Below are 143,429 nucleotides of genomic sequence, written 5' to 3'. Positions count from 1 at the left end.
GCATGGGGTTTTGTAAGAAAGAACTTCTTTAGGCCCTCAGACATGTCATGTCATATCTCCTTAGCAATTAATTTCAGCAAACCCTTGTGTAACATCTTCCCATTTCTTCCCTCTCACTACTCTCTCTTGAGAAACACCGGGCTGGGGGAGGCAGGAGCGAGGGAGGGAGGGATCCATTTTTTTCTCTCTGGGCTCCCGTGTGCCATGTGCACTGAGGTTGAGTGCCCAAGGCCTGGGAGAGGTTAGTCTCAGCGCTACAGACGCGGGAGCTAGCAGGAAGGGCTGGCGAGCTCTCTTACACCGTGCCCAGGATCGCCCTCATCAAACCAGCGATGACAGGGGCCATCACCACTGTGTTTTACATCGAGCAGTGGGGTGCAGAGGGATCCCTCCTCTCTAAGGGCATCAGTCTTCAGTGCTGCCTAGTGAGTCACCAGGTTGTGCTGTCAGCTCCAGCCAGATGCTGGCACTCACCCCCCAACTCTTGGAGGAGGCATGGGAGAGCACACGGCAGCCATAGCCACGGTTCCCACTGGCTTTGCTTATTTGGATAAGGAAGTAAATGCTCAATCGGTGCAAGTCTTCCTGAATGACATTTGAGATCAGTTCCGTCAGATCAAGGTAGGCTAAAATACCCAGATGGCTTGCCTGCTTACAGAGGAACCTTACCTCATGTAAGGATTCAAGTGTTTTCCTCTACTACTGTCCTCAAGTTCACAGGAGTCGCTGCAGTCTGGCAAGTACAGTAGAGATCTTGAGTCAGCAGCTCCCTCTGGGCCATGCAATTGGACCCATGGCTCACAACACACCTGATGAGAAAACTTTTCTATCACCAGTAAGTTATTTATGACTGCCCTTCTCCTTAAAAAAAGCTTGTTTGGTTGTTATTACTGCTGCTAAGGAGACACGTAAAGTTCAAGCCTTAGGGTTAGGTACAGGCTACTCCCACAGAGTCGTCTTCCCCAACAGGATGCCTCCGGACTCATCCTAGGTTTCTCCCTAAAGCTTAAGACCAGAGACGAACTCGTTTTATTTCTTAGGCATTGGAAGAACTGCCACACGCCCACGCCTGCCTGCACTCCTGAAAGGTCCAGAGCCAAGGCTGGCTCTGTAGGGGTCCCTCGAGCTGGCACCGCGCAGCCCCAAGCGGCAGGGCATAAGCTGGGCCGTGCCCAGCCCTGCAGCAGCTGCCCAGAGCCCCCTCACGCCTGCCGCAGCCCCTGCGTGGACCCCCCGCCCCTTGCCTGAAGAGCCCGCCCGAGCGGCCACTTCAGCTGCTGCTGTGACCTGTGAACTGCTCGGTGACCCCAGGGGGGAGACAGGAGACGCTCAGTGGGACCCAGCCACCTCTGATGGAGGTGGCTTTGCTCCCTTTCGCTCCCGCGCACACTCCCCTGCAGCCCACTGAGCCCTTCTCGACCGCACACTGAGAACATCAGACCGACGGCCTCACAGGTCAGCTCTGCACCAGGGGATGGCCCGGGCACAGTTACCCAGACTAGGAACAGATATACAGGTTACACAGTTTGAGAATGGCTGTTGCTGGTAAATATTTTATTTATTCTTTCTAATATTTTCAGCTGACAACAGATTTTTGTCAGTAAGTTTCATCCCTAGCATCCCATAATTTTTACAGATGCACGTACAGCAGAAAGAAAACAGTACAGAGACATTCAGAAGCCTAGACAGAAACATTTTTTTCTCTCAAATGAGAAATGAAAATAGATGACATCATGAATGTAAAAAACCCCCCAAAACCAACAAAAACCAAAACTCAAACCAAAGCCCAGTATCAAACCAGTATCAAACAGTATGAAACACAGCAACCCCCCAGTAAAAGGACAAAGAGTAGCACACAGTGTAACAGGAGCTAAATTTCCGTTTGGTGACAAAAATACTACTTGGCAACATACAGGTAATACCTCTCAGCGAGCTAAAGCGTATGCTGTTCAGGATAGAATCACTCTGTCACGGCTGTGTAGCAGCTGTGATGCTAAAACAAGAATTCTCCCAGCACCTAGAACAAATTCTAATCCCTATAAAATAAAGTGTTCCCATACTTCTCACCCAATCATGCTACAGAAAGGCACAATTCCTCCATACTTCCTAGCTTTGGGTGGAGAATCCACCCGAAGAACAGCACTATCCCCATTTATAGATAAGGAAACTAAGCAGAAGCGAAGGGATGTGCCCAAGGGAAGGGCAACAGCTAACGTTACTTATGTCACCGGGTACTTAAACCTTACTAGAGAGTTTCCTGTTAGTCTACAGAAAACAGGGGCAGGGAAGGACCACAAGGGCAACCACAACGTCAGTTTTGTAGAAGTGGTTACTTTTTTTTTTTTTTTTTTTTTTTTACATAATCACAGCCAAGACACAACCCGATTCTTTTTCCAACCCAACTTAGACCATTCTTCCAGACACCTGGCACAGTCGCCATCAGCAAAACACACCAGCTTCACGCTCATAAACCAGCACAAATCAGCAGACCAGCAGAACCCCTTCAAAACAGCTATGACAAGCTCACAAGAACATACTCCAGCAGGAACCCATCCCACAGATTTTTCTTCTCCTGAACTGTTCACTCAAAAACACTGACTACTTGAACAAACATAAGCTACTTCAGATCAAAGTGGGCAAGAAACTGCAAAGTTGGGGAGCTTTCATGGTCCCCTCCTCAAAAAAGCTTTGGTTTTGGGATCCCTACAGGAAGGGAGATGTCCTCCCCTCAGAGATCTCTGCTGCTTGCTCAGGACAGAGCTTGTACAGCCACAACCCTGCCACAGCTTCGGGAACAGGCTGTGAAAGAGCAGCAGCCCGTGAGATACCCCCGAAATAGCAGCAGCGTGGGGGACTCACAGTGGGAGAAGCAGCAACAGAGACGGCAGCTGTAGCACGGTTTTGCTCCTCTTCCCGAGGGAACGGAGTTGTTTCTTACTGGGTCACGCTTGCAGAGTTTGAGAAATGCTAATTTTAAATTCCAGACAGAATACATTATTTTGGCTTAGTTCTGTTACTCTGCTGTGCGGGCCCTGTGGCAGAGATCTGAAATGCATGAAGTAGGCAAATACCTTAATTATTGTAACAGCGGGTTTTTCCAAACAGAATTCCAGCAAGTATCACATAAAGGTAAGTTCCATCTACCAAAGACAAAGGTCACAGCAGGAGAAAACAAACTGTCTCAAGGTCACAGGAGCAAACGCTGCCGATTTTGGTCCTATTACTGTCAGAAAACAATGAAACATTATGAAAACTACCTGCATGTGAAATGAAGGGAAAAAACCAGACAGTCACTACATACGCAAGTGCTGGTATGTCAACTATCAAGTTTAATAATTGATCTGTTACTCTCGGTTCATTTACCAAAAGATCCATTCATACAATACTGCAGTTCAAGAGCCAGGGAACTGATACCAAAATCTAACGTAAATCAAAAAATAAACACACTTCATATATTACTGATCAGCAATCTCTGTCCTACCGAATGCTTTTTACCCGGCTTCTGAAAAGATTGTAGCTGGGGCTCGTTTAGGTAACTAGCACACAGGAGTATATACTGCATACTTTATATTTCTGTTCAGCTATTTCTCAGATCACACAGGGAACAACCATATATTTATTTCATTGTGCAATGTATAAAATATTTAAATTAATTTGCGATGTGCAAACAGTAGCTAATAAGCGAGTCTTTGAAATAATACAGGATTGATTAGCTATTGTAATAAAGGAACAAGAGGGGCAATAACCCCGAAGGGACAGTACACTGAATTAAGTACTAGTCTACCTTCTTTTTTTTTTTTTTCTTTCACAAAGTTGCAGTAGAAAACTCTCGTTAGCTTCTGGATGCTTACTCACAGGGTCTGTTTTCAATCGCTTGAAGCACGCTGAGTCTGGCAGACTTCAACCAGACCTAGCGTAAGCTGGAGCGCTTTATCTGGTGTTAACTTCACAAACGGTTGCATGTAAGAAACAAAGAGAGCAAGACAAAATACCTGTTTTTACAGTGTCAGGCAAGTATCATATAAGCAGGTGCCACCTACTGAATAGATGGTGGAGTGCACACTCCGAGCGCTACGCATCATCCCCAACAAACGCTCCCGAAGTGCCCGTGTCCACATGTGACTGCTTTAGTCATCCTCCTCCCCTCGTGTTTACTCACTCCTTCAGTGACTCAGCCGCAAGCTTCATTTGCTGCGAGAGAAGGGAAAAAAGAAAAGGGAGGCACAGTGCAGTGGTGGCAAAACGAATCACACAAAACAGCAACATCTGAAAGCAGGGCTCTTCCGAATCCAACTGAATAATAAAACTGCACAAAAAAACCCAAACTCGAGCTTTGGTAGTTAAAAACAAAAACACAAGTCTTATGCCTGACTTTTACAAATGACAGTTTTAACAGAGGTATTGCTTTTCACACCAACAGACTCAGCAAATGATGATGCAATTTGTATGTTAATTAACTCTTTTGGTGATTAATAATGCCTTATACTGAAATTACTGGGCCCGACAGATACAGAAAAAACCCGTCTCCCTCAGACTCATGACCAGGGGGAACTGCTGAAAGAACGGCAAAGCGAAAGGCCGGGGGAAACGCCTGCCGTATGGGAGCTGTCCCCTGCCCCCCCCCGGCAGTAACGGTGCCCCTGCAGTGCCCTGTGCAAGCCGGCCTCGCCGCCGCCGCTCCTGGAAACCCCGACCCCTCCATCTCTGGTCACGCCTGTGTGCAGGGTAACTGGCATCCCTTCATCTCTTTTTCGGCAGCACGGGCTGTGGCCGAAAACAATGGCAGTAAGCACAGGTACAGCTGATGGGCTGCACTGGAAATTTGCTCTTATGCTTCAGAAGACATCAGTACCAGGCTGGAATTACAAATGCTTATCTCCAAATCACAGGTTTATCTATTAAAATACAGGACAGTTCTTTGAGACAACTTCAGATAAGCAAAACGCTCACCACAAAGAAGGACTGTGATACCAGAATCTCAGACACAAAGGAATTTGAAAAAAGATTAATAATTATCCCTTGTTATAGCAGACATTCAGTCTGAAGACACAAATGCAATTTGCTTAGTCAGCAGGAGAATCTACCTACTGGCCAAGCAGCATGCGTGTTTTTAAGGTACAGCCTTTACAGATGTAAAATTTCAGAGTTCACTGAAGTCTTCAATACTGTAGAGGGTTTTTTTATTTTTAGAAAAATCATAGAAGTCATTTAGCCTTATTTATTTATGTTTTTAAGGGATCTTAAAAGGTCAATGAACTACTGACACAACGCTGCCCCCAATTTCCCGTTACACGAATGTTAAACTGTAACCGTTACTCAGTATTTCTGGATTACTCTTTTTTTTTTTTTTTTTTTTTTTTTTTTGCTGTTGAGTTGAACGAAAACATCCTGTGATATCAGAAAGAGGTAGCAGACTGCTGTGGTGATATGTGTTATTTCCAATCCTCCTGTTAACTGTTTTTGTTTTCATTATCTTAGGACATCACCACAGACATCTCGGCATGAAACTAGAATAACAATTCCGGGTGTTGAAAATATCGGCTGAGTACGAGAAATCAGAGCCACTCTTTGCAGCTTCTTGTTAAAGAGGATGTCTCATAATACAGAATTTGCAGTGGCAATAAGAGCAGAGCTTAAGCTGTGACAAAGGCGTCTCTCACATCACCTGGGGTTATCAGCTAAGGGTCTTGCACATCTGGGAGGCTGGAAGCCACCCTGGTATACTAAGAAATCATTACAGTGGCTTAAGTCCCCAGAGGAAAAGAAGGAGAGACAACAGTGAAAGGAAGGAGACTAGATGGAGACCAGCCCGAAGGACAGACAGGGTGAAGAGCAAAGGCAAGGAGAGGCGCAGCACCGCTGGAATTCAGGAGGCCATAGTGGCCTCCAGCACGACTGCCTCCTCTGAGGCAATTTGGCAGACAAGGAAAGAGCTGAACATGAGAAATGGAAGTGATTATGTGAAGAAATAATTTATGCAGCTTCCAGCCCCTAAGCAGCTGTGTAGTTTCCACATCATCCACCCAGTGGTGGATGGACATGTGCTTCTGCGTTGAAGTTTTCTTTTACGCTTGTACTTGGTTTTATACAAATGGCCCAGTACACAGGAGCTATTACAGAGACAAACACCTAATTATGCTATCAAAAAAAATTGGAAAAGGAAACTGCAGATGCAGTGGACACTTTAATTCAATTTCTATCCCGTAACATAAAGCTGTCAGATTGCTTTAACACAGCACCCTCTAACTTTCTGTTGCTGCCGGTCAGTGCCTGAACCCATTCCAAAACATTACCCTGCACGATAAAACCCACCTACAATAACTCTACCATTTTTATCTGTATTTCCATGTCATCTATAAGGGAAGTAAAATTAGTTTTGATACAAATATTTATATGCTTCTCCATAGCAACACTGCAGAAAAAAAACATAGCTAAATGCTGGAATACTGATTCCTCTTCTGCATCCTGATTCACTTATTTAAATAAATGCTTGTAAAAAACTACAGCATCTTAAAGTGACTTCTGCCCCTGTTGTAGAAACATTAAAAAGATACAGACGACAGCAACTTAATTCAGTTCATGATTCATCAAATTCAAACTTAATTCTCTTGTTTTAGAATGGTTTTCTTCAATTCTGATGAGGAATGTAGAAAACTGGAAAGGTATTTTTATTCTCTGATTTCTGCAGGGCTTGCCAAAGTCTGGAAAAAACCTAAGCACATGACTATTAATGATGACTAGATGGCAATCTGTCCAAAAATTCTGTACAAGCAGGACTACTGTCATTTATTTTTGAAGGCCCTCCTAATTTTAACTGAGCTAATCTTATGCTAGTATTCTCGTATGCCAGCAATCTTGTGCTAGTATATTTAAAACATCTGATGAACAAACAAATGTCCCTGCTTCTTCAGTGGGCCAATGAGTAGAAAAATCTCTTAAAATAGCTTCACATGCTGCCACGGCACACACAGCCTGGGCAAGACCAGTCCAAATGCAGTCACTCATGTATTTCAGGAAATGAATCATAAGCTCTGTGAGAACCCCAAGAATTCCATATTTCATCTCTTCTTTATAAATATATTTTGCAGTACCTGGCAGCACCAGACTCCGCTAAGAGCTATCACTTCAGCACGCAACATGCGGTGGCACCATTAGACAATTAAATCCTTTGCCAAGTTCAGGCTGAAGAATTTTTAAATTTTCTTTTCTTTTACTGTGAAAGGAAATGTTCCTTTTTACTGGGAAAATACTTCTCTAGGACAACATATAGGAAAGGGAGTGTATTTTTTTTCAGATGCTAGGAAAGGGAACTGACAGGATACATTTTAAGACCACCTTTCCCCTGATGGCCCCAACATGCTCTTTGACAAACCCGTGGGACCGAGTTAAATATTCTTCCATTAAAAAGACATTTCTTTGTAAGTTTTAATTGGTACTTAAAAAATATAGAAAAAGAGGTATGAAAAACTTCTTAGTCTACTTTTAAGTCTACGAGATACATAAGGACGAAGAAAAACAACGCTTAGTTGAAGGGTATTAAAAGCCTCTGTAAACTAACCAGAAGCACAGCTCAGAAATGAGTTGGCTCAAGAAACCATTCTTCAGTTATTGCCAGCTGAGGGTCACCAGTGAAAGGTTCGTGCTCCTGTTTTGCAGAGAGGTGGCTGGTGCCTGAGAACTGATGGTGCAGTCCTGCTCCCTAGCAAGCTGGGCCTGGCTCTGCGCAGCCCTTGGGATCAGGTCTCTCCCCCGCTGTGTGGCTGCACCAGCTTAATGGTCTGGTTTATGCAGCACGCTTCGCAACACCAGCCTATGCACGCAATACATACGTGGAGCATACGTTTAAACTAACATTAGTTTACTGGAGTGGGGCTATAACGGAGCTTATTCTAAAATTCTACTGTTAGGAATTGCTCTAAATATTTATCTGCTGTAATTCAATACATTTGCTATTTCCATTTTATTAAGTTTAAACTTCTTGGTAAAACACATACAATATAATTAGGCAGTACTTTCAGTAGAAATAGCAAAAATTCTTTAATGTGGTTTACAAATAGGCTTTACCAATTAAATAGATTTCACTACATTTCGACATTAAATTTTCTGAAAGCACTTTAATAACACATAACATATCTTCACACCACAAACACAGTTGCATACCAAGCCTGGAAATCAGGCTACTTCCGTTTTGTGTTCATAACCAGAAACACACATTTTAGGACGCAGGGTACGGACTGTAGTTATCAACAACTGGTAACTCTCCAGTTAGAGGGTCTACGAAAGTCTGATCTCCTGATTTGGTGCTATGAACAATGCTACTTTATATAGGCAAGGAAAAGAAATCGCTACAAACACAAACTAACAGAAATACACAGTAACACCACAAACCTCGCCTAAAGCAAAACCACAAACCTCACCTAAAGCAAAACCAGTGGAGTTGCCAAGGGATTTACCGCTGGCAGCACTAGGGCTTTGCTCAAGCCACAGCCTCCCTGGAATGGAAATCCAGGTCGCTTCTGCACGGCACAAGGAGAACCGCGGCCCACCTTCATTTTCAAATCCTGTGCACAGAGCCCACGGACGACAAGGTGCTTTGCATCTCGCCCTGCGCAGCGGGGCTGCTCCGAGCAAGGACAGTGCAAGTGTGTGCCCCGGCACAAAGCTCCAGGCCGCCCCTGAGGCTGAGGAGTGCGCGCTGCCTTTCACAAACCCTATCTTGCAAATCCATCTGTGACCTTCTCTCTGCACGAGAGGGTGACAGAGATAACCCAGCATTTCTGCTGTTACCAGTGCTCATTTCACACTCACTCATGATCTAATCTAACACCCTCAACGTTCCTATACGGTTTCTATGGGACAGCCAACATTTTATCAGGTGGCTAACAGTCTTTGCATTCCTCCAACTTCTGGTTGTCTGTTTAATGTTGATTGTTTGCAGTTGCTGAGCTCTGTGTCAAATGCTTAGGACACTTATTTTCCAGTTATGTTTGGCAAGCCAGCCTCTATTCTTAATTTTATCACTGTGTGTGTTAACCTCAACTGACAATTCAACCACAATCCGAGGAAAACAATTTTAAAAAACAAAAAGCATTTAAAACTGAAAATCAATGAAACCAGGAGTTAACGACTCACGGGTTTGGTGCTTTTCCATATGCATACTCAATGTACACATATGTTTGTATATATGAAGAACAGACATGTAAGTAGCCATATAGCTAAATACAAGACGACATGAAGGCAGATGTTTGTCAGCAACTCCACCTTCTGCTCTTCCCATATACACCATGTAGAATGGCTCATTAGCAGTTTGCTGCTTAAAGAAAGTGTAATGTTACATGGTATCTTTCCCACTTTCTCAAATTAATTGTAATAGGAAAACATGATGGATATCTATTAAAATTTTTCTTTTCTAATGCTGTACAGGCACAACACAGATAGTTTCTTGGGCCTTGAGCTGTTTGCTGACAACCACAAGAACTGTATCAGTTAAAGTACTGGCCAGTTACGGAAGAGACAAATTACTACCCACTTCAAAACTCAGTAAGCCTCTTCCATGCCTGACATTTTATTCTGTGTAAAAGTGTAAAAACTAACTTAATGGAAATCTGTTGTCCCTGATTATAATGGTGGAAAGTTGTGGTAACTTCCTGTCTAGAACTACAAACCTCCCTTCAAGGTTTTCACGTGCGGTGTTGATCACTCTGAAGGGAACGGAGCTTAAGGACTTCAGGTTTGGGGTAACTTTTAGTCCGCACTGGTGACTCTGACCAGCTTTTCAGCAGCCTTTTAGCTGTCATAGCTGGAGATGATAACTGATGCTTGTTTATAGTAGCAATAAGCAGCTTCCATACTAGTATACTTAAGTTATAAATCCCAGGATTCTGTGTTATACCACACAGCTGCAATAGAACACTGAATGCTTGTTTTCAGTAACTCATCCAGTACAACCCTTAGATCTTCTTGAAAGCTATCGATTTCCACAATATAGTTTCACCCCTACTCAAGTAATATGATAAAAGACTTGCAGGAACAATTTCACAATTTTCTTATTTACCAGAGCCAAGACCAATGGCCCTGTGATGCTGCAAACCAGTGAAAACAACTCTCTATAAAGAAAAGCCACACATGAGCATTAAACAGCCACAACGCAGATTTTTGACAAGAAGGTGAGAAGAATTTTAAACTGAAGACAACCAAAAAACACCCACAAATGCCAAACTGTGTAGCTCTCACGAGAAGGTCTCTGTAAGCAATTACAATAATTTAACTTCTTGAGGACTGAAAAGGTACCAAGCACTGCACTTCTTATTCTCCTTACCTCTAGGCTGCATCTGGAATATTGTGTCTAGTTTTGAGCACTCCGGTATAAGAAGGATACTGATCACCTTCACCAAGTCTAGCTGAGGGACACAAGATGGGCAGAGAGTTGATGCATGTGCCCTGTGAGAAAAGGCTGAGACACCTGTCAGTATCTACAAGCAGTTTAGCAGGAAGATGGAGACAGGCTCTTTGCTGAGGTGCACAGCAAGAGAACAAGAAACAAAGTGGTCATAAAGAAATAAGCCAAAACCCAAAAATTCACTGCAAGGATAATTAAGCACTGGAGCAGCAGCACAGGGAGGTTTTGCAGTCTTTGTCCTTGAAGGTTTTCAAGATTCAACTGGAAAAAGCCCCAAGCAACCTGGTCTGAATTTGGTGTTGACCCTGCTTTAAGCAGGGGCTTGGACTAGAGACCTTCTGAGGTCCCTTCCAGGCTGAGAGATGTTTATAGTTGTTCCTACAGGAATTCTAACAGAGAATATGACAGATCTAGAGTGGGAATCTGCTACAGAAAATAGCAGGTAACAGCAAACAGCAAAAAAAATAATTCTCTTCTTTCCTTTCTTGTACGCCTAACTCATGACAGAACACCACGTACAAAAAGATAGTGTTAATGAAACCGTAAGTTTGCAAAATTAGTAAGTGCAGAGTCAGGAAAACTTGCAGAATCACGTAATACGTGTCTTGGAGTATTGTGCCTGATTAATAGCGCCCTGAGCCACAGCAGACAAAGCAGCACCACTTGTAGCAGACTTTTTCCAAGATTTTTTTTTCCTGTTCTACCAGAACAGAATTGTCTCCAATTTAAATTGCAAAGTATTAATTAATACTTATTACAATATTCTTATGGTATTAGTCACCCTTTGCTGAACCTTATATAGCTTATGTATTCTGACCCTCAGAACATTTAAATTATTTTTATCTTGTCTTAGTTCATACTTCTTAAAATTAACTTCTTTCACCATAACTGACCACGTAGCTGCAAAGTGAATGATAAATACACAACATCAAACAACATGTCTGAATGCCTAACGAAGAGCGTGTGCTCCACCCGCACTCGCAGGATGCCAAACCAGCCTAGCAAATGCTCTCCCCCCTTAGCATATGCAATCAGCCCACAAGCAGCCAGTCAATAGATTTTGGAGGCAGGAACTATTGACTAGCTATGAAAGCAATGATGCAAAAACACCTAAAGTGACACGACCTTGATCGTGTCTCGGAGCGGACGGGTGGACTGCACAGTCCTTCCAGATCTGTGCCTGTCAGTCCTATGTTTCTTTAATTGTGTGACCTGGGTCAAACAGACATCACCACAGTTTAAGGGGGCAGTTTGTCCCCAGGTTAACAGCACGCCAACAATGTTTTAATGATTTCAGGGTGAGCTGTGATAAAATTAATTTTCTCAGGAATTTTGGATTATGTTAATTACCAGTTTGCAGTTACCTGTTACAATCAATAGAAAAATGGGTAAAACAAACCATTTCCTCCTCTCAAGCTTAACAAGCTCATATGCTAAGCAGGATGCCCATGAGCAGGCACTTGGCCTCTGGAAGAGGAATACTCAGCACTCTGAGAGTTTAACTAGGCCTCTGGACAAAACCCCCTAATAAATGGATATGGATATGCCCAGCGCTGAAGCGTAACTGCAGACGTAGCCGAGTCAGCCTTACACCACCTGTAACGGCAGTAACTGCCTGGCTAAGAACGGTTGCTCAGTATACGCTAGTTTAGTCCTTAAGCTCATGTGCTTTGCACTCACCCTGCCTCATGATTCAGGAAGCACAGCTGAGAGACAGCAAAACAGCTTCTGAAAAAATGCCAGCACCAATGGTGAAGGGCTCAAGGGTGGGTGGTGGCACTGCACTGAGATAGCCAACAGTCCTTCCTCCTCACACTGCTGCTCCAATGAGTAAGTGCTCAGGTGATGTCAAAGGTACACACTCACTACAACTTCTGAGAGAATACAAGTCTCGGTCTAACACTTTCAAGACAAGCAAAGCTATGTGAGCTCTGTGCTTCCGTTTCTTCCAACTTAAGACTGGAAGGGACCTCCGGGGTTATAGACACAAGCCTCCCTTGAGTGCATAAACCCACGCAGTAGTAGAGGTTTAGCCCTAAGGAGACTACACAACATCTATTCCAGTATTACACACAGCAAAACCCACACAGTATTTGCCAACATCCTTTAACAAATTCTACTGCACGGAAGGCAAAAGACTAGTTTAAACTATTTAATGCCACAAAAAGAACAGGGGAAACATCAAGAACGTGAACACATCTCCTTGTAATCTGTGCGACAGCAGGGAACAGATTGTGTGAAAAGCCGATATCGTCTCTCAAAATGAATTATGCCCAACCCTCAGAAGACAACAAAACAATACTCTGTAATGCCATTACTTTCTGGCCACAGATTCGGCCATCCCTGGAACCCAGGCACACAAAGCCCAATGCCTAAGCACCCAAAGCACTAGCACCCTGTCCATCCTCTGCTCTGCCAGCAGACACAAAAGCACGCCTAGCCCTAGCCCAAGCCCAGCACAGAAAGTGAGTTCAATTCTAAAGTTATTGTTACCACAGTATTCACAGAGTAACATTTCACTGCAGTAAAGTAGGAAAAACTACTCAGTGTTTAAATTATTTGGTGAAGAAGAACTACTCTCAATTCTACCCAAGAGTTTAATAGGCAAGGAATCCAAGACCAGCAACAGAAGGGACCTGCCTGGTCACCCTGTTTATCTTCCTCCCCATCCTACCCTAAGTACCTGTCCTTATGGTATCATTTCTAGTAACATTTTCATTCTTGTATTTCTTTTCAAAGACAAGCTTTCTTATACTGCCTCTGGGGACTCTGCTATTGCCTACTGACAGTCCAGGGAAAAATAATCAACATAGAGCTGGTAGCCAACTGCTGGTTGCAGTAATTTTGTAAATACTCTAAAGAAATCAGTTCTACCAATTTTAAAGTGTATCAAAGGTCCCTTCGCAGATACTTTCAGAATGGCAATGGCATAACCGACAGAATTCCTTCTTGCCCCAAAGACACCTGTGACCAGGCAAATTTCCCTTCTGCCAGGCACCCTCCTCCTTGGGAAGACCAGGCACACATGGAAAAGGAGGCTACTTGTTTTCCTTAATTAAACACTGGGCTAAGCCTAAGTATTGATTGGTTACAGGTGTTGAGTTGCTTTCAAAAATACATGTAAGTTGCTATCTATCTGACCGGACAAAGTCAAATACCAGTTACTCATATTAGTTGTAGTGGATTTATAGTTTGATCTGGCTCAGGAAGTTCTTGAGCTGAGCACAGGCAGAGGATAGGAAAATATTACAGAGAAATACATGTTAGCCCCGCCCTTCGCTCTCCTTATTGCCACTTTGGGGCCTGGGCCAGAGAAAGCCAGAAAGCCTTGATCTCACAACCCTTATGCAGGTATACACATACACATATATAGCCCATTAAACTTGCCATTTTCATTTAAGATGCACAACTGGATAGGAAGCATTACTCTTTGAGAACTACAAAAGATTGTCTAATAAGCATGTAGGAGAATCAGAATAAACTTTGAATTAGCTTGCACAGATATTCTGAAAATGAGTAAAAGGTTGGCTCAGTAGTATGTAACTCTGCATTTCTTCAAAACGAGTAAAGTTACAACAGCTGATATATTCCTAAATCATAGGTATAACAATATTTATAAATTACTCTGCTATGCCTGTAGCAATTTTAAACAGCCTAGCAAAGGGTAAAGGTGTGATTTCCTTGAAAGCAATGGCAAAGTTCTTGTTTACTTCAGTGCAGCCAGGCTTTCCCTTTACATGCTTCATAGGTTACGAGTGAACAAAGTGTTTTTCTTTTTTTCCAACAAATTAGTAGGAAGAAAACCTGTTTGCTACAGGTTTACCACATTTGTTCAGAAGTGCAGTAGTGCTTGATTGGTAAAGCTCCTGTCCATCTGTCTGCTTTTTCACTAAACAAAGTACTCCTGTGTGTTACATCCATGAGTTGCTCTACTCATCAGAACTGCCATGCTCTAGGTGCTCCTCCGTAGCCCCCTTTCCAGAGCTACCTGTATTGCTATCAGAGGCCCCAACAAATTTTTGTGGCTTTCTGCCTCTAATACTACCAGCAATTTCTTTGCAAAGCTTTACGAAATTATTTTGCAATAAAGAGAAAGCTATGGAAAACTAAAGCTGTGTAATAACTACTATTTTCAGGCTGAAGAGATATGAATTTTTAAGCAGCTTTCTAACATAAAGACAAACAACAATCTGTAGATATGCTGAATATTAGCCTGTACTCTGTTTCTGAGATGTGCCTTAGTGCCTTGGAACACCCTACACTATGTAACTCAGCAATTACAGAAAAAGATTTTAGGATGAGGTTTAGATTGGAAAAAATGTAGGAATGATTTCTGACTAAATGTCATTATTTTCAAGCTCTGCTAACCCTATAATCCCACTTTCTCCCTGTTAACTTAAATTTAATGCAAAAAATAAATAGAGGCATAAGCAGATTACTTGTATTATAAAAGATACACATACATTTTTAAGAATTTATTTTAATGACATTGTAATTTTTCAGTTTAGAACTTCATATTAAAACTGTTACCTTCTAAACAAAACTTGAATAATTGCAAAAAAGGATAAGCATACTGAAATTATTCTTTTACTTTTTCAATATGAACCTTGTGTCTATGTGGCCTTTCCAGGCACAGAATAAGTCAATTTTCATACGCCTTATTTTTTCTGCTTTTTCATTTCTGTCAAATATTTTTGCTTTCTTTATTAAAGCATTTAAAGCATTTTACTCCCTTTCCTTATTTATTCCTTGCTGATTCCACGTCCTGTGTTCTACTGTCCTAGTTGCACCCTCTCCCTTAGATTTTTACCTGAGATTTCTTCAAACCAAGAAATTGCTCCCTTCTGCATGTAAATTCACTGGTCGGTAAGGGTCAAACTTGCTGGCAGCAAAACTGCCAAGAGGACCGGCCCTGGAGGCTGGCAGCTCCCCGGAGGGAAGAGCGCCGCACTCCTCCCCCCCCCCCCATCATCCTGCCCCACTTTCCAGGAGCAGTGGGAAGGGAAGGAGGAGTAAAGTACCACTAGCACATCCCCACTTCGCTGCTCTGCTCTGAGGGGCTGGGTAAAGCCTGGCAACAAACTGAAGCCTGGAAATAAGGATGTTGAACAGATAGATACTGCTTCAGTCCAGCCGCTCTTCTAGACTGACCACCTTCTTTTGCTTCAATGGAAATTAGAGCTAATGGTGCCAGCTTCAGCATGCACTGAGGGATTAACTATTGTGATTCATGTTAAATTGCCACACTAATTCAATTCTACCAGACCTCAAGGCTTTGCTTTGAAATGTTTCTTACACATTGCAAAGTGCTTTTACTGGGTAGCCTGGGTTACCAGTACCATCACATTCCTATTTCTCAATTTTAATCTATCACAACCACAAATATATTATCTAGCATGCAACCACAAATATCTAAAATAATTTCAACACATTATCTGTAGCACATTAAAACTCTGTCCTATCGCTATAGAAACACTGTACAACATTACTGTTCGTCAGAAAATGTATATTGTCTTATAAATTTTATAGTAAGATCTTTATAAAATGTTACATCTGTCGAATAAACCAGATTTTAAAAAACATGCCAGTAAGTGCTGTCAAAGGACTCTAAAGAAATGTTTAGAACATCATATGATTTTGCATCAGTGAAATGGGTTAATACTATCCAGTGAGTCACCTAGTTAATTCACTGTAAATTTATGTGATGGTATAAGATGGGAGGTGAACACACATTTCCACAGATCCTTCAGGGCAAATCAAATACACAAGCTGGGACAGGACAAATAATTACAAAATATTAACAAGCTGCAGAAATCCATTTTCTGCACTTTGAGCTTGATAATATGTCAGTGCTCACATGCTCGTGTTTCCTTCTTGGCACTGGGAAGAATCAGAAAGCAAAGATGGAAAATTCCATGTACCATTATAGGTCCAACAGAACTGCAAAACCATGGCAGTCAGTTACATCCTTTCCTAAATAATTTACAACTGTAGCAAAAGTTTTCTGCAATAATCTAAAGCAAACACCTCTCACATACAGAGCGTATAGTTTTCCATCTTAACAGGAAATAACAGTAATTATTAGGGGTGTAAGGATGTACATCAAAGGAAGAGTATGCCAAATAAAAAGAAATGGAATTGTAGGTTGTGGTTTACAATAAGCCAGTGTAAGAGCACATCTACTAAAGGAACCCTCCAGCATCCACACACAGATTCTCATTCTCTCTCTGTACCTGTATACTGCATCTACACTATACAAAAAATATAAAGAAAATGCATACACACACAGAGAAAAACAAATAAAGAAGACCTTAACAATGCCAGTTTCACAGGAATGAGCAGTGTCAGTATAATGCTTGTCTTGCAAGGAGCAAGATCAACAATATTGACGGGAGGCTGTTAGGTTTCCGTTTCCATGTGTTGTTTTTATTGTTTATGCTACCTTGAGAATTCTCCTCCTAGTGCCTCCCTTATTTGTAACCTGTGAAATCTGGAAATTGGCCAACATTGCTACTATACAGTTGTGGGGAATTCATACTTCAGATCAGCAGAGGAGTTCTTCAGCAGATAGTATACTCTAAAGACTAATTAGCATTAAACATTAATTTAAAATATATATTATATATGTTACTTTATATTACTAAGTACTAATCTTGCATACAAATAACCTTTAAATAATTGTATTTTAATTTTGCAATATTAACTTTTGATCAAAGAAATATATCCCATTGAAACTGCCATCTGCTGAACTTGCTCTTGACTTTGATATTACTGCGACATGGGAGTAAACACAAATAATACTGGGAAAAATACATAAATAACATCTTAACAAAATTTTCTCTCTTATGGAATCTGCAGGTGTTTGACTAAAAAGGAGAAAAGAAGTCTTTGTCGTGTGTTAGTGAATGAGTGAAACTTTCATTGATTTCTGCTGATCAGTGAAAAAATAGAACACACAAATCAGAATTAATAGGATCCATATAAACACTCTTATATTAGATATTTATGCAACAAACTAGAATCTCCATAGTAGCATTTAAAAAAAAAAATCTTGTGTTTTGAAGCAGATACGAAAATTCTTGTGATTCATGAGATAAGCTTAATACTGATTGATACGGAAAGTAAGCAGCTGCTCCCATTAATAGTCATTCCAAAGTTTTAACTGTGTTTATTACACTTTTGTACACTTCTCATGGAAACAACAGGACTGATCAGTCCTAGAGAAGAAGTAACTGGATGAACTAATTAATGGTTTGGTCTGATAATTTCAACATCACAAGTTAAAAACAAGTAAGGGAAATGCAGGGTGTGTCCCACCTGCAGAAGAGAGGTGTCTTCTTACCACATGTAAGCCTGGTTTAGTCACTTCAGAGTTTCTCAACTTGGCAGACCAGCTAAATTCTGGGTTTGCTCAACAGCACTTCCACCAATCCAAACCTATCTGTCTTTCATTTCATTAAGATTTTACCTCATCACTAGTTAGCTACAACGTGGTAAGAACAGACCTTTCCATCTCCCCAAAGATGACCAAGCCTTTTTCAAGAGAGACAGACTAATTTGATAGCATCTATCAAGTCAGAAACAGTAAGGACTAAGAGTCACAAGTTATCTGTTTAGCAAATTTATTACTCATATATATATATATATGAGTACTCTTACATATATATATATATATATATATATATATATATGAGTACTCTTACATATATATATATATATATATATATATATATATATATGAGTACTCTTACCTTTTGGAAAAAAATCTATCAGCTTAAGATGATGCTGATAGGAAATCCATCCCTTCAGTGAAACAGACTTCCTTAGTTTTGCAATTTATTTAAAACTTTTCAAGCAAAGAGGGCACCAACACAGAGCTGCTCTTCAACAAATTACCAGCACCCCCTGTTTTGTTTCAGGCAGCCCTGCTGTTGGCCAATTGTCCTTAAACATCTAGGGCTGTGTTACTGCCCAAGCTTTTTCAAGTCATCTTTTTTCTTCCTAGGTGACCAAAAGCAGTTCACAGGCAGAATTGTACAGAGATTTTGGAACCTGCACGGCCAAGCAGAAGGTGACCTGTATATGTAGTGCAGACATCCAAAAAGACCTCTGAGGCAAGAACTTAACACTTGTGCATTTTTATACAGAGCTAAGGCAACAGAAGTCCTAATGTGTGTAAGCCCTTTAAGTGCTACAACTATATAAACACTGCAATATAAATAGTTACCTACCACACACAGTTCTTTTGTCTCAGTGTTTGACTTGAATCTTAAAAACCTGGGTTTAGTGAGCCATTCTGGCAGACGTACCATCTCCTACATGAGAATTACCAAAATAGTTATGAGGACTCTTAAAATCCTGAAACTTTTTCCTATTTCTTTCCTATCAAGGGATATGGAGTTAGCATGCAGGCACATGTCTGTTAAACCTTCAAAAGATTTTCATTGCATTGAAATTTAAACTCCTCCTAACATGTGTTTGAAAGAACTATGATTGGTCACATACCTGAAAGTTTGATCAACCAATCTGGACGCCATTTGAGCATATCGTTCAAAATACCACCACATTTTTTGCCTAGTATTATCTCCGTTTACCTGGGTATCCAATGTAATCGGCCTCTGTCCTTATGTAAAATCTTATGTAAAATCTCTGAAGAAAGCACTTGCTCTAGTATCAAAACTTGGTTTTCATCTTTGACAAGAAAAACCTCTTGCTTTGTGATCTTGAATATCTTTGTTGCTTTTCCCTGGGGTTTTGGGGTGTGGGGGGGGTTCCTCTCCCCCCCACCCACCCCCCTTTCTAAATAGAGATAATTACTCTCCGCATCTCTCCATCTTTCTGCTCAACTGTCCCATTGATTCATCCTAGACTTTTACGTGGAAGATGTTCCTTTCTAGCTTGCACTCGCCTTCCAGAATAAGGCAATACTCTACCAAACTTTCAGTTTCTGACAGGCTGAGAACTGCCCAAACAGGACATGTTTTGAGTGTTTCCTCCTCTGGTCTGAGGGACAAGGAGAGGAAATAGAATTGCGGCAGACTTCAATTAAGATGTGTACTCTTGCAGTATACATTGCTCTGGACAGCCTTGCTCCAAGATAACAAGGTAGTGATGGCTAGGCCAAAGACAACACCCCTGCAAAAATAACATACCATGTACTGCTTGTTTCTCCATACACATGGCAAGGAGATCTTCCATGTGAAACAAAAACTGAGGCAATAGGAAGAAAAAGAATATGCTCTAATATGAACGATATTATCATCATCTGAGGAAGAAGATACAGATTCTCCTACAAAAAGAAGGGTATCAGACAAAAAATCATAGATCGGCTATACAGCCCTAACAAAACTCAAGAACTAAAGTAATCTCAAAAAAAAAAAAAAGCAGCAGAGCCTGTAAATGAGAAATAAATAAACCAAACAAACAGGGCAACTAAACTACTGAATTTTAGGTTCTCCAAATGCTTCTTACGAAAGCAAATCTTTCTCTTTTCAATCCATTTCACAGGATATACAGCCATAAACAGTGCACATTGCACTTATTACTGGGTGAATAACCTTGCAAACTACAGAGGAGCCTAATGCTCTGAAATGATTTCTGAAGTTTTACTTGCTGTCAACAGAAAAGAAAAAAAAAAAAACAGAAAAAGAGTACTCTAGTACTTTAACTTATAAAATATTCTATTTGTTTCTAGTCCTGCTTTTCCATTTAATTTTCATTTATTTTACTTTAAAATACAATAAAGCTTTAAAAAGTATCAGTCTGAATTTAGTTCTTTTGCCAGATATTTTCCTCCTGGCTTCTCTAATCCGTTTTATATGAGCTGGCATCTTAAAAAGCATGCTTTGGTATGCAGAGCCTAACAGCACCATTGAAAGCTCCTGACAGCCTGCATCTCAGAAGCAAAAAGACATTATCACACAAAAGACCTGCTCTAAACAGTGCTCCCTCTTGCACATGAGCTACCTATCACCACATGCCATGTTACTTGTAATTCACATAACTGCACATCAGAGAGAACCAATGCTGAGAGTACATACAGGAAAACTTATTCTTTTGTTTAAGTATACTGCTATTTATAGAAGGGTATGATGCTTTCCATGTACGTAAATGAATTTGGTTTTTATGAAAATTCCATCTGAATATTACAGACTTCAGTCTCTTATTAAATAAACACAGAGCAGCAACATAATATTGCTTCTGTAACACAGAAATAACCAAGTCTGATACATGTGCAATGATGTATATATGCCTGTCTATAGAAAGCTACAGTATATGCCTCGCGACTTCAAAAAGTTCCTAGCAGAATATTATATTGGGTCGACAAAAATATGTATGTCAGATACTTCAGTTTAATACTTATTTCAGGAAAAGGTGGTTAAGGGCACTCCACTGTTGTCTACTTTCTAAATTACCTCAGAATACAATTTAGTACTTTATATTCTATTAAACATACAACATCCCAGCCTCATATGAATAATAAAAAATGGTTACTTTCAGCTTGGCAGGTTTTTCTTGCAGTTTTTACAGTACAGTGTGTAAAGAATTAGCTATACACTAGGCAATAACAATCTAAAACATTCCCCATGCTAACTGAAAAGGGTGCTGCATACTAATTAAAGACTGACATGCTCTTTGACCCTAACCACCTTTCTTTGAACACAAAACCTCTTGCATTTCCCAAATGTCAAGTCTTGCTGCTTTTCTATAGAAGTTTATGAGGCTTCAAATGCAGCAGAAATGCTGTGTTTATGATACACCACAGGAGGAGAGAAAGAACAGACAATGCTCATATGTAGACTGTTGCAGACAAGTTAAACCAACACAGCCTTCATGAACACATTAGGCCTCATTTGCTCCACTTCATGCCCTATTTTGCTTACATATTGAAAAAAAACCCTCCATATTAGTGCAACTAACCTTCTTATATTTATTTTTCTCTGTTTAATCACTTCACAACTCAATCATTTCATAGTTCAGCTTTTGTTTCAATGAGATGGTCTACGACAGATTTCCTGGCAGTCTGAACTACATATAGGTTCTGTCCAGAATGGCATTTTCCCCAATCTTGTGCTAGAAACAAATCTGATTTAAAAAGAAAATGTAATGGTAATGAATGTATTTTATGCATCCATTTCAAGTGCTTTATGATATATCATCCTACTCCTGAGTTTCTCAATTGTCTAAATATCTGCCTCCCTTTCTGGTTTGTTCTTAATATTTTCACATTTTGTACACACACCAAACGGCACCTTCCAGGAAGACTAACACATGCTGTCCTCACACAGTTTCACACTGTGGGTGCATATTCATAACGAAGCAGAGCATGAATACTTTTTTTTGCTTATCCAGTACCCGAAGAATTTATATATACCCTGTCCCCTCACGCTAGACTAAAAACAACTTGGAAGCAGGTAAATGGTAAATTTGCACATTGACAAAACGCTTCTGACAACTCCATGAAAACGGAAAACTTTTTTGTATAAATCAGTCCAATCTCCTTCATGGTATCTACCCCTGTACAGGCTTGAGAAAAGTATTTTCATTCCCTTCCTTGCTTACAACCTGCATTTATCAGAGTTCTGCCACTTTCACTAGTCTCTCAGCATACAGGTACTGAATTTTCTGATTTATTTTTATTTTTATCTAAAAAAGACTGTAAGACTCTGTATGCAAAATACCTTTTCCACCCTTTTTTGTCTCTAAATGAAAGTTATTATTCCATTTGAGAGAGCAAGCAGGTAAAGAAGTTTTAGAACATTTCTAAAAGAATAAAATTAATGCAAGTATATGACAGAAGGAAACTGTCAACAACAACAAAAATCAGAGTAACTACAGCTTACTGCTTTGATAAACTTGAAAACACTCACAGTTTATAGAAATCTAGCTCTCCAAGGAGCCAGGAGAATCATATCTGCCATGGCAACCAAACACAGCAGTCTTCTGGCACTTTCTGAATGAGCATTTAGGAGGAGATTAATTCAATACTCCGAATGATGAAAGGGCTCTTGAGATCCATAACTGTCTCCCACAAATTACCCTTATTGTACAACTGGATGTTTAGAACAGATTGCACATTATCTATATTGAACTAGAGCTTTCACGAAACAGATTAAGCCCACATGATGTGTCACACTGTTTTCACCCACTCCTTTCAGGGCGTTTACAAAAATGGGTATTTTATTAAATGGATCGTTGCCGTTTTGTAGGATTTATTTTTAAGCTTATTTATATTTAGAAGCTACTGTAAACCTTTCTACTATACAACTTTGAAATTTCTGAAACACTTAAAAGCATAAAAGCTACAAAAAAATTTACAATACAATATATAAACAGACAGCACTGCCACATAAGTGAGCATTACAGTCTTTTTTACTCATTTCATGCAATTTTGAATTTACAGTAAATTCAAGTGATGACATACCTCAATAAATAATTATGCATCTTCCTACTTCTATGTATCAAACCACTTTTTTCAAACGCAGCATCTGATGAGCACCAGACAGCTCAATGATGACAAGTGTCTTATAGAAAATACTTTAGAAGAGTATATTAAATGTCTAGCTGGTTCATCAGAATCTAAATTACTATGGAATCTTACCTCCCAGGATGAAAGTAATTGAGTATTTTGTTTACTGATTTCCTTATACCGCAAATAATCATACTATACTGTACAACATACAAAACAGTAGAAACTTGTAAGAAAGACAAGGTTTATAGTGTAAACACATTTACAAACGGTTACAGCATAAAGGAGCTAGTCAGCTAGTCTTAGGAAAGCAGTAACATGTGTTGCCTCTTCTGAGAGCACTGCAAGTTCTTCTGCACAGTCTAGCAACATTCCAGACAGTCCTTCACTTGCTGTATTAAGTGAACAGCCTTCCAGTTTTTGCAGTTATGAGTAACACCTGCATTGCACAGACTGTTATGCAGGATGTACACCTAAAAATTAGTCTTAGCCACTCCGATAAAAGTTACTTCAAGTTAAAGATTATAAATAGCATTGATTCAGGTTTTTATTTGGCAACTGAAATGAACAAAAGGTGAACTTTTCAAAAATTTCTAAAGGCCACATATAATTTGCAGTGCCAGACAGTAGAAGTTAAGACACTTAAAACACTACTTTGGCTTTTAATGACATCACCATACATTATTTCTGCAAAATGCCCACCCTCTTCACAACCTAGAACACAAAGCAGGCAACAGAAAAACAAAAAGTAGTGAGTGCAAGTACAGTTTTGAAGATCCAAGACTTATGTAGAACTACCTTTTATTTGCAAATTAGACAATTCTGAATTTACACTGCTTATGTACAGATCATGCTCTATACTGCGTATGGAGGAACAGTGTATCCTGAAAAATAATGTAAATCAAGGAACAGCAGTTAGGTTCTAAGCAGAGAAGAAAATATCCACCTTGCCACTAAACAGTGAAAATAAAAAATAAATTTAGGCAAAGCAACCTCACTCACTGAATATCATCTTAACTTATCACAGAGGTAGGAATATTGGGGGGAATAAAAACTGCAACACAAACTTGAATAACGGTCCAGAGCACAAGGAGCAAAACTGGGCTTTGGCAGGTTCCCTTCAATTTACTACTTCTCACTTTGGTCCCGCTTTACAATCATACCATTAACAAACCTTCAGTCCCCATTTTGGTATTGATAATTAATGCTGTTTTAAGTTTGAGAAGGTCTTTCAAAACATTAGGCATTTTAAGCATCAAACCATCACTGAAAAAACCCCTTTGAGCTAAATGTCTTGAGAGTGGGAGGCTCTTGAATCTAATGGAGTTGGGCTGATTATTCCAGCTGAAGATTTTTGGGCTTCTTGACTCTTGTAAAAAGTAATTAAGTGAAGCAGACTTGTACATTTCCCCATTTAGATACAACAAGAAAGCTACACAGGTTTTAATACCTGTATTTTAGAAAACAAATGAGGCTTTCAAAACCATTATAATTATAGCTCTTAAGAGAAGTATATCTGCTGATTAACAGACCTCCAAAACAAACCAATCTCTTCCATATAGAGAATTAAACAGGTTACAATTTCGAGTTAATATATTTCCATGGAATTACAAACTGTAATTTGAGAATTCTGTCTCCAAGGATTTGCAGATGTACTTCCATTATTCACTAAATCGCTTCTCCCTGATAGCACTGCCTCAAGATCATTATTTTCAAAATCTACTCTTCACAAACAAGCTAGACAAGTCTCCAAAATGCGTTAAGAATTTTAATCTCCACATTCATGAAATAAAACATGTAACTAGAGAACAAAGAATCATTCACAAATGTGAAACCTGTCCCAACACCAAATTCCTGTCTCCATGTCAGCTGAATCTCTGAGTTTTTATGCCTGCACTCATCCTTCTCTCTCTTCCATTTAAAAAAAAAAAAAAAAAAAAGTCATAAATGTCACTGTTAAAATAATCTTTCTAATTTTTCCCTTTGACTTTATTATCATTCTCTTCAGCCTACTGCTCCTTTGCATGAAACCAACTACTTCTGGCTTTCACAAGCTTTATAACCTATTCCTCATCCACTTGCTCCACTCTGACATGGAGAGCTAACTCTTCCCATAGCTTTGCTAAAGAAATGCCATCATTGTTTCCTTGCTAGCATGCAAAATCATTGTTTGTTCTTTCATGTTGCCACACAATTATGGAAAAGCTCTTCATGAGCATCCATAAAAAATATCCTGAAAAAAATAATTTTTGATGGATAAAGAGCATTTCATAAAACCATGATCAGGCATTAATGAGCCATCATGATCATGTCTTCCTGGGGGGCTAAGAGCTCTACATTAAATCTAACTGTGATTAGATCTGCCAAAATACCATGTCCTCCAGAGCCTAATTTTTGCTATCGTTCTAATATTGTAGTTTAATGTAAGAGAAAGTACTAGATAGTCTTAGCTACAGATATCACTACTTGTCTCCTGTAACAGTCACACTGAGAAACTGGAAACGCAGAATGAACTGTAACATATTTAGAATGTGGTGTTAGAAAGGGAATATATTTTGTAGGATTGAGTTTTTCTCATGACTGAGTGAAGATGTGCTGAGAGCCGTACCCCATATATGAAAGTTTTGTAGTTCCAGATATTCTGAATGAATGTAAAATTTAAATTTAGTAAGATGTTCTCTGAAGACTTGTCATTTAAACACCTTTTGAGTCCTTAGGAACACGGCTGATTGTTGCCTTGGAAACAAAGACTGCTCTCTAGTGTGTTCATTTCCAGGGATTCAGTCAATTTGAAGTCAAATTTCCAATTCCTAATTTTATACCTGGCGCAGGTGCAAAAGTTCTTAAGAGCAGAACAGAAACTGTTTGCAATGCTGTTCTCTGACAACAGTGTACCTCTTTTTTTTTCTCCCACTGCCCTTGGTGAACTACATCAGTAGTAATACTCTGCAGGAAACTCAATTGTATACTTCCCCTCTGTAAAAAGGGTGACTATGATAACGGAGGAAACAAAAGTGAAAAGACCTTTAGGCACAAACAAACAAGGGGATACAAATAATTTTGGTCCTAGTGTTCTTTAAACTGATCTACAATATTTATAAAAAAATAAGCAAGATAACAAACAAAAATACCCTATGCTCTATTTTCACGCATAGATTTTTTTTATATGTATCTATGTTTAGACAAAGTATTTGTAAAAATGAGGACTACCACTTAAAGAGACACTCCATTCATCTACTTCAGTCAAGTCATATTGTTTAAATAAAGCTTAATAAAAGGCACGAACAGACACTAACAAGCAGGATCTTTGATAGAGATGATGCTCACATTTTCTGAAGCTCTAATTCAGCCTTGTGTCCATAGGTCCCATTATTCACCCTCAAGTAAATTGTGAGGTATCTAACTGACCCTTGGTCAAAATATAAGTGCTTGCATTCTCAAGCAGGATTTACATTACGGATTAAGTTCTTACCTGGTGTCTATCCATGAAGATATTCACGCTTTACCCTAAGGGAGACCTGTCCCGAGATACTCCGCGCACAGTTAACAGAGAGGGGTAGGTTCCTTCACAGATTGCTCATAACTCAAAGTTAGGTTCCTGTTCCGAATCACCTTCCAGAGGAACCTCTTCTTCTGCTTTTTCTCAAGGAACAAGGGAGACTCACATATCTAAAGCGAATTCTCACTGTATGTCTATATAATAATCAGTGCAGATATTTTACTTTTAACTGTATCAGCCATGATAGCAAAATGCTGTACTATACAAGTACTTCCAATAAGTTACAGGAGTTTCATGCTGTTAAAATATTTTTTTCTTCCTCACATGCACAGGGCTCCTTAACTTCTATACCTATCCACTGACGTCAATGAGCTAAGGTGTACAGCAAGTATCTGTACATGTGTATGTACCAGGCATTAGGATTGTCCTTGGGCAGTACAGAAATGTAGTCCGTTGTTCAACAGCCAAAGTAGCTAACATCTTGAGCGTATAAAGATGCACAAAGTTTATCCATCAGCGTGCATCTTCTCAAAGCAATATAAATGTCAAGCGCGTTGCATTTGTGCAATGATGCTTTTCTGATTTTAATTGAGCCATGTTTGAAAAATAACATTATATTATCTCACATTGCTTATGGATTCACAATGTTGCGGTAATCTTTTCTTTTTTTACTTGAGTGGTTACAAAGCATAACCACAGAGCATTCATTCATTAATCCAGCCTGCAGAAACTGAGGTTTCCACTCAGCTGTAAAAGAATCACTGGCTTGACCTTCTTAAATCTGCATTCTTTATTCCCAGTTGGTGAAATTTAAACCAGACGCTCCTCCAATATTCCAGGGCTTAATATATCTAAAAATTTCTCACAACCAGCCTAACCTTTCTAATCAAACTGCAGAAATTCTACCTCAAAAAAACACATGAAAGTGAAAGTTATTTTACAAGTGAAGAAACCACTCATACAGATAAAATTATACTTCCACATAAGCATACTGTACCAAGGCTGTAAGCTGCACATATACTGAGAGGGAAGTAATTAATATTTTTTTTTAAACCCTGAAATAGTAAGTAAAAAGCAGCTACAGAATGATTCAGTATCATAACTACTATCAAAACTGTCACTGACAAGCTGATTCAGTATTTACCAAAAGATAAGGACATATGGTTATGTTCAGACCCGTATGCACATGCAGGTGTGTAAGGCTGTGTATGCATGCACAGGAGTTAGGGTATTAGGAAAATAAAGATGTACTTCAAATAGAAATGAGAGAATTCGCAGTTAATGTACATTTCAACACGATGAAGTCAGGAATAGCTCATCTTTTCTACCATGAAGACAATGAAATTAATTTTGGTATCAATGCAAAATGAAAAATCAAATGAAGGAGCATCTTATGAGTGTGCCATGTGCAACTACCTTTCCTGTCATTCCTCCACCTCCCTCAGCTTTCAAGGTTTCAGCATTCAATTTTGTTTGCACCAGGCTTTCTTTCCATACCAGCACATTCTGTTCTCATGGAAATGAAGGCCTTTGAGAACTGAGTATTTTGAGTGTTATAACCAAAATGTGTGTATAATGAGGGTAAATTAAACTCAATTTAATCTACTTGAGAGGCTGGGAGATTCTGTTCAAATACTGAATATTATGATGAGTGAACAGCACACTTCAGAATAGATTCTCTCCTTCTTTAGTTCTTTGTTTGTGTCCTAATAAAATCAATGTAAACAAACTGCTTAGTGGAGCAAGGCTGGCACGGGTACTTAAATAACTTTTTTCAGCTCTTTTTTCCTGGATTAATTCCATTGTCATTGTGTGTAGAGCTGTGGAACACTCATAGTGGCAAATAAATGGATGTTTTCAAAATACTTACTGTACAGGGACTTTAAAATGCCTAACAACTGGTTAAAGTTCAGGGTGAACTGCAACAAGGCAAAGAGTACATTTATTAAATCAGGCTCATGAAACCCGTTGCATGACAGCCTAACAACATCCCTCCCATGGAGGTTATAAACATTAAGATAAGTAAAACAAAGAACTGCAAAACCGAAAAGATTAGAAGAGTCTACATACTGAAATGAATAAAGACAAAAACCCTTTCAGAACAAAGCACAATGGACAGAATAAGAAGAAAAGCAGGTACAAAATTTGAGAGAACACGGCAGGAAGAGGAGGAGACCGTTTTTGTACTAAACAATCCCCACAAACCACATCTATTTCATAGCCAGGGACTTGTTTTGTCAGATAAAGGTAACAGTTTGGCTGCAGACTGAGGTACAAAACTAAAACACTGAGTGAACTCATTTGACCCTTGTTTAGCTACAAACTGAGTGTTAAAAAACATTATTTTACATTAAGTGGTTCTTTAAGTTACATTGTTGTATGGATTTTCCTGGTGATATACCTGACAACCGCAATCATTGTGGTCTGGTTGTCCTGAAGTCCCAACCGGAGAAGGAACAATTTCCCCATTTCTGTATCAATAAGGAATCATTAAGATACAAAACTCTGTTGAGGCAAAGAATTACGAGTGCAGCATGATGAACATAGGCTATACATCCTGAAGAACAACTATTACTTACAACACGTAAATAATTATTCTTTAAAACACTGTCCACAGAGATCTCACTGCCAGTGACCAGCAACGAGTTACCATGTGGACAGGATGTGTGTGTGAAATGTTCCACTTAAACAGAAAGGGACCGAGGGATGGCTTCACGGGGCAATCTTCCTAGATGGGGAAAATCAGAACAGAGATTTTCCTCAAGGAAAAGACACAAAACTCAGTTTGCACTACCAAAGCAAAAAGCAGTTGCTCACAGACTAGACAATGAGATCCCAGCAACTGTGAGGTGACAAAGTATGTTTTATGGCACTGAAGTAGGAAAACAGGCTGCAGCAATTTCTGCCAACTGTTTCTTCATAGAGTCAGCAAAAAGCTGTGATTCCTCTAGGACAGGCCAACAGAATGAAATAGCAGAAAGCTTTTTGCAGGTTACTGATTAACATTAGACTGCCAACAGATAGAATTTCCCTCATTTCACTTAGCAAGTCAGTCTACACAAAATCTTGTTCTTTGTTTCATGAAGAAGGTTCTGACCTACAGCTGAACTGCCCCTCACTCTGGCAATGAAGCACATTAACCCTACCATAACACACCAGATGCAGCAATGCTGGATGTGAATGCAGATGCCAACTGCAGTTCTGTGAAGCAGTATCAGGCAGAAGAGGCAACTGGGCTATCAGCTGGGCTTACATATTAGCAGAGTACTAGCACAATCTGCATCATGGTAATGGAGCCTTAGGCATACCCTTTTTTCTTACGATTTTCAAGACTACTGTGATTACAGAATGAAACATCCAAGAGATGTCTCTAATAAAAATGTGTTCAAGTTTAGTTAGATGTCTGACAGGTACAGAGACTTCAGCTCAATGGCGAACATCCCAAGTCCAAAGCAAAGTGTGTTTCTGGACAGAGTGGAACTGATACTGCTCCTGGTTTGTTTGGACAGTGACCATCATAGTGCTCTGTCAGCATTTGGCCTCTGGAACCCATGGAAAGGACGTATCATCTGTGTTCCAGAACATCTAGATGAAAACAAGGTCCTTGCAAACACCCCATGGCATCTGTATAAAGGTAGTCTGCCTTCTGCCACACCTCTGAGTGAGTTTGAGGCTGAAAAAAAAAAAAAAGAGTACTCCTCACAAAGTGGAATTTAATCCTTCCAATAACTTAAGGAGAACATCTTGTAGACCTCTCATCTGTTATCTGTTACAGTTACTAAATACAGTGATTTCAACCATTTAACCTGCAATATAAACTAAATCTAGCACACTGCCAAGAAGGTGCTGCAGCTATCTGACAAAACCAAGAAGAGTTGAGCTCTTACTGCTACCATTAAAATGTGCCTCAGAGGGTGCAAAAGTATCATCATCATACACCTTTCAGTCCTGATCTTAAACTGTGATGGGTTAGAGAGGCTTCAGCAGATTTTCCCCCACCTTTCTTCCCCCACCCAGAGAAATAGCCATGCTTCTATTTGCAGGAGAACTGCAGTTAAATCTACAGAACGTTTTACTAGCAATATCAAAAAAACTAGCAAAAGCTGAGCTGCAATCCTCTTTACCAAATGCAAAGAAATGCCTATTCAGATTGTATATAAGCAGCAGGTCCTTCATGTTGGGCCTAAAAACTCCCCACCATTTCACAGTATTGAAACATACTCCACTGCAATATAAGTTTTTGTGTGTGATTTGCTCTTTTAAAACGATACTCATTAGTCAAAATAAAACTTTTCCTATGAACATTTGGTTTTGTTCTTCTTACAAATCACTGTATTACTTTTGACTATACTCATATGTGTGTATCATGCAAACATGCTGCCACTGCTGTAGAAATAACATAGATGCCCATTTTCCAAGTGTGCTGCCTATGTTTCTGGGCTGGTTTCAAGCAGATAGTGGTTAGTTTTGGAAGAGCCGCCGGTGACCTGGAGCACCCGGCAGTACTTACATAATGTGCTTATACACCTTACGTAACTGTCATACACTGTGACAGCCGAACCATCTCCCAGATATTTGACTATCCGACAGCTCTTCTCTAACTCTCTCACTATCCAGCTTTTAAGGCTGTATTTTAAAAAACTACTAACAATCCTCCCTCCCCTTCCCCCCCTCCCCCCGCCCCCTGAGCTCCCAAGATCACAGACACTAATGGCATCACGCTAGCTACCAGCAGAAACAGATGAGGTCTCTGGTTTTGGGACATTTTCACATACATCCCCTGCCAGTAAACCTAACTTTAGAAAAATCACATTGTGCACACGCTACAGCCACTGCTTCAGAGCAGGAGAAACCCATGTTTTTACAAATGTTTCTTCTCAGTCCTCAATAACCCAATCTATAGCTGAGTGGATGGCAAATATTAGCTGAGAGATTTCACTGAGGAGGAAGGCAAAGGAAATCTTTGTGCAGTACTCATCTACTTCACAAAGCTACAACTTCTGAAGATACGTTGTAAAAAACAATACTGATCAATTGAGTTCATTTTCTCAGCTGATATCAATGCAAAAGCCAAAGCATTTTGCTCTTAGAAAATTAGTTCTATTTGTCTTTTCTAGGATAGTTACACAGTACATAATGCCTTTTTTTTTTTTTTAAACGATGTTTGCTTATAATTATTTATAGCTTGCAGAAAACAGTATTTGTAAAATAAAGCCTTTCAGAAAACTAAAAGTGTAAATTACTTGAACTCATACATTCTGGTCAACAAAAATTTTAACTCCTAGCACACTGTTGTAAAAGAACATCCCCATTTTGCACCAGTATTATTATACTGACAGTGGAAGAATACAAAAAACATAGCACATTTTAAGTATAATACAACTAGCATTTTTCTTAAGTGCCAGTTGTGAGAAAGTAGAACCACTACCTTGCTCTTGCCACTGAGGTTGGGACCTTAATTGTGAGATATCCTCTCTTTAACCTTGTCAACAAAAATACAACACAGAATCTGAATTTTAAAAGTAGCATTTAGGTGTAGCATGCCTAGAAACAGTCAGAGGATACAACATAATTTGACCTAAAAAAGCTAAGAGGCTTTGGGCATTAAAGCAGACTCTCAAATGTTTATCTTAGTGCAACAGTTCTGCCCTCAAAGCTACCTGGTATGATTAATGTTTGCTAGAAAACATTATGCACACAATACATGAGTAGAAATACAGTAACTTTTAAACACATCTACTCCAGGGAAAACAGCTGCCTATATTCAACTGAACTTTTAAAAAATTGCTTACTGTGACTATAAAAATGCCTTTAAAAAAATAAAGCCATACAGTATCTACAAAGGAAAGATGCAACTCAACTGTTAGGCAGAAAGCACACGCTGCAGAAACCTTTCTATGCATTATGGAGTGCTGCCGAGAATTCCCTAAGCAAAATGCCCCTCTTGAAACACAAGAGATCCCAAACTGCAGAAAGATTCAGTCTCATAGTATTTCTGAGTGCTCCTGTCATGAAACAAATGCTTGACTCTTCTACACACAAATGCCTCTGATAAGAAAGCTGACATAGCTAATTACTAATGGAGTAACTGCTTTAAATTTATAATTAAATTAAAATTTTAGATGCATAATACAATTTCATGTCACACATGAAAATAACTAAACATATTAAACAATATAAACCCATTCCTCATCAACGCAATTTTTAATTTCTTCTATGAAGCTAACAGAGTTTGGAAGACGAACTTTTAAGTTTCCCAGTCCCAAGTCATAGAAATGACCTTAGCTATTTTAAGAAACTAAAAATCACTTGCTATGTTGCAATATAACTGCTCGGCATACTTCAAAAACACAACAGGCCACGAGATCAGCCACCACCAACTCCTGCATACCTCACCTAATGACAACTACCAAACTGACAGTTCTCAGACTTTTCAGGTTTTGGCAGATTAAATAATTTTCCATGAGAAAAGGACAAGAAAGTACACTCAGCACCTAATAACCCCCCTACAGCGGCAAGGAACAGATGAGGTAAGTTGATTCACGTACCATACCACAGTGGAAGACCAGAAAATACAAGAACCTGGCCAATTTTAATTTTCCCAAGTTTGGTAATCAGCTTGGCTTTCACTGTGTTAGCAACATGTTAACCTGGCCTCCAAGAAAGAGGACGCTCTGCACTGATTCACGTTACTTGGCCATCTATACACAAACAGAGGAAAAAAGGAGTTAGCTAAAGCCCTGAAGCACATGATTTGATTACACTAATTGACTTAAAGAAAATTTGCAAGCATCATTACAAGCTAAAAGCAAATCAGGCTGTCACGTTTTCCACAAAGCCCGTAAAATAGAATTATGGAAAGTCAAATTCAGAGATTCCAGAAGCCAAAAGGACCTCCATGATAATTCAGCCAAACACCTCCTCTCATATGTAAAAGCTAAAGAATTTTTCCACCAAACCTGATTAGAATATATTAAGATGTCTGCAAATAATTAATCCATGTCCTTAGCACCAAAAATAATGAGCTGTAGCACTTCTTGCCGAAGGACACCATGGACCCTAAAGCTAAAAATGGTTCAAAGGGAGACAACACCACCATGGAATAAAAAAAAAAAAAAAAAAAAAAAAATCACTGAAGATTACTAAACACAAAGAAACTGCAACTGGCTTAGAAAAATCAGAGCTAAAAAATGACTGGAAAATAGAAAAGTTTTGGGAGGAAGCACAACACCTAGTTGCTGTGCTTTCCTGCTCTTTCCCAGACATCTGTTGTGGCAGCTAGTAGAGATGGCATACCATCTTTGATAAAAGTTTGTTTTGTCCCTGATGCACTCCACTTCTAACCTGGATCAACATTCATCTGTTTTCACAGCCACAAAATTGTGCTTCCTTTATGCAACGTCTAATTTTAGCCACTGGGCCACATTACACATTTATCAAGAAGGTTAAAAAGTCTCCCACTATCCTTCCACGCACTAGTAAATACATATATACATAATAAGGCATCTCTCAACTCTTTTCTTGACAAGCTAATTAAACCAAGTCTTATAAGACTCCTATCACCAAATAATCTCCCCTATATTATGACAGCAAAGGTTACAAACTGCTGATTCAGACTGTCACATAACTCAAGAATGTAATTTGTACATGTATTAAAGAGAACTGCTGATACTGGGACAACAGGCTTATAAATGTATCTATGGTAGATACAGACTTCTTCCCACACACACATCTTAAACGTGCATTAGCCAGAAAAACTCAGAGCTTGATACCTGCAGATTTCCCCACCTTCATCTCCTGCATTTTTGCTATGGCATCACAGGTCCTTTCTGATTTCCTGATGTTATATACTGGATTAAAATGGCCAAAACCAAGTTCCTTTGGGAATATAAGTGCTACCAGTCCCCTCCTAAGGGAGCTAACAGGTTGCTTTGGTGGGGCATACACACAAAATGGAGAGAAAAGCAAGTTAAAACTTCCTTCTGACTGATACTCCATGCCTGCTTCTAGCTAAGTGAGTCAACACAGGGTCACAGTTTTTTGTTTCCTGATCTGGCACGAGGAGAAAAGGGGACTCAATCTCCCTTCCCATTCACATGCAGAGGCCACTCCTGCTCCTTCCTCAGGCACTGGGCATCCTGCCATGCTCTGTTCGGGATCGAAGTTTCTGCGGTCCCTCATCATTTACCAGTTTCATTTCAGTCAAGTAGTGCCCATCATTGAACAATGTATCTCCACAATAGTTACACAATAATTAGTGAAAATATTACTTTCCTCACTTACAATATCTATGAAATACGTAGACTAAATTTTGCTGGTGCTGTCCTGCCACATGTGTTTATTCAATTTGGAGTTAGAGTATCTACATCTCTACTAGTGACAGAGGTGGGGCTTTTTGTTTTTACACATGCATGGCTTGTTTTCACAAACAGTTCAATGTGTCCCAGAAAACAAATAATGAATTTTGTTTATTTTAATCTTCCAATGCAACTAGGAGAAAACCCCAAAAACCTCTCTGACAAAGCATCACTCTGCAGGAACCGTTTATCTTAAAAATATGACCTTCCCTAGCACACAAGAAGCCTCAGCAACACCAACTAGCTCAACATGTGGATGTTGGGCTGGACGACTTCTAGCTGTCCCTTCCAACCTACGCCAGCCTATGATTCTGTGAGATCACAAACTCTTAAAGTTTAAATGTAGTCTAAGTATCAGTCCAGATATTGGCAAAGGGCAAAATTATTTAGGACATCATAGCAAAGTTCCTTATATTATGCACAGAGCAAGTCTTAGAAAATGGGTGTTGACACAGAACACGTATTTGCTAATTATCTATGAACAATTGGGTGCTGTCTATTCTGATACAATAGAGATACCCATGTCAGACATGATTACTTTTCAGCTAACACAGATGAACATATATAGAGTTTGCAGAAGCCTTCTAATGCATTGTAGTTAAAACAAATAAAACCACCTTTCTTGGCTCAAGCTGCTTCACATCCGTCTGTTCACTTGGAAGGTTTTCCTCAGCACAATTTTTACTACCTTCAAATTCGTGAACTACCACAAATTTTGAGAAGCAGCAAAAGAGAGCAAGCGGACAAAACTGAGCTGCCAAATAACATGCATAAATTACAAGAATGTAAATGAAATATGAATTGATAATTTGTTCTAGAAAATTATGATTGGCACAAAACCCCCAAGCCAAAACCCAAAGGCTGCCATATGTTGTTCAGCTTGTGGGACCTCAGTGGCTCCTAGGGGACGGTACTTTGACTAAGAGTCAATCACTTGCACCACCTGCCAGGCAGGTGTCCCCAGTAAGACACAGCAAGAGCCAGAAGCATGCAAACCCTGAAACCTCCTTCAATGCAGTCTTCCTCTATCAAGCTTTGGTGAAGAAAGAGTAACAATTCTACCCATTCTCAACTACAACTAGATGAGAGGATGAAGGAGAATCAAGTTAATGATTTAAGATAATTCATAGCTAACACTGAAATGGTTCACAGAAAAAAAAAAAAAGTAATCCTAATGGACATTACTAGTGCAGAGCAGTAACTGGAGAGCTAACGGCACAAATTGTCACTGCTTGTTTGACAGGGATCCACGCCACGCAGGACAGGGTCTAGTCTGTGATGGTCAAGGGACTGGTCTCTGCAACAAAAGAGCCCTTTATCAGATTGAATCTCAAGCCATAGCTGCAGCAGACAGTATCAGAAAAGACAGTGCTGGGACTAAATTCAGTAGGGGATGGATCAAAACATCTGTAGAGCATGTCTTCTCTCTTATTCTGCAACGCAGTTCTTGACTGTACTGAGGGATTTGCTGTTGCTTGTGAATTAAGTGAAAATGTTCTGTATCTATGTATATACACTGGTGACACAGTTTTATGCCTGGTTTGTTTATTTATTTATATCTGTGATTATAAAAAAAGCTGTGGCCTACCCATTAAAATATTGCACCTCCAACTTATATGTTCAGGTCAACAACACAGGCTGAAAACCAGGGAAATTAATACAGAAGGAACATAAGTGCTAATTTTTATCTTGTCTTTTGAGAATCACCCCTCTCAATACATTTTCAACTGTATCAACTCTTTAGATGCTGGGGGAAGGTACAGAATTAGATACTTGAAAGTCCAAGAATCAATGGTCCATGAAACCACCTTTACAAAGCACTCCATGAGGAATGTTTGAAAAATATTTGCAAAAAGACTACTCCAACGTACAAAAAGCACATGCTGCTTAAGCCGTATATGTAACATATTAAAGTATTCATGGACACTGTGAAATTTAAACAAAATTTACACATATAAACCACTTGTTTTTCTTTTTATGTAACTGAGACAAGCAATTACATCTTGTTTCAGAACAAAAAATTATCAATTCATATACATAGCAAGGACTTGCCTACTTGGTATGCATCTTACCCACCTCACTGAAACGGCAGATACATATCAGAGTGCTATTTCTCATACAACAAAAAGTATGAATACTCAAGATAGCACCAGTAGGTATAGAGATTTTTCTTCCAAGTTCAAAATGAATAAACCACCAGTGGCTGCGTAGGCAATGTATCACATTGGATACTTGTTCTTATAGAATCACATGATCAGGCTGTACAGCATGTGCAAAGACTCAGTAATAGGGCAAGTGTCATCACTAGCACCATACAGACATGAACTCACTTTTACATTTTTGTCTCTTTTTCAGGAATTCTGTGCGTTCTTGCTTTTCGATCTCCAGTTAGTCTCAGAAAGAGTTCTCCCTGTAGACAGGATGACAGATTTTCTGGGGGGGTGCAGGTGTGTGTGTCTGTGGGGGTGTGTGGGGGGTGTGTGTGTGTGTGCGCTGGTTTAATCAGGTAATATTTAAACAGATAAAATTTGACTGAAATCATCATTTCTGAAAAGCTGAGATATATCCTATTTGTTGTCTTCCTGCTCATAGAGACAGGTTTCCAGAGTCAAGTATAATTATTTCAATTAAACTAGCACTTCCTTTAAAGGCTTATTGTTCCCATGGCATAGGGAAAAGGATATTTAAAATGTGACAGGTGTGTAGGAGTCCACAGCTGCTTGCAACAAATATTACTTTATCACCAAGTTCTATTCAGTTCTATAAAGAAATGTCATTATCGAATCATGGTAAGTGTAATCTTTCAGGATTCTTTTGAAGGAATTTTAACAAGACAAGAGATTTCATTTTTTCCTCTCACTCTACTCCTTCACCTTCTCAGTAACAGATGCAACCATTATTTAGAAGTCTGTTACTACAGACACATGAATGTCCTGTTGAAAGCTAGTTACCAGAGCTCCCAAAAATCAAATCTCACTATGCACTTTACTCTCCTTTGTATGGGAAGTGGAATAGCCTCTTCCTTGTATTCAAACCAGTTCACATATAATTGGGATCCCCTCTGGGTTCTGAAACTATGAAAGCCTGATGTAGCTGCAGCATTCTTACAGTCAGAACAATTTTAACCTAGTTTTTATCCTATCCCCTTACTCCAGGTTTCCTTGTTGAGATCATATCTTGTCAATGATCTGGAATGTCAGGCAAAAAGAGAGAACTGAACTGACTGATGTTCATCCCACCACCAGGCTCTAGGTCAGGATTTGAGAAAATGGGTTATCATTCCAGAGAGACCCAGCTGTTACGGAAACAGAACTTGATAGACAATTTTACCTTTGGCAACAGTCACAGAGAACAAACGTATTGCTGGAAAAGAAAATTACACCTGCTGGGAAGTTGGTGCACTTTTGTTTCTGTTCCCATTAAGAGCATGCAAAAGTATCAGCTACCATCCCATCATACTCGTATCTACTTAAAAGTTTATATTTATACCGTTAGCTCTCAAGGGTCCCTTATTTAAAAGTTTAACTGATCTGCAAACCAGGCAGACTCAGTGTTATCTCACCTTCAGTTGAAAAGTCACAAACAAGGATACAAAAACCTTCTTCCCAAATTAATGGACTTGATTTTACTTCTTTTCTTAAAGGATCACCTTTTTTCGGTTTTGCTAACATTTTTATATTGAAGGTAACTTTTAGAAACATACTCTCAAGAAAGATCCAGCATTAAAGGAATTCATGTTTAAAATATACTCGCAAAACTATGTTTGAACACAATCTGATCTCCTATGACTGGGTGGAAGTCTTCTTGTGCTTAAGAACTGTGTTATGAAAATATAATGAATCTTACTTGCTACCAAACACATGCATATGTTAAATCGACATGTCTGAAAGCATTCGGACTATTCACTAGGGAAAAACTGCTTTTGCAAAGTTGAACTAATACGTTCGGACTCTTGAAAAAACCCTACAGCGAACAACAATGATTAGTAATGGTTCTATTTTAACGTCATCTGGGAGTTATGTCTGATTACACTAACCAGTGGAGCCTATCCAAAAAAGTGCAGCTACATGTTTTTGCTGAAAAAAAAGAGGTTTTGTGAAAAATATTTTTATTTAGAAACAATACTCTTTTAAGGATTTTTTTTTTTTTGTCAAAACATAAAGCAAGTGTTTTATTTCATCTCATTCTGTTTTTACCTAAATTCAGAGTTTGAGCTCAAGTTTCACTGGTCTTTCCTACAGGTTGTTTTGCAAATGTTTGATTATTTGAATGTAATCTTTTCATTTCAGCTATTTGCCTTTCCTCCTGTCTGCCTGCAGCCTTGTGTTTGCTCAGCATTGCCAGCAAGCATCGAATGAGCTTCTGTTTTCATTAGCAGCGGTGTGTTGAGGATAGTCCTGAAGCTACAGGTAGTCCTTTTCTGAGCCCTCTAATTCTGGTAATTATAGCACCAAACGAGGCAAAAATCCACTGAGTTTGTTTCAGCCTCACAGAATCTGTCTTCAGTTCCCATTTTGCAAGATAAATAAGCAGGATGTTAAGAATTAATGACTCATGCTCTCCCAATATTAAATGGTTAAAAAAAAAAAAAGATCCCATTCTCTTCCTTCTTCTGCCAAAAAATAAGGGTCATTTCTGAGGCCCACTGACAGTTCAAGCAGCTATGTTGGACCATCACACCCACATGAGGGTGGTGAGACACTGGCACAGGTTGCCCAGAGAAGCTGTGGCTGCCCCCTCCCTGGCAGTGTTCAAGGCCAGGCTGGACGGGCCTTTGAGCAACCTGGTCTGGTGGAAGGTGTCCCTGCCCATGGCAGGGGGGTTGGAACCAGGTGACCTTTAAGGTCCCTTCCAACCCAAACCATACTGTGATTCTATGCCATGTTAGTAAATAGAAAAATCTCTGCAAGAAAAACAGCTTGAAATGGTGCGAAGAGGAAGTATAAATGCTGCCCAGTGCAGAAGACCCTTAAGTTCACAGTATCTCTGTTTTGCTCTGAGCTACAGAAAGCTGTTCTTGGAGGGCTAAGCACTCTAACAAGACAGGGCCCAGATGGGCCAGCACACTCAAACTTAGTGTATTCCTTCTGGAAAGGATGTGATTAGTGCTAGTGGGTACTATTCCTAGGGGAAATGGCAAGGTCTAGCCATTGCAGTCAGAAACCAGAAAGCTTTGCAAGTATTAGAGCTGGTGCAGTACAGTGAATTGCAATATTAAAGTACTAAAATTACTTGAAGCAGGTTTTCACTGCAGAGAACAGCAACTTCTACATGCCAGAACACCTGCAGAAGGAGGAAGGAGGAGTTTAAACTTGCCATATGACTGCACCTAGGCAAACAGACACCTGGCTCTTTCTCTCACTGTCTTACTATCCCTTTCAAAAAGAAGCTAATTAATGCACTATCATGTCTTGAAGAAGCTTTTGGTCAATGAAGATGATGCAGAGATCAGTCACAGCATTCTCCATTTCTTGGATCTCCTGGAGAGGGAACTAAGACACGAAACCTGTTTTCAGGAAATGGATGACATTGCTGGAGAAATCCTAGTGAATGTCAGACCCACTGCTGCTTTGGAAAACTTGTTATTCTGCTGGAAATCATTAAGCAGGAGCACTACTGACTTACAAACACCTAGATCTTACCCTAAAGCAAGTGAAGCAATTGTTTATTAATATTCAGATTATATCACTGCCACTAAGCAATTGTGTGTAGATGGTACAACCACCATAGGACATACGTCATGAAAGAGGAAAAGGTCTTTCTCCACTTGGCCCAGGCTGAATGACTACATTGCTTTATCTCACTATACCAGGGAGGCATATTTTCAAGGCTGGTGTTCAATAAGCTTGACCCTTTTCCTTCCTGGCAGTTGAGGAAGGATGACAACTGTCAAATCAGTTGATCAGGCCCTTTGCTTACAAGCATGTTATCTATCAGGAGTCTCTTTCTGGTGGAACATTTGCAGATGAATACCAGATATCCAAGAGATGGACACACTTTGGAAGAAACATTGAAAGACTTCACTTATCAGAAGGAAAAGGCATTTCTATTAAAAGATACTGGCCAGCAATGGCTAGAACACTAAGAAAGGAAGCTACAGCACAGGGATGACTGGATGTTTATAGATTAGGTCCCCTTGGAGGTGAGGGCTGGGGGTGCAGAGGGAACGCTGAAGGGATGCACAGAACAAAAAATCCTCATCTGCATTTCTGTTCCAGCTTAAGGACAGGTTTTTTCCCTGTAGTTCCTCTGAAAAAGCAAACTCTTGGACAAAATTTATTCTCTATTGTTGCTATCAGGGCTATGTTTATTCTGCTGAGATAGTGAAGGAGATGCTATATGGAAAAACATCTTTATCCAATTTATGTAATTCAGATTTTTTAATGCAAAACTACCATAAACACAAGCATTTTTACATCAGCAAGCTTTTGTTTTCAGAGCTAATATTGATGCTGTCTAGGCAGCCGCACTTTGTGAAAAGATAAGCCATTCCCCACCATTTAAAACTTCATTTTTCCTTGAAAAATGGCTACTAGTTATACATCCTTTTGGAGTTGCTACTCTCTGTATTTCACACTCAGAAAATAATTGTGTGAATAATTATTTTCCCCCAATTTGTCTCTCATTTGCTTTGCCTGGTGAAACTCTGTCTAGTTTCAGTGCAGAAAGAAGGTATAAATTTGATGTTTGCCTCAATCAGAAGGTAATACTGGGAAGATCTCACAATACCTGAAAACATGACTGTAACCTAGTCCACAAAATAAAACTTACACTATTTAATCTGTTGTTGTCTTTGTTTCTGGAACTTAGACCAGACTGCTGACACATCTCCAACCACGAGAGCCTTTTGTCTATTCATTAAGCTTTGATCTGTCCAGAAGCTAATATGCTTATCGGCGTAGCTTTCACTATCACTGCCCTGAAAATGCTGGATAGTGTCCTCACGCTAGTTTTACAGCATTGCTCCTCACTTACGCCTATGGTAATTCCTGAACGACTGAAGAATTAACTGACTGTTGCTTTGCTGCTTGCAGGCACACCTATACTTGGTGTCTCTTCCTTAACATAGGAACTAGACTGAAGAGCATGGCATGCTCCTGAGCTTGCAAGAAATAGAGGCAACAGATCAGAGTACTGCAAAGAAGCAAGGGGAGCCTCACGCATCTCATCCCAGTTTACTAGCTAGCTACTTCCCTAAAGAAGGATCATAAAGTTCACCAGAAAAGAGTTCATCACCCTAGCAGCAGACAGTACCCATTTCTAGTTGCCCAGCCTCCATGCTTCCATCCAGGTGACAAACTGACACTTTAGAGAGTGTGAATGGAATTGCTCTTCGTCCTCTTCCAAAAATCTTGATCCATATTCTCTTTAGTCCCCTTTTAAGGGTTCACATTAATTTATTCTCTGCCCCAGCCCTCCCGAAAATCAAGTCTAACCAGCGTCCTCTACCGTTCTTTACACAGAAGGACATCAGAGAAATTTGAAGCAGAGTCTACAGATGTAGCACATCCCCCAATTCAGATTCAGAAAGGTTCAAGTATTTCGTCTTGAGTTATATGAACAAACGTTGTAATGGTACTTTGAGTGTATCATAACAAAGCATTTTCAAAATGGATCAAATTATCACAATCCATTCAACAGTCCACTCCCTTTCAACAGTCTTAACACAAATCATGCAAAGAAATGTTTCAAAGACATTTCACAACTTCCTAAAAACTGTTCTTAAAGTATGAGAACTTCAAAGCAAGACTGTCATTCCAATATATTTTTTTAAATTATGGCATTTTTCAGCACATAGGTTTTAACAAGCTCTAATGATGACCATTCACCTCTACTGGGGAGCTGAGACACTGTATTCCCTAAAATCCCTTTCAAATAGACACTAATTCAGTGTTCAAATGTATTTGAACACAGAATAGTTACAGTCCCACTGCACCAGGTTAAAAAGCAATTAGCTTAGCATTAATGAAAATGTAAAGGTGCTCACACTGTCTAAAGTTAAGGATCCCAAGCATAATCAATACAACTGTTCAAAGCAGCTGTATTAGGAGATTTTTCTCTCCATGCACTATATACGAAGCCTAATAATCTACTGTGGCATCTTAGAGGTTTATAGCCTGATAGTGTTAATACCCTTCTAATAGCTACATCCCAAGACAGCAATAGTGTAAAAGCTCATACAGTAAAACACAACAGCATGCGTGTCTGGATAGCATCAAGAGGAATGTGATGCATACTTGCACTGAAGTATGTAAAGCAGTTTCTCCATAACATGTGATCCCACAATACATTTGCCCCAGAATTTTATGTCTGTTTTTTTTTAAACAGTTGTTTTGGGGGATTCTGTTGCTCTTTTTTGCTTCAAAGTAAGATATACAGCATAAATTATCATGACAACTCTCAGTAACAAAACGAAGAACTAGAAAATGTGCTTCTAAAAATAAATGCCTCAGTATCTTTTTGCACTGCCAATTACTTTTAAATGCAGGTATTTCTCACTCAAAGAACTAAGGCACCAGAAAAAAATCCCAAACATCTACATGTCTATGGGATACATAGCACAGTATCAATCAGAGGAAATCTCAAAAGGTGATGGTAGACACTTATGTTTAAAGTACCTACTGAGGTACCTGAAAACCAGCCAATAACTCTTCCTGGATCCTGCAGGAAGCCTGAAAGTATTAGGTAAGAACTGCAAGGCTTCTGGTTCTTGCTGAAATTCAGACTAACTTTTCACCACTGAATTAATGAAACAACCCTGAAGAACTGCGAATCAGGCATATATTATCATAGGGAGTGCACAGATGCAAGGATAGGAGATTAAGTCCTAACTGCTGACACGCACACTCATATCGAAAGAGACTCTGTATATATTCCAGTTAGCACATTATAACCAAAGGTGACTATATGCACTTGAGCTTAAGGTTTCAGTGGATGACCCAGTTTTGTCTGTCTACAAAATCAAAACAGAGAACGAACAAATAAAATAGAAATGCAGTCCTGTTCCTTTTAATATTATCTAAAGAGTATATAAAATCCATGACCAGCTCCTGGTAACTTCACACTGACATACTAGAGAAAGGCAAAACAAAACAAAACTGACAAAACTGTCAGGCCTTAGATTCAATTGTAATTTGGATTTTGTTTGTTATGGCTGATTGTGGAAGACAGTGCTGACCTCAATACCCATGTTCTAGTATCACACAAAACTGTGGGTTTTTAACTAGAAAAGTAGTGTATTGTTGACAGGCTCAGTTTGTCCAGAATCAAGAGATCATGTTGTCACATGCAGCTATGGTAGGTGTTTTAAAAAGTAACTTCCCATTCTACACAAAAAACACAGTACAGAGGAGGTTACACATCTGTGTGTGGAGCACACAAAGAGTATATTCATGTAAAACGATGCACTGCAGCGGAAAAGCATCTGAGCTAACAATAAATAGGTGAACTGGACTCTCTAGCCCCATGCTGTTTGGTTTTGGGTGGGTTTTCTTTCTGATATATAAGCTAGCTTAGAAATCCTATCTAGCATGGCACAGTCAGAAATTCCTAAAGAACGCTGCCATTGCAAAACCAGCTCTGTAGAATCTCTGTATTCTACTGAAGCTAATCCCATTTGATTCTTCATCTCATGTGATCTCCAGCTCACTCGCTATGGAATCATTTGTCAAAACAGAAATTTTCATTAGAAAAGTGTAGTTCCTCATTCTCTTGGAATTGCTTTGGAACACTTGTTAAGTATATTGTAAAATATACCTTATTTATGCAATAAAATGAGAATATGGTATGGGCAGTAAAATAAGGCAACATTACCATTCCCCCACACATACTTAGCTCTCAACACAATTATTTCAAACCTTTTCAGCCTGGTTAGAATTTCTATTTAAATTAACTGTTAACTGTTTATTTGTGATAGTATTTCAGCAATGAAAGAAGTCCCACTGTTGCAACAGCAAACACCTCCACAGGATGAAACGTGGTTTCATAGAGCCCAATGTCCTTCAAAAGTGACAATATAAACAAAGTATGCTTGCACACACAAGGACAACAGATATTACGAGTTGCTACATGACTAGCCATACCAGGAATTTCAAGCTGTCTGAAAAGGAAGACCATTTTCCTAGTGTTGACTCACATACATTGTGGGTTGAAAGGACAGATGAATCTGTTAAAACTTCCAGCTCTCTGCTCCACTTCTTAAACACCGAGGGATTAACAAAAAATGAAGCAGTATCTAAAATGCTACAGTTTACAGCCCAATGTGTAGAAGTAAACCAGTACTGTTTTCTATTTAATATTCTGTGCTGTACACTGTACTACCAGTGACTGTTCCATACTTCCCTCAGCCACCCCAGCTCTGCCACCACAAACTGTGGGGTAGAGGTGGAACAGCTTTAGCTAGCTAATCTTAACACAATGTAAACAGGAATTTCAAAACACTGGCATTTACGTATTTATCCACCTAAAACAAAAGCAGAATCTCCCTAGTTTATCTTCCTTCAGGCCACCAAGGCTTTTCAGTGTTCTGCATATCCATTGCTCTTACCTGTTGTTTGAGAGCCTCTAGAGATTCAAATTCCAATTTGGCTAGTTTTATCTGGATATCTCTTGGTTTATCCGGAATCACAAACGCCATGATAAACTTTATTGCTAGTAGCAAGTGCTGGAAAAAAAAGTAAAAAGAAAAATATTGTTTACAGAGTTGGAAGCATGGAGAGAACAGTATAATACTATTTTTTAATTTTAGTAATAGAGGTATAAACAATTATTTCTTGTGGCATGTACAACACAGATAGCATACTATAATCACATTGGGCCTCAGATACTCCATATTTTTTTATTTACAGTCATTCATAATTTGAATATAAACACATATAGTTTGGCTTATTTTCATAATAATCCTATTTTTACTACGTACTATGAATTTCTAAGTCAATTTTGTATTTGTGATTCCAGATAAAATAGCTTTTAAAACATATTATTGGTGCACAGAAATTGAATTATGGCACCCAGCACACACAGTTTCAGAGTAAAATTTTTACATATATATACACACACATAAATACAATCACATATAATTAGATGCAATTACAACATCGTGCATACGTGCACGCACACATATATATGTCATGATACAAATGAAACAAGCATATTGTAAAAAACATGAACAAACACAGAATTTCTGCATTAGAGAAGTTATTGAAACCTAAAAGCACTCCTAAGAAAGCATCAGAAGAGAACAAAATAAAATATGACCTTTAAAGAAGTGTCATACTCATGAACAGAAACTTTCCAGGAAATGGAGAAGTACCACACATAAATTACGACTAATTTGGCTTCTTATATCACAGAAGATTATAATCTTATTTAAGAAAAAAACAAGTATGAAGTTCTGTTAAACTTAGTCATTGACCAGTCCTTAAATTTCACTCAAACATGCACCATTCCCCTCATCTCACCAAAACCAAGTGCCAAACTGTCAAGTCAGTGGTTTTGTTTCTTCATTTATCTCAACTATAAATATCATCTAAACAAGAATCATTAAATCTTATTTTATCAAGGGCTGAGCTAACAGTATGCTGCATGTTTTGCTAGCATGAACTTGCTCCTAGCCCAGAAAACCCTGAGCAATATAAGGCAACACTTAAATATACATGCTTAACTTTAAGCACATGCCTAAGTTCCACTGACACAACGATACTCATAGACATGCTTAAATTTAGACTGTGTGTCTAAGCTACTTATCAAATTTCCCTGATTCATAAAATGGAACAGATCAGTGCTCCTTTCTGAAATATGTTTTGCTGAAATATATGATCTTGATGCACTTGGATACGTGAATAACAATGTAACAGACTAAAAATCCCTGAGATTCTGGAATTCCGTGAGCAAGAAGCTAGCAAAAACACTACAGGCTTCGCAGAAGTGGTTGTGAAACTCTAAATAAATGCTAAATAATAAGAGTTAAAGTAAGAAATCAGATAATAGTAATAAGTAAGAGAACAACAACAAAGAGCCATACATGAAATTATTTTTAAAAATGTATTACAGAAAAATAGTTAGTAGGTCTAGGAAACAAATTGTTGGTGCAAGGAATAATACTTTAGAGAAGTGAAAGGAAGGCTGAAAAATTAATGCAATGCTAATACATCATCAATGAAAACCTGAACATAGACTAAGAAGTCAATAAAGCAATTTGCACGTCCGCTGTGTAATGCAACGGGTAATACCATATTATTAAAAAAAATTATGTCAGCAGTAAAACATTCTCCCACTCATACAAAATTTCTTTTCCCATTCAACTTAACAGTGTCTGTTACTAAGGAACTTTTCTTGCAAAAAAATGACAGCAAACAATGTTTGTTTATGCTAGACATATAGAAGAATAAAACAGGTCTCAGAGCTAACACTGAAGGAACCTTTTAAGCTGAAAAAGGTAAAATGTTGAAGACAATAATAAAAAATAAGACAAATAATACCCCTATGCAGAATAGAGTCATAAGGAACCACAGGCTGAAGGGGAATAGCTAATCTACAGATAAAATTTTGGTTTGGAAACAGGAAAATAAGAAGATAAAATTTGGAGTAACTCAAAGCTAGATAATAGGATTAGGCTAAAATATTACACTTAGGGAAAATGACTGACAGAACTAGTGGAAACTGAGTGATTTGGACTGGGGTATTTATTTGAAAAGTTACAATGAACATTTCAGTTGAAAAAAAATAAAAAAAAACAACTCAGCAATGCCCAAACTCCTTTGGACTGCAGTTCATCCCACTTTGCTAAACAAACGAAAAAAATAATTGTACTTTTTGATAATATTAAAGAGCAAGAATCAAATTTTGGAACTGTAATTGTTCAGCCACTGCTTCTTGAAGAGCCTTGAAAACATAAGCTGAGCTAGTAACTTTATATGGAAACTTCAAAGTAGCTCCAAATCCAAACAATTTTTAAGAAAATAAATCAAAACCATTTCAGGGAAATGTAAATAATATTATGGAGGACACAGGCTGACTGAGTTTTTCCCATTTTTGATACAGGGGAGGAAGTAATAGAAGAGGCATCTAGGGAAACTAGAAACAAAACCAACAAAAATGCTGCAGATAATCCTGGAAAACACTGTATTTTTTTTAAATAGATTTAGAAGGGCAAAGTGTTTCAACTACTTCAGTATGTGGAGAGTTTTATTGTTGTATCAACTAACCAGAGCCCAGTTGTTCAGCAGTATTCCAGAGATGGGTGTTTTGGCAATATACCTGTTACCCACATGTGTTGAAAAATGCCTTTGACACAAAGCTAGCTGTTTGTCAGAAAAGAAGTCAGTTTCATGCTAGCACAACTCAGCCTGTGAACACAAGGACAGAGCCTTGAACACAAAGGCAGAGCCTCTGATTCAGCAAGCCTTCAAGCCAGAGAGGGATTGAAAGCTGGAGTACAGATGGGGAAAGTCACTACTTTTGCTTGCCCTACTGTCGTCCTCTGTCCTAGGCATCCACTATGGGTCACTGCAAAAAAAAAAGATGACTGGGACAGGTAGACCTTTGGGTTACCACTCAGAATGGCTTTTTTATGTTCTCTTCCCTCCCATCAAAACAAAGCTTTATCAGTCATAAAGTGCTCAGAACTGCGTGGGATGTCCCTGTGTGCAAGACTGTGACCTCAGAAAACACACTGGACTTAACAGACTGCAAATTCGATTCAATTCCACCTCACAACTCCCAGTGAACATGAAAAAAGGCATCAGAGCAACAGCCTCGCTTGGATAACTTCTCCAGCTGCTACTATTTGCAAATTAGGAGTAATAATAAAATTGGGAAGGTAACTGGCAGAAATTATGAATGTAGGTCATATGATTCATGAAACCTCTTTAAAAGAAAATTAATCTAATTTTATTAACAGTTCATGTTGCACTTTGAAATTGTCACTTGACTAAGGAAATTTAAATAGTTATTCAAGAGAAATCAAAGCAAAAGTAGGGAGATGTGTAGTAGTGTTCATTATATCATTCATATTCCGTACTGATTTCTTAATCTTGTTTTACTGTAATTCCTGCAAGTCAGATCCACAAAAAGGAAACATCTGCTTTCAAAAATGAAATGTCTTAACAGTATAAATCACCAGAATAGACAGCAAAATTCTCTTTTGTAGTATAAAGTTACATTAACGCTAGTATGAATACACTGTAAAAAGAAAATACGAAAGTTTATCCAAATTTGCTACACAACTAGTGCGAACATACTTGTCCAATACTAAATTTTCTTCATAAAGTTGAGTTTGGGTTTTTTTATTTTATTTTGGGGGTGGTTTTTTGTTAAATCAGGTTACAAACCCAACCATTATTTCTAACTGCAGCCATTAAAAAGCAGTGTTGTTTCCAAGAACATGCCCTTTATGATTACAAGAGGACTATTTCAGTGTGAGTAAAATCCAGGATAACATTCACACAAGCTGTAAGCTCTCCCGTGCCAACAGCAAAGTCCCCTCCTATTTTGTAATCTGCCAAGCAGGCACAGAGAGAAACAGCAATGAATCTCTCCCCCTTGATAAATGCAGTGCCATCAAACTCTTTGTGGTCTTGTGCCAGGTGCTTAGAGAGCCAGAACTATTCTGTTCTGCAAAGCCACCGACACGAGTAGAAGCAGCAGCTGTGTTTTGCAGCAGTGGGTCCCTGACCTCATCTCTTCTAAAACAGAAAATGCAAATTAGGGTTAAATTCCTGCAATTTTGAACAGCTAATTTGATTTCTACAGTGGTCTTACTGCAGCAATTCCTGTCAAAATCTACTCAACTGAAAAAAAAAAGTTTCATAAAAAAAAGAACATAAGCAGTAGCTGTGTTGCTGGTTAGCTGACAAAAGTGCACGCCAAATGTCAGCTTGGAGAGACTTTAATAAAATTTTGTATCAAAAGCCTATTTTAGAATCTAGTATTTATAAAAACTTTCAACTAAAATCTGAAATCTGGACCCAGTCCAGCCTAGAACCAGTACATAGTATGGAAAAAGACGGTCACTGGTTACTAACTCTGCGCAGGAAAAGAACCCTACACTAAAGCCAACACCTGAGAACAGCACATCGCTTTGAACCTCCGTTCTCTACTGGTATATGCAAAAGGCCTTTGCAAATGTAAAGGGAAGTATCACTGCAAGAGCACACTGCTGTCCAAGCAGAAGGCAGGGACAACATTTGATGCTTTACTAGGACTCCAGATGACAGTATTCTGACACTAAACTAAGATCAAACACTAAGACCAGACCCTCCCCCCCCCCCCCCCCCAAAAAAATTCTGTCTTTGTGGCAACAGTTTTTAGCTTTGAGGGTCTTGCATCTTTCCAAGAGTAGAAAAGGCAGCAGGAAAGTGAAAAATAATTCTGTCAAGGGAGCAATACAGGCAAAGAAAAATTTCCATAAAGCTCAGGAAGTTCAATTAAATTAAATTGTCTTTAATAGACAGCAATAAAATCAATTTATGAGCAAATATTTCTGCAATATTCATAAAAAGAAAGCACAACCAAACTTTCCTTCCCACTTTTAGACTGCACTGGCTTCATTAGAGTCTTACTAATGGAGCAGAATCATCACAGCTGAGAGACTTTAAAAAGGGCCTTTCTTCTGCTACTCTGATAAATGCTGCTTTTAAAACCTCATGCCCCATATATTATTATGGAATTTTTGTAAAATGGGAATGGAATCTGCCTTAGTAAAAACCTCTGATATTGTTTTCAAAATTCCATTTTATCCATAGAGATGTCCAAAATCTGAGGGGGGGGGGGGGGGTGTAAGGTGGGGAGGGGTAGGGGGTGTGTGATAAAGTTATTATTTTATGTTGGTCTCATTTCAAAGCTTCTTCATATCTCCTGTTCAGCCTGAGACTTCGTCTTCTCTTCCCACAGACATAGGCACACACACACTCACAGTGCAGATGCCTGCCACAATCTCCATGCTCCATCTACTCCATTTATCCCCAAGCCAGCATAACCCATCTCTCCCTCATGTCAGCCACAATAAGCTTTCTCCTCCTCCCTGCCAAAACTCCAGGGAAACACTAGGACCGAAGTGCAGCCTTCCTGCCTCAGATTCGGTGCCTCTTGCCACTCCAGCACAGTTGAAGTCTGTCTCACCCCCGAGCTGGAATATGCCCAGTACAGGTCAAATGCTCACGCACTTACACTTGCTGCACTCCTTTAAGTCTCTTCACTGCACATAAACCAAAGATATTTCAGAAACTTCTATCTTTGCCAAGTTTGGGCAGTTTCTCATAGGAGAGAAAGCACGCTCTTTAGATCAGAGCAAGCCTTCTCTCAACTTTCACCTTGCTACTTCAGAGCACAGATACAATGAAGTTTCTCAACACAATAATAATCTTATTTTTATATATTTATAAATACTTTATACTTATATTATTTTTATATTTCTATCTTTTCTCCTTTCTTAGAAGCAGGAAGGCATTTATGTAAAAATGCAAACCCTCAGAACTCCAAACTGAAAAAAACCCCATCCAACAGGGAGAGTTTCAGCCTGCCCCGTTAAAATGTGGCTGAGATAGGTGCAACTAAAGAGAAGCTCATTACCAAACACGCCAGAAAGCGGAAGCAGAGATGGCATTATCCAGTCCATTTATAATTTGTAACAGGACATCCGTTTCTTCCTCTCAGATGACAAACACGTGCACACACAAACCCGCAAAGGCTGCCCACGGAAAACTGGTAGCTACGTTTCTGACAGAACATCTCGCAGACCATCAGAAGGGCAACAGCAGATCGTCAATCTCCTGTTGACCACACCAGCATGTTTGTGAAATCTAGCCCCGCTCAATCGAGTACTTAAGCTTATGTTTATTTTTAAGCTTATCTATAACTATATTTATGTTCAGGAAAACATTGAAGCCCAGGCTTAAAAGTAGATTAAAAAATAATGCCCAGGTCATTTGCTGAATCTGGGTTTTAAAATTCAATGGCTGAATCACAACATGTTTTTCCTGGGGATGGTAGGATGTGACATGCACTAAATTCACCTGTCTGAAGAGGCAAATGCTAGCTTGCACAGAGCCTCCTTACATTTACACTTCTGAAATGGCTTTAATTAGTGCAGAAATCCTCGTCTGTATTTTTATTACAAATCCACTATAAAACCTTACAAGTAGAAATCTATGCTGAAAAAGATACCAGGCCTTAATGTGCAGTTTTGAGGTATACTGCAATCATGAAAACAAGTATTAAGCTACAGCATGAGAATAGGGGTTTGTTTTATTAGTTACACATGCATTAGCAGCAGTGGCCTCTAGTAGTACTGATACACCCCTCTTTCCAGAGAAGTCTTGTCCTTATGCCTCAAGACTATTGAATTGGTTTCTTTCAGAAGTAAATTTATTCTAAACACTACAATTACTTCATATATTATCACTGTTGAAATAAGCCAACTCTGGACCAGCACTCCTGAGCAGGAGACTAACATATAATATGATGTGAAAGTTTAAAAAAAAAAAAAAAAAAAAAAGAGTGAAAATCTCTAAGGAAGCAGATTCTGTGCTCATGTTTCCAGGAAGTAACTGCAAAAGCAATGGGTTAAGCAAAGCAAAAAATAAAACAAAATACTGCAAATATCACCTCCTAGAAAGGCAGCTGGTCTCTTCTGCCCTTACATATTTCTGTACTCTCCTTTTGTTTTCAAAAAAGCTCTACAAGACCAGTTGGAAAGAAAGCAAAGTAAGCCAGTCCTACTTCTGAAACTTAGTCCTGCTTTTGGAAAGCCTGAGAAGTATTTAAACCAGATACAATGTTACACATAAGTCATCAGGGACAATCTGTTAAACAAAAAAATAATACTCTACCAACTTACACGCTAATAAACTTGAAAGCACAAGTAACCTGATCAATTGCATAGTCATGACAATTTTTTCATCTTACAGCACCATTATACTTTCTAGTAATTCAACATTTTTTAAAAACAAATTTTCTATTTCTTTATAGATTATTTCTTACTATTGCTTAAACCACAGCTGTTACACCTCACAGTCAGTCACTAATGAACTGAAGCATTACCCAGTTTTATTAGTCTTTTTAAAAACGTTTAGATGCCCAACTGTTCTCCATAATTTTCTCCAACAGTAACAATTAAGATGTGAGGCAGCCCAGAAAGCTATAGAAATTTTGTTCAAGCCTTTTTATAGATCTTTTACACTGGAATTTTTAAGCCTACTTTCAGATTGCTTTTTCAAGACTAAAGTACGAAAAAGAGGAGCAAGGGCTGGTAAGGTAGGGTGTTTTATTTACATACCCAAGCAACACTTTCCCCCCTCTCAAGGCAAACTGCCATTGTTGTGTGTAACTCTAGAAATTATACATTCAGCAGGTTCTAGAAACACCTGCCGAAAGAAAAAATTCTAAATAAAAGAACTTCTGATATTAATCTTGTACACGGACTTCTAAATGACTGCAGCTTGGGAAAAAACAATTACCCTCATCTTGATTTATACACACAGCATATTTTGTGACCGAAAATATATTATGATACAGCACACTTGCAAAACTGTCTCTATAAAAGTCGCTATTAAACTACAACTACACAAATAAGCATTTCAGAAATGTTACAAGACATGATTTTTCTCACATTTGTTTCATCCTGTAGTCAATTCAGAAGACATGAAAGAAAGCACTGTAGGTGTAAATTTGTCTTGGAGCTTGTAATTATTTGCTAATGGTTAATTTTGCAGTAACCCAACAGTCTTGAAAGCAGCACGATAACGCACCCATCTCTGTGTTACCATTTGATAATCCTGAAATGTTTTGGCACAACCCTTATCTCAATTTATGGCTAGCGTTTAATAGGAACTGGGATAAGAGTTGCCAAAAGCCAAATTAGCTAATGCTGAATGTAATGAACAGCAGAGCTCTGATCACGCTCTGAAATAAATTCTAACTGAAAAGTGGAAAGAAGGATGCCCATGGAATTAAAATTGACAGTATGATTAATACCAAGCCATATGAAGTGCCTCTTAGCTGATTGCTAACATTACATATTGGCTCTCATTCTGACAGGCATAGTTTATTGTCAAAATGCCCTAATGTTCCACATCAAGGAAGGGAAAAAAAAGTTTGCTATTTTCTATCAATCTACAAAACTTATAGTTCTTTCCACCTTTAAGCCATACATTTTTCTCTGTGAGAAAAGATGCAAGTAAATTACAGCGCATGTCATTGTAAGGCTACGTTGTAAGGAATTCTTTTTGTCAGGACTCAGAAATTCCTCCTTGGTTACATGACTGGTTGACCTGGGATCAGTAAGGAGATACAAAGCATTGTCTCCGCTAGGGGTTTCAAACTACTATAAGTCAGTCCAGTGATAAACAGAAATTATCACCTACTGTAGGCATCACAGGTTTTGAGAACTCTTTGCTCCTGCCTCAGCCAAACCTCATCTGTCCTATTACAAGCTGAAGTGGACAGGTATAAAAATCCCATTTGAGTTTTAGACAGACTCAGCAAAGATATCAAAACACACACATATGGAAGTAAACCCACTACATTTTAACAAGCCTTTCAGATGGTTTTCCCAAAACTGTATGTTGCTTCTGGAGACTGTGAGACAACTAGACTTGTCAATCTGATGTTTTTCTTCAGTTTATGCTAGGAAAAGGTGATGTTGCATCTGTATTAGAATTTAAAATATTTTTAACACTGAAATTGATGTTTTTGTCCATTGCCTTGACAGCAAGTAACACAAAATGTAACTGTGGTTTAGTTTTAAGAGTGAAGTCTCAGCCAGTTATTCTTCAAAGATTCTATACACCTAAGTTTTTACCTTTAATTGTGAACAGTAAGTTCTCCGACTAGATGAATTGCGTTTACAGATATTTGCTTATTTATCTCATGACTACCTGGTTTTACAATCAACTGTCTTATCATGCTTTCAAAGCTTATTCACAAGAGCATTATTTCTACTGAAAAATCTGTTCACCTCACAAGGCCAAATAAACACATTTAAAACAAAACGTTTCACCACACTGCAAATGCATCTTCATAAACTGATTCAAAAATTTATTGTATCACACAGCTTTCTTCTGTGTATTCATCCTGTTGTAAGTGGCATGCTTTACTTCTGTTTGAAGCTGGAAGTAAATTCTGTAGGACATGGCACATTTTTAATCTGGACCAAAAGGTGAATCATGTAATGTTAAATAATGAACAAAACGTCACAGTCATGACTCACCAGAGAAAAATAATGGTATTGCGATATATCACACCATAAGCTGCAGATTAATTGTTGTCTCTATTCCTGTGCAATTTTAATCAAAACAAATTAATTGAAATGGGTACAATAAAACTAGCTAATCTGAAACAATCCTGTAGGGAAAAATTAAATTAACAATTTTAATGCTGGAAACTCATCACCTGCATTTTTCCCATAAAAACTAGAGGATTTATTTCCATCAGAACTATGCAAAGTCAAATAATCCTATGCTTTTCAATAAAGGTCAGAAGAAAAGCTTTCCATTCAGCTGGAGTATTTTAATTAAACATTGCAGCAGGTGTTTGGATATGCTGCCAACTCCTGAAAAGCTTGCATAAAAACTGTATCTTTAAAAAAAATAAAGACCTGGACATCCTCAAGCCCTCCTTATCTGTCTTTTCTGTAAATCGGTATTCAGAAAATTATATGTAATTTTCTCTGTTTTGGAACACTAGTATTTGCCCTTGCTATAAAAGAGTTCCTCATCAAAGCTGTTGGAAGCTAGCCATGCAATTCTCACATCAACTTTTATGGCCATGGCAGATCTCTGCAACAGAGCACAGCCCAGAGTTTAGCCTTAGTTACTGACCTGCTTCAACCTGTTGGGAACAGAACTGGTCTGTTCAAGCTGACAAGAGTCAAACTCACTTTTGAGGAAAATACTGCAGTTAACGCAGATTTTTTTGTAGGTCATATGCATGAAAACGAGTTTTTCACCAACACACCTCTCATGCACTCACATAAAAGTGGCCTATGAAACGCTTCAAGAACGGCTTATGTTATATTCCTTATGTTATGTAGGAATGCAAAGCCCAGGGAAAGGTGCAGACTCCAGAAAAGAATGGGAGGAAAGAGAGTGGAAGACAGGAAGAAAAAGCTGTGTTCTACACAGTGGCAGTGATTCTACGGAGTCATTCTATCAGCTGAGAATGTGAGTCAGAATGTTGAATCCCAACATAAAGACTAGAAAGCAGTAACTATCCTATACATTGGGATATACATAGCTACATCAGTGCAGAATACACATCAACAGTGCATCTTCAGAACTACATTTTATCAGCATAATCCAATGTTTACTGCTTGACAAATTCAGTGGGCATCTGGGACACCTCAAAAACCATCATGTTCGAATCAGGAAGAGGTTCTCAATTGCATTCTGATGTATGAGGAGAAAGGAATCCCAGCAAAAATTACAATATGGCAACAAAGATTGTTATTCACGTATTCACTTAGGATTTTTTTTTCTCAGACTTGGTAGTTTGGCCTTTGGAACTACAGTCAGAACAGAAAACCAACAGTTTAATCTCAGTGGTGCAACATCTTTGGCAACATGCAGTGAGCACAACTTCTCATCTCCCTACAAATAGTATGGCTAAAAAAAAAGCACTACTTACAGATTCAATTAGAATTTTAAGACCATTTGGGAGTCAACTTGCAGCAAGGGCTCAGCATCACTTTGTTGCTATGAAACATTATCACATAGGAATAACCAGCCATAAAAACCTGCAGCTGACTCATTCTCTGGCTGAAACGATCTCAGCTGAGAAGGCCACTTTCAATTTGAAATGAATTAAGTGGCAATTCTGAACATGGCTCTGAAAGATGCCTCAGGCATCTCAAATGGGCAATGCTGAGGTGTCAGACAAGATCTTGGACCAGTGACTAAATCTGAGCAGGTCCTTGAGTAATTATAGTATAACATGCAAGCAGAGACAGGCGGGAAGATAAGACTTTTCACACATGAATCTCCACAGAGCTGACCAGTGCTATCACAGGAACCTGAAAAGTCCAGGGACTGAAGGGAGAAATCACCTGTACCTGTACTGGTCTGCTGCTCACAAGTCATTCTGGGAATGAGAGAAACCTGCATTACCTCACCACAGGAATAACTTCTAGCAGTAGCAACTTGGCCCTGCTGTGAACCAGGAGGATGGCATTACAGAAGTACATATCCTGCAGACCTTGAGCCTTGAACTAGTCCTGGGTCTGCACAGATAGACTGACAAAAAGCAGATATTTCCAGAATTTGGAGACCCTTTGTATTTACTCATTTTCCTTATGACCAGACTGAAAAGTGATTCTCTTTCTTCTTTGAGTTACGGAAATGCTGTAAACAAAAGTATTCTACAGCGCCTTTCCTTCAGCTTCTAGATGAAGCAGATTGCTGCTCCTATTTGTTCTAAACATGAGTAAGGAGAGTTCTTCAGGAAAAATGAGAGCACCATACGGAGAAAGACGAAAGCATGCAAATGTACAGGACTGAGCAAGCCTTGTGCACAAAGGCAAGGCTGTTGCTGTTAACAGAGCATGCCTTGGGATCGGCTGCAATACACCACCACTGTCAGCTTCACTGCCCCTGGACAGCAACACGAGCCAGCTTACCATCTCCAAGACCTGCTGTCTCCAAAAGCAACAAGATGACTCCTGGAGCGCAAAGGCAGGTGCTCACCTCTAAAAATACGCAGTCCTAATAAATTAACACAATTTCTGTCTTTAAAAGATACACATTTATAAAAGTGAGATCATTGAGGATCATAGCACTTCAAATCTTTTATCCAAACACAGACTCCCTCAACAGTCACAAGAATCTTGACTAGACACAAACTAATAGCACAGTGAACAGGCAAAACATGAACAAAATTTTCAGGGTTCAAAATGTTACTTTGCTGCAACCCTGCTTTCTTCCCTTAGAAGTCCTTTAAGAGCTGTTATTGAGTATATTCTTCTTTCAACCCCAGAACATCACCCTTCTGCTAGTAGTACTGAATAGTTCCAGGTTAGACAAGATGATTTTGCTGTATATAGCAATTTAAAATCCAGTTCTACGATGAATCATTTTAGCATCACAGATACCTAGCACCCTCAAGCCAGAAACAACGTCTTCACTAGTCAGCAGACATACATGATGAAATTACACCATTTTGCTCACTTCCAATGGGAACAAGAATATTACCCTGTCACCTCAAACCTGAAAAGCACCTGGATCCTTTTCAGAATTTGCAGGAACACCAAATGTAAACTAGAGAAGTACCAAATGCTGTACTGCTGCTAGTTTTCTTTTTACATGTTCACGCACGCAACTTTTTTTTTTACTGCCCACCTGATCTTTTAAAATCAGATACTGTGTTTCAAAGTGGATCATCAAACACACTACACATGTATATCATCGTGTTTTATTCTGGCTCAGGGTTTTAGAAATGCGGAGGTTTTCCATTGTTGTTTTGTGGGGAAGGGACTTTTTGTTTTAAGTAACTTTGCACCTTTCCTTGTTACATTTACCTATTTTTGCCTAAGTTCTCTCACACAGACAAAAAGGCTTAGGTAATATGGTTCAAAACAAAAACATCTGAGGACCATTGACATTCAAGATTCTTCTGACGATCTAAGCCAGTCTTTAGCACCATTTTTCTTCCAAGATGAACACTTAGACTTTGAAATCAGGTAAACTGCAAGAGTTTCTTTGTCAACTTGGGTTGCCTGCAGCGAATACAAAACACGCTTTAGAATTCTAAAGTAAGGTTTCTAAAGAAAAGGATGGTATTACGGAAAGGTTCACTCAATTTTACTGCTGTAACACCAAAGGAGATACAACAGAGGTTAGTTTTACAAAACAAACAAGATACAATGCATTGATCAGGGAGCTGCTTTGTTACTCTTTTCTGTCACAGGTTTGATTCCTTGATCTCATTAAGGACATGCTTGGTTGTTAGTACAGGTAATCTTTCCGACAATGCTTTGCCTTTGAGGGACACAAATTTCATTCATAATGGTTGGGTTAAAAGTTCATATCTCTCTCTCTCCTATTTTTATTCCCCACCATGCCAGCAATCTTATCTTCACATGGCCTATTCAAATTTTTTGTCCTTTGATTTTAAAGCTTAAATATATACAGCTGACCTTTATTTTAATTTAAATTCTCCTTTATACTTCTAGAATATTGTCAAACTTTTTATCTCCAAGTGAACTTGCTGCTGCACAATAAAACTAGTCTTTTGTGCACTGTCAGGATATGCTTAATAGGATGAATTACTGGGCTTCTCTGATGAATCTGTAACTTGCGCAGCCAGTTCTCAACATACTACTTTTAAAAATGCACTCTAATGACTTTTCTTGTGGACTAAAGCTCCTAAGGTGCTATGACTCTGGAACCCCCAACTCTATTCTCGATACCTGATGTTATAGTGAGAATATAGCCATTCACATAATTAATGTGCCACCCCTTCGTAATCCAAAAGACTGATGCACAAGACCACTCATTTGCATCCCACACAGCAATCCTGGCCCACTCCAAACAGGAAGGTAACATTTTAGTATCTAGGATTATTATAAGAACTATAAAGATTCAACCATTAAGAAATTTCTATAAGTAGGAAACCTAGGGTGATGGTTCACATTTTGTTTTCAAGTGTTGTGTGTGTCTTCTCTTTCTAGATGCTTGCATGGCAACAGCATTTTAAAAAAGGTTCATTTAAAACCATACAATTTTCTGAACATATAATGCTGCTTGTAACATTACACATGGATCTGTTTTTCAGAACGCATACTTGCCTCTCTTAAATGAAAAGAGGGAATAAAGGAAAGACAACCATTATTTGCTTCAAATCTAATACATATTTTCTTTACATACAACATTTATATATGCTTTCTGAAAGTCAGTCTGGTTAGACTGCCACTGGGAGAAAACTGGTAATAAAATCAGGGGTGACTTGCTTTTTTCCATAAGGCAATAAGGAATTGCAAAACTATTTCACCAATAAAAACTTCCAACTAAATATGAATGATTAAAGATCATGACGCTGATAAAAGCTTTGGGCTTGTTTTAATGGTCTGTCTTTTCCTGTGTTACAAGCCTATGTTCAATAGCTTCACAACTAACAGGTTAGAAACGCCAAACAGCTCCGCTACCCGAAATACATGTGTCGTTACTCTCAGTCAGTAATCAGAGAGATGACTGCATAAACTGCATTATCCCTGTAGTGCATCGTATTTCTTCCTTATATGCAATTAGATGTTTCCCAGTGGACAATCTATTCTTCAATGGTCTGTATTAATTTTTGTTACAATTTTCTAAATAAAAAAATCTCCTTTACACAAAGTAAAGTTACTTTATTAATTCTTTCAAGTATTCACCTGCAAAGAAAAGTAACACCTTGTATCTGAAAGTGCTTACGTCTGAGCAATACTCTATTACAAAATCAAGGTTTTTAAATAGACTAAAAGCATTTTCAAGAATGCTAGCTTGGTTTTCATCTTGAATTATTACCACCACAGATTCCAATCACAAGGGAGTAGACTTGCATTCCCTTGCTCTCTAACTCTACTTAAGATTAAACAGTGCAAATAGCCTTTGCTGCTTATAGTCCATCAGCAGAACATTCATTTTGTGTACAAGAAAGCCAGCTGAGAGCAGCAGCCTTCCCACTAAGCAAATGAAAGCGTGCAGGGCGGGGTCACGTGCTGCATGAAGATGGGTAGGACACAGTATGACTGACAAAATTCCTAATCTGGTTCTGGGCAAGGCCATTTGAAATCAGTCCAGACAGATACCTGCATGTTCCTCAGTCCCACACACTCCATGTAGAGTGATGACTCAGACCAAGAGCTCCTGCTCCAAACACTATGGTTTTGCTGAGTCACAAAGCCATTAACTGTCAACTCCAAACAAGCAAGAAGGCATAGATTTATGATTAGAAAGGAAGGATTAGTGCTGAATGATGAAACACAAGCTCATCTTGATGGCTCCTTTTTAAAACTTTAATAGTAATCTTTCTTTTTTCCTGCAGAACTCATTTAACTATGAAGTTCACAAAATAAAAAAACCTGTAAGCCACATTGCATAGAGGCAGACCAAGACTAAAAGTGGGACACACGTCTTCATCCATATATAACAGAATACCAAATATTATCAAGTTGTGACAATAACTTCGGAAATTAAAAGTGAGAAGCACACCCCTATCACCACATAACTCAGAGCATGAGTTTGGAGATCATATGCTCAAAACCAGTTTCTGAGAAAGCGTTAGCATGCTCTACTTCTGTTGGCACAACCAGCAGTGCTCTGGTTCTGAAAATCAGGTCAATGCTACTTTCGTACCTACATGTAGATGCCTGAAATCAGACACTTGTATTTTAAAAGTTCTGTCTTACTAGACAATATTTGCAGTTTGTCCAAGTATTTGGGTCCCTGAAACAGACAAGCACTATTAATAAATTATCATGAAATTAAAGGCTAGACATGTAAAGTTGGATCACGACTTTTTGTTAACCAAAAGTAAATTTAAAAAATGTATGAGATTTTCTTTCATCTAACTTTAATTATCTAATACAGCAAGCGTAGCCAAAGCTAGCAGACCACACATCCCCAGGTGGCAAATCATTCCATTCCAAACGAAGGCAGGAATGACACTCTGCAGGTGCCCGTACATCCCCCTTGCCCATACAGTAACCTAGGCAACTGGCTTCAGACAGATATTAGTTTTCACATAGTTAAAGGTTAGGGGAGACTTATGTTTTCCAATTTATATAAACTTAAGAGTAAATGCCACAGAAATCTCACCAGTTGTACGCAGTGGGAAATGAGCGCAACAGTGCCTGAGTAGAAGAAATATTCCAAAACCTTTTTGTGATACTACGTTTCTGCAGAAAAGTCACTTCAAAACAATAAAAAATGCCCAAGTGTAACTTAGGCAGTACGGAATATGAGGGACAGTTTCTAGTTGGTTGTGATTACTGAAGCTAACTACTAAACCAGTTAGATTGTTTAGGCTGCAAAATATTGTACTTAACAGGTTTATTCATGTGAATTCATGCAGACAGATGTCTCACTTCCGTATAGCGTTAATAAAAATGTGTTCAATATTTTAACACGTAAGACTTCAGAAAACCTTTAACCTGTATATGAAATGCAGAATACTAGAGAAAATTTTGTGAACTATTTTTGTATAGATAAAGAGTACAGAGACTACAATACTGGAGAACGTTTTAGGAAAGGTCCTCATATATTTTGATGTGTTGAGTCTCAACCATTTAAAAATTACTCTAGTCTGATCAAAAACCACTGGACTATCAGGAGATAAACCTTTTTCTTAATTTCTGACTTCTGCTGGGGAAAAAAAAAAAAAATCACACAAAGTTGTATCTTCAGTAACTCAGACACCATTCTCAATAATACTAAATACACAAAGAAAAAAATAACTTAAAATTTGAAGATAAAAACAGCTTTTTGTTGTTGTTTTTGCAGAAAATGCTAATTCCATCCTTTACAGCTGATGAAGTCTTCAAGTGAGAGAGAAAAAAAGGTGTTGTGTATCAGTCACTGAATGGAGGCAGTTCAACAGCATGTACTGAAAAATTCCAGTGAAGAGTTACTTAAATCTGAACAAAGCACTAGGTCACAGGATATAGAATGCTATTCCACAGCAGGTGGACTGTGAAATCTAGTAAACCACGCTCTCTTACGAATGGAAGCATAGTTAACAGCAACAGAAGGCCACACAGATTAACCAGAAGCACTGTAAGCTCAGTAACCTCATGACTCTATTTGGCTAACTACAGTACAATTCAGACTTTCTGTTCCTGACACTATCACAGTAATGTTAACTGGACAACAGTGGTTAACTGTGAAGTCTGTATATGAATTCATATGTTATTTTGACAATTTCAGTCAGGGCTCTGTAAGCCAAGATCCTAGCTCACTAGCTGGTACATCCCAAACATTCGCATATGCACCTCAAAAGAAAATCAGGAAGGACACATCGTTTTCAAGCTTCTGGGATGCAATTATGAAACACTTCATGTACAATAAAATTACTGACTTCCTTCACTTTCCCAAAAATCTCAGGCTACTCTATTGCTGAGGAAATAATCATAGACTCATTGTTTAGCATTGTCTAGGTGGGAAAAGACAATTAAGATCATAGAGTTCAACCATTAACCCAGCATTGCCAAGCCCACCACTGAACCACGGCCCTAAGCACCACATCTACACCTCTTTTAATTACCTCCAGGGACGGTGACTCCACCACTTCCCTGGGCAGCCTGTTCCAGTGCTTGACAACCCTTTCCATGTACAAATTTTTCCTAAATTTCAATCTAAACCTCCCCCAGCACAACTGAAGGCCATTTCCTCTCGTCCCAATTGCTTGTTACTTGGGAGAAGAGACTGACTCCCACCCCTCACTACAACCTCCTTTCAGGTAGCTGTAGAGAGCAACAAGGTCTCCCCTCAGCCTCCTTTTCTCCAGACTAAACAACCCCAGTTCCCTCACCTGCTCCTCATGAGACCTGTTCTCCAGGCCCTTCACCAGCTTCATTGCCCTTCTCCGGACACGCTCCGGCACCTCAATGTCTGTCCTTGCAGTGAGGGGCCCAAAACCACACACAGTATTCGAGGTGCAGCCTCGCCAATGCCGAGTACAGGGGCCTGATCACTTCCCTACTCCTGCTGGCCACACCATTTCTGATACAGGCCAGGATGCTGTTGGCCACCTTGGCGACCTGGGGACACTGCCGGCTCATATTCAGCTGGCTGCTGACCAACACCCCTAACATTGTCTTTTCTTTCTGAAAAGTGAACTTTCATCACACTAATGTGAGTCTCCCATCAGGAAACATTTAATCTTGGTTTTTACTGGTTCAGTAGCCTCTCAGTCACAAAGCTAAAGAAAACTCACTCAAATTACAGAAGAGCAAAAGCACAAAGAAAAGTCCACCTTCACAGGAACAAGGCCCAGATAACAAGAAATTCATTCTAATTCAAAACAATGAAGAGACAAAGGAGTCTAGGGTAAAAGCAGTATTCTGAAATTGCTGAGTAAGTACTCAGAGATAATTTTCTTGTCAGATATGGTCCAGGAATTCCAAATCAAAATAGGTCACCTGCAGTATCCCCACACACTTCCACCTACCCTTCCTTTATCCTACCTACTCTATGAACTCCCAGTGGAGACTAGTGCAGTCAAATGTGCTTTTAAGTGACACATTAAATTAGGAGTCTCATACTTTTCCAGAACATTTCAGTCAATTTACCAGTAAAGCCCCCTGGCCTTTAGTATTTCCCATCAACAAGTCAAATGCAAATGTTTTAAGCTTCATTAGCCTTCAGCAATCCCAAATGCCAGTTTCTTGATTACCTACTAAGTTGTTGTATACTGCTCCATCTCTTAAGCTGGAAGAGGGATTACAGTATTATGAAATCACTTAGAACTTGCATCATAAAATAAACTATTCATACCATCTGTTATAACAGAGCAAAATTGTTCTCTCTGCTCTGTTGCTGAAAAATAAAGATTGAGGTTAAGCCACTTTACCAGGCTTGTGCAACAAACCAGTGGGCAGGCTACATTAAAATGCTAAAATCTAAGGTTCCTCATTTCATGACAACCCTACATTATCTTTTCAAGAACCCAGATGCACAACTACCCCAGCACATCAGTCTCATGTCCTAAGAATTCTAGGACTATTCTACTTCTTCAGACTGCAAATAACTTTTTTTTTTTTAAAAAAAAAAAACATTTGTATATTATTAGCTATAACATTATTACTTCAGTGCCCAGATAGTTCAGCTGGAGAATCCAGCCTCTGCATGAGAGGTTTAAGACAGTTATTTCAAGTGCTTCAGGTCAATAAGCCAATACCACTGCACTCTTGTAAATGAGGCCAGGATTTCTCATGAGGTTTTACCAATAACTTCAGAAATATTAAATTATTCCTTTCATGCTCTTTTGTCTTACCTAATACTGCAGATCCCACTAAAAACTTTTTTTCCATTGTCTAAGAGACTCTATGCAAATAAAACTTAGCACACATCCAGCTCGAAAATTAAACTCCTTCTACATTGTCATCTTATTTATTGTTTGCAGAATGCAACAATTAGAATTAATTCAGAAATAAATTATTTTTCAAATCAAAATTAAAAACAGCAAGCTCACTACACAAATAGTAAAATACTTTTAAACGGGTGTATCTTATTTTCTCACTCTGCTATTTTCTCATGCAAATATTTTGACAATGTGTTTAGGCCAAACTCCTGCTCTCTCCCCTCACAGCTCAATTTCTCACACTGAGCACTGAGGTCATGAACATTGGATTACAAAGTACCAGTAGGACCTTTCTTTCAAGAATGCGGTGTATCTGAGCTCAACCAAAAATATCTAAAAATATGAAAAGAAATATAGAAGAATAAATTGAAGATAACAGGTAAAAACGTTGCCTACATTCAATACAGGGTGGAAATCTATTTTTGAGTAGCTCCAGTTGTGTGGTCTGGTGGACAAATACTATGGTGAAGGAGGAAAAGGAGGATCTTGCAGTCAAAGCAAAGACTTATTCTGGGCTTAGGCCAGAAAATCTTTTCCACAAGATTTGGAAGTACTACGCATACTTTGCTTCAGTAAACAGAGCTCTTTGCCAGCTTATACAATATTGCAAAGTTGTTTATCATTTACAATGTAAGATTCAAGGATGAAGAAAACAAACAAAAGATGAAGGAAGGAAGGACGAAGGGAAAAAATTGAACAATTTCATGGGCCAGAAAGGTTGAAAGGAATAAAAAAAAATCTACAATTCTGCATGAAACTATCAGAGGGAAAAAAAGCATCACAGCTTTTCTTTTAACAAATGATTGAAGAATTAAATTCTAGTTAAGTTACTTTAAGACTTCAGTATGCATTTTTCAGTACAATGAAAAATAATAAGAGCTAATAAAGATATTTAAGTTTTCACTATAGGCACAGAAAAAGAAAGTGCAAGGTAAACCTTACAGAAGTACGCACCTCATTTTCTCACCCATGCACTGTCCCCAACAGATACAAGAAAACCAAACGTAACCACAGCCTTACCCATGTCACAGATGTATGTGTATGTGACACACGTGTATAAGTAACTCATGACTTCAGTGCAAACTTCAAAGATACAATATCCTGAAGGCATCTCCCCTTAAAAAGTACAAAGCCACTTTAAAATCTTGCCCTTTACTATGGCTGCGTATTCAGCTTGTCTACACACAGGTAGCGCTCAGAGGAATATGAGCACACCATCAGGTGATGATAAAATCCAGGGCTGTAATGGTGTTTACAGTGACTATACCTGAATCAAACCACATCTTTATCCAAGTGTGACAGAATTCCTATGAGACATAAGGAGCTCAGTGAACCATCACACTTTCCTAATGACTAAACATCTTTCTGTTTATCCTAATCTCTACAATAAACACCAATCAATAATTCCAGGCTCTCCTTTTCACGTAGTATGACACATTAATTCCAAAAAGATAGCTGTGATTCTTTTGACAGAAAAAAAGATTATGCAAAACAAATGGCTAAAATCAGCCTTCCTGAAGGATCAGACCAGAATGATCCCATACTGTAAATGAAAGCTTTTTTCCAGTCTAAACTCACAACTGGCTACATAACGAGCCTCTAACATATTAACTCTATCTTGAAAAATATTTATTGTTTTATCCGCCCCACTTACCTAGTGTTGAACAAACACCACTCAAGGCTAAAAAAGTAAGTAAATTGTCCAGGTATATACAAGTACAGTTCGAAACTACGCAGATTTAACACACATAGACCGTCTGGTTTACCAGAACTATAGCAATGTGCAGCATTCTGTCTTATTCACTGTGCTGCTTATGAAGTGTTTTAATAAGGGGGTTTCATGAAGTTTAAGAAAAACAGAATAGAATATTTTTACTTTAAAATTTAATGATGGTCCCAAGATTTCACCACTGTATTAGTTTCTTTAACATCTTCAGAACATTCCCTGTTCTGGTTAAGCACTTGCTAGATGGGAAATGCTTAATTCATAATCCAAACAACACCTACTGCTCTTCAGTCCTCTCAGGTAAAAAACTGACCTGCAGAACACAGCCACTTTACAGTCCATTAAATAAGAAGTTCTATAGGGAAAAAAAAAACAAACCAAAACACCCAACTCCAACAACCAACCAAACAAAAAAAGAACAAAACCAAAAACCAAACCACAAAAAACCCCACAAAATCATAAGAGACTTCTTCCAAGATATATTCCCTAACTATAAAAATACCCTGTTAATAGACATATACTCATCCTTCAATTGTATTGTTTTTTTCTATTGCAATCCTGAACTATATCCAAAGGTTTCATGTTACACCTGATCCTTGAAATTAGTAGCATCTGTAAGGCACACAGCAGTCCACTGATATTTTTTGGGTAGCAGAATCAAAACCTTTGCCTTTGATGTAATCAAGCTAGAATTCATAGTTTTTTGTGAAAGTGAAACCATACAAAAGAATTATTAGAGCCATAGAAGTATGACCCTCTCTTCATAAAAGAGATTTTTTTTTTTTTTTTAACCAGTTCAAAAACTAATGACACAATCTCCTGGAACAGTCTTGGTTGAAAAGAGGGGCTGAGCTTTGTTCAGGGAAGACGCAGGGAAGGGAGATTTTATTCCAGCGGAGAACTGGATTACAATCATTATCATGTGTTTACCAGCAAACCAAAATACTCCTCATAAGAATCAGCATCTACCACCTCCTTTTACTTCATTCTTTTGTAATGGAGAGGTAAATATACATGCCAGGGCTTTCTGAAAATAAATCTTTGACATGCTATTAACAAAGAATATTCTTTATCAATTATTACATAAAGTGTTTCATACTGTTACGTATTACAGATGCTTCACAACACAAGTCATAACATTAAAGAGGGGGAAACAAACAACTACAGAAGTGTAAATACGGGATATAATCTACTGAGTTGTTTTGAAATTTATTTGTGCATACAGGTGTCAGTCACCTGAAACTATTTTAGAAGTTCACATTTCAAAACGCATTTCAGAAGTTTCAGTTTTACTTCCCCTCACCATGAATGGTATTAATGCTATTGGGACTTTTTTTTTTTTTATTTAAAGCATTTCAGGCTGGCATCATAAGGTACTTCAAATTTGTAAGACTGCCTCCTGTGCATCCACATCTAGCATGTCTAAGAGGAAATATTGTCAATCAATTCTGACTAGCAGCCATACAGGTCATGAAAGGAGTTACATAACCAAACAATGTGGACAGAATTATTGTATTTAGGAAACAATACAGCGCATCAGATTTTAACAGAGCAAGTGAGGTATGTGTAAAATCGTAAGTTAAAACATACCAGACTGAAGGAGAATAGAAACATCTACATACTTTAATCTTGGAAAAAATATTTAAGCTGAAAATCCCTTTCCTCATTCATAGAGACAAAAGAAACCCAGTACAACAGTGAACGGCTGCTTGTTTTGTTTTGCTGCTCCGGTAGTTATAAATGCCACATCTAAGGCACTGCTGCTGCTGCTGCTTTGTTGCAGTGAAGTGACGGCTGAGAAAAATGATGACAATGCTAGAGACATGCGTTACGAATATACAAATGGGTGAAAGCTAATTGATTCCTGCAGACAAGAGCCTAGACATTTCATTTAACAAGTGTGTCACCCTCTCCTCTTTTCTTAAATTCAGCAGCCCACCAAATGTACAGTCTTACCAAATAATACCTCATACAATGTGCATCTGGAATTCTTTTGGAAAATAATGGTGCAGACATTATAGCCTAAACACACTAGGCAGCTTTAACAGCAGCATTGATCTCACTGTCATAAAAGAGACTAGTCCAACGTGTCTGAGCCTACTGGGACACTGAATAGTCACCTCCTGCCAGTCCTACTTTGTGTGCACAGAATAAATTTTACTGACAATGTCATATTTGTTACCTTTTTAACAAGACATTACAGTGAAGAAAGTAGCAAACACAGCTACTCTACATTATATAAAGAGTAATCTCCTTGAGAAGTTGCCCATTAAAGTAGTTCTAAAAATTTTAGTAGTTTTAAAATATTATTCAAGGCTTCTGAACAATGCCGAAATGCTTGTTGCATTCCTGGGAATTATGGTATGTTGGCGCATACACCTGCTACTGCAAAAACCTTACCACACAACAAAGGAAAAGGGCTTGAGCCATTTCTTTTGAGACAAAAAAATTCCTTTTTTTTCCTTTTCCTAGACACAAGTCAAAGGCCAATCTACAATTTACCTGTGTATTACAAAGTCATGTATTTAATTCATACTCAAAGGACACCGTTTCACATCCATAAATTTCATGTTCTTGTAGTGTGCCAACATTAAGCTCAACTGAAAAAAATTAGCACATAACAGAAATAGAGTATCAAAACTATGGTGCATTGATACTGTGAGCATTCTGGTAGTTGGACAGTGATAAAATATAGCGGGCTTTTTGCTTGCTTTCTGGGGCTTCGGGGTAAGCTTTCCCTGCCCCGTGGCCCCAGTACCATTGTTTCAATTGCTCCTGAGAAAATAAGAGAATCTCAACGATCGATAATTTTATGCTGACAATTTCCAGCTATTTCAGCTTTTGTTGTGTTCCTATTGACTTTCTAATAATCCACTTCAATACAAATGTAGTCTTATTTTTAGCATCTTTCCAAGTTAACATGAAGTACAAAACCACAAAACCAAAAACGTGTCACATTACACAATAGCATATTAAGAGAGGCTGAACTGTTTGAACTGAAATCAAGGACTAATTATCAACAGTACTCTGCATCCAATAACTGTATCAGTAATTTTTAACAGAGCCCTACAGACACTGGAGAGCACAGTTATACTTACAAAGGCAAACCTAGGGTGGCCATCACAATAGTAAGTACCTACAGATAATAAAGAATCCCACTCTAGGGGCCACACCCAATCTCCGAGCCCCCTCCTATGCAAATTCATGAATCCCAACAAGAACGATGAGGACACTGTCTCTATTATGGTGGTGTCTATTATTAGGCCAGGTCTTGTTTCTGCAACAGAGCCTTTTTGTTTTTCATGTATTTACAATCACAACTAAGTTTCCTGAGTATCTTCATTCCTGAGTAATGACTTTGTTTTTATGACACATCATGCTAACAAGAAAAGATCTGAAAGAATGAGTATACAAATAAAACTACCCCAAGAAGGATCTGATATACAGACACAGAGCACGACAGAAGGTTTACACTGTCACCACCTGGTTTATGCCCAAGTCATAAGTTCTTGTCACCACTGACAATGAACAATTAGTGCCAATCAACTTGCGTTAGCATAAAATGTACCACATAAGTGGATATTGGTTCTTGAGGACATTATAAAACTTGGTTGATAAAAAGCAACAATTTTGATCCAATACAGCTTCTGAAAACACGTGACTTTTACACAACATTTTGTTAAATAAATACACCAGCACGACAAATTACACAGGCTTAAAAATGAGACGCACGATAGAGCTCACGGACACTATCCTAGTACAGTTGTACCTTTTCTGCAGCAGCATGCGAACCATCTCATAACCACTCAGTACTGATCAGAATATTCAGCTGTTGATGACTTGGAAGAAAAGTGAAATAATTTCTGGAAAAAAATTTCTGTGGTGCCTAAGCAGCGATAAATTCTGAAGAAACTAAGGTGCTGATGCAGAAGTAATACGTCTCTTCATTGACTCCATACAGCCAAACTTCTGAGAGCAACCAAGTGAAATGCTGTATCTACAAACAGTCACAAAGATCTGGCACAGAATGGGGCGTCGCTGTCCTCAGCAGCAGTAACTCAAAAAGGAGATATTTGAGTATTATGCCTTGGACAGCACAGCAATATTGTACTTGACCTGGTAAACAAAGGACTCTGGAAAAGATAGGAAGCGAAAATGCCTTCTAAAATGCAATTAGCTTGGAGGGGCCTAGAAAACGGTCTAAATTCAAATCCCACTTGTTTATATAACATTAACATACATCAAAAAAAAAATCAAGGATTGCTTATGTGAGGTTTAAGGGGGCTAACATAAGAAAACAATTAACGTATGGTATAGTTTAGTGCAGTTAATACGCTGCTGAATAATAAATATTCAGCTCTACCCTAAAGAAGCAAAGGGATTTGACATTTCCCAACACTATTCTGAACTTCTGTTATTAAAATATGCAATAAAGAATGTTTTCAAGGAGGAGGAAAATGTGAGTGGATAAGCACCTAGGATGCTTTAAAAGGCATGAGATTAACAAGACATCCTTTCTTTTGTCAATTCCCAAATTAAGGGAAACACTCCCATTCTAGGATTAACTGGCAAGCAGGTCAAACTGGCTGTTTCAAGAGACCTGAAAAGCAAAATAATGGAAACGTAACTAGTTAGAAGAGCAAGATGCTAACATCTCCCTACTTTGGAATGATAGCAACTCATGAGACATACAGAAGTGTGCCTCAATATGGAATCAGAGAGGGGGAAATTAAAAAAAAAAAGTGGAAAGACTGGAACTCCCTACCAGAATTCAGGTGGTATTGCATGCAGCTATAATTGGTGAAGGTATTCTATTTTTAACTTGAAAAATGTCACTCTGTTGTCATACACAAATTGAAGATCCTGACAGCAATCAAGAATAGGAAATAAAGCATCTGTGAACGAAAATTATAATTTGCAAATGCTGCTACGATGAAAAGCTTATTCTGTAGACAGAAACTATTTGTGAAAGACACGGAATTTGCATAAAGCCATCAAAGACCCTCCTTAAAATGCCTACAGGAAACCAAGCTAACTTCTCCTTTCAGAAACGCATGATAAGTTTTAGTCATCCATTCTGTTCTATATTATAAGTGGCATTACAAAACCATAAAAGGCTTGCCGTGTTTACTTTGAGAACAGGAAAGTAACTAGCAACAACCTTCATGGAGTAAATAACACAAGAATAGCTTTAGCCTTTCTCTTCTATTCTTGGTTTAGTGGAAGGAGGATCATTCAAACATCTTAAAAGTATTTGATACATGCAGTATCACAGTATCTCTATGAGGTAAGTAAAGGTAATTGCCCAGTATGAAAGTTAGGCCACAGAGGTAAGTCTCTCACCCTGCGTATTTGGGAGTGCTCCAGTCCCAGGTTCATGCCATTCTGTGCTATTCCTCACCTATACTTCCCTCAGAACTCAAGAACAGGTTTACGGAATAAATCAGTCATAGAAATGACAGTGTAAAAGGAGACACGCACAAAATGCTTTAACATCTGGAACTGTTCAGTCCTTTGGAGATACTTTTATTGCAAGTTTCCAGAGGTTAGCCCATGTAATCATTACGCACTATTTAAATAGACTAGTAGTATTACTTTTCCATCTGCATTAGAACTCAGTCTCATTTTCTTACACAGTTATAAAAAGCTGTAAAATATCTGCTCAGTTTTCTCTTGCAAGTATTTTCCGTACGTTCATTAATTCTATCCTTGAACAATTTTAGGTTGTTTTATTACCATTTCATAACATGTAACCACTAGCAATGCAGGAAATCACTTTAACACATGCATAAATTACAAAGCTCCAACAGTTTACACTGGACTATCTCAATTAGCAGTGCATTGTAAAGACGTTCTGAAGTCACAGGACCTAAGACTCTTCAGCATTTTCTGTACTGTTTTCTTCCAAATCACCAACCTGCAGATCTGGATGTGGAATTGAGTTTACTTGATAAACAAGGTCTTTTTATTCATTGCTTTCTCCTGGCCAATTTAACTACTGTCTACACTCTAGTGCATCTTTGGTATCTGTACGCAGTGTAAAGGTCTTGGTCTGGATCTAGATTTTCTAGTAACCATTTATCCTCTCTTCTAAGCCATGAACTTATTACGTATGAGGGTCCTGAGTTCTGGCACAAGCATTACCAGTGTAACAACAAAAAAAAAAAAAAAAAGAAGGCAGTTTAACTGTCAGACACACAACAGGGAGTTTTTTGTCTGTATCAACACTAATTTCAAATAAAATTCGGGACCTCCTGCAGCAGCACCTTTTTTTCAGCATCCCCTACAACCAACATCCTCTATTACATTTTATTAGCTACCAAAGTCTAGGAAAATAAAAGCAAGGACATTTAATTTAGCTGCTCAACTGTATTTTAAATGTCACATAGCACTGAAGAGTTGTACAGAAATAAAAATGCATATGTCTCAAAGGTCTCAGCTCTATATATTGATTCAAACTAGGGGGTTTTTTTCTTCCTGTTGAAGAATGCTATTTTCTTATAGGACAATCCACATATTTGTCCACACTCCCCAGTCTTTCTTTAAAACTTACACAAAACCTCAGTTGAACTTTCCTATGGATAACTTCCTTAAATTCCTAGGTAATAATAAATGAAGAGTAACAAAAATGGACGCATGACATCAATTATTCCAGTAAATACAAAACCTTGATTTTTTCCTTTTCCAAACTTCTTAACCTATTATCTTTAAACACCCTGTTTAACTACAATACAAACTTTTTTGAGATAGAAATATCTTTTTTGAGACAGAACTCACTAAAAGCAGCACCATGCAGAAATGCTGAATATATGCAATTCTTACTGCATTGCTGGGTGACACAGTGATTACTACCTCCCAGGCATAAGCCATATGCAGAGCCTTCCAACATCACATATGAATGAGGCTATCCAAGAATGTTCGTTCAGTGCACTCATTTTAATCCCCAGCATTTGATAAATTTAGAATGGGAAAAGCTAACTGTTCCTTTAACAATTGCTAAGGGTAAACATTCAGATTTTAAGTCACAGTAATTGTATTTGTGTGTGCATGTGACAGAGGTGCTCAGATCTTCACAAAGGCTGACAGGTTCGATGCTAGTCTGCTTTTGAAAGCAGAGCACAATCCGTTAAAAAAAAAAAATCTGTGATGTTCTTGTCATCTCCAGTAGTCACTTCTTCCTACTGAAATAAGATCCATCTGTAAATTATCAGTATGGTAAAGTAGTAGCATTAAAGTGGGTAAATGCACTTGATTCCATTGACTTCTAATTAAAATCAACCAAATTTCTATTAAGCTCCCAAGCAGCCCTTAAACTATCTCATCAGAATTTAAATTGTCCTCCTTCTATCTTTAGCCAGGAGAGATGATACAGTTTTAAAAACAGAAAGAAGATAATCTTCTTAAACAGGACGAAGCAATCATACTTAGCTGTAAAATAACCATGCAGTTCTTAATAAGGCATAAGTTAGCTCTTATGCCAAATTACTTTATATTTTAATAAGCACTGTAGCATATTTAGATAAGAATGTTAAATCAATTGACCTCATGCTAAAGATATACATCTTGCAATAAATTGTTTTCTTAGTTTTTCTTGAACTAATGCATAAGACAGTTAAAGCAATAAATAATCATCATCTGCAAAGACAAAACTCATGTGAAGCCCAACAAAGCATCATACCAACACACAGGAAGAAGCTTAAATTGCATTTGTAACTACCGAAACTCAAGTTTTATTGCTGTTTTTGTAAAATAAGTTGAACTAAAAAAATCCACATCTGTCAATTCAGCAGTTTCATAGTAGTTGCAATGGTCCAAATATATCTTAAAAGTAGAAGAGTTCCAGGCTGACGGTGCAGGCTGTGTTATGTAAGCAGCATATAAACACTTCCACAAAATAAAATAATCAAATGTCTTTACTTTCGTTCAACTTTCTGCCTGGCTAGTCCCTTCTTCAAAACAAAAATCCAAATACTGCATGTTAGAATACAGAACAGCAAGTAGACAAGGATATTAAAATGCCATTTTTCTAATTAAACTAGAAAGGAACAATGAAATAACAAATTCAGCTTCTCACTTCTGAAAACTTCTAGGTAACTATGTCACTGGTAGCTTGACAAGTGAGCAATTTTTAGAGACTAGCCCTTGCATTGTTTGCAAAACACAAACACTGAACAATTCATTTTGTTCCCTGTTCCTCCAAGTATCACACAAGAGTCTCTGCCTGGCATCCTGTGCCTGTTTACTTGAGCAACAGATGCCATAAATTCATCATTTGGATCTTAATTTTCAGCTTTCAAAGAAAAAAGGCAACACAGTTCCGAAGCAAAAATCATCCACTGAAAAGTCACACATACACAAAGAAGAGCTTTTAAGAAATACATAAGAGTACACTGAATGATGTCACACTCGTAAATACATAATGTGGAAAGTCTGTACAATAGTAGTATATTCGCCAAAAAAAGTAATTAATGGACTCTATAGGGCCTTGTTCCTTTTTGCTGTTCACTACAGACAGTGGAAGCTACCACTCCAAAAGCTCATTCTCCATCATTTTCACTAGACACTCAGCCAGTTCTGTGGTAATATTACAGAAATTTTAGGCAAGATACGGCAATACTCAGCACTGCTGTTGCAGAGCCCAAATAACTACCAGATCCCTTATTGTAACACTCTTATGTAGAGCAAGTTTTAACCAGAATAATCTAATACTAAGAAACCAGTATATAAATTGCCCTCCATGGATTCAAGGAAAGCAAGCTTGTGTGTCAGATAAGATAAGGTATGAAGGCTAAGATATCTAAGCACTGTATACAGAAATAGCCACAAAAACAAAGGCAGCTGTCACTTGGGGAACAGAGGGAGGAAGGAAAGTAGAGAGGTTTGAAGTCCAACTCCATCGTGAAGGAAGAAAGGAACACAGAAGTTCAACAAAAAATCGTGAAGCAAAATTAGAGGGCGTTATTATTGTAAGCAGAGTTTTGATAATAATAGACAAGCACAAAATTAATTTTAGGGCTGTCTGCAAGGAAGGCAGCAATCCTAAAGTTAGAAATTTTCAGTTTATATACAAAAGAACCATATGTTTCTATTTAACATTTGTACCTATCCTAAAAGAAAATGTATTTTAGGTAGCTGAATAAGAGGTTAAAGATTTCTTTTTGGATTTAATTTCAGTGTTTTTGTCCGAGTGTAAGTTTCAGCAGTATCAGTCTCACTCCCCAGACCTTGCAGAAGGTGTTTCCAGCTAAAGAATATTTTATAGTATTCTCTTCAGCCCTAGCAATAGCCTAGCAATATACATTGATACAGATCCAGCCCTCCCTCTTCACTGTATACCCAAGAAAGCCACATGTGTTTCTTACCTTACATTTCACTACACACTACAGAGACTACAAGAGGAATGATCAAGCATTCTAAAAGGCAGTTTATTGTTTCTAACGCTATTACATGTGTATCTTCATTTCAAAACCAAACCAAGATTGCCAATATACATAAAGACTCCTCATTAACTGATATGTTTATGTTATTAGCAACAAGAGGAAAAACCCAGGAACATCATTTATTACAGAGTAATAGCTGAAGAGGAATAACTCTACTGTAATTATTTATCACCTCCCTTCACATCCTTTCAGACACAAGCTACCAAACAGGGTCACAGTAAGCATTTGCCCATTCTATTTAAGACAGGTTTTCATAATAACTATGCAGTATTTTTGAAAGTTTCTCCTTCTCAATATAATTGTCAAACTACAGAAGAAAAACATACTGTAAGGTAGACATCTGAGAGTATCTAGCACAATTTAATGCTTCAAAATATTTACACCAAGCAGCTCTTTTTTTCTTTCCAACAAGATGTGGGAGAGAATTATGTTACCAGAGATAACCATGAATTGATTTTTCTATTGCTGAATACTCCTTCAAATAGACTAGAGGTCTTCCAAAGAGTAACTGTTCAAATCACAATTTAATTTTTTAGCATCCATTCCCTTATGCACATAGATATACCCAAAAAGGCAGCCAACGCATACTCCTGATCACAAACTGATTACAATAAAGGATACTCTTTTTTGAGTAATTCCTCTAAGCATTCTGTGCAGCTTTTATTACAAGCTATTCTTGAATCGTTCCCTTTGACTGCATGGACAGGGTGGATAACCACCAACAGTTTGTCACTATCTGACAAGAAACAGCAGCAGAACCATTCCAACAAGTTCAAAAATCAAGAAGATACCGGAGATCAAGAAAATAGCTTGAAAGTCTGTTTTCTGAGATCTCAGGAGGAACTTCATGCATTTCAAGGAATTCAATGTTAAACATACAAAAATACAAACTCTATACCTTTTCAGAAAGGACTCCTACCCAATACTTCTGTATGCCATCCTCCTCAGATCCTACAACCTCCAAGCATCCCCAAGCACTTCCCCAGAGAGCCTAAATTCTCTTTTGTCCTCAGATGCATCTCATGGTGTACACTGCCCTTCTCCCCATGCCATCAAACACTTTGCACCAGTGCTCAGGCTTCCTCCAAACCCATAGTGCTCAGTCTCTACTCAACAGTACTGCTTGGGGAAAGGCAATCACTCCTGAAGAAGCATGGCAGCCATTCCCCTGACTTCTTGTCCTTCACTCCAAGTTTGTTGTTCTTTCGACACTGTTTCTGCTCACTGAAACAGGTGTAACTTTTCAGTTTTGCCTGCACAGCTCTCCATAAAAAGAACACCTAAAACAACACACTCTGAAGAAGCCAGTGCTGACAGTAGTGTCAGACTGCAGATTACCCAGAAAACGTGTGGTGGTGAAGCTGTATCTTTTGCCCTCACCTTCTGAGTCTCCTCAAAGTAGCCCTTCTTCCTTTGCCCTACTCATTTGACAGTGGCTTTAAAATTGAAGAATGTGAAAGCTACTTTTACAAGGTTATGAAAATAAATGCTATTGTGTTACCTGAGAACAGAACATACAAACATCCAACATCCTGTCCCTGTAAAAAAGTCCAGAAGAAAAGACTAGTGGATGATGATAGCTTCCCAAAGTATACTTTTAAGCAAACTGCTGCTTCAGGACTCCTCACGCCAGAGGTTCTATCTGTATCTTTGGGTTAGTCTTTTCATTTGTAAAACATTTCGAAAAATGTAACTTAAAGCACATCAATTATTCCTTGCAGCCTGATCACTGTGCAGCACTGCTAGAAGGAAACAGATCAAACAAGCTGTTTTCATCCAAAGGCTTTTTTCTAACCCTAAAATTTAGTCCATACATGGATGAAGTGCATGCTTGACCATGGGATCCATCTTAACAGCATCTTAAAAAAAAATATATTACCTTTAAGCAACTATTGCAAACCAACTTTCACAGTACTGATCAAAGCTAGCATTTCTGTTTCATCATTAGCTTCCTTTAAAAAGAGATGGACTTGCACAACAATGATTCTGTTCTCAAAGCATCTTCTAGATGTTAAGATAAGATGACGAATCTCTGCTTTAATAAATACATTAAAACTGAACTGCAGAGGAAGAGAGCAGTTAAATTAACCCCATTGGGGCTCCCGCCTCTGTTGTTTTGCCTGTTTTGTTTGTTTTTGTTTGCTTATGTGTGATATAAATATTGAAACATTTGGCTCAAAATACTCCTGAGTATACACAGGAGACTTGCAGAGCAAGTTCAGTGTCAAGCAGAGGAAAAGGAGAGAGCAAATGACATCCCGTCTGCTTATGTAATACTTTTTTCCAAAGTTTGCTTCCCACAGTTGGGATTTAAAATAGCTTCTTAGCTGCACTACAAAATCAGAATTATAACTTCACAAGAACTTTATCATTTACCACAAAATGATTATGTATCAGATAATTAGAAGGAATAAATTAATTGCCCTGTGCCAAATTCTGAACCCATCATTACACATTTTTCCACATACTTTAAATCAACAAAAGAAAACGTGCCTGCAAATGAAACAGAATGCTGGTCTTCATCAGACAATTTATTTGTGCTCAGACAATTTTCCCAACTGCTGAGACAATATGGCAATGTACACAGGCTTACTACCTACTCTAACCCTGAACTAAAACATTTTTCTTCACTTAAAATGCATTATTGGTTCAAAGGATCTGGTTTTACTGTACTGCAAAACAGTGTTTCCAATATAACAGTGAAATGGGTCTTGTTCTGTGTGCACTACTGAAAAAGCTTTCAAAATTGAGTGAAAAACTGTTTAAGTGCAGAGATGACTCTCACTTCAAGTCACTACAGACTCATTCTTCTCCATTGAGCGAAATCATTATTTTGCTTATTCTGGCATCACACCTATGTTACCACTGATCATAAACAGATACCTGTTAAAACTATTTTAAGTCAATCTCCATTGAGTTTATTTTCTGCAGCCCAAACATCCTGTCACTAGGGAAACATCTGTAGGCAGGAATGCAAATTATCAATTATGTCTGGGGAGGCATAAAAGAAAAAAAAAACCCTAAGAATTTGCCTTTGTTTTTCAAAAACTCTACAAGTAAAATATTTCTGAAAGCTAGTTCCAGAGTTCTACTAGACTGAAACAGTTTCGGGTTGTTGCTTTTTGTTGTTTTTTTCCTCCATTTAATGTGTTCCATAAAACCCTCCAAAAATTATCCTTTTTCAGAATTCAAATACATTTTCCAACTTAGTGCTGACCTGGCCTAAAATCCCTACCTCCCAAACAATAATAAGGAACTTCTAAAGCCCATCTAGTTCCTGAATATGGTTAAAATGCTAACACAGACAGAATTTAACACTCTAAGACTAAACAAGCAGGAACTGTTTTGAGTTCCGAGTACCTTGGTAAATCAGCAGGGAGAAAGGGCAAATTCCAAACCAACAGAATGCATATTATAAATGTTCAGAGCTTGCCTAATCAAGAAGTGACACCAATATGGGATAACATGTACATCCATACTACTAGGGTTATTTCAGTACAATTCCTTGCAGACATTTTTATTCTAGCACAACAGCAGATTATGTCACCTTGGAGGCCTTTTAGAATTTTAGTTCATGCAGTACACTGGTATAATTAATGCACCAAGTAATTATACTGGTACCATTTTAACTTCCTCATGCTAAACCTCAGAAAAAACAACAGATCATCAAAACCAAAAGTGAAACAGATGTATAAATGTTGAGGTAACTTCATCCAGTCAAACTTTAGCTCTCATTTCAAGGTTCTTTTTGGAGCTACAGACATACGTTACATTCAGATTTACTCAATATTAGAAGTTATTTTAAAAGAAGAATTGTAACAAACTTAATACTACAAGAACCTTTCACATAACTATTTATTTTTACACATCCTGCATTTCAAAGTTATTCTGGAGACAGAGCTATGATGTAACTCTAGCTGAAATAAAAAAGCCTCTATTGAAGATTATGAACAATCCTGTGCAGCGTAACTTCGCAAGTGAAGATGACGACATTGTATTCCTGGATGTATCCTCAAAAACTCTGCAACATAAAACCAAGTCACTTCTTGATACATACTCCTGCTATCTAACGAGCGTCACAGTTGTAAGTATATGCAGTTACTCAGAAAGGACCAAAAGTATTCCAGGCAGAAGTCAGAGCTCCTCATACAAGAGAAATAGTTAAAGAACATTTCCTACAACAAAACAACTTATATGAAAATACATTCAATAAAACGTGTGAAAAGCCCCATTCAAACCATCTGACTCATTTTTTCATGCAGTAACACACGTTAGAAGTTATCAATGAGAAATGACAGACTAGAATTTCAAAAACTTGTTAAAAAACTTCCCTTGAACTATCCACGTTTAGTGCCCCCCAAAATAACATGCTGCTATTGAGAAGACATTAACTTTTTTTACTTTTAACCCTACTGCTGTGAAGATGTCCTGTGTTTGTGCAGGCAATCACCACTCAGCACAACAGTGTTAAATACAGTAATGGATGTGCATTATTCACCTAGATAATTTTAAGTACAAAAAAAAAAAAGAAAAATCTACTGAGTCAACACATTCAGAAAATAAAAGATGAAAGATACAGTTAAAAAAATACTGCCAATTTATATTTTAGGGAGATAACTCACCTATGAACTATAAATTTATCTTTCCCATTATAAACTCCATTTTCATAATTAGCCCCATGAAGTGACTCTTCAGTCCTGCTTGCTGTATTTTTACTTTGCTAAGAGGCTGTAAACATATTACCTCTCCTTTTTATTAGCCTTGGCTAATTAACCATCAGCTTGAAAATATATACATCTATGTCTTACAGATTTTTTTTTTCCCCAGTTTAAACAAACTAACATTAGTATGCTACTTCAAATAATATCATTGTTATGCAACTGAGTTAGTTGGAGTTTTAACATAATGCTCACAATTATAAAATGGGAAATGAAAGCTTATCAGCCAGGGGAAAATAGCTTGAAAAATCATTAATAGAAAAAAATAATTAACACAGTTTCATATATTTTGTTCTCCACAAACATGATCCTGTTCTATCTGCATAGAACTTCTCACAAACAGGTTTTTATCAATGTCAATATCATCACGATTCTGAAAGTGGAACTACAGAACGCTTTAGTGATCGAGTATTAATTTGACCCAATATTTGAAATATTCTGTAGTGAATGCATGGAGGTTTCAATTCAACATACATGATCAAACTGCATCTCTAATAAATATATTGCCAAAGTGCTCCATATGAAGATTTGCTGCAAAGCTACAAAATAATGTAACGTATGAAAGGGTATTGTAATAAATTACTTCCATGCAACAACAAACTTCAACTCTCAGGATTAATGTAGAAGATACATCAGCTATCTAAATTCACTATATTGCTTTTGTTCAGCAACTCCTACAGGCATTAACATCATGCAAATGACCTGGATCATGCACCGTATAGTGCCTCATTTGATAACTATACATTTTCCGTGTATTTCAGCATTCTAGCCTTCTCCAACTTTTTTCTTATAGCAACTTCCTAAGAGTACTAGGATATTTTTAAGCTAGTTATTCCAATAAGACCTTTACAGAATTTGAAGGTTATGAGTCCCTGATCCATTTCAAGTTCGATAAGCAAGTTTATATGACTTACAATGACTCCTTTTAACTGATACGGGTACGAGTACTCTCACAACAGATTAGCAGGGATGTTGCCTCTGACAAAGGATTGGAAAACATGAGTGAAAACATGCAGCTAGATCCAGAAAAAGCAACCTGCCTATAGACTTTTGCTAGGGAAAGTGAGCCTGAGCTACAAGTCAGTAACGTTGTTCACCTTGGGCAGGGGTTTTGGTCTGTGGGAAGAAGACAGAGCTGCAGTAAACCGACCAAATCCCAAATAAGGTACTTGTACTTATTCCATTACGTAAGGTAGATAAATGAGGAATTTCGAAGTTATTCTGGAGAAAGAGCTATGAAGTAACTCTAGCTGAAAGAAAAAACAACCCTCTACTGAGCACAGAGGAATTTCAATTCCTCACTTTCCTTCCGCCAATACTCTGGTAAAAACAACCCCATCCCTCAATTCCAGTTTCCTAACTCGCAAATAGGAAATTTAATTTTGGTTTAAAACAATTTTAAGAATGCATATAATATATCAATTGATTATTTTTGTGTAAAAAAATAGAGACATCCTTATAGCAAATATCTTCCTCTGTAAGCACACAAAGCATATAGTAATTAATTATCAAACTTTGTGAATATCAAATTCACAAAGTGTTCACATTAATTTTTTTCCTTCAGTTACACTTTCGTTGATTCAGGGTATCTGCAGCTAATATTATAAAACAAACCAGTTTTACCAAGCAACATGGCAATTCACCAGGAAACAGAAACATCATGCAGGGACAAGGCAAATCAGTACCTTCATTTATAATGTGTGAATCCCTCCAGCAGGAAAACCAATTATCAGATAAAAATAGATCTGCACACAGCCAGGATGGCTTCAGGCTCACTGAGGGTTTGAATGAGCACTGACCAAAAAAACCTCCAAAAAACGCACACACAATGAGTGGCAGAAGAGGTTATATAAAGTTAGGAAAGCATACATTTGGAAGTGGTTGACAGTGCTCTCTGGTAGGCAGGAGGAGATAGTAACGCTGGGATGGAAAAGCACAAATATAAGCAAGTCCTTTAAGCAAAGTAACATTCCCCTCATATCTCAGATACAAGAGAAGTCTTCAAAGAATGCCCAGCATTCACAGCATCCAACAGTAAAAAGGCCTCTCCTGTGCAAAACAAAGGCAGTCTTCTGCTACGTGTCTTCATAGACAGAGCTGAAACCTGGATTCAAACATGCACCAACACAGAGATTCAAAACCTGAAACCACATTAAAAGATTTCCAGAAGTCAGAGGATGAAGATTTAGCGTGAGTCTGGACGTGGGTCTGGACAGAATTTTGATTTGAGAACATGTATTTACAACTGGCTAATAAAAACAAAACTATCAATGTGATAGAAATTAACACTCAAGGTCTCGCAAAACTATATACTTATTAAGAAACCCAGATCAGTTAATGCTTAATCAGTTCTGGATTTACTTCGCACTTAGAGTAAAATCTTGGCATTGATATTCACAATACTGAATTTATTCTTATTTTTGTTACTAATGTTTAAACTGTAAATGGTAAAAAGTAAAGAGTGGCTACAGTATGGAATTAATTTACTCACGTAAATTACAGTGTATATTTGTGGAGAGATTTAGAAAGTTAATATATGCCTTAAAAATGATGGCAAATTATTAACTGATATGCAAACACCTTTTAATAATTCCAACCAGAAGGGCTTTGATCTAGTCTTTTCTTTCTTGTACCCTTTGTAGAGTTATGCACCTGATGTTCCCTATCTACAAAAAGCTCCCAAGTATTGAAACGACTCATACGCACATCTCGTTTTGAACTTTTCTTTTTTTAATTCCCTCTCTCCAAACAGCTGAGGCTTAGAGCACGACAAGTTCTGTCTCTCTCCAGTTCACGCAAGCAAGGAGCATTAACTCAGTATTCAGTAGTATCAGGAACTGTTGTGAGAATGAAAACCCCAACTAAACAGTTTCTGGTTCTTCCTGAGCTAGTATTTCTGCAGACTGGAGCTGGTTTGGATTTTTATCCATTCCTGCAGTTCTACATTTTCTCCTGCAAGACACTATGGCACTATTCTGCTACTTGTCTTTGATAAATAGATAAGCTTTCAGATGGGGAAGCTCTCCTCAGGAATCAAATCAGGTTCCTAAACAACAGTGGCCAAACTCATGGGATGCACAGCAACAAGACAGAAGGATTTCACATTTTCTATCTTTTGGTGGATGTAATCAACCCCTGACTACCTCAAAATGCTGTGAGTCCCTAAAACACATGACCATATGGAATTACCCAAACCCAGCCTGTAATCAGTACCCAACTTGTCATTTATATGGATGATCCCTGATCCAAGAAATATCTGCTCTTTCCTTTTCCTCCAGCAGGATGGGATATTGGCTGTTTTCTGAACCTTTCTGTTTATTTCACAGCTATTTTGGAGCAGTTTGAGGAAGAATGTTTATGTTATAATATACTGTGAGTAGTTAGGGTCAAATCTGATTTTCTTCCCCATCATCTTTTTTTATTGAAGTCCTCAGAAACAGTTTACATTCCTCTAATGAATATTTGTAACTGTCTTTTCTGCTCTGAAATACAACCACAGGCAGTGCAATAAACATACCAAGGGGTTATCTAGTTACAGCAGCTTTTCTTAAAATCCTGCACATCCTCTGCCAACGTGCAACCATGTAATCCCCAACGAAGGGCAGATTTTGGTCCTGCTTTATAGTTTTGCTAAAGACATGGATAGTGTTTCACCTTTAACATCATTAGTCATTTATTTGTATTTTCTCACTGTAACTCAGGCTTTAATGATCCTGCATTACAATAGAGAGTTTTGTTGGGCATTAATACTTCACTTTTTTGCCGAGATAAAAGAAAGAATATTGTCATTGTTTCCTTTTCATAAACTCCAGTTGTCTAAAACAAGGTTTAGACACACTACCCAGCCCTGCACCCTCTATTCACATGTTTGCTTCTTCCCTTCCCTCTAATATAGCTACTGAACCTCTTTCAAACCAGATTAGACTCTCTTCCTGCATGGCTACTGATATCACATGCATGAATAGGTAATACACATTCAATACATGCCAGTCTTCAAATTATAAGCACATTCCCTTCTAAGCCATTTTAACCATGTCCCAGACATACTTGCTCTTTACAAAGTTGCTGAAATATTTCATACAATGAAAGTATTGTCATTCTTTCTATCCAGAAAGCTAGCACCAAACAAAAATGTCAGGGATGGAGGATTATTGTTCTTTGTGCCACATATTTATATTCAGACTCTTTTTACTTCCAAATAAAGTAGAACCAAACACTTTCTATTTACAGTAAGAAAATTAAAAAAAAAAAAAATTTAAAAAATCGGTGTTTGTAATAACAGCAAATTGAGAATTTTAAGAATTCTCATTCATTGAATATATTAAAAAGATACAGATAATTCTCACTGAGCTAAGTCTGAGAAGTGGCATCACCAACAATAAAGCAGAATCCGAACGAGCTAGCTTTGCATCGATCAGCTCCAGAGATGATTCCGCAGCTGCCACAGCAACAAGCAGAGAAGCCAGCCAAGAGACCAGAAAAGAAGCCAGAGGTCAAGGCTTGGGAGCCAGAACTTGGCATCTGGGTCTTACAGCTGTCAGAGACACTCATGAGAGGAGTCACTGTTGTCTACAGTTTTTGGAAACAGCTGGGAAACAGGAAGAGAAGAAAAAAAAAACAAATCTTTATCTACAACTATTAAGAGCCAAGTCAGAGCAGAAAGGCGATACATGCCACCATTTGTTTCACCACAGCGTTGTGATATCAAGCCGCTATGACAAATGAGAAAAGTGTTATCTGCACAAAAATACGGTTTTGTAGTGGTGTGGAACGTTAGACTTCCAAATAGATGGTTTCTTTCAGAAAAGAAATATCAGTCAACAAGACAGAAATAAAAGCTAAACAACTACTTTTTTTTTTTCTGTTTCAAAACACAAAATTTTGCCTTAAAAGAAGTTTTGAAAAAAAACCCAACAAAACAACAAAGAGGGATACTCTGTCAAACTTTCCTTTAAACTCACCACTGTGTCATTACTACCAGCATCAGCAGGAACTGTGGTATAAAATCAACAGTTTTGTTGCCAAGCTGTATGTACTTTTTAATTATAAAAAAAACCCAAAACACTAAAAACAAAACAACGTATCTAGAGATTACTGAGAAAATATGAAGCTGCACTGTCTACATTAGGGATTCCATACTTGCTAATGACAGACACAAAACTCAGAATGACAACTGCACATTTTAAGACTCATTAAATAGAATTTGCAGGATCTCTAAACAAAAGAATTGAATCAGACAAACAACTCTAGTTTTGCAAAAATTAATTTTAAGTGCATATGCATGCAAAAACCCAAAGCTAGTAGCAGTTTTCTGGAAAGCTGTCTCCACAGATTCTGTGCTGACAAGCCAAGCAACTGCCAAACAATGTTTCAAAACAAAAGAGGCGCTCTTAGAAAGTGCCAAAAGAGATGTTATATTCTGCCATTACAACTCAGGCTTTATGAACAGGAAAGAAGATACTTGTACTGGGATTCTCATTGGCACTGTGAACGAGGCACATTCCGTACTAAGCAGATTCCCAAGGAAGTATCCTGCATGCTAGTGCGGGCTGTAAAAATGAAGAAACATTTAGCTGTAATAAAAAGCACAAGAGAAGTAGAAACCAAGATAATGCAACTGATGTCAAAAAGTGCATGGTTCTCTCAAAGAGGTGCTTTAAGCATAGGGCAAATAAACAGCAAAACTATTAAAAAACATAATTTGATGGGATATTTCAATTTATTTTCTCCCATCTTTTCTCACTCCTAATCAGCCTCTATCCCTAGTTGTAGACTGAGATACAATCTCTTATTTTCTGAGTTTAGAAGAAATAAGCTAGTTCGTAATATTCCTAACTTTGCAGCCTGACACTCATCTCCTCAATGTCACACTTCCACATGTGGAGCTTTTTCTCTGTTTTTCTTGGACCGTATGAAGCATCAGAAAGCTGCAAGGCAACCCTCTCAAGCACACGTTTCACTGTTATACAAATAAGCCCTCTAGTGGTAAAATAACTGTGAGACCTACCATAGTCAGAGTTTTTATGTACCTTCTCTCCGGGATAAAAATCTGACTCCCATAATATCTCCTAACTAAAGTTGAGCCACTAATGGCCTATCTACAACCTCTTCTGAAAGCTGTTCATTGAAGATAACAAGTTTGTCATCATCAAGAAGATAAGTTTACTTTATCTTAAGCACGAGTGCATGACTTGGTTATTAAAACCAGCAACAAAAACATAATCAACAAAATAGAATTGTCAACAGGCTACTTACAAAACTAATTTAGCATAATGTCAAAGAATGCTCCAAATCTTACAAATTTAAGTATACCAATACACAGATAATAAACTCCACCACACACTAGCACTTAATTAAACCCTTTGATTACCAGAATCGTAAGTGAATGCTTGTGTTCTTTCCATGCTAAGCTACTGCATTTGCTTTCCCTTCCTTAACTGTACTTAATTCTCTACTTTTAAATATTAGTCAATGAACTGAAAACAGAAACTCCACCAACTCTGACCTATGGTTGTGGCAGTGATCTGCATTACAACTGGCAAAACGTTGCCAATGCATCAGTATTATATCTGTAGCAACTCAGCTTTGAACACTGCCAGACTTAACACTGTCAAATATTCCCAAATATTATGTTGCCATTTCTTAAGAGAAGACCAGCACACTATCTAGTTTTAAACCAGCTGTATTTTAGATTAGCAAGTAGGGGCAAAAATGCCCATCTACATACTTGTCCTCTAACACAGTAACCAAGCAAATTGTTATTACATGAACAATGGTCCAAAGGGTCAGCCATTCTGAACTAGTACATACTTGCATACATTCAGCAGTTCTAATGAAACAGAATTATCTGTTGTTTGGCCAGATCAGAGCTTTCACTGTATTTTTAATGACTCAAGAGCTGACTGACAGTACCTTGGCGTATTTGCAATCTCACATGCTGTTATAATGAGGAGACTGTGCTGGAAGAGGTCATTAATCACCTTCCACAAAACACTGCTTACCCTAGAACACCTCAGACTTTCTTTCTGGCAAGCACAGAAAACCGCACGCCATCAGCTCACAGAATAAACCCCTATCTTTTCTCACCAGAACAAAGCTGCAGCCTGTCAGGTAGAATTTAAAATCAAGAACTTTGGAAATGCAAGTTCCAACAAAACTATCAACATGAAAAGAAATTAACTTTTTGGCCTACGCAAACCTTTTCTCTGTGATTTTTGTTTATCATGCACATGTTTTAACACAGACATGCCCATGTCTTGATATAACAGTAATTGATTATGATTCAGAGAACAGTGGCAGAGGATGAGTGACTTATTTTGTTATAATTTGTTTGATAGTTAGAAACTAATTTCTAAAAATCAATGTATATTTCTGAAATTCCTTGCAAGGCCATTCAACAAATGCAACCATTGTGCAGAAATGCATATAACCTCAAACGTGATTCAGACGCAACAACGGAAGTAAATTTAACTACTCTGACAAGTTTTATAGTAGTTGTGTCACTCAAAACACTCAAAGTAACTGACGAGGGAAGCACACAACTGACTGGAAAAGCCCTCCAACAGTAATTGTTAGCAACTGCCAAGCTGGAAGGACTATCCTGTGGGGCCTACAAAGACCTGTGGTAGATCAGACCCTAGTTTAATAGTTTCATTAACAATTTTGGTGATTAAACAGGAAAGTCTGCTTAAGAACTGTGCATATGATATCAAGTAAGGAGAAATCCATGCACTCTGAAGAGCAGGATTAGAACTTAGCAATCCTGAAAAACTGAAAAAAATAGTCCTAATGGATGAGATTCAGCAAAGCCAAACAGCTACGCATTGTAAGATGTATACCATCTATTCAGAAAAAAAAGAAATACTCAGTACAAAGTTATTGCAGAAAAAAAAAAAAAACAAAAAACCTTTTGACATGCTAAAAAGAGCATCACATATAACATAGCATGTATCCGATTTTTTTTTTTTGTTCTCAGAAGTAGTAAAACTTATGCACTTCTATCTCGTTCCAGGTACACCATTTTAAAAGTAGAGACAGTCCTGCTAAGAACAAAACGAAGTATTTTGAAATAATTGACCTATGAAGAAGAGTTGAACGATCTAAGTTCATGCCGTTTAGAAAATAGAAGACAGGAACATCATAGCAGTTGGAAAACCATCATGAAGGGAACAGTGACCAATCACTTTTCTGTACTACAAGTAGCAGTCAGCTTAACCTGCACTTGGGTGATTTTGGTTAAAAGCCTTCTAACTTTATACAGAATAGAAATACAAAGTTCATGAGCAGGTTACCCTGGAAGGCTGAAAACCCACATTCCAGGAACTTCACATCTCCTGGGGCTAGTCAAGATTACATGATCCTGGTTCAGAGCAGGGAGAGAAGACTTAGATAATCTAAACTTAAGGGCAAGGTCAACAAAACACTTTGCATCTTCATTCCCCAATCAGCCAGACTGGGGCAGCTGTTACACTGTACTCCAGCTCCTCCACTTTCAAACAGCCATCCATGTTTTTTCCTGATCAAAATTAGTACAGACAGAGGGATAGCAGAGGGAGAACAACCAGGATAGCAGAGGGAGAACGATGCACATTTGAGTCCCATCCTGACAAAGTCAAGCTTTGCCTGAGGTAGACACCCCAACACTAGGTAGCCCTCTCAGGCTGTCCACAGTTTCAACACTTCTTTTCCATATGTAGCTATAATTCTGCAATATATAGCACATTAGAAAGTGAAACATGACAAAAGGACAGTTTATAGCTATAGATGGTAGTATGTACAAAGAATCAACACAAATTTATCTTTAAGTCTTGACTTTTTGCCAAAAAACACCCCTAAGCTATCACTGTATGTTATAAAATGTAGACACATGCATAAGAACATGTTTGCACGAGCAGAAATGCATCAGTATTATCGTACTAAGGCAGTATCTCTAGGCAATGCACTAACAGAAAATGACAAGACAGGAGTCTTCTTTTGTTCGAAATAGTCAGCAAAGTTGTAAGTCTGCTCCCAAACTTAAAAAAGAAGCCACAGTACAACTTCCTCTATATTAGCCACAATTACTTCGTAGGATCAAAAGCAGCATCTGTCTCTTTTTATGGCTTCTAAGATTATGCTCCTATCGCTTGCGATATCTCTGCAGCTCAGAAGTCTTCAGAGGGAAGCTGAGCAAAGCAAGGCACAGCTGTAGTTATTAATACAATGTGACATTGCAAAGGAAGATGGATTCCCTCACCCTTTTTGTTCAGTGCTTCTATTAGAAATGCAATTCTTGCATATAGCTTCCCCAGCTAAAATTTGAGATACACGCCATATAGCTGTATGTACTCTTACACTTCAGAAGACATTTTTACAATGTACAGCTTTTGATCTGTTGCTGTACGAATTATTTTGTATTTAAACTGTGTAACTACAGATCTCAAAGTTTAATCTACAAGGTGGGGGGGAGGCGGGAAGAAGAGACAAGCAAGCTGCCATTACTGTTATTCACTCCACCTTCAGAAAGACTTAGGGAGTGAGGGAGGGAGGGGAGGAGACACTGAAAACAGACTAAAAACCTCAGTGGATTTAGAACCTCTCATTTTAAAGATTTATATAAGAATAAAATCAATGTAATATTATAACAGAACATCCATATGATATTAGCACCGCTAACATTTCTTCTTCAGTCACTGTTACTGTTAACTTCTCCAGGTAGTTACGGTCTTAGTGTAACCATCACAGCACCTGGTTGATTGGAAAGCCTGAGCAACTTGAAAGATTTATAAAAACAGAAAAACAAAATGGTAGAAGGCTCTACCTATACTCAGCAAATTCAGAACTTGCAATTCCAGTCACACTGATACAAAGACCACGCAGTTGTCAAAGAACTGCAGTCTCAATACTACCTAGGAAATCAGCAGTTACTTTTTGTGCTACACATGGCCTTCAAGACACACACTAAACTAACGCAAACTGGAAGTCCTAAAAACGCAGAACCACTGATTCCTTCTGACATATCCACAGTCAGTTTTATCTGGCTGTGACAGGATCATCCAAGTTTAGGGAAGACCAACTGACGAACCTATTAACATAAAGAAACCAGTGTCACTTTTCAACCTGCTGTCTCCATGGGGAGGAATACTTGAATTCAATACCTTTATTTGCAAAGCTATAACAGTAAAAAGTTAAGCATTTCCTTTAATAAACTGTTTATCCCCATTTCACTGGATTTTAAAACAAGTTTCACTCAGAATTTGCAATTGTTATAAACTCCTAAAAAAATACACTGAGATGAGGATAAACTCAAGTATCACAAACTCTATATTTAAAGTTTAATAAAAGATACCCTTGTATTTGATATTGATTTACCTGTAATCCCTACACCATGCGCACACACACACACTTACTTTTTATCTTACAACAAATCCTCTGACTAAAACTAACCTTGATCAAACACATTATGGTTTATGAATTCTCAGCAGCTTCTAACTGTATCTCCTTTGTATTATTCATTGTAGAGATTTAGCCGATTATAGGCACGCATTAGAAATCTCCCATGACTTCAAAAGGACTGTTCAAGGTATTAGAATAGAAAGCAGCAGCACACCAGGCAGCTTGCACACCGCCACAGTTAATGAAAAATCCCTTTGAAAATTACACATCATTCCACTAATTTCTTCTGATCAGAAGAGTGAAATTCTGGACTGACACTTCCTTCCAGTGTAAGATTAAAATTCAGTGCAAAAAAGAAGTAATTAAGCCCCATTTCTTTTGACATTTACTTTACAGCATGACTCATGACCATCTTCAGCCTGTGTTTCATAAAACTTTTTCAGAGATACTATTAAAAAAAAAAATTAACTCTGCACTACAGCCTTTCAGTCCAGTACTACATTTTCTTGCATAATCTGAGTTCTAAAACCAGTTTTCAGTTAAGTGTGCCCTGTGATTCTCAGCACTTAACAAAACACAGCAAGCAAACAAAAAACAAAGGAAAATTTTTTATATAAACCCAGATTTTAAAAAACAAATGATGCTTTGGAACTTTTTCTAAAGAGGGTCAGGAGGGGAAAAACTATAGCAACAAATTTAGCTCATTTTTAAATAAGACACTGTAGAACTTATGCTGCAAGTTTCCAATAAATGACTAATTACACTTACAATACTGAGTAGGTATGCAAAAGTCAACAACATGAACACAAAAGTCGATCCAGAAGGCTTAACATTCCAAAACAGAGTGTTAGAAGTTATTGCAAAGAAAATTTAATAAAAGAAAAGCAAGTTCTGCTATTTTATAACGGGAAAACATGCAAGCAACAATATTACATCATTAAGGTGTGCTCTGAAGAGAGATGTTTATATCTAATCAACAATATAGAGGCTCCACCACACATATGACTGGCTTTCTCCTGCTATCTAGAGACAGGTTTACTGATCTCCTGTTCATCTTTTTTCCAACTGCAGCTGCAAATCCCGTATTTTCTACCTTTGGACACCTTTATCTTCTCAGAGCCACTCATTTCCACTCTCAATCATCTGAGGACGCAAATGCTGAACTGGATTTATCCTCCAATGCTACATACAGTTTAAAAACCAACCAACCAAACCAACCAACCAAAGCATACCACCTTAGACAAAGTAGTTAAATAAAACTTTGGAGATGAGAAGAACATCACAGACCTGAGAAGGAAGGCTTCTAATGATACAAAGAAACGCTATTGCAAACTGCATCACAGGCATATGGAAATATGGTATCCGAATCCTATGGCTCTACCTATTCTCTAGGAAATGCCATTAATTCAGTCTGTGCTGGCAGCTACAGATATCACATTTGCAGAAAGTTATTCAAATAATTTAACTGAATAAAGTAATATGTTATTTACAAAACAAAAAAATTCAGTTCCATGAAATGCTAAGCCAACCTTGGAATGGCTGTGAAGCCAGGAGGCTTTGCACGTTCATACTCTATCTTGTCATTAAACAATTATTAGTCTTAATCAAGCAGAGAATAAACAAGTAATATTAACAGGTACTAACTTGGCTTTTGTCTGGCTGTTCAACTTCCAAATGCCAGCAAGGAAGCTGTACATGCTCTTCGGGCTTGAGCTGGAAATACTGTATTTATACATTAAAGGAAACTTCTTTGTGGGAAATACTAAACTAAGTGGGTTTTAAAGAGATCTGAAAGTCTGATTCTTACAAAGTTCTTTAAAATGTCTTATAATTGTCTCCAAAGATCTGTTCTATATTCATATCCCCTTTTGAAGTTTTGTCATTTTGGCAGCCTTGTATAATCACAGAAGGAACAGAAAAAATATTCTTACTGAGTGTTCTCCTGCAGTTTTTCCAGGTTGACACTTCTGAAGCACTTATGAGCATGGTTAAGGAATATGCTCTCTTCCAGGAAGAATTCCTAAGGTATCTCCTCCATTCAACCTTCCTAGCATACACAAGGTTAAAAACACAGCAGTATCTACCAGATAATGTTAAACGCATGAGGAATGGCACAATCCCAGAAGACACAACCATTTCTGCTTCTTACTAAAGGGATCCTCAGCACGAGCTAAAGTGTTGCTGTGATCCTTCCTGAAAGTTCAGGTCTTCCAGCTAACTAGCACCCAATACCTTTGTAGCTCCCTGTTCCTACCACCACCGGGCTGACAGCAATTTGCTATCATTGCTTCTTCTAAGACACCTCCCAGGTTTTCTTTCCCAGTGAGAGAGCTTCTTGTGCCACCAACTTCTTAACCTCCACTAAGTGTCACACCTACACTGGCAGTATCCAATTTAGAATTAAAAGTCCTTCTTATACAGAAAAGACAACTCAAAAAAGAGCAGAGAAAAGCTAGAGAAATCCAGGGTAGAACCAATACACACAAAAACTACTTATTAAACTAAGAGTATATTAAAATTGGTCACTGAACTAGCTTTTTACTATAAAGTAATTCAAGTTCTTTTGAAAAAGTGGATGTGTCGTTGTATAAATGCATTGCACGCTTTCATACCCAGCTTTGGCCAGCTCATTTTCCGTAATGAGACAGATCCTTAAAAAGTTTTACACCACAAATCACCAGATCCTGGGAATTCATTTTGAGGAAGCATGCCTACATAGTTGGCTATACTCTTTCCTTGGCCTCTGCTGCAGAAAGGATTCTGGCCTAGAGATGCATGATCTGACCTAGCTCAGTCATTCCTTTGTATATACTCCTCTTTCAATTGGATCAAGACAAATCCATAAATCCTCCCCCCATCTGAAAGGTTAAAACTCTCCACCGAGGTGAGAAAAAAAACCCCGAGAACAATCTGTTCCCCTGTTACTCAGACGAGTAACTTCTCTAAAATATTTCACAGCTTTATATTCAAACTAAGCCTACATTTTCAAAGCTGTATTTCATATACCAAGTCTGACCTTTACAGCCAAGACATGTATTTATTTAAACATAAAAGTCACATTCCTAATTGTATCACCCTAAAGTGAGGAATGAAGATTACTGTAAAATACAATGCTCCAGTTGAGGAAGACGCAATAGTAAAATATATCAATACATTTGACTTAGCAGGGTTGAAAAACCTGATGCAATACAGGGGTTTCTTGCTGTCCTACACATTATACACATACCGACATATTTAACACACTTCAGTGTTTGTACATGGTTTGAACAGCACATTCCACTCATCTGTGTGACTATTTTTCAGCTTCCAACATAGCAAACAATCTGAAAAAGGAAGGGTTTGAGAGAAGAACAGAAGACAAGGAGGAACAAATTAAATTGACACTCACATAGGAAAATGCACAAATACCGTTTTAAATCCTGAGACTTTCAAAAAGCCATTGGACTATTTACGAGTAGATAGATGTTAATATGCATTTTCATTTCTATACTAGCAGAAAGCTAAGGAATACAACCAGCAGCTACAAACACTTAGTTCTTTGAATTCTTTAATGTTTGTTTTCATTCTGACAAGCTTTTGCTATCAATCTTTACTATTCAGAGCGATCAAAAATCTACACTAAATCAGAATTAATATCTCAAAAGAACCAGCAGATAGCAATAAAAAGATCTGTGATAATTTTTTTTCTAGAAATAAACATAATCCATATTAATGTACAACCAGCAAAATTATTTATTTTTAACCTCGATGATATGGTCCCAGGAGTCAGGTTCAGCAGCAAGCCTTTATAAAATTTTATACAGACAAATCCATAAAACCTCCACCGACATGAAAGGTTAAAACTCTCCACTGAGGTGAGAAAGAAATCCTGAGTACAATGTGTTCCCTGTTACTCAGAAGAGTAACTTCTCTAAAATATTTCGTAGCTTTATATTCAAACTAAGTCTACATTTTCAAGAATCTTCTGCAAAGTACAATGTGTATAAAATGCACAGAAATTTGAGTTCATTTTTAGTCTTAAAATATCGTCAAACACTAAAGAATCAGTAAACTTTGTTGAGTCTATACTGCAGTAACTTTTAGAATCCTCCACTAAGCGTTATAACAATGCTATTCTGCATCTTCCGGTAATTTTTGCCAAGGTTTCAGCTTGAAACTAAAACATCAAATTATTTTTATGGCTCACAATTGCAAATCTAGCAATAAACCAAGCTGCAGTGGCTTACCTGTCTAGCATAGAAAATAAAAATCAAATTACTATTTTGTACCATATTAAAAGTTAAAACATACACATCAGATTTTTAAAGGAGGCCTTTCAGATACGATTTCTTATGTAAGATGGATACATACTACATATATGTTTGCAGCTGAGGTAGAGGTATTCTTGAACAGAAACTATGTTAATTGAAATCACCAGTGGCTTGGATTAACCTTTTTTAACATTCAGAATTAGTAATGTTGCAGAATTATTTTATGTATGTATACATCAACGAACCAAATAATTACACAATTTACATAAAATGCATTTTTCCATTTGTTTCTCTGTATTTTCCTATTTTGTCACTAGTGCAAGCACAGACAGGTCTTGGCTAGGATATCTGTTTCAGTAAACTAAAATACCTGATGAATAAGCTTGCTAAGCATTTTCTTAAAAAGGAACTGTAAACCTGTCAGCAAGGTTTGTTTGTAACTTATCATAAAACATTTCAGAAAGAGCCTTATGTATAACTTCCTAATTAGTACCTACTCATCATAGCTAAATGATAGATTGTTTTTTCCTATACAATTAACCATTACACAGAAATTTAAACCACACATCAAATATTTACCAGTAAAGACTACTCCTCATATTTACACCTGAAAACTGACAAACTACTCTGGTTATAAACGAAACACCCTCACGTAGTATATATGCACGCATGTAAGTATGCATATCAGTATGGAAAAAACATACTGCCACAGAAAACAATTAGCACATGGAAAGACAGATACCTGGAGACTGTTGCCAAAAAAATGTCAGCAGCAAGAAAGTCACGAGTTGTACAACTGCTCCCAGAAATTATTTTCTCCGATTAAAGAGCAAATAGATTGAAGATAAAGAAAGAATACACACTGAAACTAGAGAAGGATGCAAGGGGATAAGCCCACATCAAAAGCACTTCTTGTTTCTTTAAAAGTAGCAACTGGCAACTTGGAAAACAGACATTGAAAACTTGGAGGGGCCTGTTGATCAGCCACCAGGACTACAGGGTTGAAGAACCTGAAAACTGAAGAAAGGTTGAGGGAACATTTTTTGCTCCACTTAGAAAAGAGAACGCTTAGGAAGGTGGGGAGGATCTAATCACGGTTTTTCAATGCCTAACGGGTAGCTTTTGAGAAGACAGAGGTGCCCTCCTCAGAAGGATGCACAGTGAAAGGACAAGAGGCCGTGAGCCACAAGTTACTTCAGTGACATTTTTTCTTGCCATAAGAAAAAAAGCATTCTTTGCCATGAGAAAAACTAAACAATGGAATAGGTTGCCTAAAGAAGTGGCAGACTTTCCCTCATTGGAAGTATTCAATCTTAGCTTAGCTTGACAAGGACACGGATGACCTGATCTAGGGTCCTGCTTTCAGCAGAAGGTTGGACAAAGTCTCCAGAGGTCTCTTCCAACCTATACTACTCTCTGATTCTGTATGTGAAACTTTGCAGCTATTGTATTTTAAATTAGTACCTGTCACAAACACAGAAATAATTTAGCAAAAAACAGCTTTATGCACAGCTGCTTTGCTTCAACTTTGCAAAGTCTGTTATAACTCCATTAGGGTCTTCTCTGCATTTTTTTTCCAGTTCTTTGCTATGTAAAGTTGGCCAATATGTAAGTATATTTTGTGTATCTGCTAAATCCCAAACTCTACATGAATAAAGCTGTTTGTTCCACACATGCAGAACCATGCCTCGCTTCCACCCTGCTGGAATGGAGTCACATACGTTTCTGCTAAGAAACAGGCCAACTAATACTATTTCTTAAAAAATAATAAAAAAAAAAACCAAACAGGTTTATCAGGAAAAAGCAGAGAGCACTGAAATCTGCTGCAAAACACTTAATGATCTTTTTTTTAAAAGGAAATAAAGGGAATAGGCTTTAATTTTGACATAACAAGCTACTAAAATTGCTTTTGCTCAGGAGTGGACTCAAAAGGCCTTCAACTGCACTGAGGATGCAATGCTTACTAATTTCCAAGTTTATCTAGAAAGCAAAGTATGATGATGCCTAGAACCAGATGATAGATACACCTTCTCATCTACCAGAATCCAAACTGCTTGATTCTGGTAGTGTTTCCCAGGTTCTTTGGCACATCATTTCAGAAACAACTGTCAAGTTTACTGCTGAGCTGACTGAGTCTTGGGGCCATTACACTAGAATGCTCAACAGAAACTCAAAGAGCTTCTACTGTACATCAGGAAGCCTTTGATGAAGAAATACGCTTAATAAAATGGAAATACAGAGAAAAGCAGATGTACCAGGCAGCCACTTTGATGTTGGATCAGCTAACACTTCTAAACATAACACCACTAACTTTTCAGCTTTATTAACACGCTACGACTCCTGCTTTCCAGCCTTTGATAAATGGACTGTCAGCTCCTCCTCATCCAGAAAATACAAATCTTAAGAAAGGGTTACTTCCCTTATGCCACTCCATACCACTTACAGAACTGACTTTTAAATATTTTTTTTTCTTATGAAGCTCATGAAGATCCATCTCAAATCCTTATGAGGCCTCCAAGAAATCAAATCCACATAGCCCAATTGTTTATTAAGCCATGTTTACTACAAATATGCTAGTTCTGTCCTTACGCTAAGGTCCTCATTTTCATCTATACCAGAGCTGATTACATTCTTCCCAAAAGCATATTTGCAGACTGTAAGTTCAGATTTTATACTATAGCTATCAAGAAGGCCCCCCGTTATGATTTAGTATTTCCAAGCTAATCCCCAAATGCCTCGACGTGATGCAAAACGTCCAGGCTAAGCGTACCTCTGCATAAAAGCTTTCCATCAATTTGAGTGATGGATACTCAAGTTACTTTTGGAGATGAGGGTATATTCACGTTAAGCTGTATTTTACAGCCAATGCTTCAAAACACCCCTACCAATGTACTTTAAAAAAAAAATTAAAAATCACTACTAAGAGTTGTACATACAACAGATTTCTTGGTCTCAACTTCCCAAGTAGTCCTGAAACCGATTTAATTAGCATTCTTTGAATTTATGAGAGTCTACATTAAAAAGAAAAAGAAATAGTCATCAGGAACAAAACTCTTTGTCAACAATTTTCAAGGAAAAATAAAAAAGCACTGCAGAATTAAGGTTACACCTTGTTTTAACCCACTCCCCCAACTATTCACCAAATTTCTTCAAAGTAATTTCCTTTTTTCCCCCCACCCCCCATCAAATCAGAGTAATAAGTGAGAGGTGATTAGGAACAGCTTCATGCAAGCACAGATGCTTGCTTGGAATGTCCCACTTTACACCTGTGGTTCATTCCAGAAGTATGTGTCTATGGCAAACCCTGAAGAACTAAACACACTATGAGATATAACACTTTTAAAATTAAGTTAATAAGGGCTTATTGTTTCCTGCTTTAAGGACGTTCACCTACTTTTTGTTTGGGAACTGCACTTGCTGCACTCAGCATTCATCTGTAAGTAAAAGAGGGGAGTTTCATGATTCTGCTCCTGGTTCAAACCACGGTACCATGGAAGCAGATGTTGGATTGATGAAAACAGGTCAACTGTTTCAAAATAAAAATCATTGGTCTAATACTTTAAAATTATTATTAAATGTTATTAATTTAATGCTTAACACTATTTATTATGAAATCCCTAACATTTTATTCTATTTAATTAGCATTTACTTTGCTAATACAACACGTATTTCCACCAAAAGTGTAGACAGCAGTAGAGTTAGTGTTGTTAATGAAAGAGAAATTATTTTGCATAAATCTGTAGGGGCTGGGTACAGAATGCTTACAAGAATATCACACGATTCTTCATTACATCTGTACTGAATGATGTCAAATGTTGCCATACAAACATGTTTCCATTTTATTAGTAGCAGCATTATTAAAAAGCACTAACATTTTTTGGAAAAAAATCAGGATATTGTTAATATCTATGGTCGGCTTTGGTAAGAACAGTGCTTTTTCTGTTTAGCTTTGCATCAAGCATATATAGTCTCAACTACTTAAGCATGACAAAAATATATAATAACAGCTAAGATTTAAGTAGGTTACTCCATCAATTGAACACGTGAAAGCATACATAGCCTACCAAAAGAAATTCCTTGTGTTCCTGCCTGCCAAGCTGCTGTGAAAATAGCATAAAAACACCATAAAATTCTCATCTTCACCTGCACCAAACACCAGAAAGTAAAATAATTCACCTGTATCATGTGTTTCTGAATCTCTACTAGGTGATCTAAAATGCTTTTCTATCAACACCCCGACACATCCAACAGAATTTTTTCCTACCTTGACATTGATGTAATTTAGATGTACCAGGTTTGTCCTAGAGGCTTAATGGGACATATTCTGTGCCTGAATTTTTCTTTACAACTGAAATGCACAGTTTAATCATTAATATAGTAAAGGTGCATGGGAATACTGCCAATACATGAGAATTGTGCTTCTCTCATAGTTTAGGGGATCTTCCTATAGATGAAGTAATACAGGAGAAAGATTCAGTGGTGCAGAAGTCCCACAAATTTAATCCAGCATAAACCTACAGCACTGCTGTGTCTTCCACACACGGTTGCTTCTGCCCTATTCCCTTCCACCAGTGAACTGGGTCAGACAGCTTCTCCCAGATCAATTCCATAATGTGATTCATCGTGCACCAGATAAAACTGCCAGCGTAACAGACAAGACGGGAAAACACCTAGGAAGCAACTGCAAAAACAGCTCCAACTCTTTAAGCTGCCATAAATACATACTGCTGTTCATAGTCCCACAGCATCTAGTAATTCTCCCTTCTTTCTACTTTTGTAATCAGCATTTTAACCTGAAACATGTACAACATAACTGCTGATAAAAAACATCATTTCTGTAACTGAAAACATGTTCAGCTGTCAACACAATGGAAACAGTCTTCAACAGAAGTGAGAATCATGTTTGTTGGGTTCATTTTCATACCGTTTTTAAAAAATAAAATTTAAATACGAAACGTGTTTCACTTTGAAGAATTCTTTTGGACCTCACAAACTTCATAATCTGTGTTACGAGACTTCTTGCAAGACTCTAACCTGAGGTATTCTCTGACTCTAAAAAACATCAAACCAAACCGAACCGAACCCCCACCCATAAAGTTAAATATTGTTTAACATGTTCTGAAAGACTGGTCCTCAGGAGACTGCAAAAGATTCAAATTTCACATTGAACAGTTTTGAAATTGTTTATAACCAACAACATTCCAAAAGTCACATGGCTTGTTATGCTGCAGAAAAGTACTCTAAGAATCATATTGGTTTTGTCTTTGTGCTTTCTCAGACAATAAATAGTTTGTAATAACACAAAAGCAGCCAAAAATACCGAACAACATCAAACCAGCACACCTAAAAGTATCAAGCATACTGGATACTTGTGATTAAAACTATGTTTTAAATACACCTTTTCTGACAATTACGAGTTGTTCTTATATTTTTTACTAAGTAGAACAATAAGAGAAACAATAAGAGAAAACTTGACTTTTCTTTAACCAAATGGTTGCCTTTCCTCTCTTCTGGCTCATCCAGCATTATCCTCCATCAGTCCCTTCGTACAACACAGTTAATTACAGATTGGTGGTCTTCGCCAAGGTTGCTTCTCAGTATAAGACAACACTTTTACCTTTCCTCCCCTCAGTACTAATTTACCTTTTCTCTTCAAACTTTCTTCCCTTTGTTTTCTTAATTTCCCTTTCCACAGCATTTATAGATAATTTGAGACACACTGTTAAAAAGGAATTCAAAGAGCTACCTAATTACCATGCTGCAATTCCTGTCACCTAAAGGACTGCATGTAAGCAGAATTTAAATTTAGAGAGAAAAATACTGGTATCCTCTTGCAGCCTACCAAGAAACAGAGGTCTTGGTAGAGACCTCATAGCCAGCTTCACATTAAAACAGATAAAATGGGAATAAATACTCAGGAAGAAATGCAAAAATAGCCCCATCTCTTTAAGGTGCCATAAATCTGTTTACATGACTGTTTACTTTCAGTCATACAATTTGCATAATATGAACTCTCTGGATATGTTGTCCAGTAATGAACTATAGCATTACATTTAAATTGCCAAATCGGGTTCATATTAAAACACATCACTGAAGTTAACGCAAATGTTCACGCACACATAATAGAAGAATACATCAGGCTGTCTGTAGACTCGAACTTCAGTAAACCAGTTGACATGATTCATATTTAGAGTTAACTCTGCAAACCTTAAGGCTTGGAAAATAAAACTCCAAGCAAGCTCATAATTCATTGCATAACACTTAACACCTGTAAAAACAACAATGAAGAATTACGTGCTCCTGCTACACCCCTGTAAGGCACTGCAGTTTAACAACACCACATAGACAACCCAGACTTTTTGCCACAAGAAAAGTAATCCGGTTCCTAAAAGCTAAAATAGCATAATGATGAAAGTCAAGGCAATGCAATACAAGAAAGCTCTGTAAAAAAGATACATAAAGGCAAAGTCCTATGATCTCAGTTATTAGATGAAATGTCCATAGTCATCCCTCCTTGTCTGAAAAGGAGTGACACTCAAGCATTCACTACATAGAATTAGGAAATGATGAAACCCAAATGCTGTTACAATCACTAGTATTTATAGTCATCTTACATACTTGTTTCAGATAAGCCTTACAGGAAACATCCATAAAGATTATATAGGAGGTCTTTATAAGACATGCTGGAGTCACAAACCAAGTAGAGAAATAAGCAGTTCACAAAAATGTAGTTATTTTGTTTCTTGAAATAGCACTATAAATTCTTGAAATACATGAAACAAATACATGGTATCTTGGGAATGTACAGAAAAGTATGACAACAACGTTCACGGTACATGAATATACAGAAAAGAAAGAAACCAAAAAGCATGACTTCTTTGATGGGGAAACCTTTGTCTCCTTTTAATATAAGGAGCAGGGGAGAGTCTACTTCCTGGTATCATTTCCACTGTTGTTCACAGAATCACAGAATGTTAGGGGTTGGAACGGACCTCTTCATGCTATTCGCTACTAAAGCACATGCCAGGTTTGAAGGCAGACTCACCTCTACTAATGCCACAGTCAGAATAAGGTCCGTTTTCGAGTCTGGGAAAAGGGCATTCACTTGTGGAGACATTCCAATCAGTATGCAATTAGTAACAACTGATATTACACTCATAGTTTCAAAAGCCAGCTGAAATAAAACACAAATATATTTATAGTTATGACCATTATCTCTAATTTACCAGTCCCCAAATTGCTCTGGACAATACCTCTCTCTTCGTCAAATCCTCAGAAGATCCAGTATTTAAACTTTTTTATTTACTTTCATCTTTTGAATTCTACAACATAAGACTTGCTTGGCAAGCAGTCCAGAATTCATCAGCTTTAAGAACAGGCAAGGACAAGACTACAATAAGGTTTGCAAAACCACAAAGACCACCTGTCAACCCTGAAATTTTCTCTAACTTGATTTCTCTATGTGCATGTATGCGTGTTTGCTGTGAAGAAGTTAAACAATATTCTTCCACAATTCCATAGCACCGTAAAGATGTTCAGAAGTTATTCAGAGACCACTAACATTCTAGATGTAGGTAACCTGGAAATTTTGGAATAACACTAAAGTAAAAAAATGGAGAGGAGAGCAACCTTATCCGTGGTATCTTCATGACTCATAACCCGAATGCATAAAGGAGTACGCACCCCCCTACAGTTGTACTCCCAAACATAAATTTCTTTCAGGATAAAGGAAAAAATGCAAAATTCCTAGAGGAATTAATAGTCCAAACACTGTGGTTTTGGACGTTTTGTCTGAATGTTTAAAAGGAAATGTAAGGATGGTTCAGAACGCCTTTTTTAAAATCACAGCCAGTTATACAAGATGAAGTTTGTTGAAAGAAAGATTTACATTTAAACACATGGAACTGCACAAATCTAAGAAGCTCTTGCCTACAGAGCTCTCACAAAATGTGTGAAAACATTACTACAGCATGACAATTACTTTTGAAATATAACAGTTACTAAGTCCAAGTTCCTATCTGGAATGAGAAATACTGACATTGAATTGTAGCAATTGTCACAATGAATTGGCAGAAGTAACCTTCTCCTTGACCACAAGCTGGTGACTCAGCTCACCTGATAAAATAATTCCAGTATTCCTTTAACAGAAACCTTTCAGCCAATGCTCTAACTTCCCACATGAAACAGATAAAAATAATGACTTATCAACTTAGTTAATTCACAAAGCAAATGCATTTCTTCTACTAGTTAAAAACCTACACTATAAAAAAAAAAAAAACCCCACATGACTATACCATTAGTGTTAAGTTTTCCAGCCTGCTCCCTAGATTCAACTAAATTATTCTAGCAAAACGAAATGCTACTAATAGACCTGCAGCTACACTTGGGACAGAACCAGTCTCTCATTCATCTGGTGGTCACAGCACTGGTCAATGCAGCTATGCCATCAAGATGTTGGTAGAATAGATTGGGACTGAGAAAATGCACCACAAGTTAAAACACAATCAGATTATAGTTTACACATTTTAATGACTTAGTATTAAAAGACTTCTCCTGTAAGTCCACTTCATTAATACCTATGTTCATGTCTAATGAGCTTGCTCAGAATACTTGGTTTGCATGTGTTGTTTGGGGTTCTTTTTTTTCATTTGAGGTTTCCCAACTTTATTTCTCACCTCCCATTTGTTTCACTTGGTACCAACATTTACAACCCCTCCAAATTAAACAACCCACTAGTTTATTGTGCCCTTTGTCTTTATTACGTATCATTAGAAAAGTTGTTAAATAAAACTCTCATTTCATTATATATTTATAGATCATCCCCTAGAAACTTCCTCCAACCTACTTCACACTCTTTATCAGGCCACTGCTATTACAGAACAATACAGCCTTAATAGCCCCCTTTCTTTTCAGAAAAATCTCTGGGTTTGGAGGAGTTTTACAAGGTTATTTTCAGTCAGAACCAGTTCACTGATGCAGTGTACTCAGCAGGCTGCAAACTAGCTGGTGCTAGCATGCTAGCATGGGCAAACAACTGAGGACAGAAAATCCTTAACCCAGTATTGCTAGCATGAAATTGTTTATTCAGGCTGTGCAGAAAGGTCCAGCCCCTGCTCACAGATCCAGGTTATTTCAAAATTAGTCAGCTTGAGTACCAATCATCACAAGGGCACACAGTCAAGCATGGCTTAGGAATCCAAGCACTCGCCTATCATTCTTCATTTTTTCTGAAACCCTCGCTGAGCTCGTTTCTGAGATTGCATCAGATGTTACCATTTCTAAAACATGTTGGCTGTAAAGAGTACCAGGCAGTCCCTGGCAGCTTTGCTTTGTTGCAGTTGTAACTGGAGTACAGTGCATACGTATACAAGGACTAAAGGAAGGATTTGTTTTCTTTTCAAAGGCAACTGAAAGACACGTGGGCAAAAACTCTACCAAAAAAATCACTTGGCTATACAGTTGGAGAGATACTATCCTAAGGCACTGAAGAGAACAAAGTACCTACTAAACTTTAAGTTTGGCTGAGGGGTCAAACACACAGCTTATACAAATTTGTTGAAACCTCTTTTAAAAGAAATTAATAGAAAAGGACAAAAATTACCTGCCAAACACCAATATTTGCTGTGGGTTCTGCAAATGGACGCTTGTAAACTCTACACATTTTTAAGGCATCAGAATATATCTCAGTGATGTTGTTTAACACTGCAAAGACAGCTGCCAGTGGATAAACGCATGAGAAAAGACTCACATAGCCAAACTGTAAGAATAACTCCAGGTAATCATCAAAAGTACCCTGAAAAGCAGAGCAAAAATAAGAAATTCAACCCACCGAAAAAAAAATAATATGAAGAAATACAGAATCAACAATCAACACATTTTCCTCATCCCAAGTTAGCTGTTTGGGAATGACTGGTGATAGAAAACAACAACAACAAATCACCTAGTTAATTTGGAATTATTCAATTACTTAAAACCTCTTAATAAGCGGAGGTCAAGGTATTCCCTTTTGCCTAATATGTATTTTCTGCAACAGTCACACTTCTTACCCTTAGTACATGAAGTAACTGTATAAGCACATTCATCCCATTCAAGTTCCTGACTATCTCAGTGAAACAGTCACAGAACAAATACTGGGGGACAGGAAAACACCACCACGCATTTAAACTGGCAGAACATTCTCCTAAGAGCATTGTGACAAGACAAGTCCTAGTATTTCAGAGTGTCCATGAAAGACCTAACCAGAAGGCGGGCTGGTAGATAGGCAACTCTCTTCTGGTACGTCTGCTTATTTCAAAACAGGTAAGTCAGAATTAGTGGCCCACTTGAAGGCTGAAATGATAGCATGAAGCACTGACATCTGAAAGGAACAATTAGCGCAAAGAAAATGCCCTATTTTGGCAAATGTGCAACACATCTATCACCTGATCTTTAAACCAAGAATGTGGGTACTTAAATGCTGATTTGAATACTAGCTTTATAGTATTAATAATCGTTTTCTATGATTGCAGCAATTACAAGTGAATGAACCATGTATCTGATGAATGGAGCCAAAACCAATTTTATGTGGTTCCTGTAATAATCTCAGTTACTGTCAAGTCTTTATTATTTCATTTTCATTAGTAAGGTCTTCCTTAAGGACACCTGTGCAGGATCACTCACCGGAGTGGCAATCATGTCTATCACTTTCTCAGACAACTGTTGCAGACAGGGAGCGATGCTTTTCTTTGTGCTCCTCTTTCTGGTTACTGCACAGTACTCCCACTCCTTCCTCACACCTTTCTTCTCATTTCCTTGCCCAGTAACTATTGACTTTTAGAACACTGGAGTATGACAAAAAAAGGAGTATTTCTTTTTCTCCTACTCAATTTATGACACTACATGCAGGAAAACAGGAGTCTGATACAATGTCAAAGACATTTCAAAGTGTGCCATTGTCAGCCACAAGAGCAGCACAAGAACTATAGCATCAAGGGAACAGAATCAACAAAGAAATTCAAGGAGCAAATGAACTAGAGGAGAGAAACAGAACTAAAAAAAAAAAAAAATATTGCAGGATTTTTTTACATCTTAAAGCAGGTTAAGGGCTGAAGATCTGAAAAGTGAGAGAGAAAGAGGACAAACAAAAACCAGAGAGCTCAACATTAAAGAGTAATTGAAGGAAGGAAAAACGAAAGCCTGAAACACAGAATTCTGTCAAGACTCCTGCTAAACTCCTCAGTTACTAAACATAGTCAAATGCTTCCCCCTTGTGACAGATTTAATTTTAGAAATACTCTTATCTGCCAACAGCTCACTGCTTGCAAACAAATCAGCGGTCTAATGCTGTTTGTTTAGAAGTACAGCACAATTAAAATCTTTAGACTGAAAATAAAATCAAGGCCTTGAGTGCACAGTACCTTGAACTGAAGCTGAGGCTAGCAGCGGACACCTTCTAACTCTACAATTGACCCACGGGGTCCCCATGGAACATTATTCAGGGCAGAACAGTACAACAGGCGCAGATACATTTGATCCAGCTCTGCACAAGAAGCACAGGGCAACATGACTGAAAGACACCACGCTGGCTTTGTACGTGCCAGCTGAGACTCAGAAGTCAGCTCAGGTATAAGAGGCAGAGCTTATTTGGTCAGGTGTATCAATGCCCGATGCCAATACACAGCTTTTAGAGCTGTGCTGGCTTATGTGCAGGCACAGTGCTGGACTGTGCTGATTTACCAGTTCAGACACTAACTCGGGCATTTCGCCCGTGTCCTCCATTGTAAGGTAGACATGCTCTCTAAATCCATCTCCCTCCACATAAAACGTGGGAAACCAACCTTCCCGGAGGAATGCAAGTATTAACAATTGTACAGTTTTTCAATCGCAAAAGTAGCATTTCTTTTTCCTCTTCCCATTTCATGGCACTTTATGCAGGAAGAGAAGAATCTGACATAGTACTAATATCAAATTTCGTACTGCTATTCTCTACCTTTCATATAAAGGGTACACCATCTACATGTAATTCTTATTCAGTAAAAGTATAAATCATACAGTATTAAGACTCTCATGACCATGCTTGCAGCATCTGATCAGCAAGTTGTCAACCAGTCTGTAAGGCCTTAACATACACACTGATGTCTACTTGGTCCATTCCTTTAGAACTGCAAGTAATTAATTGGATGAAGTCTGTTAAATACAATTAAAAATTGTACTGGGCAGGAGGTGGTCAGGAATGGAACTAGACAGCAAATGCCAAAGCTGTCACTTCAAGAGCTTCTGGCAGTAATACTGGTTTTAAGACTTGGTCTCTTCTGCCCTCTCCATTTCTGGCCCCACCCAGACACGAGCACATTCTCTCAGGCTATAGTTTAATTGACAGTTTAAACTAGTATCACTGCAAAACCAAACATAACAGAAACAGCCTCCCCCTTCCCTATGCCAGGCTATCATCCTGGTAGCCTCCAAGCTACCCTTGGAGATGCTACACAAATACTTCTTTCAGTGCTACAGGGTTAAATAGCTCCAGATTCAGCTGTTCATTCCTACCCCTTCATTCTGCTGTAATGGGGATCCTGCACTCTATCAGTTTCTTGACCCAGTGTACCATATAGCTGTATGAACACCACCAACAAAATCAATAAAGCTGGAAATAATCTGCCAGGCCAGACAGCCAGAAATATTTTAGGTTGCACTGGCTGATGTCTCTGTCAACTACAACCTGGAAAACTTTTCACTCTTCAACAGTAGTAAAACGTACAAAATAGGTGCCCATTTCTTTCTCCAGGTTGACTTGTTCGACTAATGACAGGTCTGTATCTGTCTTCAGGGAACTCATGCGTTTCTTCATCCTCCTCTTATGTCTCTTTTGGAGCCAGTAAGGAAGCAAGGATTCTGCAAACTGGTTAAGGATCTGTGAAGTTATCAGCAAAGTGGCCAAGCTCTTCAGTTTCAAAAAAAAAAAAAAAAAAAAAAAAGGGAAAAAAGAAAAACAATAATGAATAGAACTGTGATAAACCTATGATCATTTCCAATTCTGTGCAGTCTAGTGACATTAAGTTGTTATACTACGGCAAAAGAAGGCCAGCCTAACAAAACTAGCGATAGCATATGGAAAGTATAGGTGCTCTAGTTCCCATTCTTTGCTGAGTGCTGGAAAGGACAAAATAGGAGTTAGATGTCTAAATATTTGGTGGATCTGCATGTATCTTAGAGACATTACACAAAGTCCAATGAAGGGTAAAGATACATGCTTAACATATGCCAACACCAATTAGAGAGCTAAGCAATGAACTTTTTCCTATTTTTTTTTTCTTCTTGCTTTTTACCTTAAAGTACAGGAAATATCACAAATGTCATGTCTGGTATAGATATGTCAAGTGTTTTGCTGAAGATCTCTTTAGAGGAATAGAGATCTTGAGTTGAAGTTCTTGTTTTGTTCACTGTATTTAGAGCAAAAATACTTTCCTTATACCTGATTTTCATCAATTTGAGTGCAAAAGATGTTAACAGCAGAAAGCTGATATAAAATATCAACTACAAATTTTTTTTGCTTTTATTCTCAGCTCCTCACTGTAGTCGTAACTTAATCACGCTCCTATCCTCAAAATCTCTCATTAAGAGCACTGCAGAGAAAACCATTTTCTAACATAAAAGGAAAGAAGAAGGAAATGAAAATTCTCCAGCCTCATCTGTCTGAAGGAATAATCAATTTATTTGAAAACAGCTCCTCATTTATATGAAGGGAAAGAACTGCTCCACCCTTATGATTCTGCAGCTGCGCTAGAGGAACTGAAATATGGAAGCTGGATTTCTAAGAAAATATATACGAAATATATTCATTGTCAAGTTAATATTTTAGAAAAATAATTAAAAACTAAAATCCTGTTTCAATCAATCCTTTATTTTCCTAATTCATCAACAATCTTAAGATTTTCTTGCAACTCACCTGCCTCAAAAGCTTCATATCAAAGAGCACAAAGGCAATGTAGAAGAGAGATGCAAAACAATTTAAGAAGTTGAACTGCAAATAAAAATATTTGTTATTAGTACTCAAGCAAAAGTTCAAATGCAGAATATCGTCTAACTTAATGGTTACCTTGACTAAATAGCTTCCATGTAAATGTAAACTGTTCTTTAAAATTTTCTTTACCATTTTCAAAACTTGGGTCAGAAAAACCTCATTTTCAATATTGGTCATATTCAGATTTTCATTTGGCAAGCTTCATGCTTTCCTAAAGCACAGTATACAAAGAGAACTACAATTCATTTATGAAATGTGGACACTAAAAACACATCATCTTCTACTTGACTTTCATCTTTTGGCAGTTTCCCCATAGATAACACAATAAAAGGGATGTATTGATCTTAATTTAGGGTAACGACTTTTTTTTTTCCAAAGAAACACTTTATCAAAATATACGTGTTGGATGATATCTCTCTCATTATGTACAACTGTTCCTCAATATGTTAGTTGCGCTTCATGTTTAATCACTTCAAGAGGTTTTACGACCAAGAGAAATACTCCCTACTTTAAAATGAGACATAATCGAGTATTGTACCTGAAAAAAAATCATAATCCAAGCTCTGAAATTTCCTAGTTGCTATCAGTGCTGGGGCTCCTTTTCTGGAGCTCATGGACAACACAGATAACATTTGGAGTGCAGAGCGCCACTCATAGGGTAAAAGTGAGAACTGGGGGGTGACTTACATTTGACATTTCATATATTTTTTAATTATTTTATATAAGTTTCCTACGGGGAAAAAGAGATGGTGTTATTTTTTGAGAAAGGCAGAGACAAAGCTATAAATGATATGTACAAGAGTTTTAGCTCTAGAGGTTACCAGTAACAGAAGGATAACAAGCAGATTAAAAAAAAAAAAAAAAAAAAGCATCCTGAGGAAAAAGAAAAGGAACTCTGGAAGAGACTTAATCTTTTCAAAATAAAAACAAGAAGATTAAGTCTCAGAATCAGCCAATCTTTACAACCGCTTTTACTGAACATCTTATATGGGAATTCAAGATTTACAGTACAGTTCCTTAGAATCAGTGTTTCATCTAAACACCTAAAAGAGCAACCAAACATACATACTCACACACAAACTACTTGTTCAGAGCCACCAAGTAGATAGATCAGTATATACTACAAACTGCACAGGAGCAGATTGATGGACATGTATCTCCAGCCTCTGACTGGTTGTCTGAATGTTAGTACAGGTCAAAGGTAATACATGAACTTTTTAAAACACAGTTTGCCAAAAAGTCTTGCAAAAAGTGAAAGGAATAGTTGCAGTTGAAGACAGGACCACATCAATTAACAGAAAAATTTACATGTACAGAATCCTAATGAAAGAATAAATCAATACAAATAAAACCCCTACTCTCCGCTATAAAAAGAGGCATCTAAAACAGTCTAGCAATTACTGCAACCACAACAGAAATCCTGTTTACTCTGATATTTGTACTAGTATTTGGCCTTGAACAAAACTGTAGCTCAGTGAGGTAATTATAGGAAAACACATGACATTCTCTTTTTAAATAATCTTAAAAGCTGCTTATATTACATACTTACCACTAAAACCTTCAGAATTAAATGATTCTGATATGAAGATTCCAGCCTATGATTTTCTAAAATACCAACAAAATTATTGATTAGTAAACAGCAAAAGCACGTACCATATTCTAGACATTGCTCTACAAAGAGTAAACAGACATTTTTCCTCCACCTAAAAATTATTGAGCTATTAGTTTATGGGGAATCATTCCTCCAACACTTTATGGGAAAGAGAATTTATACTGTACCAGTACCTCACTTAATCTATGAAGCTAATCCAACGCACAATAATGACAAACATATTTTTGGCTACAACTCTGTTATTTTTTCTTCTGCAAAGGTTCTTCCTTTTACATCTTTCTTTCTCAGAAGCACTCTTTTATAACAATAAAGTACCTAGTTATTGATTTTTTTTTTGGCTGAAAACAAATGCAAAACTAACTGTAACACATTATGAAAAATAACAGTTACAGAATTGGTTCAAAACCAGTAAATGCTCACAGAACTATTCCCACTAATCTCCAACGAATTTAGATCAGACCCTAAGCTCTAAAGCAAGACAAGTACATCAAGTTCAACAGATGCTTTACTAAAATGAAGATTTTCAGCTCATTCAAGATAAACTGTCAGAAGCTGATGTTTGAGGAAGGCTGGTTACTAGCGGGGAGTAAAGGAAAGTGAAGAGAGGATTTCCCATTTCATTTTGCTATTTTGTCAGATTGTACCTTTAAAGCCCTGGCTAAGCAGTAACTGAGAAGGCAGCTCACTAGCATGAGCTGTGTCAACAAGGCTGAAAGGAGACACCACCACCTACAGACCTTGCTCAGGACAAAACAGCAGAGTTCTACTCTGACAGAAGCGTGAAGCTGGGCCTAACACCAGGAAGAGGCACTCAAGTGACTGAATGCAATTTTTACTTTTAGCTTTCACTAAATGATCAGTTCTCATGATAAAAGGGTGTGAGAAGCGTGCTTAAAAATACTCCAGAATGCTTCCTATGCTTGCTCGGTTTAGCTGTTTAAGTCAGATACTAGCTGAAAATATGCCAGGTGGGAGGGGAGGTGGGAGAGCCAGATGAGCTCTTCATCCTATTCAGAGCATGGCAGCATAAACACATTGGATAGCACAGAAAAGGCACAAGCTGTCAGTGTAGTGAGTTACTCAAATACTGTTGCTGCTGAATACGAAAGATCACCTTCAAAACAAAAAAATTTGGGTTACCTGTTAAAAACGTTTTAGTCTACCTGACCAACACAACTGGGCATTTTGTGTAAAGGTTTTTTTCTTGCAGTATAGTGAAAAAATTGAAACAAATCAGTCGATATGAATTTAAAAGTCATTATTTAAATAATAAAATCCTTGAACAGTCATAAACTAACCAAGAAACTGCTTGCTTTTACTATTGCTGCTGTCAAACTTGGAATTTGCTAGGTAAATCATTTTGGCATGCACAACCAATCCCTACTTCAACACCTCTTTTTATCCTGCCTTCTGCATCAATCTCCCTTTTGCTTAATCTTTCTTAGATTAATCTTCTGCATCTCCAGCCTTAGTAACCTGGATTCTGTCCTGTAAATGTATGCCATATTGAGCTACACAAATCAGTTAACTCCCAATTAGCTTCATCTATTAACTTTGTCTGACAGTGACTGCACATACCTGTAGAAGTGCTAAAATTCAAAATAAAGACTAACATTTCACTATCCTTACGTTAGGTTACAAAACATAAGGCCCAATCTGTTAAGTCAGTCAAATACACAAGGAAAAAAAAAAAAAGAGGCAATCTATTATAACATTCCTCCTCTTCTGAGAGTGCCCAGAGGAAAATGTTTTGATAGGAATGTGAAATCCCAGTCTTTGTTATATATATATGGCATACACAAACACTCTCATATGACACTTAGCTGGTGCTTTGAGATTTTGCTTCATTATCTCAGTGCCTTCATCCTCTGCACAGACATATCACTAGACTAAGACGTACTCACAAACCCAGGTTGTAGGTGCAGCCTGCCAGAACAGTCCCTCCTACCATCCACCTCTGAGCTCCCATCCTCACAGATCTCATCCCTTTCGCCAGCACTACGGCCGATACAGCAAAACAAAGAGCTAGATCAGGGAAGGGCGACTTCGGCACCAAAGGCAAAGAGAGGCTGAGGAGGAAGGCAGGATTATCCCTAGCGATGGCATGCTAGACTCAGATCAAATTAAACCAAATGTGAAACTGCAGTCTCGGAACATTCAAAGTAAACTTAAGAAGGTAAAATGGCCATCTTTCTTACCCCACAGTAAAAATCTACTTCAGGAAACTTCTTTAGCATTCCACTGAACAAGAACTCACAGTAGCATATTCTACAAAGAAACAAATCCCAAACATTTGGGATTTTAACTTTAAGAAAGAAGAACAAACAACTTTCTTACCCCATGATGTTAAGAATTCAGCAGCATACCGATAGATACGGTTCATAATTTCAATCACAACAGCATATATGATACTGGGCACAAACAGCATCAAGCTGCTGAAGTTAGACTCATTCTCTTCATGATAATCCAGAGCCCACTGTTCCAAGTCAAAGTAAATCATCATCACATGCAGCGAGAAGTAGAGGCAAAGGCACACAAATGGTAAAGACACCAGATAAATCCGCATCTGTCTCTTAATACTTGAGTACACCGGTTCCTCCCTCCCAGTGATGGGATTGATACCCAGGACACCATGGAAGCCTGGTCGTGGTTCTTCAAACTGTCGTTTCATCAAGAGTGTCCCCCAACGGTATGTCATGATAGCACAAATCCGCTTCCAAACTTCCAGTATCACAGTGGACCAGAGCAGATTGAATGTGGCAAACATCACATATTTGTCATAGTCTTCCCATGCAAACACATAATAAGGAATCCCAATGACAGCCATTGGAATCAACGCAAATGTGAAGTACTCTAAGAAGCCAAAGTAAAGAGCAATGGTTTCTCCAAAGTAGCAGCGTATCTCATCTGCAGAAAAAAATTAATCAATTAAGACTACACTTAACATAGATGTCAGTACAGTATCAAACTTGACTTTACATGAATCCCTTGGCCCAAATTTTGTTTCTAAATAACACAATGAATAATATTGCTTTTTTGTTCCTCCTTCTCCCATGTTCTAAAAACTCAATGTTACTTGAAATTTTTTTCTTATATTATACATAGACACACACATAAACATATATACATATATTCAGATGGCAGGGAAGTCAAATGTCTCGATACTTAACATATCAACATCAGATATCCAGAGAGGAAACAAAAAAAGAAAACCACCAAACCAAAACAGTAGCATTCTACCAATGCTCTAACTATCCGTGAATGGCTAGGATGCCATGGAAGACATCCAGTATCATAAAAAACAAACTTTAACAGCAAGTGACACCTAACTTCTGAAGCTTCTCCTAGTATAAGTACACCCAGAAAAGAAATTCGTTTCAGCCTGCTCAGGGACGAAAAGGACTAGTTGTGCTTTGCCAGCCCTCAAGGAACTAAAGGAATAGATGGTAAGGTACACTGAAATCTTAAATCTCTAATCTGTCAGATAGCACACCCAGGCTGAGACAGTCCCTTCAGAAGACAACTGAGACACGCGATAGACACTTGCTGTGCTTGCCAAGGTTGTCTGCTCAGGTGTTATAAAGACTTGAGAAGTGCACTACTAATGGATGTATTTCATGACAGATGTATTACTTCAAGGAAGATAAAATCTCATTTACTTTACCACTAACAAAAAAATATAGGATTATTATTCAACATGATCTAGAAATGGCACCACATAATAAGACACAGAAATGCCTAGCAAACCAAGTTTAGAATGCTGAAATGTGTTTTATCTTGCCTGCTTGGAAGATCGGATTGCTTGTATGCCACTGCTATGCATTCACCAGATTAACGAAACAGCCATGACATCATGATGTCTGAACTGACACTGCAAATGTACTCTCCATAATAGACTAGCACATGAAAACCTCATGTGGAATACCAGAATATTCTTAGGACTTATGGTTTACAAAGCACTACAGCAGAAGTTCACAATTGCCAATCACGTAAGTTTCTGAAAGCGAGACGGGAAGGCAAACAGACAGAAGAATCAACACTCCAACCTCCCTCTCAATCAAAAATTTATTAACAAGTAAGTCCAAGTGTAGGTCATTAGCACGATTTCACATTCCAAACACACAACATGACAGACATTCCTAAATTAGTAGATACGTAACAGGGTTCCTGGGATTTACTTTGAAATTTTGTGTGTATTCAATGTCAGTCAAAAAAAAACCCTCTCCTGCACAAACAAAAGGCAAGCACACATTAAGACCCCTAATACAATACTCTGGAAGCAGGCATTATCAAGCCAGATCTTTAACTTCCCGTAACTCAGGAAAGAACCTCAAGCAACTGCAAGACCCAGAGATTAATATTATCAGGCAAACTCCCAAATGTTTATTTTCTTAAGCAAAGTTTACAGGTTTAGAATCCAGAATGTAACTTTCCACATTGCCACATTATTTTTATTTTAAGCTTATTCAGTGTGTAAGATATATTCAAGTGAGGCTGGCACACAACGACATACAGCCTACATGCAGACAATTAATTTTAAAAAGTTGTAAACATACTTTTGACATGCCCACCACTCACAATAGCTTTGGGAATTCCAGACATTGAGAAGCTTTCCTGTCAAGAGTCGGTTTGAGAAAACAGTCTTGGCTTGGTCCATAACTGCTTTACTGATGGGAAGGGAGAATTTGTGATGTGCAAACTGTTGTTACATAGAAGCTTGCAGACACTGAACCTGCAGACTTTGAGCCACTATTTTTGCAAGTCTTAAACTGTTTCAGGACGTTACACAGAAATGCTTAAAGAGGAAAAACTGGCCCAAAGGGTAAAAAAGCAGTGAGCTAACTTCAAGACTATGCTAGGTGACCACAGTGCAAATGCCAAGCCTTTGAACTGCCCCCCAGCTCCAATTTGGAAACTATGGCCAAAAGCCTATACACAGAACTCCTGCAGCCACAAGAAAGAAAATCAAGAGACAGAAGCCTGCACACTCAGTGCTTCCCTCCAGAACAGTTGTACTGCGAGTCATTATAGCAAAATATTATCCTACAGCCATCTTAGAATCAAAGAGGATCCAATGAAGAGACCCCAACTGCACATGTCAACAAGTCTGGAAATGTGGATGCTTCCTTAACCAGAGCCTAAGCCACCCCATTGATTCCAAGAACAGTAAAAGCAAGGCTGGGTAAAACACAGACTTCGGTTCACAATGGCCAACAAAGCAACTTGGGCAGAAAGGTAATGTTAGAGGAGGTGAACTGCAATGGGTAATTGGGATGTGAAAAGGTAAACTCTTAGTGAAACGACAGACTTCTTTGTACATATTTACCTTCCACGCAGGAGTTTCAGTTCTATAGAGGCTAAATGCTGGAGTAGGTCTTCTCACACAAACTGAAGAGAAAACTTCTCCAGAAGAAACCCTGCACTTTATTCGTAGTGGAGTAAACGTTCACATACCTAAAGGTTGATAGCCAACTTTCACTCGGCCGTACCAGCTGTGACGGAGCTTTTTCAACTCTTCTCTATCATGCAGTGGGAAAATCTGAACTAGAATACCACTGGTCAATAATCTTCTCACTAGAAGGAAAAAGGAAAAAAAGAGGTACCTAGTACTCCTTCAAAAGACAGTGAAGCTGATATAAGCAAACAGGCTACATTATGTACTTAGCAAGCCTAAAGTTCCTTTGAAATAAATCTAGCATTTAAATCCTAAGACCAAATAAATTGTCTGCATGTTAGTTAAAAATTATTCATCATATAGAGCAGTTCTACCTATTGCTACAAAGACTGTGCCATCCACTGTAGGGACAAAGAGAAAGAGTAATCTTTTTACATCTACTAACTATTCCGTAGGTTTGCAATATAATCAGTTGCGGCTTGAATAACAAGGAAGCACTACAGGTCAGAACTGAAATACCATGTGTAGCTTTGTGGGGAAAGGCCTGGCTCCTGCATTCGAGCAAAGAAAGGCATAACAAAATCAAACAGACATGGCAAAAACAAAACACTAAATTGAAGAGCCATTGTTGAATTAAATACGGGAAAGATACTAAAAACATTTTTTTAAATTACAACATATCTTCATTGCAAACAAACCAAATATTCCACTATTTGTATTTAACTGTTATGGAAAGCAATACTACCTGTGTGAATAAACAATTAATAAACTGCTCTGGAAGTTACAACCATAGAATTATTAAAAAAGAAAATAAATTCAAAAACAGGAGAGTGGAGGCACTGGAAGTTGTGTGGGAGTTTTCTACTATTTCACATTGGCATCTACTTGACATAACTGGCAAAATACCTTAGCTATATAAAACATTACCAACATAAACTCATCTGGCATCTACGTTTATTTACATTTCCTGTGCACTGTGCACTGATATGCACAGATCTCTCTCTTTGATGACCAACACTAATGAATAAAGACACTGTTATTAAAAGGACATACAAATACTAAGATAAATTGTCCGAAGAAACTGTAGCGCTCTGCCAATGAACTAGTTCCAGCTACCATAAAAATAGCACTAGTTCATTGCTTCTTTCTCCCATGAAAAGGAAGAGCTCTTGAAGCAGAGAGGAGGATGAATGATATAAAACTTCTTTCCTTCATATTGTGAAATTTATAGCTCTGGAACACTTATTCATTCCAGTATTTTTATACAGAGACAATCCAAGTATATCATTATGTAATATTTTTAATGGGTGACATCAATATATGTGAAAATTATCCAACTCAAAAGAACATAAGGCCAGAGTCTCAGCCTCACAGAAGGACTTGGAAGTCATTTGGTCCAACTTCCTGCTCAAAGCAGCTCCAGCTCACATTGGGCTGCTCAGGGCCTTGTCTAGTGAAGAGCTAAAAGCCTCCCAGGACAGAGTTACCACAATATCTCTAAAACCCTGCTCCAATGTTGAATTACCCTCATTGTGAAAAACATTTTCCTCAAGATCTATTCAGAATTTCTCTTTTTGCACTGTTCATCTGTTGCCTCGTCCTATCACTGTGGAGCAGTGAAAAAACAAAGTTAATTAAAAACAGCGGGACTTTAATGTCTGAAGGATTTCTCTTCACTGCAGGAAAATTAAGGTATTTCACCACAAACACTATCCTACATCATCACAGTGAGTTACAGGCAACAAACTACACTGCTTACCAATCGATTTTCCTGGATACAGCTTTGCCTGAGGATATCCAGGGATCATTTTTTCATCTTTAGCTCTCAAATTTTCAAGTTCATGTTTGATGATATACTGGCATTCTGCCATTGTAAGGAAACTGTGATTGTCATCTAAATCAAAAAGAAGGTAGTATGAAATCATGCAGCATAGGAAGACAACCCTGGCAGCAAATAACTATCAAAAATTACTACAATCAGAAAAGAAAAAAAAAATATTTCGTGACAGTTACTACCAACCCTAAATATCCTAAGTAAGAAGGTAAAACAGCAACAAATCTTCAACAGAAAGAATAAGAGTATAGTATCAGTTAAATTGGGGAACTAGAAATACTAGTAAGACAACACAGGCTGCAGGATTTCTTATGTAGATGATGCATTTTTCACCTCATTAAGCACGGTCAACTATTTTATCCTCTGATCAGACCTGGACAAACCTAAAATTATATTAGTGTTTTAAAAAAGAAAAAAGACAAAGAAATACAACAAAAGCTTTTAGATTTACAGTAGTTGGGAGTTCCAGCTGCTACTACAGAATCTGTTAGCAGTGACAGTCAGATTAGCATTAAGGATGCAAACGCATGAAAGAAACAGAAATGGCACCTCTGCAAGTGACAATTCTTCTCAAGGCTTCCTAATTTCAGAAAAGCAAGGTCACAAAAGAAAATACACTGCATCAGTTATTGCACACAGCAGCAGTGTCAAATAAACTAGCATCAAACAAACAACAAAACTCAACTTTATTATTGTTTCAGACAGACCCAAGAACCTTTATATTGAAAACGTGGTGAAAGGCATCACCGAAACAGGCACATGAAAACTATTAGCAATACTAAGCTGGAATTACAATATTTAGCTGGACAGCAAACTGAGTTCTCCCACTGTAGGGGGGTTAAATACCTCACAGGTAGTACATTTAAAAAAAAAAAAAAATGTTACTGTGCTGCCACCTCCTCAAAATAAAAGAGGAAAAGGAATAATTTCACTAATCATGCCCAAATTCCATTGAATGGCTCTGTAGTGTTATTTAATCATTTAATTGATGTGTAAATATAATAGAGCAAAATGTTTCTATTTTCTCCCACTAATTATAAGACAATAAGCCTCAAAACTGGCTCACAGAAATTCAATCGCTATGTTAATTCATAACATTGATTGTTAATCCTGCACTCACGTTTATCAACTATTTTTTCTTGTTTTGTTTTCAACAAAAACCTTTCATACAAATAAGAGACTATTTGCAGGCTATAAAAGCATAAAGTAAAACACAAACAAAAAGTGAAAGCCATGTGAAAGCAAAAAAAAAATTAATTTCATTATGCAAGCTGAATTTCCATAGGTAAAAATTTTTCAACGCCTGTTCTTCCTTTCTGTTCACTGTTACAATTCCAAGGCATAGAAAGATGGTGAAAGATTTAGCAGTGTAATTGCTTATAATCTTTAGCCACAGCTTTGCAACGACAGACCCCTCTAATCACTTACCTGCAAAATCTTTGAAAGTTTTTCTACTGCTGTATGTAAAAGTTCTCATTGAGTTATCATTACATTCCTTCACCAAACCCACAGTTTCAGCTCCCAGCAACAGCCTTAAGTGGGAAGCTCCAACTAGATAAATATTTTCACCTCCGTTTTCCATGACCAATGGTTTAACCAGCAGTTGTGCACCTTTAAAGTAAAGAAATGCAAAATAAGGAAGAAAATATATAAGAATTACATCTCAAAACCTAGTATTTTATTTAGAATCCATCATACTTGACCTAGTTATCAGGAGTGCTGAAGCTGCATCTTTTTAAGGGCACAAAGAATTAAGGCTTCAACAGCACCTGATGGATGGTGTTCAGAATCTCGCAGGGTTACCCCCGATTTAACCTGTTTCTGTGGAAACGCTCACAGACAGTGAACTGCAACAATGGGGCCAGTCTGGATCTACTCCCCTAATGCTCACATCACATAAGCAACCAGTGCTTCTGCAAACAGCCCCCCTTGTTTTAAGGGGAATACACTTTTGAAATAGAAACATTCCTGACTTATCTAACAGAGGCCTGAAAGCAAGTTTGTATTCACAGATGCAGTAGTCACAGATATATTACTGACCATAAGGTATAAGCTTCAACAGCCATAAATAGTGCCCTTCTAAAAAATGTAAAAAAAAAAAAAAAAAAAGACTAAGGAATTACAAATCAATTAGCCTAACTTCAATTCCTGGAAGTATACTAAAATGAGTAACGAAATACTGTCTTTGTAAGAACCTACAAGCTAGCAAAAAGATAATTAAAAATCCAAAATTAATTATCAAATTGCTTCCTGCTAACTTAACCTCATTCTACAACATGGTACCTAGTCTTGTGGACAGGATAGTACATGTGATGAGTCTTCATTTTGGCAAGGCTTATAGTGTTCTCATAAGCAACAAGAGAAACATGCTCTAGACAATTAATATAAAAACGGATATCAAAACTATGTTGAAAGACAGGTTATCAGGGTTCCACCACCAAAATGGAAGGATTCTAGAGTTCAACAGGCATGTGACCTTAAGCCAATATTTTCATTAATAACTGGGTTAACAGGATTATTACATTTTCATGACAACAGCATGAAGCTCTACTCTTACATAAAATTAAGCGACTTTTAAAAATGCAAAATGGAGTGGGATTGGCTAAAAAAATGAAACCACAAACTACCTGAAAACTAATTTTCTGTTTGTCTTCACATTACAACAACAACCAAATTGATTTTGAAGTGTTACAGAAGGTCATACTGTACTCACCTCCGTTTGCTTTTTTGTCCACAATTCGTTTAGTGAACCATTCTATGGTTTCCTCTTTGGTGCCCTTTGCAAGCTCAATTACTACCAGAGGCCTGAAGTTAGGCTCAAAAGTATCCAAGAAAGACCAGCTTTCCGCCATCTTTTGAGAGCTTTCTAAGTAAAAAAAAAAAAAAAAAAAAAAAGCCACTGTTAAAAAAATATTTGGTATCTAAAAAACCACAAAACTTTACTATAGTTAGTTACATACGTCTGTGCTCAGCAAAGTGGCAGGTGCTCATTTCTGTGGACCTACTGAAAAGAGCAATGTGAGTAACATCTTCAACTGCCATTTGGCAAGATTCTACCAGTCTTCGGTGGCACTTTTATGTCCTATTCTCCAAGTAAGAAAATCGTTGTTGCTATGTATAGCGAAGTAGTAGCGGTGAGAAAGCAATTAAATAAATTAAAACAAAGCTTTTCCTTATTACTAATATCAAAACCAACAACTTGCAACTTCCTACAATGTATTTGTCAGCAAATGAAAACATCAGCAGAAGAGAATATTAGTCAAACAGATGTCTAAAACCAACAAGCTTCTCCTGGTAAGAACGTGCAAACACATTACACATTTAAGGAGGAACCTTCTCAGTTAATCTTGTGAAGCTTTAACCATATCAAGGAAACTTATATCACTTTGGGTAGCTGAGCAGGACACCTATCATATAGATAGGCAAATTACACACAAAGCACTGAAATGACTTGTTGAAAGATAGAAATCAAATGTTCTGTGACAAAGTCCAAATGTAAAGTATTGAGCATCAGCACAGGTTTATGTGTAAATAATCCAAATTATCTAAGTGAATCTTTATAGAATTATACAATAATTTAGGTTGGAAAAGACCTTTAAGATCATCGAGTCCAACCGTTAGCCTAACGCTGCCAAGCCCACCACTAAACCACATCCCTAAGCACCACATCTACACCTCTTTTAACACCTCCAAGGATGGTGACTCCACCACTTCCCCGGGCAGCCTATTCCAATATTTGACTGCTCTTAAATCTAAATCAAATCTAAATCTCCTCTGGCACAGCTTGAGACCATTTCCTCTTATCCTATCACTTGTTACTTGGGAGAAGACACTGACCCCCACCTCACTACAGCCTCCCTTCAGGTAGTTGTAGAGAGCAACAAGGTCTCCTCTCAGCCTCCTTTTCTCCAGGCTAAACAACCACAGCTCCCTCAGATGCTCCTTCTAAGTCTTAGTGACATTGTGCCTTCAACTTTTATCTAAATGATTCTACAGAGATCGTTATATCATGTTTCATAAAGCAACTCAGAGGTGTTGATATGAAAAGCTAAATCTGTTAACTAAGCTACTCAGTTAAAAAAAATAAATAAATTAAAAACCCCACAACCTATCACAGACAATTTACTTAATTTAAAACTGAGGGGAAGGTTTGGTGGGTTTGGGTTTTTTTTTTTCCTGTTAACTTCACTGAAGAAAGGATTTTACCCACTGTCTTTAAGCAGTTTTCAGCCTCTTGTTCAAAGACTGAAATCACTTCATTTCTCAGTAAGTTGCTCTAAGGATGCAGTTCAGCTTTTGTGACAGTTATACTTGTGTGATTCACAGAGAAATCACAATCTCCAGTATTTCATATAAATTCTCCTACAAAATACAACGATACTGTAAACATATGCATAATAAACAAGTCTATTTGCTTTTGACTGGCAAAAAAAGCTTAAGACAAATTTCAATGGGGGTTTCAGTTAGTTTCACTTGCCAGTTCACATGCACACAATTTACAGTGTTCAGACTTACAGCTCAATCCAGGTATGTGTGTCTTTAAAAGAAATACATGACATTAATAAAGTATTTAAAAACATTTTAGATGCAAACCTGCACAAGCAGAATGAGCCAAAGGAAAACGTAATCAGGGATAAGGCACTGTAACTGTGATTGTCAAAGACTGACTACACTGTCTTGATGAGTCACTCCACCTTATTGCATTACTTCCCATAATCAGTTTTATTAAAAAAAAAAAAAAAGAATGCCTGCCACATTGTGCATATTGCAACTTGTAAAGAATTTTAAAAGTGAAAACCACGAGACAACTTATCACTAGTTAACGATGTCACTTCACAGAAAAGTTATCTTCCGAAAATCTTTGTATAAGCAGCATGCTATTCAGTAAACTTGACTGCTGCCATTTGTTCAGAATCATTGTGCCTGGCGTGCTGACTAAGGAAGACTGGGTATTTTTAGGCTTATTACTACCGAAAACTAGAACAGTGCTGAAGCACTCTTCCAACTGGCGTTTGTGCCCGATTCCCCGTACCGCCGAGTAGCCTAGCGCAGACCCCCGGGATGTAACTCGGCCTCTTCTTTCGTACCGCGCAATTTACCACAGACCGAGAAGCGCGGGGCAGAGACAACAGGACTTCTAACCCCTCAGTCCACCCCCAGTCACGAAGCCGCTGGGTGGCCGCCCGGCGCGGTCTCCGAGGCAGCGCACCCCTCAGGGCAGAGGGAGCCGCAGCCCGGCCGCCCCGGGGCAGGCACCGCTCTGAGGCGGCCACGGCGACGCTCTCCCGCTGCCAGACCGCGCCTCGTTCTCCTTTCATAGGCACGGCACGACCGGGGAGGAGAGGCTCGCCCAGCCGGTGACTCACTCCCTCACGCCAGGCCGCGCTCCGCCGGCGGCCGCCAACCCACCCCCCCCCCCCCCCCACCGCCGCTGCCGCCCAGAGCCCACTGCGGGCGCACGAAGCGGGCACCGCGGCAGGAACGCGCCAGCTCCCGCAGCTGAGCCGGTTCCAGGCCCGACCCGGAGCCCCCCGGACCCAGCATCCTCCCCGTCCCCCGTAAACTCCGCCGGTGCGAGCATGCCTGGGCGGTGAGGGGCGGCTCGGCGCTGGCTCCACGCCACGGCGGGGAAGGCCGCGGTGGGCGGGCAGGGGGAAGGCTCCTCCCCTCACGGCGGCGGGGCAGGCAGCGGGAACCCCTTCCCGCTGGGTGGCGGCCGCCCACTCCCCACTCACCGCCGGCGGCCGGCTCCACATCCGCAGGGCAGGGCAGGGCAGGGCAGGGCGGGAGGCGGGCCGCGGCCGCAGGCAGCCGGCGCTGGCAGGAGCGGCGCCGGGGCGGCCCAGCGTGCCACCGCCCACAGGCTGCCGCTGGCCGCGCCCCGTGGCCCCGCCCACCGCGGCTGGCTTTCCTCCTCCCATTGGCCGGAGGCGGCGCTGCCCCGCCCCGTTCGCGTGCTCACGGGCAAGCGCGGGACAGCTGAGGGGAGGCTTAGACCGTCGGCCGAGGCCGGGGCTGACGGCGGTGGCGGTGAGCGGCGAGCGGCGGCTGTCTGTCCCATGGGCCGTCATGCCTTCAAAATACTTGCACTGTTTTATCAACGCTTGTATGGGCCGTGAGCGCCCACTTCACCTTCTTTTTTTTTTTTTTGGTCACCGTTCCTTTCCCGTGCTGCCTCCTGTCAGGCCAAACCTCCTTCTGGAGCTCCAGCTAGAACCCCCACGCTTCAGCTGGGTTAGTTTTATTTCTAAACATTGTTTTCTACAGGCAAAAGAGGACTTTTTTGCATTTTGATACCAAAATTTTTGTAGAGAATATAATTCCCCACGTCCACCCGTAGCTGAGAAGAGCCCAGCGTGACTGCGGAGCAGGGATGGCAGCTGAAGGAGCTGGCTAGCAAAGCAGCTCCCCTGCTGGGCTTCTGGAAGTTTCTCTAAACCAGTTTCTCTGAATACTTTCTGCTTTGGACAAGACTAGGGCCTTCAGTGTTTCTTGCAAATTAGGTCAACTACAGATGGGAAGAGTGCGTACAGAACCAGAACGATTACAGCAGCTGCCCCTCATGGCTTGAAAGGCACCGGCTGGGAATCGCATGGTGTTTGCCTCCGTGGTTTTTGCCAAGTAGGAGCACACCACCTTAACAGCAAATGGCCCTGAGCTACTAAGAGCAGCAGGGTAAGATGAGGCTGGTGCAAACTAGTTGTCCGCAAGGCAACTACATTTTGGCTTATCCACTGGAATTGGGACTGACCGCAGGAAAAGGCCCACAGCGTTAGAGGGTTTTTAGAGCCGATGTTTAGACCCCATACAGAACACAACTGCCAGAAGGTGAGCTTTATCCTTCCTCTAGCATCTGGCTATTATTCAACATGCACTTTTCAGCATGTTTGGAAATACACACAGATTTAAAATTTGTAAATTTTACAGTGAAAAGTTTGTTTTGTATTGTGTAGCCAGGATAAAACACCAAGTTCTGGTGATGAGTGTTTCTATTACTTATAGCAAATGGAGCAGTGAGGGACTAGGGCACCCTGGAAAACAGATACATGTGAATACTTGAAATTCAGGTGCTACAGATTGCAGTGGGGGGTTGCAAACAGATCAGTCTGTATCAGCAAGTTTGGGCAGAATGTAGTAGTCAGACTTCTTAAACTGTGTCTCAGTCTTGTCCAGCTCCCAGTGGCCTAACCTTATAGTTATTCATACTGAGTATCTCAGATTGTGAAAACTCTCACTTCCCGAAGAGATAACATGGCATTAACAGAGACATGGGTTTAACAAAAGGAGTTTTTTAGACACACCCTATTATTTATTTGCCTGTTGTAATTCTCCAGTTACAATGCATCTCGTGAGTATCCACGATGTCTTCATGGGCTTTGGTCTGTCTTTTAGCAGCTCTCTGGCCTTCTTGGCCTGGCATCTTCGTTCTGCTAGCAGTTTACAAAAAATCCTTTTAAAACAATCTCTGACACCTTCACTTCTGAGCTTTCAGTGGGGACTTGCCATTATCTAATTGCTTTGGCCCCTTGCAAAGAGTCATTCAAGATCAACGTCTTTTCTGGTATCAAATTAATTGTTTTACTGAAAAAGGTAATTTAATAATAATGCTTGATGGGTCCGTCACATTTCCTCAATCTCATCTATCCACTAGGTGTCACATTCTTGCTATGCAACGAATTCATAGCTGTTAAACTCCCCATTTCTTTCTAAAAGGTTTGCGTTTTGCTAGCCATGCCTAAAGGTTAGCACATAACATGTTAACGAAAGAAAAATATGATTTGTAAGTAGATGGTGGATGAGTCTACAAAGTAATCTGCATGCACATGCACTGCTGGCACAGTGGAAACAGTCTTACCATGATGGCAAAAAGTAAATCACCTTGTGCCAAGCACAGTGTTGTAGTTCCATTAGAAGGATTAGCTAATTTAAAGATGGATCAGGGATGCCCGCCCTAAATTGCAAACTGCAGTATCGCTATAGCTAAATACAAATCCCAAGCTTGTATCCATTTGTGACTGTAGTGCAGTCTTGTGATTCTGTTAGTTGATTATAGCATTTTCATGGTCTGTCTCTGTCAGTCACAATGCAGACAGTAGCCAGAGCAGAATGGATGAGCTGTAGTAAGGCAGGGGGGAAAAATAATTACAAAAATGAATCCATCAAAATTTCAAGAGCAGAGGATTTTTTAATTCTGTGGTTAACCCTCTTCTCTCTGGACCAATAACTACCATGATACTTAACTAAATTAATAATCCATTAACCTAATGTGAAGTGAAATTCTCTTTACACCTGGTTGAAACACTGCTCACGTTTTGGGTATAGTTTGATGGCTAGCTGAGCCCATCCAGCATCTCACTGCTACTAAAAGGGTAAGCTCTCACTCCCAGTCCACCATTACCATTTACTTCCCCCTGTGCCAGCTCTAAGGCTCTGTCCCATACTCACACTAACTCGCACTCACCAGATCCTTCTCTGAACCCATTTAATCTACCAGCTCCATGGAAAACTTCCCACTTTTGGCTGGTTTTGCTTTGTTCTATTTCAGTGATTTAAATAAACTCAGAGAAAGGCTAGATAGGATCAAGAGCTGGCACAAGATAAGCACCTTTCCATACAGCAAACCTTATTAATTCAAATGCACATAGACATATGTATGATATGACAACTATATATAGTCACATAAATGAGACTAATATCGGCTGTTATCTCAAGTCACATATAATAGCAATCATTCTCTCAAGATGTACCTTTATCTAGGTTTTGAGGCATACTGGAACATTGCGTTATCGTAAAAGTAAGGAGCAATTAACAGTAAAATATGCTTTTCACTCACAAGCTAATGACATTGCTTTGAGTGTACAATGGATGATGGGACACCTGAAGTTTAAAGCTAACATAGTAATTACGTTAAAATTTTAGTAATTAAATTTAAATTGATATATTTGTCAGAGTAAGATACAGTGACATTTTGCCAATCTTCAATGGTGGTTTTGCTCAGATTCTACAGGATCTTTCCAACAGTGTAATAAACATTACTAAAATGTTTTTATCTTCCTCAAAATGAGGGGAATTATTTTTTGAGTCACATCTGGCACAATTTTTACATCCTGCCAGGAATTTCCCCATAAGGGCGTTCAGGCAGTCCAAGCATTGTTGGGGTCAAAGTGTGGAAGCTTTGATTGATAAACACTGAGTGAAGAAGCTGATCAATTTTAGTCTGTAAAGTACAAGGAAGACACATCTCTTCCATTTCACACTGTGTCTAGCTGATTAGAAACATATAGTTTTATCTTAGGTGTCTGTTTCCAAATTAGGTCATCAAAGAGCAGAAAATGCTGTCCTGTCAAACAAAATGGAAACAGCATAAAAAGAGGAGGATCAGCCTGCCTAAGGCTGGAAGAGGTGAGAGAAACCACTCTCAAATTACTACCCAGAAGGAGCAGGTAAAAGGTAAAATATCTGCATAACATATTAATCATCATTTATACATGAATTGAAGGAAAGTGATTAAAAGTCATCAAGGCCAACAGCATCCTGGCCTGTATCAGAAATGGTGTGGCCAGCAGGAGTAGGGAAGTGATCAGGCCCCTGTACTCGGCATTGGCGAGGCCGCACCTCGAATACTGTGTGTGGTTTTGGGCCCCTCACTGCAAGGACAGACATTGAGGTGCCAAAGCGTGTCCAGAGAAGGGCAATGAAGCTGGTGAAGGGCCTGGAGAACAGGTCTCATGAGGAGCAGGTGAGGGAACTGGGGTTGTTTAGTCTGGAGAAAAGGAGGCTGAGGGGAGACCTTGTCGCTCTCTACAACTACCTGAAAGGAGGCTGTAGTGAGGGGTGTGTCGGTCTCTTCTCCCAAGTAAAGCGATAGGACAAGAGGAAATGGCCTTCAGTTGTGCTGGGGGAGGTTTAGGTTGGATATTTGGAAAAATTTCTTCACTGAAAGTGTCGTCAAGCATTGGAAGAGGCTGCCCAGGGAAGTGGTGGAGTCACCATCCCTGGAGGTATTTAAGAGAGGTGTAGAAATGGTGCTTAGGGCCATGGTTCAGTGGTGAGCTTGGCAGTGCTGGATTAATGGTTGACTCGATGATTTTCAAGGCCTTTTCCAACATAAATTATTCTGTTACTCTAAAATTCACAGTTCATTCCACCTGGGCAGAACATACTTGGTTTATTTGTTATTCCATGGCTAGAAACAGTACTGCTCAGTCAATTGGTTAATTGCTATGAGTTATTAGATAGCAGAATACAATACATTCTAACAAAATGTGCAAAGACTGGATTCATCAGTAGCCATGACGCTATGACTGTGGCTGTGCCTCACATAGGTCCCTGTCCACACTATCTGATGTAGCCTTTCAGTAGATTGTGTTTTTCAAATAGCTGTTTTAAAAATATCTCTGCCTGGATTTAGGAACTGAAGGAAGATTATGCTAACTCTTAACTAGGCTGCTAAATTTTGGCCAAGGTTCGGGAGAGGCAAGTTCAGGAATTCAATATTCAAAATAGTCCTTTCAGCCACTACCTTCAAAGTAAAAATCACTGAAGATAACAACGTGATAAATATCCTTACAGTCATACTCTGAGGGCTCTGAATTATGAATGGGAATGGCCACAGGAGGGCTGAAGAAGTTAATGATTCCAGTTGTTTTTCACCCTTGTGCCTGAATTCAGCTGCTGTTCAGCTGCTGGAGAACAACGCCATGAGGCTTTAAGGCAAACGAAAATCAGAGAGCAGGAATACCAGCAGCCATTTCAAACTACATCAGATGTGCACGTGGTGGATTTTATTGTGCTTCATGAAGTATTTCATGTGTTCTTGCAGACAACTTCATAAAAGTGCCTATATAAAACGCAGATACCACACCTTTACTTTATACAGTCCATTTTACTCTTTTAAGTAACTTGAAGCATAACTTGGTAACTGGTCTTTTATGGAGCTCTTGATTATGAAAAGATGAGTTGTGTTAAGTTTTTCTAGCTGATTCTTCAAACTGTCATAAATTGATTTCTCTAAGGAAATACATTGGCTTATACAGTTAGGCAAGGGCTGCAGCACCGGCATACCACTGGAAAAACAATCATAGATTTGACAGCTGTCCAACAGTTTTAAATCTAAAGACTCTGAGATCTGTTTTCCTTTCATAGAGTATACACTGTTGTGTTGTACAGTACATTTGCAAGTCTGCATATAATTTTTTTATTTACTTACTATCCCCTAGTATGAACTGTACATCTGTTCATTTGACTGTTCTCAACATTGCTTAGAAAATGACAAAACTAGTTAAATCCATTAAACTACAGATATCCTATTTCTATTAATTGCTATTTCTAAGGGCCCAAGCTTGTCATTATTACTGATGTCGGTCTAGTTTACATACTACAGCTACATACATAGAAACATAGCTTTCCCTTCATTTTCAGATGACTCCAGATTGATGCATACAGATATCTAGTCATCCAAGACAGAAATAAAAATCACAAGCCTTGAATAAATCACTCTTAATTTTTTGACTGAAATACACACGGACTTTGCAAAATTATGGAACTTGTCCTCTTCGAAACCAACAACATGAAGAACAAAGTATTGAACTAATGAAAATAGCACCATTTGAAATAATCAGTGAAGCACTGCAAAGCAATCACTAGAGTAATACTAGCTATTAAAGAAAAATTGGATGAGTCAAAAGACAAAGTCTTTTGCTGTGATCTCTTCTACAGGGCTGGCAAGCAAAGTACTGACAGAACAAGGAGGTGTGCATATGCTATTGTTAAAAGACTGCATGTGCTGATCTAGTTCAATGTGTACTTTTGGTATCTAGCTAGTTCCTTGAACACAAAGTCTGGTACAGTTTTTCACCATCTGAGTCCACATGGGTCCCAGTGCTGTCGTCAAATGTTCAGGGCATGGGGCAATAAAGATATATGGTACATTCTTTCAGTTGAGGGGAACAGGAGGCACTCTGAGTGAAACTGAGGAAGTGTTTAACCTGACCTGTCTGCTGTAGTCATAGCAGAGACTAATGTTTGTAAATACCAGAGACATAATGTTTGTAAATTTAAAGAAATTTTCTATAAATCCGAACTAATTAGAGACTAGTATATTATCTTTATTAGTATCAAGTGGTCTACTTAAAATTTACTACTGTAAGTCTGTACAGAAAAACCTTGATTTTATCAAGGTCATTGAATTTGTCTTTTATTTCTGTAGTGTATAATTCTATAATTTGATTTGAAGCACACTCAGACGAATCAAACCTAATTTTAAAAAGTCTTTATTTCAGTGAAAATCATCTCCAATCAGCAATTAGAAATGCAATGTGGTAGAAAACAGGAATCCTATTTTTGTTCTCCTCATTTAGCTCCTTCTGAAGCAGATGTCTAGCATTTGTCAAGACGGAATGTCAGAAGAGTGTAGTATTTGCCCCATTTTAAGCTGCAGAAGGGACTGCTCCTTTGTGCTAGTACTATAGTGAAATAGGCTAAGCAAAACATTAAATTAAGAAAGGATTCTCCATTCTAAATATCAAGTGTCAAGTCAAGTGAAAGTCAAAAAAAGATTAACAATTAATATTGCCCTTAAAGATCTTTATCCTTCAGATCCTGGGGGATCTGATGTCAGGTACTGAAAACAGAGTACAGCATGCAAGTTCCGTTTGGGATTTCTTTCTTTTTCAGGAAAAATAAAATTGTATTTTGGTATTGTGTTATATAACCAAGAGTCTGTGTTCACTTCAGACTTAATGAGAGTGACAGGTGTCTGGGTACAGACAATCTCAGTTGGTCCAGCCTGGGTATGAGTGGGTGTATTTAAAGCTGTATGTGAGTCACAGCGAGTCCCACTAGTATTGCTTGTAAGGCCGTAGAACTCATGGGAACATAATGCTTTATAAGTTACTGCCGTATTGGGCTGGATGGAGGCTCTACATGAAGATGACAGATGAAGGCTTCTCTCTTCTGTGTAGGGCCACGCATTGGAGGTGCACACCCTGGCCATATCAGGCTACGTGGCAAGAACACGCTCTTCCTGGAGGTCACATAAAGTAGGCGGGGCCCCTGGGCTGGGGCACACAACAGCAGGACCAGCAGTGCAAGCAGAGACGTACCTTTCTGGGCTGTTAGAGGCAGCCACGGCTTCTTCCCAGGCACATGAGACATTCAGAGAAGCTGCACTGCTATACACTGCTACAGCAGGGACCTAGGTGGTGAAGGCTAATGTTGAGGTGTGGGAGGGTTAAATCATCTATTGCTTTATTAAATTCACACCGGCAACAGTAGCTATGATTCTTTCTCACTTGATGGTGAGAGAACTTGTCTGCTCTTCTGGACACTCTGTAAACGCTGGGAAATACTGGGTGACTGTCAGCACTCATTTATGTTGTCACTCTCAAGCTGTCAGCTTACTGACAAAAGTGAGAGTAAGAGGCAGGGCTGGTCCTGTGTCCCAGCTGAGCCAGCTTGTCTGAACTGAAATCCCACCTCCAGACTAAGTGAGATGGTTTCAGGTGCCCACAATTAGTCACCATGCCTGTGTAAGCACGCAAGCGACACACACAGGCACTTACACTGCCCCTAGTGGTATATGACAACCGCGCTTAGAGAGATGGTTCTCCACACGCCAGATAGGTGGGACCTGCTGGAAATGAGCATCTTTGTGTGCCTGGAAATACGGATCTGTGCAACAACTGGTAGAACAGGCTATTCTGGTACTGCTCCTGCTTAATATGGTTGTGTACTCTGAAACCACTGAGAATGGATGCAGCTGCAGAACTTTATCAATTCAGAGAAGTTTGAAACACACTAACCTAGGTTTGAAACATTCCAATTTAAAACATTCTGGGCATTGAACATTCTTAAAAGCAGGGAGATTGGTAAATAGCAGAATTAGGATAAGTACTGGCAATATTAGATGATGTAATCACAGAACCTCTCACACTGAAGGTAATGATCCGCTTGGCAATACTGACATAGCATGCTGTAAGACTATAGATATAAACATCACCTAGTCATAAGAAAGACATCTTGTGAATATACTTAGGTTTTCCATAATCCTTGCTTAGGCATATGCTAATAAGAAGCAATATTGAGTTATCAGATACATTGGGTTTTTTCCTTATGTAATTAGCAAAGTAATCAAACACGCATCCCTTTCTGATATTTTTAAAGAGGACTTTTAGATTCAAAGGTGAAAGGTATTTTATCTTCAGCAGCAACTTTGTGCCTCATTTCATTAAATGGTCTTTCAGGAGGTCTCCTGGAATTTTGTTGTACGACCAAAGTAATGCTGTGTGATAAATACTACGAAAAACAACAGGATGTTTGCCAGAAATGTTAACATTGATTTAAAAAACACAGAGCTCTTATGGTAAGATGTAGTATTATTTATGTAATTTTTAAATGATTTTTTATTGATGGACATTTTGCAGATTATTCTGGATATTAATATCTCCCCGGATTTTGTTATCTAGATCTGTAATGGTCATTTTGTTCATTATTTTTTATTCATTTGTCAGAGGTAGTTATATTTAATTGTTGATTTATTCACTTATGTGTCATTATTCAACTCTGAGAGCTGCAGTGGATAATAAAGCTAGTTCATCAATTTGGTTTTTTAATTTCAAAAGCCATATACACTTATTTTCTATTTTAAATGTACATGTTTGGTACTGGACAATTTCAACAGCATTTAAACATATTTGAATAAGAAAGAAAATGGTAAAGAAATTATAGTTTCTTAAAAGACCAGAAGAAAGAACCCTTCAGCATTTAACTGACATTTATTAAAGTTTCTTCCATACTAGATATCAAAATCAAGTAAAAATTTAATCAATGTACCCAGTGCTGTACTGTACTGCATATAGTGTGGAATCTGCTCTTGCGTAACTCACACATACATGACTTTTTAACGCAATTTATCTGTATTGACTCCACCAGGTTCAGCCCATGTAACTAAAGTATAAACTTTAATATTTTGGGGCTGCACATCAGTGCTCTGACACATCTAGGTGAGGAATTGGTTCCCCAGACAGGTTCCTTCACACTTCTCTTACCTGAAGGAGTGTCAGCGAGAGCCCCCTGGGTGACCTTTCAGCTGCCATTCACAGAGATCACCTGCATCATTTATCACCACTTGACACACCCTTGGGTATCAAAGATATCTGCAGAGGTCTGGCAGATATGCCACAAGACTGATGATAGGTCTGCAGCTTTCTGAATCCGCAGCTGGAGGACAGGAGAGGTGTACCATATAGCAACTAAAATGGTACTAGACAGCTATGTTTAAGCAGCTTATTTAGCTTTTTGCTTCTCTAGTTAGGTGGACACTTTATTCTTTTTCTTGAGAGCAGTATTCTGCATCAGCCTCAAAAGCCAACAGTTCTTTACAGAAGAAGTTACCCATCAAGAACATGATTATACGTGTTATTCTCATTTTGACTGTTAACAAGCATATGCATTAATTTTCTTTCACACAGCCTACAGTAACATCTTCATACCAGTAACATTTGGTAATACTGTTAATAAATGGAATGTCCAAGCACTTAACTCATTTCAGGCATGTGCTTCCGCCACACATCACCATCAATTACTGCTCTCCTCAAGAATTCAAACTCCTTGATTTCTATTCTTCCTCCAGCAGCACAAACCATAATGAAATTTTGGGTGCACCTACAAAGAAAATACACAGTATTAAACACTCACATCAGTGTGATTACTTAGCCACATACCAGTAAGAATATGGAACATTTTGACAAGAGTAAAAGTTTCCCCTTTCTTCTCAGAATTGCTCTACATGTCCAGAACACCCTACACAGCAAAATCAGGATCTACCTGTAGCATAGGGAGGTATACGTGTGTGTGCTGGGATAGAGTTAATTTTCTTCACAGCAGCTAGTACGGGGCTACATATTAGTTTTGTGCTGGAAGCAGCGCTGATAACACAGGGACGTTTCAGTTACTGCTGAGCAGGGCTTACACAGAGTCAAGGCCTTTTCTGCCTCTCACACTGCGCCACCAGCGAGGAGGCTGGGAGTGCACAAGAAGTTGGGAGGGGACAGAGCCAGGACAGCTGACCCCAGGTGACCAAAGGGATATCCCATACCATGAGACATCACGCTCAGCACGTAAAGCTGGGGAAGAAGAAGGAAACGGAGGACATTTGGAGTGATGGTGTTTGTCTTCCCAAGTAATTGTTAGGCGTGATGGAGCCCTGCTGTCCTGGAGATGGCTGAACACCTGCCTGCCCACGGGAAGTGGTGAATGAATGCCTTGGTTTGATTTGCTGGTGTGCGCGGCTTCTGCTTTACCTGTTAAACTCCACTCATGAGTTTTCTCACTTTTACCCTTCCGATTCTCTCCCCCATCCCACCGGTGGGGGGAGTGAGTGAGCAGCTGTGTGGGACTTAGTTGCCAGCTGGGGCTAAACCACGACAGTGTGCTATCTTTAGTCCAGTTAACATAATTACAAGTAGCGGTGAAGATGGATAAATCAGAATACAACCCTTACAAAAATCTAGCAATACACTCTGAACCTTCTTGGTTTATGTTCTTTCAGCTTCCAGCAATCAGTGACCAAAGGACTGAGATGGGGTTTGTATCTGGCCACTATCTTCAATGGCAACCAACAGACACTTTCCATTACCCTACCTACTCCCTTTTTTATAGTACTGGCTCCTCAGTGTCCAATAGCATCACATTCCATTATTTCTGTCACATGAAAAAGTGCTGCCTCCTGACCTTTTTTCATCTGTTATACAATTCATAGGATGCTCCTAATTCTTGTATTGTGAAATTATGTGAAGTCTTGCTTCTTGTTTACCTTTCCACACCATCCATTGCTTTAAAGATTTTTCTTGTGCTGCTTTCCATTATAAGTCTTCTAGCCAAGAATTCTAACCTATTTAATTTCTCCACCCATGGTAGCTATTCCCTACCTCTGAAAGTCTCTGCCACCTTTCCTTCAAATTTTTCTTGTTCTAGTCTACTATACCTTTTTCAAAATGATATAAGCAAAACTCCATACAGGAGTAAGAATACTTCAGCCCAAATTAAAATGCTTTAGTTTATTCCTGTTGTATACTTTTACTAGCCCAGGACTAAAACAAAAAGATGAAATCATGTAAGGTGCTCCAGGAATTAACTTGCAGCTACAGCACCCATTCAAAAAGGAAATTTAATAGCTCCCTACTTATCTATAAATATTAGTATTCCCATAAATTATGTAGTGATTGGTTTTTACTTGGCATAATGGTGTCATTTTTATAACTGATTGTAAAGTAAGAATAGCAAGCTATTCAATGTTACACAGGATATACTACACAGAAAACCACAGACCTGCAACCAAAGACAAAAGTTCTGCTGAAACCAAGGTGCCAGATAAACCAAATACATTTTAAAACCCAAAAAAAATATTCAATAACAATCCATTTGTATCGGCCAAAGCACAGAAAAAAGCAATATGAAACCAAGTGCCTCACTTAGAAGAGAAGTGTATCCAAGCAACAGCATTAAGACTCAAAAGAAATAGGTCATGTGAAGAGAAGCACTAAATTTAGTAATCAAATGTATATTCAGCAGCAAAGATAAAGAAGGGTTAGTGAAATAACTTCAACATCAAGAAAAATGAAAGAAATTAAAAGATTCCTGATCAGAACATTTTCTGAAGCTGGCAGATATTTGAGGCAAAAGCTTTGCACTTGGTTGCAACAGTGCAACTGAAAAGAAATTCCATGACAATTAATGGATTTAAATTTGTATGAAACATAAAATAAGTCAAAGCAGATTTTGGTCCAGTATTTTATTTTTGACCAGCTGTATCCCAGAAGGTTGATAAGAGCTCTAGTTGATTTGGTCTCTGTGCACATGCAGATGGAAGTCATGATGTGTTAAGAAGTTGGTGTAAAAGTACGATGGCAAAACTTTTACTGACATCACAGGATCTTGCAGGCCATTAGGATTTGCTTTTAATACCAATTAGGTCAATGACAAAACTCCCCTACATCTCCCAGAATCATATGCTTGATTTAATGAAAAGGTGTGACCACAGCTGCTGCTAGCACCCCAGCTGGATCTAGTCAGTTCAGCTGAAGAACTTGTTCACCAAGGAGCTTACCAGGAGGTGTGAGTGACAGCTAGATGTCTTAAGGCACAGATGTGGTAACACTGAAAGAATAACTCTTTTCCACAACCAGTTAGGAAAAAATTATACTCTCTTCCCACCCAAAAGATTTTTACTCCATTTCAGAGACTGTCTTGTTAATTCTTCAACACTCATGGATGGCATTTGTTGTTACAGTTGAGTTTCTGCCACTTCAGATGCACCAGCTCTGCCATTCACAGGAGCCATTTCTTCCTCTGCTGAACTGCAGGTTTTCCCACCTTTAGACAAGCTCTGAACTCTGTGAGCACTCACTGCCCAACACAGAGGCAGATCATGCAGCCATGATAGACAGTAGCTGCAGGACAGCTAAGAGACTCACAGCGTCCAGGAAAGGAAAGGGCTGCCTCTGTGAGCAGCAGAGTCACTTGTCCTTTACTCCTACTTAGCTCAAGGCTCAGCAGGAGCTGTGCTCTGCGGGTCCCTGCCTCTCACAGCAACAGTTCAGCACCATTCTGTCACTGTGGGAAGCAGCAGTTCCAAAGCCAGCCTTCTCCTGAAGTCCTGTGGGAAATACTAGTGGGAGAAAGAGTCCTTTTCCCTCAGAAATTATAGCATCTTTTAATCCAGAAGGAAAAAAGACACAAATGCAGCATACATGCTGCCATATACCACAGCATTTTGAACACTAAGATTATATAAGTACATATTTAATTTTAATGTAAATTAATTCCGTAGATTTGCTGTCTCTGGGAGTAGCCATTGACTTTGCTCTGTGGGCACTGCTGAAAATAGTGGGCATAACAGAATTATCCAATCACGCTACATTTGCCTGTATTTATCAATAACTGACAGTAAAAAATACTGGCTGAAATCTGGACAAGCATGACAAGGCTGGGTTAGGAACTAAGATATGTGGTATAAAGGGTAGCACGGTGGTTTGAATGGCAACGGTTGAGTATTGTTTGGAAGGGCAATGTGTATCTGTGTGTCATCAGCACCCAGCAAGCAAACAGAAAAAAAGCCATAGAGAGCAAGACAAGCAACCGTTGTATGTCGCCAAGAGAAAGTCAAAAGAACAAACTGTAAGCAGACAATCTGCCTCATGTTGTTTGATTCTTCACCGAGTTCTCTCTCACTGCATTCCCTAATTTAAAAGAAAACTCACAAGGCTGAATCTGGCCAGTGACAGAGGCTACAAAGTGGGAAAAAAAAGTATTTTTAAACTGATTTTAAGCAGTTATTCATCTTGACATTGCCTTACAGGAGTGATCTTTATGTTCAAATGCCAAACTCCAAGGAGAGAAGAATTTTCCACTCTACTACTACTTAGTACTATTATTTTCTACCAGCTAGAATCACTACAAATAACAAATACTTCTTTTGCCTTATTAAGCCCTAAGGATTTGTCATTAAAATAGAACAAAAGAAAGAACAATTTCTCTCAAAAGAAGAAACAACAAAAAATTTTAACCAAACTGACTTCAAAACCAGCTTTTAATATTCTCTTCACACACACAAAGCAAAAGATTTTACTAGTAAAGGTAATTATTCTTTACTCATGTTGTATACATAAAAGACTGGGACTCAACATGGCTGGAAAACTATCAGTTATTTTTATGAATCTGGATGAAAACATTAAGAATTTATTATTTTATTTTAATTATACAGAAGTATTAAAAATCATGTTTTTAACAAAAAAAGCCTGCAGTAGCAAATTATTTCTCAAGAGTAATGACTGGAAATTCTCAGGTTCAGAGCTTACCAGATATTAAGTACAATACCCACAACACACTTCCTGTATTTACTCATGGCAGATGTTTGGAGATTGTTGACCAGTTCCATATTGCGACATAAGTTTTAAGGTTAAAAAAAGAGATGTAGTTCTATGTGAAAACTCCAAAACATTGCACAAGTTTTTATTTACAACCAACACGGCTAGGATGTGATCAGGATTACAACAGAGAAGCTGCACTGTGTTTCATAGGTAAATTAACTTAACTAGGAGCCAGATTATGAGGAGGAATTTTTGTATTGAAACCTTCGACTAGTATCAAGTGGAGTGGCATGGACTCCAGGACATGAGATGCAACAATCGGTATACTGGTGGACAGGATCCACTTTTTACCAAGGCCTGTAACGATAGGGCAAGGGGCAACAGTTTCAAACTGAGAAAGGGTAGATTTAGATTTGATATAAGGAAGAAATTTTTTAGAATGAGGGCGGTGAGACACTGGAACAGGTTGCCCAGAGAAGCAATGCCCCATCACTGGAAGTGTTCAAGGTCAGGTTGGGCTGGGCTTTGAGCTACCTGATCTAGTGAAAGATGTCCCTGCTCACTGGGGGAGGGGGTTGGACTATATGACCTTTAAAGGTCCCTTCCCATCAAAACCATTCTATGATTTTATGACATTAGGAACAATAGAAACATAGGGCTGAAGGGTCCTCAGAAAGTCATACTGACAGCCTCCCTGCCTCCAGGCAGCTCCACTACACATACTAAATTTCCATTTATGGTGCACATGTACTTAGCCTGTTCTTATAGACCCCAATAACTGACCCTGACCATACCTGGCGATCTTTTTTCTAGCACCTCTACCCTTGAAAAATATTTGTCCTAATGTTTAACCTAAAATATACTGGTTGCAATTTCTGCAACTGGTGGACATAGAAAACAGGTTATTCCCATCTCATCAGCAACTTCTCACATATTTGTGGACTGCTGTCATTCTCCTACTCATTCTTCCCTGATTAACCGATCTGAAATAATTCACTATTTCCTCTAGGCCCCTTGACATTCTGGTTGCTCTCCAGGTGGTCCACATCCTTCTTCAAGTGCAACATCCAAAACTAGCTTTGCAACTGCTAAGCAAAGCAGAATTTCTTGCCAAGTCTTGCAAACTCTAATCCCCATAATACATCCCAGCAGGATGCTTACCTTTTTTTGCAATAACAAGCCATGGTTGACTCACACCCAGTCTGTGACCACTCAAAGCCTGAGTTACTATTGTACAGAACTGCTACGTAACCTGTTTTCCCTACCAGTTGATTATTCCTGCCTAGGTCTGCAGCTGTTTTTGTTGACTAGCTTCCCATTTTTTTTTCATATTTCTAATTGAAGGTGATTTTTTTATTCCATCCCTGTCCCCCAGCATACTTACTACTTCCCAGCCTGATACATGTGTGAATTCAGTAAGCATTTTCCCTTTTGTTAGCATTCATCCTGGTCGCCAGATTCTGGACCTGTGCAATCGAACTTGACGCACATTTCCATTTTTATAGAGAACCACCCTGCTACTCTGGTTTTCCAACAAGCTTTGCACGCACCTAGCTGCAGGTCGTGTAGAACACACTTCATTAATTTGCTTATGGGAATCATAAAAAGTTACCTGAAAATCAAGTCATATTGCATCTGCAGCTCTTCTCTATCCTTAATATATGTCATGCTGTCATAAAGGCCATCAGATTTTTGAGACATGATTTCTTGTTGATGGTTACTCATCCCTATGTTATTTTTCAGGGATGTACAAATATATTTTTCACTGTTTTTCTAGGAATTGAAATTAATTTGCTTAACCAATCATTTCTTACCTGCTCTTTTTCTCCTCCCTCCCCTCCACTATGTCATTTTACAAACTCCCCCTTTCCTACCTAACATTCATAACTTCTCAAAGACATTGATTATTGACACTGAGATTCTGTTAGTAAGATCTTTAAATGCACTAGGATGAAGTTAAAGAGAGACTTGAGGTCAATTCGAAAATACTTAACTTAAATATTCTACCCGTTTCTTAACTGAGACTAATGCATTAGTTTCCTTAATTTACTGGTCTTTTGTAGTGAGGTCTAGAAGGTACTGCCTTCCTGACACCTTTTAGTTTTTTACTTCATAGAGAACACTTTCTACCTCATACAATTACTGGGCTTCTAGAGTGATGTGCGGTTTTTATTCGCCTGCTAGTTGCATTTCATTTCATGTTTGTGTCTAATTTTGTTCCTAAATGCTTCTGTTATACTTTCATTCTCAGCCCTGATAGCCCAACCTGGTTTCTCCTTCCCTATAGATTCATTTCTTCAGTTTGAGTGATTTAGCCAAGCTGGTTTCCTAACTACAGTTGCTGACTTTACTTCACAATGAAAACCTGTATTTGTGCTCTTAATATTAGCAACTCCTGTGAATTCACTCTTTCTTTTCTGTTTACCCGTTAAACAAGCTTCCCAGGGGACCCCTGCCTTCTTCTTCTCCAAGATCACTGAAGGCTGCCTTCCTGACTTTAATGGGGTTCATGCTGATCTTACTCCTTGTTCTGGTCCTGCAGACCACTAACTAACTCTGCTCTTTCATGGACAGTCTCCTCTAATGTTTACTGTGACCTTTTCAGCTAATTGCTTCTTATGGGTTGTAATTAAAACTAGAATATCCTCATTGCTCTCTGCGGACTTCTCCAGAAAGCCTGGAAGGCTCACCTATCTCCAGCTTGTATGTTCATATAGGTATTCACATTCACAGCTGAGGAAAATAAAACAGACGTTCTGGCACAGGACACTGCTTAGATTACACGCCCTGTCCCATGCAGCTGAGTGTCTCATCAGCATGGGTTCTCACAGTTAGCGCATGTGACCCAGCCAGACACAGTCACATCGCTCCTTGATGGGAGCACCCTTACACCCACCTGAAAACATGAGACTTTGTCTCTCCCCAGCCACTCCTGTATCCAGGAGGGAATTTCAGGTTAATCACATGTGAGTCATGTACTCTGGAATAGCCAAGTATGACAAGGTGGAAGTTCTGGCTAGCAACGCAGCCTGTCACGGCCTCAGCTGTTGCTGATACTGATGTATTAATAAAGATGTATCTAGGCACCACTCTTTGCAGTTCACTTGCTTCTTGGAGCACTTAAACTTCTCTTGGCCACCCCATAGCTGACTCTTGCACACAGTTACTCAATTTCCTACTGCAACTGCTGTGGGTGCAGTTTCAAAATGGTGCTATAGGGGCTCTGAATGCAAACCCACTCCGAGATGTTGTAAACAGCAACTCAGTCAGGACTGCTATTTACTTTGCTTTCATGACATGACCCTGGTGAAGTAACTAGGAAAACTTTTCTTACAACTCTCCTCAGCTGCACCTATTTTGCTCAACTGTCAGGCTCACAGAAACTCTCTCATTTGCCCCAGCCATTCACTCCAGGACTGTCCCCTCACAGTCATGGCCACAATGTCATTGGATTCCTGGTCCACAGACAGCCTGCTCCCAGAGTCTTGGAAGGGGCACAAGAAACCTTGCCCTCCTGCACAGCAAGAATGTGAAAGGACAAGAGGCTGAGACAGACTGTTCCCCTATGCAGGGCAGACCTCAGGCACAAGGACCACACCAAAACACTAGCCTTGCTTCAAGGAGGGTCTCTCATATCACCAACATCCCTCACAGCTTCCAGGACTTTGGATATCTGTAGAAATAGCCTCCTTATGCTCACCAGAGGCAGAGCATGTTGGTTGGAAGATGTTGGCAAAATTAATGTGAAGGAGGACCTCTATGTAGTTGAACACTTCCTGGTCAACCTATACTGATTTTAAACTCTTCTCCCACACTTGGATGTTTCTAGGAAACAAGATAACATGGAGCAGTCACACTAGGAACATAACAAGCATGCTGCCATGGGTCTCAAACTGCCACTCCAGTTTGCAGGGGAGCACTGTGACAGAGTCTACAAAACAGGAAGCCAGATAAAGTTGAACAAGCTGGTTGTGGGATGCAGTGCTCCTGTAGACCACTGGGATCTAAAAGTGCCCAGTAATATGAATCTCCAGACTCTACCAAAGACTGACATAGTTATGACTTTTCTTTTCTTCGCTGACTTATCCAAGGCTGAAACATCCAGCTGCCAGACTGCCCTAACACTGAGGTCCAGAACCAGGCAGCAGAGGCTCAGTTGATGTCAGGATTCCTCCCCTACCTCAGCAACACCAAAGGCTCTCCCAGAGAAACACAAGCAGGACTCCAGGCAGACTTCCTCACTTACACGTCCTGAGAGCTGTGTAAATCTTCAGTCCTCCAGTCCTAATCGCGCTTCCGCTCAGGCTTAGCCACAGCTAGCTCCAATACCTGCAGCTCCAGGCCCTGAGGCAGCTGACAAATGTCAGGCTTCTCCCCTGAAGAAGCAGGGCAGATGAGCTAAGCCCTCCAGTGACAGCAAGGCATGGATAGGAACTCCCAGGGATATCCTATGATGGCTTCAAGGTCCTCTTGCCACCATGAACAGGTTCACTTGCAGAAAACAATCAGTTTTATATTGCTTTTTCCTTGTTATCCTGAGTCCCTGCAAAATGCCAAAATAAGGTATCTCTCCTTTTCAACCTGGGCTACCTGGGATGCAAGGCTCAAATTTTCAGCTGGAAATTATGCCTGAACTAAAAGATGGAGAACGTGGTGCAGACACTCAGAGGATGAGGATCTGTAGGCGCAAGAAACAAAGGGCCTGCAGAAGCTGTATGGTAGTCAACCACCTGCTTGCTGAAACACCACAGGGACGCAACTGGTGTGAGCCCCTTTGCTCATGATCTGGGTTGCAATCTTAGTTGTTGCTACCAAATCAGAATAGGCACAGTATACGATGTTACTTTCATCAGGCTGCTGTTTTTATCGCTTTCACATGAATAACAAGCATAGACAAACTTTTCCCCTCATTCTGTATGTAGCTGGCCAGGACAACCTTCTCTATGGTTTTTGCTCAGAGTGATTTTAGCAAACAATTTGTGATGCCATTTGGAGAAGTAGCTTACTAAGTGGGTCATTATAAAAAACGTGGGTGATAAACATTACTGCTGTCTTTTTGTGCTTTATTAAGTCACAAGCTCTAGCTGACAAGTAGCTAATTCTGCTGGATTGAAAGCTGGATCATACAATCCAATGTACAAGCATAGTACATACAATATAGAAATTCTGTGTATTTGAAGAATATTGACGTAGACAACAGTACAACCCCAAATGTTAAACAGCTAAGAACAATGATGGTTACTATGAACTGACCTCTAACATAGACAGAATCAAACCTATTATATGAAATCCAGAGTAAGCAAGATGGCTTTGACACTCAAATTTCTGTAATGTCATCTGGAGTCTTTCTCAGCTTGGAGATGGATTTTTTTTTTTTTTTTATCTCAGTCCAGGACAATGGGATTTGTGAGGTCAGCTGGATTGCTTTTTTTCTCCCAGCAAAG

At 38.6% G+C, this 143,429-nt stretch overlaps 1 protein-coding gene across 1 annotated transcript; it reads right to left on the bottom strand.

The window, feature by feature from the left end:
- Positions 1 to 37,056: 37,056 nt before the first annotated feature.
- On the bottom strand, positions 37,057 to 120,972 carry ANO10 (anoctamin 10). Its single transcript, XM_086468128.1, has 12 exons — positions 120,831 to 120,972; positions 119,546 to 119,728; positions 118,043 to 118,177; positions 116,343 to 116,462; positions 113,226 to 113,795; positions 110,826 to 110,881; positions 109,202 to 109,276; positions 108,014 to 108,196; positions 104,879 to 105,070; positions 102,323 to 102,451; positions 45,271 to 45,387; positions 37,057 to 37,134 (listed from the first exon to the last, which is right to left on the bottom strand). Exons 1-12 carry the CDS (start codon positions 120,967 to 120,969, stop codon positions 37,057 to 37,059), a joined length of 1,977 nt encoding a protein of 658 aa, XP_086324254.1. The 5' UTR covers positions 120,970 to 120,972.
- Positions 120,973 to 143,429: the final 22,457 nt, after the last annotated feature.

The sequence above is a fragment of the Leptosomus discolor genome, chromosome 7, assembly GCF_034619465.1.
Source record: "Leptosomus discolor isolate bLepDis1 chromosome 7, bLepDis1.hap2, whole genome shotgun sequence".
Classification (NCBI taxonomy): domain Eukaryota; kingdom Metazoa; phylum Chordata; class Aves; order Leptosomiformes; family Leptosomidae; genus Leptosomus; species Leptosomus discolor.
Note: the sequence above shows the minus strand (reverse complement) of the source record. Positions and strands in the feature narration are given on the sequence as shown.

Coding starts and splice junctions, on each gene's coding strand:
- ANO10 (XM_086468128.1), bottom strand. CDS start 120,969: ATGGCGGAAAGCTGGTCTTTCTTGGATACTTTTGAGCCTAACTTCAGG. Junction 118,178..119,545: donor AACTTTCAAAGATTTTGCAG/GTAAGTGATTAG, acceptor TTTTTGATTTAG/ATGACAATCACAGTTTCCTT. Junction 116,463..118,042: donor GTATCCAGGAAAATCGATTG/GTAAGCAGTGTA, acceptor TTTTCCTTCTAG/TGAGAAGATTATTGACCAGT.